The sequence below is a fragment of the Falco rusticolus genome, chromosome 1, assembly GCF_015220075.1.
Source record: "Falco rusticolus isolate bFalRus1 chromosome 1, bFalRus1.pri, whole genome shotgun sequence".
Lineage (NCBI taxonomy): Eukaryota > Metazoa > Chordata > Aves > Falconiformes > Falconidae > Falco > Falco rusticolus.
Genome location: NC_051187.1, coordinates 72,494,176 through 72,607,734, shown reverse-complemented (window position 1 = coordinate 72,607,734; position 113,559 = coordinate 72,494,176). Strand labels below are relative to the sequence as shown.

At 45.0% G+C, this 113,559-nt stretch overlaps 1 protein-coding gene and 1 long non-coding RNA gene across 10 annotated transcripts; one reads left to right on the top strand and one right to left on the bottom strand.

Moving 5' to 3' along the window:
* Positions 1–29,377: 29,377 nt before the first annotated feature.
* RBM47 (RNA binding motif protein 47) lies at positions 29,378–111,453 on the bottom strand. 9 transcript variants are annotated; one of them, XM_037384349.1, is made up of 6 exons: positions 111,347–111,453; positions 110,998–111,140; positions 38,052–39,211; positions 36,360–36,566; positions 32,608–32,810; positions 29,378–32,188 (listed from the first exon to the last, which is right to left on the bottom strand). In XM_037384349.1, exons 2-6 carry the CDS (start codon positions 111,009–111,011, stop codon positions 31,937–31,939), a joined length of 1,836 nt encoding a protein of 611 aa, XP_037240246.1. In that variant the 5' UTR covers positions 111,012–111,140; positions 111,347–111,453; the 3' UTR covers positions 29,378–31,936. The 9 variants fall into 9 exon arrangements, with proteins under 9 accessions (XP_037240246.1, XP_037240230.1, XP_037240239.1 ...); XM_037384333.1 differs by lacking the exons at positions 110,998–111,140; positions 111,347–111,453 and adding an exon at positions 110,082–110,555; XM_037384342.1 differs by lacking the exons at positions 110,998–111,140; positions 111,347–111,453 and adding an exon at positions 110,082–110,555 and having other exon boundaries at positions 36,360–36,563.
* LOC119146557 lies at positions 96,749–108,444 on the top strand. Its single transcript, XR_005103780.1, has 3 exons — positions 96,749–98,630; positions 99,617–99,764; positions 101,494–108,444. It is a non-coding gene; the product is annotated as an uncharacterized LOC119146557 (long non-coding RNA).
* Positions 111,454–113,559: the final 2,106 nt, after the last annotated feature.

The window sequence follows — 113,559 nt, the reverse complement described above, 5'->3', positions numbered from 1 at the left end:
TCTTGTGATGCCTTTGCTGTGCTCTCTTCCATGACCAGGATTATGGAACTGAAGATGCAGTGCGATGGGATGTTGGGGTATAGAGTTTCTAACTGTGCAGAAAGGTAGGAGATGCCCTTAGCTACCCCAGGAAATCTGTTTCTGTTTGTGGAAATTGCAGCCTGAAGATTCATGCTAAACCCAAAAGAATCATCCTGGACAGTACATGACACCTCGAAACAGAGAAGCAGGTTTCCCCATGTTTCAGGAACTCGGATGTTACATCATAAGCTATCTGCATGTTTTTGTCCTCTGGTTAACAAAGCTTTGTACTCTGACCCATGAGATGGTGGAGTTCAGGATCCTGTGTGGAGGAAGCAGGGCAGTAAGTAGGATTGCAACCCTGGACTTCACAAGAGCTAACTTTGGCCTCTTGAAGGACCTACTTGGAGGAATCCTATGGGTTAGGGCTCTAGAAGGCAGGGGGCTCCAAGAGAGCTGGCTAATATTCAAGCATCACTTCCTCCAAGCTCAAGATAGGTACATCCCTCTGAGTAAGAAATCAAGCAAAGGGGGCAGGAGGCCTCCATGGATGAGCAAGGAGCTTCTGGCAAAACTCAAAACAGAAGGAAGGTCACGTGATGTGAAAAAAAGGGACAGGCCACTTGGGAGGAATATAGGGATGTGGTCAGAACATGCAGTAGGGCAGCTAAAGTCTGTTTGGAATTAAATCTGGCAAGGGAGGTCAAGGGCTTCTTCAAGTACTTCAGCAGGCAAAGGATGACTAGGGAAAATGTGGGCCTACTGCTGAATGAGGTGGGTGCCCTGGTAATGAAGGACACGGAGAAGGCAGAGTTACTGAATGCCTTCTTTGCTTCAGTCTTCACTGCCAGGCCGGCCCTCCAGTTTGCCAGGCCCTGGAGGCAAGAGAAGTCTGGAGAAAGGAGAACTTTCCCCTGGTCGAGGAGAGATCACCTGAGCAAACTTGACACCCACAAATCCATGGGCCCTGATGGGATGCACACCTGAGTGTAGAGGGAGCTGATAGATGTTATTGCTAAGCCACTCTCCATCATCTTTGAAAGGTCATGGAGAACAGGAGAGGTGCCTGAGGGCTGGAGGAAAGCCAGTGTCACTCCAGTCTTCAAAAAGGGCAAGAAGGGAGGACCCAGGAAACTACAGGCCTCCATCCCTGGAAAGGTGATGGAACAGCTCAGCCTGGAGGTCATCTCCAAGCATGTGAAGGAAAAGAAGGTCATTAGGAACAGTCAGCATGCATTCACCAAGGGGAAACCACACCTGACCAAGCTAATAGCCTTCTATGATGGAATGACTGGCTGGGTGGACAAGGGGAGAGCAATGGATGTTGTCTACCTTAACCTCAGCAAGACTTTTGATACTGTCTTCCATAACGTCCTCATAGGCAAGCTCAGGCAGTGTAGTTAGGTGAATGGACAGGGAGGCGGATTGATAATGGGCTGAATGGCAGAGCTCAGAGGGCTGTGATCAGTGGCAAAGAGTCCAGCTGGAGGCCTGTAGCTGGTGGTGCTCCCCAGGGGTCAGCAGTGGCTCCAGTCCTGTTCAAATTGTGCATCAATGACTTGGATGAGGGGATAGAGTGTACCCTCAGTGAGTTTGCCAACCATACAAAACGGGGAGGAGTGGCTGATACCTCAGAAGGCTGCGCTGCCATTCAGTGAGACCTGGACAGGGTAGGGAGTTGGGCAGAGAGGAACATAATGAATGAAGTTCAACAGAGGCAAGTGTAGGGTCCTGCACCTGGGGGGGAATAACCCCATGCACCTGCTGGATGGCAGCTCTGCAGGGAAGCACCTGGGAGTTCTGGCAGACAGCCAGTTGCCCATGAGCCAGAAGTGTGCCCTGGTGGCCAGGAAGGCCAGTGGCATCCTGGGGGGCATTAGGAGGAACATGGCCAGCAGGTCGAGGGAGGTGATCCTGGCCCTCTGCTCTGCCCTGGGGAGGCCACAGCTGGAGTGCTGTGTCCAGGTCTGGGCTCCCCAGCTCAAGAGAGACAGGGAACTGCTGGAGAGGGCTCAGCAGAGGGCTACGAAGGTGATGAGGGGACTGGAGCATCTCCCTGATGAGGAAAGGCTGAGGGAGCTGGGCCTGTGTAGCTTGGAGGAGAGTGAGAGGGGATCTTATCAACGCATACAAATATCTTAAGGGTGAGTGCCAGGATGATGGGACCAGGCTCTTTTCACCAATGCCCAGTGACAGGACAAGGGGCAACGGGCACAAACTGAAAGACAAGAAGTTCCATCTGAATACGGGGAAGAACTTCTTTACCTTAAGTGTGACAGAGCACTGGGACAGGCTGCCCGGAGAGGGTGTGGAGTCTCCTCTGGAGACATTCAAAACCCACCTGAATGTGACTGTGTAACCTGCTGTAGGTGAACCTGCTTTAGCAGGGGGTTGGACTAGATGATCTCTAGAGGTCCCTTCCAACCCTGACCATTCTGTGACCCTGCCAGAAGTATGGCAAGTGCCTAAGACTTGTTTCTCAAGAAGTGCAGGAGTGCGGCAAGAGCTCCTGATTGTGCGTCTGTCACAATTTGAGAAGACCAAGACCTGTAATGTGATTGTTTAGCAGGTGGGAAAAGGGGAGTGTGGGTTGAGAGGCAATTCCTTTCTTTCTGTTTATGAAACTGGAAGAAGCCATCTTTTCATACAAACTTCTGCTACTCATTGAAGAGGAGAATACATTGACTCTTGTTTTCATTCTTGAAGTATTTTAATCAGAGACAGGATATAGGTCCAAAGGTGGCCTGTGGAGTTTGTGCGTAACCACCTCCTTTGTATTTGCAGGCAGAGTGAATAACCTAGAGCTCAATTAAAGGAGAGTAAGCTGTACATCCTTTTTGCCACTGTTTCTGAAGTCCACTAAAAAGAAAAAATCTTTTTTGTTAGAGACAAGTCCAGCTGTGTTGAAAGGACAAGATGTAGCAGAGGAGTTTGTATGTAGTTTGCGTCGTGCAAATTAGAGCTTTGTTGTCTGCAGACACCTTTTAAGAACTCCATTCTGCAAGGTGGCAGTGAACAATACTGGTTTTACATTGCTTGCAGTAAGGAATAATTGAGATTGCAAGTACCCAGCTCAGGTTTGTTCTTATCTGTCTCTCTTTCTAAATACTTTTATGCATTTGATTCCTAGCCTATAGGCCACAGACCACTGAAGGTCTGTAGGGCCACCACCAAACACGCTGTAACTGTTCTATCAAGCTGTCCTGGTTTAATCCATTCTTCCATGTGGCTACATGTGGGCATTTGTGAGATTGTTGTCCACTGGACAATTTCTGGAGCTCAAACAAAGGCAGTGAATTTATCAAAGCCTTTATTGTGCTAGTACTCCTTTGGGTCTTGGAAGCCGTATTGGCTCTCAGGAGCTGTCAGGAGCACAAGGTGTTCCCGCATCTGCCTCTGTCACTAAGGTGAATCTCTCAGGCAGTGCAACCTGCCTTCTGGTGACCTGGGGTGCAGGGACCGACCTCGCAGGAGGCCTAGCAGTGAACTAAGTCATGCCTGTTCTTCATCATGCAGGGTCCCGAGTGTCTTTGGCTGGCCGTGACAGTGCTACATCTCCAGGTGTCATTCTAGCCATTGTGTTTGAGAAGGCAATCCAGGGGTACCTTTGCAACAAGATGAAATACAAATATAACTATTGAGGGAGGGATGTCAGTTGGTGGAGGAGCATAGCAGGGTGGAGAATGTGGTCTGACCTTAGTTCCAGGGGCAGTTTTTGCATAGAACTGTTATGCCTTGGTCTGTTCTTGGCACTCCTGCTTCAGAGTAGAAGTCAATCTAGTGAACATCCAGAAAACAAAGATTAAAAAATGGCAGCTGCAGTTTTAAAGAGGGTTTTCCTTTTTTGTTCCTGAAAACTTTTATTTGAAAAGTTTCAGTGCTACCTTCAGTACTACTGAAAAGGTTCAGTACTACCTTCTAAGTAACCTACCTAGAATTAGGGATTTTTCTTGGGAGCAGGCATTGCTGTTTCCTTCCTCTGCCATTCTGAGCATTTATATTTACCAGGTTCTGTGCCTTGACATTCACACAGCTGCTAGCAATAAATTTTCACTTCTGTTTTAAAAGAACTTGAAACATATTTTTATGCAAATCACTCTTCGTTGAACAAGATTTTCATCTTTGGTGTTGGGAGTTGCTGGGGACTGCACTGCACAAAGTCTGTCTTGCATTACCCTTTGGTTTGAAGAATGCAGGGGTTTTGGTTAATCTAAATGCAGTGACAAAGCTGACAAAGGAAGAGTGGAGCAGAAAAATAACATGGTTTTTAAAATTGCCTACAATAACCTGAGTTAGGTTTAAGCAGAGTGTTTCAGTGAATAAAATTAGTAAATTGGGATTCACTGGGTATTTGCTTGCTATGTGTCACCACTAATGGATGACTTGATTAATAGTGGTCTTAAATACTATATAACACTGTATTCTGGTTTTGTTTGCTTGTGAATTCTCTATTAGCATGCCTAAGAACATGCTAGCAGGAAATCTTTGAGCCAATATAATGTGAACAAATAAAGAATGATACTGTGATTAATGCATGTATCTGTATGGTTCTGTTGTTAGTGTGCCATAGGTAAGTAATAGATCTGACTACTTTATTCATTTTGTATTTTTAGTTCTAGCTGAATGCTACCAAGCTGCTCACTACTGAAATATGGTGGCAGGAGTCCCCTTTGTTAGTGTTTCATTGTAGCAAGAATGGACTTAAACAATAAAGTTAAATAAAGTCACCTGGAGAAGCCTCCAGAAGTTGGAAAAGCTCTGCACAGGTAAAGCATTTCGCTAGAATGTGGAGTATGTGTTCAATGGTGGTGAAAGTGATGGTGTGGCCTCCATAGGGCCAAAGTTCGTTAGAGGGTGGCAGCAGACACATCTGTGTTGCAAAATAATGCTAAGTGGTGTCTGCAAAATGAGGATGAGGGAAGGGGCAGAGGGGGGAGGCAAGGAACTAACTCAAAATGAGGTGAAAAAGATGTAAAATTCCTAAGACAGTTGTTTAGCACCTGTGAATTCACAGAGCACATTCCTGCTGTGATATAGCTACTCCCATTTTGTGTCCCATTCACTGGCCAGCCTGTGTCCGGGGTGGACTGCCAGCAAGTCAAATGCAGCTCCTACTCTGGGGCCATACTGCAGCAGCGAGTCTGTTATGGGGTAGGGGTTACTGGCTCAGGCAGGGACAGGGGTGCCAGATTGCCCTAAGTCATGGTGATGTGTCCAAGCCTGCACCAGCTTGATGGAAAAGTGGGACCCTGAGGACCCGCTCACATCACCTGCTGGTAAACTAGTCCCATTTCACCCCTCTGCCCAGTTCCCAAAGGTAAGTGTCTGGTAGCCCTCTGTATGAGCACTGTATGGTTTGGAAGGTTGGCTTCCTCCTGGCTACTTCATAGCCCTCAGTTCCACCTGGAACTCATGCATATTCAAATAATTTTCTGTCTGGTTCACCCACTTTCTCACAGAAAGTTGATGGTTGGACTTCTTCCACAGGAGGCCTGACAGGTTTCAGAGCTGTTTCAGTGTATTGTTGGGTCCTGCAGGTTGTGCCCCTTTTCTTCAGCGTGTTAATGTTCCAGGAGACGGCTAATAAGATAACTGTGGTGAATGGAACTTGTGTTGCTTTTATCTAGTGTTTTTATCATAGCTTGAAACAGAATGGTGATCATGAGACAATCTCTTTCCTCACAGCTAAGGGATGGGATTTTTTCTTAAAGACTTAACACTAACATCACAAACCCAAGGGTAAACTGGCTCCTGAACCAGTAGTATAGTGCAAGTGAGCTCAGGGGTACGTTGTTCAGATACGGACAAAACTTAGTCACCTTCAGGTACACTGCCTTAGTTCTGCTTTTGAATGCCACGTTCACTACCCTGCAGGGGTTGTTCAAACTGTAACAAAGAGCATTTCTCAACACCTGGTTCAAAGCGAGCAGGGCAAGTGCTTATTTGGCACAGCAGCCCCGAGCTGCATGGATTCTTAGCAGTGCTTCGAGGCAGCAAGTTTTGTGTCACCAGGAGAATTACACACTGGGACCCGAGGTTCCTGGGGCATCAGCAGCAAACCAGCCTAGAGGTCCTGCCCCAGGGGAGGGGAGGAGAGGTGAAGGCTGGAGGTGAGAATAAGTCCAGGGCCCAGGTGTGTCTGCTGTAAAAGTCGGCACCTTGCATAAGCTCCATCTGTGGAGATACTCCTCACCTAAATCCTGAGACCTCTAGGGGTCATACAAGTGCTGTTCTAGTTGCTGGGGTGCTTGTAGGAAGTTTTTTTAATGAAAATCAAAAAAGCTGCTCTTAACCCTGTATGTTCTGTTTTCTCCAAGATACAAGTGATGTAGCCTTGGTGCCCTAACAGGGCATGATTGCTCTTTTATTAAGGTCTAAGTAAATGAAGACTTGTATCACACAGGCAAGTGCAAAGGTTTCTGTTCTGAAAGGCCATTTCATAGCTTCCTCAGAAGCCGTGGTTTAATTTTTATAGTTTGATCTGGGGACTAATAGTCTTATGACAGAACTGATTTGAGGTAGTCTCTTAGTCCTCAGGGTTCTGCAGATTGAAGGCTTCATGAGCAGTGGAGACTGGTCAGGAGAGTTTGGCATATTGCTGAGACCAAGAGAAAATGCCTGCTGAAGGCACTGGGTGCTATGGCAGGAGGAACTTGGACCCTCAGCCAGGTCAGCAGAGATGTGGCTATTTAGGTTTTCTGACCAAATTAAAGTAGCTTGGAAAAAGAGAGGCTTTGTGCAAATGGCTTTCTTCCATTGATCTTGCTCTTCTGAGTTGCTTCTGTGTTCTTCAGTCCTTTTACCCCTCTAGTCCTTGTATTCTCTTCTGAGAACGGAAAGAATCCTTTTATGTCCTAGATCATGACTATACTTGCTATAAGAAACAACTTTAACATCATGGTATGGTTCCCTGTGCCCTGCAGACAGGAGCTCCCTGAGTTCAGTAGCCACAGACGTTGACTGGATAGGGCAATATCCCTGACATGGAGAAAAGACGATTTGTTTGCTCTCGTTATTACTTTACAACTAATCTTATGCCTTGCTCACTGTAAACACACAATGTTAGTGTGAAAGAGGGTCCTCTGTCTGTATAAGACTCTAAATAGGAGGAAGAAATCACTGAGGCAGTTCCATAGACTGCATTCACTTAAAAAGATGGACAATGCAACTTGTAAGACTTCTGAAGAAGGCAGAAAAAAGTGTTCTGGCTAGTTCATTGTTGTAATCCAAGCCTGCACTTGTTCCTGGAGATGATGATTCTTCTCAAAATGCCAGTTGTATGGGTTCTAGCTGAGATGGGGGTAATTTTCCCCACGGCAGCCCTCGCAGTGCTGTGCTCTGTATTGGCAGCTAGAAGGGTGCTGGTAACACACGGTGGTTTGGCTACCGCTGAGCCGTGCTCCACAGCTCCAAGGCTGGCTCTCCAGCATCCCCCCTCACCAGTGGGCTGGGGGCGGGCAAGATCTTGTGGGGGGACATAGCCAGGACAGCTGACCTGAAGTGACCAAATGGATATTCCGTGTCATATGACATCTGCTCAGCAACAAAAGCTAAGAGAATGGAGGAGGAGAAGGGTATTCGTTTTCCTTTCCTTTCACATGTAGCATTTGCTTGATTAAACTGCTTTTATCTTGACCCACGAGTTTGGGTTTTTTTTCCCATTTCCATCTTATTTTCCTCCCCCAATCCTGATGAGGAGGGGAGTGATAAAGCAGCTTGGTGGGCACCCGGTATCCAGACAGCCAAGGTCAACCCACCACAGTCCTTTTTTGTGTCCGGTGTGGGGGCCTGAGGCAATGCCAGTTTTGTATTAAGCGTTGTATAGCTGTAATAGTTATTAAGTGGCAACCTCCAGTCTGGGTCATGGAGTTTGTTGGCTGCACTTCTTATCTCTTTATTTTGCTGAGTTTGGGAACATGCTAGTACAAACAATGACTATGTGCTTTGCCCTTGCCCTGGCATTGATGGACTTGCTGTGCTGGGGGAGCTATCTTGTGGAGAGCATGAGGGAATACATCTTCCTCTTCCTACATGGGATTGATGTGGATGGCTTTATTATGCAGGTTCCTGAGGTACTTGGTCACCCTTACATGAACTGTTTAATGGTACTAATTAACACTTCTAGCATATTATGACATTTGTGGAATCTGGTGTTGTCCTGGTGTAAGAGAAGACAACTTTTGCGTGATACTGAAACGTGCCCTGAAGCAGCAGGTCTGTGGGTGGCAGGGTGTGAAGGAGCATTTGGGCAGGTTCCTAGGGCGCTTATCGCTTCCCATAACCTGGGACTTTACACCTGAACAGGCAAGCAACCCTGGCAAACTGACATGCCACCTGATAGAAGGGTGCCTTGCCCACCCCAATGAAATCCAGCAGCTTCTGGCACTGTACTGGGGCCTGGCCTGTGCCTATCGAGCCCCAGTTCAGTACCCTTAGAGGACTGTGCGTTGAGGCAGGGACCCAGACAGCAACAAACTATAGTAATCACCCCAGTAGTGAAAAAGAAACAGTGGACAAAGAAAACAACAGGTCCATGTCATTGCTTAGAAAGGGAGGAGGAATTAGATGAAAGGTCTGATCATGAAGGTGGTCCTTTGATAAAAAAATTGGAGGAAGGAGTGAGAGAATTCAGACTGGAAGTGGAAACCACCAGGTCCCTGACCTTATCAGGACTTTGAGACATGCAGAAAGTTGACAGCTGCCAACCAGGTGAGCAGATTGCTACCTGGCTGCTCCGATGCTGGGATAGTGGGGCCACCAGTCAGCAGCTGGAAGGCAAGGAAGCCCAACAGCTGGGATCCCTTGCTAGTAATGGGGAAATGAAGAAAGTAACTGGAGAAGAGGCAGCAATCTGCAGTCTCTGGAGGTGGCTCCTCTCAAGTGAGAGCGCAAGATACCCATTCAAGAAAGATTTTGTGAACTCCCTAGGAGTGCAGATGAAGGCATCCAGTATCTGAGAGAACTAGCAGTGCTGGAAGCCATCTACAATGATCTAGACAATGATGAGGTCTCCAAAGATCCAGAGGATGTCCTGTGCACATGAGCCATGTGGAGGAAGGTGATTCAAAGTGCTGCACTGTCATATTCTAACAGATTGGCAGTGATGCGTTGCCCAGGTATGGATACATCAACAGTGGAGAGCATGTCTTCTTGATTCCAAAACTTGGAAGGAAATCTCTGTACCTCCTCATCCCTACGGGCCAGTGCCTTGGCTGTCAGGGTTGCCCCAAGAAATCGGTCCTCTCCTGCTCACATCAGAAGGAAAAGGAGCCCCAGGTGCATTCTGCGTGGTACACTGGTTCTTCCTGCGTGACTGGGGAGAGAACATGAGGAAGCAGGATGGTGAACCCACAATTAAGCTGGAAGCCTGTGTACGTGAACTGAGAAGGAAAACAGCTGTTAAGAAGGGGCCATCTGAGAGGGCTGTCAGTGCAGTTGCTGTAGGGACACAAGACAGCAATCGGCAATCTGCCAGACATAGAAGAACTGAGATCACCTCCCTTGATGCTGGTGAGAGCACTTTTGGTCTGGCACTGCAAGGGTCAGACAGTGAATACTCTGACCAGTAACAGGAATAGAAGATCTCTGCCTACAGCCAGGAGGAGGAAAGGGATGATGAGAAGGTGTACAGGACTCTATGGATTCGATGGCCTGGCACATTACACTCACAGAATTATAAGGGTTTGGTAAACACTGATGCCATCAGAGTACAGGGACACAGGACCTATCTGGATCTCTGCAGTGACAGGGGAATGCTAAGAATTGCCTGTATTGGAGGCTGATGTGAGCTTGACAGGGGACAAGTGGGAACAGCACTCTGTTGTGACCGGCCCAAAGGCCCCGTTGTATCTTTGGCATAGACTGTGCCAGGAGAGGGTGCTTCAAGGACCCAAAGGGGATGATGGGCTTTTAGTGTAGCCATTGTGAACAGAGAGATCAAACAGCTGTCTACCCTGCCTGGCCCCTCTGAAAATCCCTTCATTATGGGATTGCTGTGATTTGAACAGCAGGTGACAATTGCTACCAGGATGGTGCACTGGCAGCAATATTGCACAAACCAAGGCTCCCTGGCTCCCGTCCGTGAGCTGGTTCATCAACTGGAGAGCCAAGGAATCATCAGAAAGACTCATTCACCTGTTAATAGTCCCATATGTCTAGTGCAAAAGTCTGACAGAGGATGGAGGTTAACAGTAGACTATCATGGCCTGAAAGAAGTGATGACACCACTGTGTGCTGTACTAGACATGTTAGAGCTCCAATATGAACTGGAGTCAAAGCCAGCCAAAGTGGTACGCTGCAATTGACATTGCCAATGCATTTTGTTTAGTTGTTTTTTTCTTTCAGTTCCTTTGGCAGCAGAGTGCAGGAGACAGTTTGCTTTCACATGGAGGGTATTTGATACACCTGGAATCAGCTGCCCCAGGGATGGAAGCACAGCCCTACCATTTGTCATGGACTGATCCAAACTGCTCTGGAGAAGGGTGATACCCCTGAACATGTACAATACATTGATGATGACATCATGTGGGGCAACAAGGCAGAAGAAGTGTTTGGGAAAGGAAAAAGAGTAATTCAGATTCTTCTGAAAGTTGGTTTTGCCATTAAAAAAAAAAAAAAAAGGTGAAGGGACCAGCACAGGAGATTCTGGTTTTGGCAATACAATGGCAGGACAGACACTGTCACCTACCTATGGGTTTGATTGACAAGGTAGACACTGTGTCTCCACCAGCTAACAAGAAGGAAACACCAGCTTTCCTAGGCCTTGTGGGATTCTGGAGAATGCATATTCCAGGTTATAGACAGCTTGTGAGTCCTCTTTATCCAGTAACCTGAAAGAAGTAGTATTTTGATGGAGCCTGGAGCAGCAACAGGCCTTTGAGCATATCAAACAGGAAACAGCTCATGCAGTAGCTCTTGGGCCTGTCTGGACAGGACCAGCTGTGCAAAATGTACTCTACACTGCAGCTGGGGAGCATGGTCTCACCTGGAGCCTGACAGAAAACATCAGGAGAAACCTGAGGTCAACCATTAGGGTTTGGAGCCAGGGGTACCAAGGATCAGAAGCCCACTACACCCTGAATAAAGAGATACTAGCAGCATATGAGGGGGTACAAGCTACCTCAGAAGCTGTTGTTACAGAGGCATATCTCCTCTTGGCACCACGATTGCCTGTGCTACACTGGATGTTAAAAGGAAACATCTCCTCTACACCTTGCGCAATGAGTACTACATGGAGTAAGTGGGTAGTGTTGATCACGCAATGAGCTTGACTATGGAAACCCAACCACCTAGGAATCTTGGAAGAGATCATGGACTGGCCAGAAGGTAGAGATTTTGGAGCATTGCCTGAGGAAGTGGCTTGTGCCCAAGAGGCATGAGTTATCAGAGGATGAAACGCGTTATGCTTTGTTTACTGATGGATTCTGTCATTTAGTAGGAAACCACTGGAAGTAGAAAGCTGCGATGCAGAGTCCCACACAAGAAGTCGTTGAAACCACTGAAGGAGGAGGTGAGTCAAGTCAGTTTGCAGAAGTGAAAGCCATCCAGCTAGCCTTAGAGATTGCTGAGTAAGGAAAGTGGCTAGTACTCTATACTGACTCCTGGTTGGTGGCTAATGCCCTGTGGGGGTGGCTACAGCAGTGGAAGAAGACCGATTGGCAGTGCAGGGGTAAACCTACCTGAGCTGCTGCATTGTGGCAGGACATTACTACCAAGGTAGAAAACAGTTCTAAAGGTATGCCATGCAGATGCTTACATGCCCAAAAGCCACGCCACTGAAGAACATCGGAACAATAAACAGGTGGACAAGGCTGTCAAAATTGAAGTAGCACAGGTGGAGCTGGACTGGGAGTGTAAGGATGAGTTATTCACAGCTCAATGGGCCCACAAAACACTGGGACATCTAGAGAGAGATGCAACATACAGATGGGCTCATGATCCAGGGGTTGCACTTGACCACAGAGGCCAGCATACAGGTCATTCATGAATGTGAAACATGTGCTGCAATCAAGCGAGTCACATGAGTAAAATCTCCCTGGAACAGGGAGAGGGCAGTGGCTGGGTTTTCGGTATGGTGAGGCCTGGCAAGTGGACTATATTGGATCACTGCCATGAATACGCCAAGGCAAGTGCAACAGACTCACCGTGGTGGGACTACTGGTTGGCTAGAGACTCACCCTGTAAAAAATGCCACTGCCCAAAACACCATCTTAGGCCTTGAAAGGCAAATTTTGTGGCAACATGGTAAACGAGAAAGAATTGAATCAGACAATGGGACTAATTTCTGAAATAAGCTCATAAACTCCTGGGAAAAGACGTATGGCACTGGAGTGGGCGCATCACATCCTCTGTTACCCACAAGCCTCTGGAAAGACTGAGACATGTATGTAATAGGCTGCTAAAGACTACGTTGAGGGTGTTGGCCAATGGGGCATGGAAACATGGCTTATAAATTTAGCAGAAGCCATCTGCCTGGTTAACACCAGAGGATCTGCTAACTGTCCTGGTCCTGCTCAGACAAAACCTCTGCATACTGTGGGAGGATATAAGGTCTCTGTAGTGTGCATGGTGAAGTGGCTGGGGAAGGTGGTGTGGATTGCCCCTCCCATGGGACAAGGCAAACCCATTTGTGGGACTGTCTTCACTCAAGGACCTGTGTGTACTTGGTGGAAATGTGGAAGGGTGGGGAGACCCAGTGTATGCCTCAAGGAGATTTAGCCCTGGAGGAAAAATAATCTGTGATGTGAGTTGTCTGTTTTAGGAAGTAATGCAGCAGGAATGACTTGAACTGACAAAGAGTGAGTTTCACAAAGAACCACACAAGTGCAATGGTGACCCAAATCAAACCAGTATTGGTGCCCAACAGTCAAATATACTGCTTCTCCTGTCCTGAGCACCAATCTAGACAGATGGAGCCCAAGTCATAGCATGTCCTTATGAACCATCTGGAGGAGTGGAGGAAACCCATGGAATGGGAGAGTAATAGCTATTTGTTCAAGGCCAGGGGATAGTAGTTAATGAGAATGTATAAATCTATACGTTCGGTATAAAGATGGTCTAGGTATGTAGTTTAAGTTGTAAGTGTTGGCAAGAAGGGACTGCAGTAATGAGAACTAAATACAATGGGATGGTTAGAAGATATATGTATATGTATTAAATTATGTGGGATCTGAGCAGGATGCAAATGGTAGGGAATAAGGGGTGGAGATTTTATGGGTTCTAGCTGAGGTGTGTTTAATTTTCCCCACGACAGCCCTCGCAGTGTTGTGCTCTGTATTGGCAGCTAGAAGGTGCTGGTAACACACAGTGGTTTGGCTACCGCTGAGCCGTGCTCCACAGCACCAAGGCTGGCTCTCCAGCATCCCCCCTCACCAGTGGGCTGGGGGTGGGCAAGATCTTGTGGGGGGGCATAGCCAGGACAGCTGACCTGAAGTGACCAAAGGGATATTCTGTGTCATATGACATCTGCTCAGCAACAAAAGCGAAGAGAATGGAGGAGGAGGGGCATTTGTTATTACAATGTTTGTCTTCCAGAGCAACTGCTACATGTACTGAAGCTCTGCTTCCCAGGAAGTGGCTGGACATGGCCTGCTGATGGCAAGTAGAGAATAAATCTTTTGTTTTCCTTTGTTTCCGCTTTATTAAACTGCCTTTTTCTTCACCCACAAGTTGGGAGGTTTTTTCCATCTTATTCCCCACCCCCCTGCCCTTCCTGCTGAGGAGGGGAGAGCGATAGAGCAGCTTGGTGGGCACCAAACCACCACACCGACTTAAACTTCCACTGTTGCATCAGATTGCAGTCCTCTGGAGGATTCCTGGAGTGTGGAGACTGTGCAACTTATATATGAGGTAACATGTAATAAGGCTAAGCTGGAGGTAATTTGGTCCTGTTCAAGTGACCCACAGCACTTAAACAGCAGCCTGGTCCTTGCCTATGCTCTAACGTTCCCCCAGGATGGTTGTTTCCATTGCACCCGCTCCTGCTCTTGGAGGTGCTCCTCTTGAGCCCAGCTAGGCAAGTGACTCCTTCCTCTTCTCTCTCCATCCCAGAAGGACTCACACCTGAAGATTTCCTTGCATGTGGCAGAGCGGAGGAGGCAGAATGGCTGCAGACACTGCTAGAGACTGTCATCAGTCTAGGTGTATTTGCTTGACTGGTTATATATGGTCAGCTGGGGGAGCAGGATTTCAACTTTGTGCAGCAGCAAAAGATGATTTGTTCATTTCCATTGCACTGCAGCAGTTACTGTCACATTGCTGTTTCGCAGCATGTATTTCTTTAAAGAAACAACAAATGCAAAACCCAGCCAGAACAAGATGGTAATTATTAACCAGATCTGTATGAGTATTGGCTTAAATCCATGAACTACATCAAGCCTTGCCTGTAGTGAAGGGGGATGGGAAAATTACTGATTTCAGAAATTCCTGTCTATACAGGACATCTGAAAAGTTACAAGGGGATAACTCAGAAGGAAGAAGTCTTGCAAGCATGCAGTGGGACCTAAAATTGCAGGTTTTGGACATGGGTGCTGGGGCGTTATTGTGGACTGGAGAGAGCCAATGGGCAGATCTGCAGTGTTTTGGCATCCAGTCTTGATGTCGTGCAGATGTTAAATGTTAAAAATGAGGCACCAAAATATGTTTATAGCTCTGGGCCATGGTCCTGCTGCTGATGGTCTTGCTGGGACTGAGATCTACTGTTGTAGCTTGCCTAGCAGCAAGCACCCCATGGTTTTCTTGCAGTGTGAATAAATTGTTCTGGATGGGGGTGAATACAAGACAGAACACAGAATGATACTAGTTTTTTTCATTGTCTGATATGTTTAGAGGGGATGTTTAGTTAGGACAGTGTGTATTGTTAGTGATTTCTCTATTCCTTCTACTTAATGACTAGCTTATTTTTTATTTTGCTCCCAAATTAAGCATTTCTTCACAAGTTTAGAGATGGCACTTGTAGAAATAGAACATAGTGCTGGAATAGTTGCTTTGGCTAAGCTCTTGATCCTGCCTAGGCTGCTGGCACCTGTGGGTGCTTGGTGCCCTGGGAGCAGGACCACAGGACCACCTCTTTGGAGGTGTTCCAAAGATGTGTTGGGCTTACCTGCAGCTTTGCAATTATCAGGTATTGACCCTTAAGATGCACCCAGGCGTTACTGCTGAATAAACAAACACAGCGAAATTGTATTGCAGAGATAATTAATTTCAAAAGAAATCTTTAAATCTGTGGGGAAAAGGAATGGAGAATTACTTTAATCCAGGAAGAGCTCTATGTGTGTGCCCAACAAAACACAGCTTTGTGAGAATTTTATTGCTCTTTAGCTGGTACGTGAGCCTCCCCTCTTTTTCACTCCATGCTGCCTCATTGTAAGTAATATTTCACCGAAGAACAACTTTATCTATACCAAGTAATTCACCTAATGACATGCTATTGAGGGAAAAGGATTTCACTCTGCTACCGAACTAGAAGTTCCAACGTTCACTGCAAAACTGGGTGAAAAAGTATCTTATCAGGGATCTATGCAGTCACTTGTAGTTTGCCCTTGCTCCCTTAAATACTGTCCAACAGTTCTAGATCCTGCATGAAGTAAGTGGGTTTACTTTTATGACCTTGATATATAACAACTATGTGATGTTTTGCAAACTTCCTCTGGTGAGAAGATCAATGCTAGTTCCTTTTGCGGCTGTAGCACAGCCCTAGCTTCTGTCTTGGCTTTTCTCCTTCAAACTCAATGAGTTAAATGCCAGAGGTTTATTACATGCTTTCTATCTGGGTTAATTTTTTCAGCCTCTGAATCTACTAATTGCTGTTTGTAAATTTTCCTGGTGGTAAAGGTCACAAAGATAACTTGGCCCCTGTAGCTCAACCTCTTGGTACATCTCAGGTTATGAAAAGCAGTGTTGAAGTCTGATGATTAATTTAATTACTCTTCTGAGGTTTCATCATGAAGAAAGACTATTTTTCCTTTGTAGTTAACTTTCATCCAATATTTGCATGACATCTCAGTGTTGGGTTAGGAATCTCTATTTTAGTGGGGTGCAGTCAGATGGTAGGAACAGTTTTGTCAGACATAAATGTGATCCTGAACTGTCACACAGGTGCCTTCCACTACTTCATGAGACTGGAAACCATGCTGTTGCTTTTGTTTTCCCTCTAAACTTTCCACCTTTTCTAGGAACCTGAAATTGGGGCAAAGCCTGAGAGTAAGACAATGGTGCTTTGGTGCCTAAAGCTGCACCAGCCAGCACTTGGTGTTTGCTCTAGCCCCTGCAGAAAACTTGTTCATGGAAGTGCTGTTTGGGAGGGTCAGATCTGCTTTCCAAAGCCACACCTGTGTACAAATAGGGGATCAGGTGTTCCAAAATAACCTGTTCCTGTTTGAGAAAATCGGGAGCAAGCTGGCATCAGGGTGTCTTCGTAGAAACCGGGGGTCACCCTGCTCCTTCCATTTGGCACTCCTGGTTAGCCTTTGCTCCCTCACACTGAAATGCCCAGGGCCACCTCTACTGCTCTTCCTGGAAGTCCACTGGCAGGGTCCAGCAGGGCAGGTAGAGATGAGTTCATCCCAAATCCTGCAGAACAGCCCTTTATGTGAGTCATTGGGAGCGCATGTGTGTGGGAGCATGTGCAGAAGCAGATGCCCCTGTCCTTTCTACATGCTGTCCCCTTCAGCTCATCTCTGCTGAGGTTGTCCTACTGTGTGTTATCACAGGAACAGTATCACAAAGGTGGCATTGCAGCTTTTCTGGAGTTCTTGACAGGATAGCTGGTCGTGGTGGTGCGCTAGAGACTTACCAAAGTTTAAAAAGCTCTCCTAGCACCTGTAGCAGAGAAGACCACTACCTGCAGAGGCAGTCAGCCCAGGGATGTGCATGTCTCAGCTATCTCCTCTTTATGCTCCAGGGTCCCTATGGACTAGCATTTGCAGCCTTGCCTTTCCTGTCAAGAGTGTCTGCAAGGCAGCTGCAGCAAAGCCACCGTTCTACCTGTGAAATGTAGCTTATGAGGTTAAAACTAGGCAGTAAAGTACACTTATAGCTGTATGAATCACGAGCCAAGATGCAATCCGTTACATTAAATGGGAGAGTCCTAAAATGCTTGTGAGAGTTCATTGAAAAGAAGTAACAAAATGAAAATTTTCACCCTTAGAACACTTTGTAGGTACTTAACGTACTTGCACTAGTGAATCAACTAGATGCTGATGTGTATCCCAGTGCCATACCCCAGCTCAGGCAGTGGGGCCAGGGCCTCCGGCTGCGCTAGGTGTGCTCAGCCAGGGTGCTGTGGCTGCAGCGCGGGGCTGGAGCACCCCAGCCACCCTGTCTCTGCAGGTCCAGCCTGTGGGGGTTATGTAGAGAATATGGAGGAGGAATGTACGCTGTAACATCTGTGTCCTGCTGTACTGGGGAAAAGCTGATTTCAGCTGTCTCCAGCTCCTTTGCTGTTTTATGTTTTAGCGCAGAATATGAATGCAGTGATCAAATGTACTTTAAAGAGCTTTTTCAGGCAGCGTGTGGTAGAAGATAGGGCAGATTTAGAAAAAGAGGGTGTCCAAATAAGATCCAAACACAACATTCAAAATTATTCTTAAAAAAAAAATGCCTACCTTCCCTTTCCAGAACATCTAGTCCTCATGTCGTCTTTTTCTTCCTCACTCACTACAAGTCATTTTTCCAAAGCCCAGCTTCTCTGCTCCACCGTTTCCCAACTTGGAAATCATTTGTAGCATGTGCTCGATACTTGATCTTGGATAGATGGGATTCCCAGCTGAAACCAGCCTTTTTTTCACCTTGTGCACAGGACATACTGGACTCACGAGAAGTACTATGCCCAGTACGCTCCATTTCTGCCAGCTGTCAGGCTATAATCCTAACTAGTACAGTGTTCAGGCATGATCTGAGTAACCTGAACACCTATGGCAACCCCTGGCACTGAAGATGCCATCTACCTGCCAATACAAATCTCTTTCTGCAATATTGGGTATGTTGTGAGCTTTAATTGTTCCTGTGGGCAGATGTGGCTGCTATTTGTCTATATGCTGATCTTGAATTGCCTTGTGGAAAGTAGCTCTTTCATCCGTAATTCCTTCCTTAAAATCAATGACAACAAATACCAACATTTTCAAAAGTCATCAAGATGAGATTTTCAAGGGCACATCACTATAAACTGAGGTTAATGTCTCAAAAAAATGTTTTTGCTTAACGGGATGAATAACAAGAATGAGGGCTAAATCTTCAGACTTGTGGAGCAGTCACTGCTTGATGAGTCAGTGTGTCACGGTGGAAAAGCGATGGCTTGCCACACTGTCCCCAAAGATGAATGCTCCTTCCCACCTTCTCCACAATGGGACATCATTCTCCTCCTACATTTCAGACCCAGGAAAGTCATGTATAGGTTAAATGGAAGCATCTGTGTGACAGAAAGTAAGGACAACATACAAAGTACCTATGCAAAATAAAAAGGAAGGATGGCTGATTGACCTTCCTTCAGTTTGATTTGAGAGAGAGTACTTGGTACAGATGTCTCTTGACAGTTACTAAATAAACAGAAAATGTGTTCACCTGCAGAAATCTGAGGTGGAAGTGCCTGGAGGCTGGAGGAGCGCTTGGGCACAGTAGATAACCTTCTCTTGTTTTTTTTCTTCCCTGACTATTGACTTCTGGCATGCTGGAGACTAAATCTTGGGCTAAATGGATCCTGCATCAGACTCAGCACAAGTGCCCTTAAGTTCTGACTGTGCAGCTGCTAAAGAGATGGAAATACCTTCCTGGGGGATTCATGAATTCTCTGTTAGGCTGTAAATGGTGTGGAAGCAAATAGATACGATCACTCTGCTGCTTCTACACCATTCATCTTGGGCTACTTTGAAACGCCATCTTCTCTCCTAGCATTCCTTGTACTGTAGCAAGCAAGTTAGGTAAATTCAAGCTACTTTGCAGTTTGGGCTGTGCCAGCATTGAAATGAAAGGGTTTAAAGCAGACACAGTTGTCTCTCTTCTGGCAAACTGGCAAACTGCATTGGACCAGAACAGCCATCGCATGAGGCTCCTTACAGTAGGAATGTCCCATAAAAAAATCAAAATTTCACATAAGCAGTTGCTTTGGCAACAGACTGCCAGCAAGCTGTCAGCCAGCAAGCTGCCAGAGTTAGTCTTCCTACTAAGTGGAGGAATTTTGGCAGCTGGAACTTGAAAGACCCATCCTGCAGGAGCAGAAGTGAGGGGCCAGGGCTGCAGTATGGGGGCTGACGCTACAGGTGCCCGATGCTGTGCTACTTGCTCAACACATGTGTGTTCGTCCTGCTTGGGATGCAGGTCAAGCAGATGCTTCTGAACAGCTTTTTGGCAGAAATCTTATAATGGTTTGCCCAGCTTTATCATTTGCTAGTTCCTGTATCAGTTCACCCTCGACACTGATCCTTTTATGTCTGTTTAAACTTATCTATTTTTAGCTTTCATCAGTTTGAGCTTCACATTTCTGAAAAAAATGTGCCTTCTTATACCAGTCACTAGTTGTCCAAAAGTTGCTTTCTTATTAGAAAATTATAATCTGTTTTATTTACCCTTCAATTAGACATATTAGCTCTCATTTTTGATCAGTAGATCCCATAACAGTCATGAAAAGCTTTTGTTCCATGTGATCAAAGCAGAAAAGTAAAATGTAGAGTAAAAGTAAAACCTGTTTTCCTTAGCAGTCTTTTGCTTTTTGAGGACAGCCCTGTTCCTTGTCTGTTCTCTCATCTCCATCCTCCCAAGCCTCATCTACTATTAAATCTTGTCTTTTAGGTTGCCGTTATCTTCTTGATACAAGCAAAGCCTTAATTACACTGAATTGCTGTATTAAAAACATCAGGCAGTAGTGCCTTAGCCAGCCCTGCCATTTCTGGAATGAAATAGCTGCTGGCATAAAGCTGCCCTTTGTTTCCCTAGTTGACCTCTTGCAGGTTTTTCCACTCTACCTTCACTTTTTTTCTTCCCCCTTCTGGTTTCATTAAAAAAGGAGCTTTCATCTTCTGCTTTGGGAGGTGTATGTTCCCATGCACACTCATGTGCTGGCCCTTTTGCACTGCTTTCACATCAGACTGAAGAGAAGTGGAAAACTTGCAGAGAACAAGACCTGTCCAACCCTGTGACATTGTCCTGCCCATCGCACTGGGGCTGTAAGTGTCAGTCTCCAAGGAAGAACATTCTGGAAGTGCACATAGGTACAGTTTTGTCAGACAATGAGTATATTCCCACCCCTTCTACTCAGTATGGGATTTAAACTTTTTGGGGTCTTGTGGATTGACCCAATTAATAAATAGACAGCTAACAACTAATAAAAAAAAAAAAAAAAAAGGAAAAAAGCTGTTCTGAAGAAAAAGTAATCAATAGTAGGAAAATGCAGAGGGGCTCTAGGAAAGCTTGCCAAGCATAGTTTATAATAATGCTTTTAAGTTTTTAATGAACTATCAGAAGGCTATTGTGAAATATGTTTCTGGCAGGCATGTTTTCTTTTTTCCCCAGCAAGTGTGGTGTCAGGATGTTTTAGTAGTAGTGTCTTCTTAAAGACTTGTATTGAAATATCCAAAGTAATCTAGCTCTGAGTATCTCAGATTATTATACACCATCGATCATCTGATACAGGCCATTTCAGGGTGTTCCTAGGTTTTGTCAAAGTCAGATTTTAAAATGCTTCTTGGCAAGATTTTCTGTGGTCATGGTAAGGTAAGAAGAAAATACTTCAGCGGAGGTGCAGTCTGATTTACACCAGTCAAATCAGACACACAGAGGAGTGATGCCACAGGAAACTTGTTCACCTTTTAGTTTCATTAATTCATTTGTCCCTTCCTTATTCAAAGGCAATGTAGGCTCTGCAGATCACAATGCCCAGATCAGCTCTGTCCGCTACTTTTTCCTTCTTTGCAGGCGTGAAAATCCATTTCTCAAGTGAACTGAAGCCAGACCTCTTATAGGTGAGGGGGCAATTGTGGTGTCTGTGGGAGCACTGCCGTCGGCAGGATCCCCAGACAGCAGCAGGGGGAAGCTGGGGGGAGCAGCAGCAGGGACAGCATTGACATGTGAAAGAGCTACCAGCTAGTGCTTGATCTTCCTTTCACTGATGGCACTTGCTGCCAGCCCTGCAGCCCCTCCTAAGCCTTGAGAAGATGTGTGACACCATTACACAAGCAGCAGGAGAGCGGATGAGCAGAGGCTGGTGGAGCAGGCCCTAGGGGAAACACAGCTGGGCTGCTGGCAAGGGAGCATAGAGCCATGCTCTGCCCAGGAATTACCTTTGGAAAAAAACTACTCATGAGAGTGGGAGCAGGACAGATGCCGGTTAATAACAATGGCTTGTAGCAGGAAATATTGGGGCTGAGCGTCAGCAGCCTCATGGGAAGAGCCACAGTGCAGTTATAAGAAGGTGCCTTGCCCAATGTCATCTACAAGATGTTTTCTGTGCTGCAGGTGAGGCTTTCACTTTGCTCGGCCATGCTCACCTGCCCAGAGCTTCCCTGGGCTGCACGGGCTCTCCCTTCTGCCTCCTGCCTGTGCCAGTGTGCTGTGGTGCATGTGGGGACGTGGCAGACTGCATCAGGAAGCTGAGCCTGGTTAAACACAAGCCCTCGCTCCTCCCCTTCAGCCTGTCCTGGCCCTCGGGTGCCAGCACCAGGGCTGGCAGCAGTGGTTCTCCGAGGATGGTCGCGGGTGCTTGGGGTGCATGGCTTGCCTGCTCTTGCTCTGGTCTGGAAAACTGGATGGCATGCTGTCATAGGACCTGAGATGAAAAACCCTGCTAAGCCTGTGCAGATGCACTGCTGACATGTCCCAGGGAATAGCAGCAGTGCCTTTGCAAAGGTACTTTTCAACTTTAACTGTTATCTTGCTTAGCCCGGTGTTTCCATGGATTGAGCAGACTGTAGCAAAAAGCCTGTTTAAATAGTCAGACTTATGTTGCCCTAAGGAAGATACTGGTACACGTTAGCACGTGGGAGTGCAGCCAAACAGAAAAAAGCAAAAAGCCACAGTTCTCAGAAATCAGTGAGCATGCCACCCTCGGTGCTGGAGAAGACCATTTCCAGCTATTGCCACTCTGACAAGGGCTATCACACCCGTCAGTCGTTTGTGGGGTGGTTCTCTGTGCTAACAGGAAAATCTCAGTGTGTACCCTGGTGGGCAGGACAGACCACACCAGGGGTGACTCATGGGAAACGTCTGCAGAGTTTCTTGCACCTCTTCTCTTTCCGTTAACATTTTCCCGGCCTGTGTTGTCATCTCAGATGACAATGCTGATTAACCATTGCCTCAACAAGGATGCTCCCCTACTCATAACCTAGCTTAAAGTATCTCAGAGGCATGGGCTGGTCTTGCCACTGCGGGGGCTGCACGCTGGTCCCCAGGGATGCTCTGGCAGGAGGGAGGCACAGGATGCGATTCATGCTGCCTGTAAAATGGTAAGAGCATGTTCCTGGTCGGGGGTGGTGGCAGCCCTGTGCCGCTGGTTGGGTTGAACTGGCTTTCCCTGTCCTGGTACACTGGAGTGCATGGCTCACCGGGCACCCAGCTTTCATTTCAGAAATTGGTAGTATTCTGGAGGTGAAGCAAAAGTTGTAAAGCTTGCTGCTCTCCAGAGTGACATGGTGTTAAACAACTTCCTAATGACTTACAGGTGGGTAATTGCTGCCTATTTAGCTCAAAAAGCAGTTGGCTTTTGAAAAGTTGTTATTCATGCTCTGGTTATGAAAGCAAATGGTGGGCAATCCTCACCTACAATGAGTTCATGTGTCCCTAAATGCCACAGCCAGGGAGAAACAGAGAAGCTCACTGAGAGTTTTCAAGCTAGGGAAGGGTATTTGGTCACACACAGCTGCCCTGCCTGTCCCAGTTCTTCCCTATGTTAAATCACTCTTGGTTTATTTTTTTCTTTTGTGGGCAAATCATTTACTGTAATTTAATGATCACAACCACGTAAATTCACTTCCTTGTGGTAAAAAAAAAAAAAAAAAGGATTAAATGTCTCAGTTTATCTTTCCACATAGGTCACATGGCCAGAGTTGGTTGTAAAATGTTGAAAAACTAGTTTGAGGTGTACCCCGTGCCAAGTGCTGTACGTTTCCTTATTCTCCTCTCCTATTGCTCACAAAGATGCCACAGAAAGACAACAAAGTTTGTTTTCTCAGGGAGTAGATTATTTTTTTTTTTAATTAAAGCAGCATTTATTATTATTAAATCTAATCCTTTAAGATCTTGGTGCTGTCCTAGTCCCAACACCAAAAGGAACAGGCTGAGAAGCCAAAAATGTGGAAAGCCAAAATGTGGAACAAAGTCATTTAAAGCAATCAGGGAGTGTCTCAAAACCCCATACATGCTGCAGGGTGGTGGCCCAAGTCTCAGTCACCCTGGTGGGATTAAGAAATGCTAGGTGAGTTTAGAAGGAGACCCTTGTGCAGCATGTAGCCTCTTGTGCAAATAGCAATGCAGTTCCCTGCAGCTTTGGGGTATTTACACACACCTTTGAGCCGGGCTGGGGGCTCAGGCAAAGGTGAGGTGGCTGAACCTGGTGAAAACGTGCCTGCCAGGGTGGTGAGGAGGGAGGCTGGTAGGTTGGATCAGCATTTGGGTATTTGGCCTCTGAGCAAGGGGTGAGGGGCGTAAAGGAATCTGGGACTCAGCACAGTGCCAAACAGGATTTGACTTTTCTTACCAACTACAAATTATAGCAGATTTCCGTGACTTCTTTTTCTGCAAGCAGCAGGCTTGTGTCAGCTGTACTCGAAGTAGGTCCTGGGGTTTTGCTGCTTCAGAGCTCTGGCTGGAGCTAGCCCTGGCAGCTGGTGGGTCCTCATCCACTGCAGCTGGGCAGTGGCAGTGCCTGTGAGTGCTGAAGGCATGCTGACTCCTTGCTCAGCTGAAGTCTTTGTTACTGGTAAAGCTTCAGCTGAAGCACTTATTCGTGGGTAAAACTTAATCCTGTTGTGGAACCCAGCCCAAGGTCTGTGCTGTGCTGAAACCCTCTTCTGCTTTGTGTAGAGAAAAAGAGTGTAACCACAGGGAAAAGACATTGCTAATTAGAGTGTAACTGCGATTGACAACATCTTTGTCAGACAGAGTATGGATGCTGTCTGGTTTTAGGGGAAAGCAAGTGACAGGTTCTCAATGAACTTCCAGGAGTGCCTATGGGGAAGAAGGAAACTTTCCTAAACTGAAATGCACTTATACGGCACTTTTGGTGCCTGCCCTAATGATGTTCGTAATCTTACTGGTGTTGATGATAGTGGTCACCTTGCTGGTACAGGACTGCTCAGCATCAGAGCCATTTAAAAACCATCCCTCTTACTTTAATATCGAATACAAAACCATAATTTGGTTTTCAGTCACTTTGCATATGTGTATTTGACTATTCCCGTCTCTTGGAGAAAATCAGTTTTTTCTTTGCTTGATGTCATTGTCATTATATTCCCTGGTAAAAGAGAAATAAGCTGCCAGACCCAAACAGGCTGACAGAATTATATCTTCCATTTAGTTCTGTTTTGCAGGACCATGAGAAAATAATCCTGATTGGGACGGAGTGGGAGGTCTCAGCCAGGTCAGCTCTGCTTACTGTCCTCACAGTCTTTATGAGCAGTCAAAGGGCTGGGGGGTCAGTTCTGGTTGTTCCTATTTCCAGCCCACTCTCTTGCCCTGTGTGTACTCTGGGGAGGGCTGGCTTGAAGCTGAATGCAGTATCTGTCAGCAGAAGCAAGACCAGCCTCTCCCTTCAGAGGAGCTAGGAGGAGAGAGGGGTACATGGTCAGTGAAATCATGTCACTGCCCTTCTTGGAGCACAAAAGAGAAAAGCAGATAAGACAGATATCAGTATTTTTCTGCTTTTTGTGGGTGTTGCCTAATTTACCCAGCTGATGCCTTCAGTTTGACAAGCCAATAGTGGGGAAAAACCCTGAACACAGCTGGATACATCAGTGAGGGAGACCTGCCCTGCACACCTCCACAGGTGGAATTCCGGTGGGGAGGGATGTGCGTCCAACTGAAGGACACAAAACAATTTCTTCCCTGCCACAGGCAGACACCTATCCTCTCTGACCAGCCTTCCCACAAGCCAGGGCCTCAGGATGCCACCCCATCATTGTAGTTTCCCAGTCTGTCTGGATGATGTCTGCAGTGCTTTCTCCAGGGTCAATCTGTCAGACAAATCACCGCATTTCCACCTGTACATCATCAAACACCTCATGACTCAGGCTGCCAGCCCGAGTCAGACATACTGCTCCTTCCCAGCTTTCATTTTTTACATGTATGCCAAGCCTGATGTGCTTCACCTCATGCTTCTTGGGGCTCACTTGCAACATGAGAGCCTTTGGGTGTGCTCCAGGGTCTGCTACAGCACTGTGGGGTCAGGGGATAGACAACAGCGTTGCCAGGACATCACAGGAGGACATCTGTCTGCATGGAGCGTGGGGCATGCTACAGCCCTTTCAGGCTGTCACACTCCACTGTGTGGGTACAGGGGTGGACAGTCTTCCTTTTGGAAGACTTTACCGCAACACTTTGGGTGGTAGTAAGAAATTGCCCAGCGGGTGGTAGGGAGGGATTAGTGGAGAGGAAGCCTGGACTGCTTATGTAGTGCTAAAGGGCAAGGGTATTGGGTGTTTTTATTGCTTGGAAATGTCCTTGGTGACCTGATCATTGATAAGATGCTGGTGGTCCCCCACATTTTACCTACCAGACCCCTCCTGAGTGCTCTGCCAAGCTCTTGGCAGCTGCAGCATTGCTGCTTGGAGGGACTGCAGGACAAGAAGTGCCTCCATGAAGCTGCTTGGGTGCCAGCATTGCAGCTGCTGACTAGGATTGTGTCCCTCTGCATCCTGCACAAAGGCTGGTGAGCCAAGGGATCTGAGAGAAGCTAAGCCTTGAGGGAATCCTTAGCTTATCCACAAGGGCAGTAGCCAAAAAGCCAAAGACTAGAGAAACTAAGGATGCCCCGTGTTCAGCCAGTGCAGGCATAACAAGTTTAATAAGTAATCCCTTGTCATTGCATGCCCTATTGAGTCACTGCAAGACACCCTGGTCTGTATCCTACAGATTTGTTACAGGACCAAGAATTGCTCATTGTAGCTACTGCTTCAAAGCTTTGGAACAAAGGAACTGCTCTAAGTGTAGGCTGGTTTGCCTCTGACCGATTTAAATGCATCTCTCTCTGCTGGTTAGCTTGAGGTCATTCCTGTGACTTGTGTAGGCTGTTTGCGGGAGGGGGTGGCGGGGGTGGGGAGGTTCATGCTTCAGGAAGAGCTTCTGGCTTATCTGTGGCTTTGCACTTCATACCAGTGCATGGATTGCAGGCAGCGGTTGAGCTGAAGCCAAACTTCAGTGACATTGCAAAAAATGTGCAAGGACAGCTCAAAGTGCAGCCTGACTGGCAAAAATTACATGTGTGTGTTTGGAAAGTGGTAAAAAACCCCAACAAAACCCCCAACAATCCCCCCCCAACAATACCATATCTTGGTTCAAAGTAAAACTACAACTGTGGGCAACCAGACCACGAAGAGTGACACAGCTTCCTTCAGCACGGCGACCACCCTACAAACTAGCTGAAGCTGAAACCTACATGCAGAAATGCAGGAACAGTCAGCGTGGGCACAAACCCATAACCCAAGTTTGTGATCCTGCCTCTCCAAATGCCCTAGGGAAAGGCAGCTGTGGGGGAGCCCCAGCTGGGGCCCACGGTGGGGCAGAGCACCAACTGGTACAGCCTGTTTAGATGGAGATGTCTGTCACCATGTGTGGTGTGCTTGGGACAAACTTGAGCACATCTGAGCATTTTTCCCCATAGGGTCTTCTGGTCAAGACACAGCCCTTGAGTGCCCACCTCCCACATGCAGGATCTGCAGTTTCGCCTGAGTGAGGGCTGTGAGGCAGAGCTGCTGTCTTTTTTTATTAGGAAACTAGTGAACTCCAGTTCTGTTTTTCTGGCTGGAGGAAAAAATACCTGATCTAATTCATCAGCTTGTCAGGAAATACTTCATATGGAAGTACTTCTAAAGTACCAAATTCCTAAAAATTTCCATAGCCTCTTTGCTCTATGGCATCTTGAATGATCATAATTGCATGGCACAGCCTGCCTTTGCACCAGGAAGAAAGGACTTGCAACCACAGAACTGCCTTTTTATATTCCCTAACTTGCAGGTTCTCCCTGCAACACCCCTCCAACCATTTTGTCGCCAGGCAGGACTTGGTCCTGAAACTCAGGCAAGTGTGATTCAGCATTGAATTGACACACCAGAGCATAAAACCTGACTTTGCTGGCTTTTAGATGCCCAGTAGAGGTAGTTTCTCTTGTTACGAGGTAGATCTGGGGTTTATTTGTTTTACAGGTCAGCATGCTGGGCCAGTTTTGTGGCTGATAGGCATACAGGGAGCAGAGAGCTCAGCAGGTGCTCAGGACCCAGCCAGACAAGAGACATTAGGGAAGTAACACTAGCTACAGAGAAGGAGATGGGGTACTGTATATACCTTTTCAGACGTATCAAAAATCTATTTTGCATGTACTTTGCACTCTAGTGCTTATATAAATAAGGTGTTGCAATACCAGAGTGGTGCTAATCCACTTGAATTTCTTGTTAGTCTGTATATATAGTAGCTGTGTCACAGTTGTGTTAACAGGTGGCATTTCCTGAAGAAAGTCAAAGCTGGTGTTTAGTGACTTAGGTGGATACCAGCCAGGGAAGTGCATGTCTGCTCTTCGAGATCATCAAGACAGACGTTTAGAAAGGGAATGGGATCAGCTTGGCAGTGTGCTGAGTTGTCACGGTGCCCAAGGCCTCAGCAGAGCTCCTGACATTCCCAAGGCAGCAAGGTCATCTTGAAAGCACAGTTGCATTTCTCTGGTGGTGTTTATGTTAATGTCCTGAGAATGACCTGCATATTTCAACCTTACGATGGGTTAATCATTAATTAAGACCTCACAAAAGTGAAGTCAGAAACTAGCAGTCTAGGAAAATAATAAAATTATCTTGTAAAGTGACTGTTTAGAGAAAGCTGCGTAGACTCATTTTAATCTTGGGAGGCTGGGATAAAGGGAAACAGCCAGAAACATTTTGGTATGGCACAGTTCTTCACCTCACTTGGAAAATGTTGCTTCTTGTGAAGGCCATGCCTCGCATCTGAACACCTGTAAAGGGCCATGGTTTGCTGGTGGTTTCTTTCTCATCCAAGTGAATGCGGGTGGACCTCTACTAAGTGGAAAGGTCAGCAACAAATTGTGGGGAAGACTTTGGTCTTCTTGTGTGACTTGGTGATTTGTCTGATAGGTGAAGTCCTTACATGGCAGTATCTCCTTGAAAGCTGTTTTTAGCATCATGTTGATGACCTATTACCCTGAGCAAAGTAGATTGACTTGGTAGTGGTAATGATTCCAGGGATGCACAGACTTCTGAACCAAACCTGCGATGTTTATACAGGGAAAAGAAACAAAATCAGGTGACTGTATTCCTACCTGCAAATCCTACAAAAAATGTTTTAAAAAGTATTTTCTTTCCAGTTTCTTGCACAAAAAAAGACTAGGGAAACCTCTCATGATTAGTATCCTTCAGGAAGCCCAAGGCATGTTGGCATGAAGTTCCTTGTCCTAATTGCATTAAGAAACCATGCTAGCGGTAGGAAGTTGCAGACACTCTTGCTTTCGTATGAGGACATAGAAGCTCATGCAGTATTTATTCTGGTCTCCTTCTCTTTTGAATTATTCACTAGCACTAGTCACTGACTTGGTGGCCAACACCTCTCCCATCTCTCTGCTCTGCCTCAGTTTACCTCTGCTCCCTCACACTGCTCTTCTCACCACTTTCAGGATTTGCAGTGAATTTTTGCTGGGTGGACTTACACCAAGGAGACAGCCAGGGATTTGGGAAGACTGTAAATACTGCTCAGAGATGCAGCTTAGCTTTCTGTGCATTTGAAAGGTGAACCATACCAAGATGAAAACAACGTTTCAGCCCAGGGTGCTTCTGCCCTGTGGTGAGGACGTGCAGCAGAGCTACAGGGGTTCTGTGTGCCAGGTGAGCGGAAACCACAGAGGGATGCCAGCTTCAGCTCCATCCACAACCAGGCACTGACTCTAAATGGAATGTGAAAAGAGATTCAGGCTGATCAGAGGCTCCTGGAAGAATGGGGAGATGCCCAGTCTGCCTTCTAGGAAGGTCACAGTCCTCTGCAGTGGGACAGGGGAGCCAGCCGGACAGTGTGCCTCCCCCCCTGCAGGAGCCTGTGGGGATGCTGGCTGTGGTGCCCTGCTCCCCCCTGCCCCGAACACTGTCTCCCCGGCTTGGAGGGGAGCACAGGCTCAGCAGAGTGGCTAAACCTGGCAGCAGGATGTTGCAATGAAAAAACAGTCTCCATTTTTAAAGAATGCTTTATTCACTACATCCTAGAAATGTACCGTAAATGGAGCAAGAACTAAATAAACTCAGAGGCTTCTGACAGTAGAGAATAGAGATACAATAAAACACCTAAAATATCAGCTCTTTTGAGAATAAGGCACACTAGGTTTGGGTTTTGGGGTTTTTTTTCTGTTTTTTTTTTCTTTGAATAGTTTGTTCTTAACCTAAAGATGTTCACATTTCAAGTTATCAGACTTACCTCAGTAGTAGTGTATATGAAATGGTTTAGAAGCAAGTGTAAAAGGCAGGGGTGGGAGGCTCAGTATGACACGCCTGCCTGTGTCCCCATGTCCTGCCTGTGTCCCTGCGTCCTGCCTGCTCCTGGCCCAGCATAGGCAGCACTCATCATTGCCCTGGGGTGCCCTGGCATTCGCCCTCACTGGCTCCTTTCTCTCCCTGCCACCTCTACAAGTGGCATGACCCTCATCCTGCTGGTGGGGAGAGGATGAGTGGGAAGGGAGCCATCATCCTTCATGCCTACTGTGTGGGTCGGCCACCGCATGGGACTGGCAAGGGGTCGGCAGGGACCTAAACCACTAGACTTCCTTTTTCTGACGCTGGGGGTGTTTGTGCAGAGCCCATGGCCCCACGGTGGCACTTAGTGTTGAACTGTGCAAGGTCTTGGCCGGAGGAGATGGCACCATCCTTCCCTCTGGGGGCTTCTCCCTCGGGGCTGTGCCCCGATCCCCTCCTCACCGGGCAGAGGGGCAGGCTCAGGGGGATCGTGCACTTTTGGAAGCACAGGAACAGACAATAAAAGTCTCCCAGGAAGGGCACAGAGGGGCAGAGTCCGACCTGATGGCTAACCTCACAGTGCTTTCGCTAGCGGGTTGACGGGGTTAAGGAGAGCTCAGCTTGGCTGAGCCAGAGCACCTAAAAACAACCACTCGATTTTGAGGCAAGGAAAAAAAGTGTATTAAAAGGCCATTAGCTGAGCGGGATGTGATCTGGAAGTGGTTCAGTTGTCAAAATATGCTCAATACGAAACTCTTTTGGTTGGTACTTTTACCACAAAAAGTAAAAGAACATTGTTTACTTGTTCTCTGCTTTGCACCTCGTGTCACCAGAGCTGTGTTTGCAGGGCTGAGGCACTTCATACAATGGGTAAGATATTTCTTTACCGTTTTACTACTTTTTACATTCACCACGCTACTAAATAAAAGCCTTTAAACAGGCCACAAAACACTGCAATAATATATTTACTTCTTAATAAAACAAACTTTTTTATAACATTGCAATAAAAGGTTTTTGGTTTGTGGCAAACCACATACCATGTAAATTTGCAACATAAAATGACTTTAAAAATGTATATTAAAAGATATTTACAAGCTCTATGTCTTAAAATCATCAGGTCTAATCACTCCCACCCCTGATGTGCATGTACAACTCCAGTTGCAGAGAAGGGGAGTTAAGCATGGAAGGGAGGCTGGGAGGGAGGCTAGCCCTGTTTCACTATTCCAGTATCACTACCGCCTCTAGTACCTCGGAAATTTCTCACAGAACATGATGGAGCGATGGGTAAGTAATGCTGTGCATCCTCTTGGCAAGAGCACGCCTACTCTTGCTGACAGCAGCATACATTCTCAGTCACTACAACATATACTTCAAAGGATAAAGACTGTTGAAAAAGAGCCTAGCCTTTATACTGGATTAAGATCTCAGTCAAGACACCTCGCGTGAAATATTGGCTGCTCATTTCTGCATATGCTTCAACTACGAATAGCTTCAATAAATAGAAAATCCAGTTGTTAAGGAAAACTCAGAACCCTTTCTTTACTTAACACAAGCCTGCAAATCACACTGTGAAGAGGTTTGTGTGAGGAGGATGGGTTTTTTTCTCTGTCTCCCAAACAGGCAATATTAGTTACTTCTGATTTCAAATAAGAACAGGCAGATCGTATTAATGCCAGCACAAAAATGCAGAGGTCTTGTACATTTTTCAAATTGCACTTTCCAGTATATTTTTTAAATAAGATACTTGTTGTTTTCTTCTTTAAAAAAAAAAATCTAAGGTATGTATTCTTTAAATATTGAATATATTCTTCAAAATATATTGTTAAAACTTTCCCTAGCTGCTCAGGTGTGCTTTTTAATATATAGCTGATATATTATTAAAGGCACTACAAAATAGACATCTCTGGAGTGCAGAAGTTACTAAAAAATAACCTTCATACCACAAATACATTGGAAATATAACTGCTAAAAAAAAAAAAAGACCCTATGCAACCCCACTATGATGCGTATAAATGCACGTCAGCGGTGGGCTGGATGCATCGAGTTCCTTTAGAAATGTATGAATACAGGCATGTTAAATTTTAAAAATAGCCTAAAAAAGTTAGTGAAAACTTCAAGCGTAGAAAATATTTCAAACACGTTTTTCTATGACATTCTTCACTTTCTGCATCAGTTTACTGAGCCCAAACATTTACTCTTTTGCAGCCAGTTCTTTCTTCATAAATAGTAAAGTGTTCCTTCAGTGTGTGTTTCTCCGCTGCCCTCCTCTGCCAACAGTCTCAGTACGTCTGGTAGACATCATGGATAGGGACCTGAATGGTCGTGGCTGGGAACGCCGGGGGGATGTAGCCAGCATATCCCCCATAGGCGGCAGCGGCAGCGGCAGCAGCCGCGTTCTTCTGTAGCGTGGCTATCGTTGCTGTTGCTGCAGCGGGTGCTGCGAATGGCACGTAACTTGTCCCATAAATCCCAGCGGCGGGGATCCGCTGCACATTGGGAGCCATGGTGTACACCGGCGTGATGGGGCGGCCCTGGAAGGAAAGCATCAGGTTCAGACCTCAAAAAACCTGCTCAAATTCCTGTAATATCCCGTTTCCAGCCCCTGAATTGCAACCCCCCTACAAGGGGAGGTGATAATAGGAGGGTAGGCAGTGCATACCCTGTTAAATGAGAGTTACGCCATCATGGGAGGCTATTCCCTCCCTCCCAGATCCGGGTCCCCCATAGCAGGGAGAGCAGCTGTCTGAAGTTCAGATGTCTAAGACAGATCAGGGTGAACTTCAGGGCTGTTGGGCACTGTAATATCCTTGACAGCACCTCCTGAACAGGAGCAGTAGGGCAAGACACCAGGCTTTCCCCTCACCCTTATGCTATGCGGAACAGGACAAACGGGAAGCAGGATGTTGGGAAGCAGGATGTATGGGAAGCGGGATGTATGTGCTGAACTCACCTGGAAGGGGGGAGGTGTTGAGACAGCCGGTATTACAGCTGCAGCTGCAGCTGCTGCGGCAGCTGCTGCGCTAGCTGGGTCCTGCTGAACAGCTATAGGGTTGATGATGTGCTCAACAGTGTGGATTTTGCCGTCTTCCATCATCTTGGCTGGTGGAGCGGCCTGAAACATGGAGTACTGGGCACTGATGGCAGGGATGGCCACTAGGAGAGACCAGACACATCAGGTGTGTTGGGAGAGGGTTTCCAGGACCTCATCTCAAAAAGCCCTCCCTCCCTTCTAGCTGCATCAGCTCTCCAACAGCAAACCTGCATTGCTTTTATCATGACAGGTAGGCCCGTGTGCTGACGGGGGACCTGGGGCACCTCTGTCCCCCTCGTGGGTGGGAGTACTTTGGCTGATGCACAGTGATGAGCTTGATGCTGCCTGCTCTGCCCAGCGTTTTCCCCTGTGCTCCCAGCACAGATATCCCAGGGCCAGAGTCCTTCTGGGGACTGGGAGCTGCAACCCAGATTCACACAGCCCCTTCTGGCCCCCACTGTCCTCCTCCCTGACAAAGAGTGTGGCCTGAATAGGGCCAGGTGGGAGTTCATACTGTCCCAGTGGGGTCCCTGCTTCTGCTGTTGAGATCAAGGAACCTGTAGCTGCCATAGGCAGAGCTGCTCTGGAAAAGTGGTTCGTGCTGCAGAAGTTGCAGGCAGCAACTGGTCCAGTCTATATGCTGTCCTTTAGCCAACTCTGTGAAGTATCAGCTTGCTCACTATTATGCGTTTCCCAGGACTAACTTGGCTAAATATGGTTTATCCCATCTGTCTGCTACAGGATCAAACTATTCAATGACACCAAAAAAAGAAATTGCTCTTTCGAGAATTATCCCTCTTGCCAAAATTGCACAACACAAAATAATTAGAGCTCTGGTGTTTCAGACAGAAGGAAAATGCTCCAGCCAGAATGACAGTGTTCAGAGATGGTGAGTTTGTACATGGCCCAAAATGGAGATTCATGGCTCTGCTTAGGGAAGAAATGTACTTTGCTGAACATGCCAAATAATCACAATAATTGGACATGGGCAGTCAATGTGTGTTCACACCCCAGAAAGCCAACCGCATCCTGGGCTGCATCAAAAGAAGCGTGGCCAGCAGGTCGAGGGAGGTGATTCTGCCCCTCTGCTCTGCTCTGGTGAGACCCCACCAGGAGCACTGCATCCAGCTCTGGGGCACCCAGCACAGGAAAGACATGGACCTCTTGGAGCGGGTCCAGAGGAGGGCCACAAGGGTGATCAGAGGGCTGGAGCAGCTCTCCTATGAGGAGACGCTGAGAGAGTTGGAGCTGTTCAGCCTGGAGAAGAGAAGGCCCTGGAGAGACCTTACTGTGGCCTTTCAGTGCTTAAAGGGGACTTATGAGAAAGATGGGGACAGACTTTTTAGTAGGGCCTGTAGCGATAGGACAGGGGGCAACAGTTTTAAACTGAAAGAAGGTAGATTTGGATCGGACTTAAGGAAGGAATACTCTGTGATGAGGGTGATGAGACACTGGAACAGGTTGTCCAGAGCCAGTTGTGGATGCTCCATCATTAGAAGGGTTCAGGTTCAGGTGGGATGTAGTCTGAGCAACCTGACCTAGTGAAAGATGTCCCTGCCCATGACGGAGGGTTGGACTAGATGATCCTTAAAGGTGTCTTCCAGTGCAAACTGGTCTATGCTGCTATGATTTGCATCATTGCCTTCACCATTCAGCTTGTGAGACTTTCAGCAGTAAGGTTATTCACAAGGTAAACATCAATAAATGATGCGAGTAAGAGGTGATGTTGGCATCTGTGGGAGGTGCAGCCAATAAGTCAGAAATAAAGCTAAATATGTACATGGGTTTCTTTCACTGGGATGAAACTTTGCAATGTGGAAGTGTGCAATTCTGCCTGTAGAAAGGACAAGCACCGGCAAGAAGTACTCCCGTTTTGATCTTGGAGACTGCAACAAGGGATCTGATAGGATATCTTTCAGGCAGAGATGTTTCCACTGCCAGTGGACTACCACTGTTTCCTCAAGCAGAGACCCCTGCCCATGAGCTTTTCCAGTTCTCCTTCTACACCAAGTCCGCCTGGTCAGCTCAAACCAGTTTTATCATTGGTTTAGGTAACTGGGATAATTTCTCACCAAAGCAAAGGCAGAGAGCTCATGTGCTTCATTATGTAGTAACTTCTGGCAGCTGGGGTACTGGGGTGACCTCTCAGGAGTTTTATAACCATTTGCAAAGAAATGAACTTTAAGGTTGTTCTAAAGGATAGGAAACTGCAGTTAGTACATCTTTACTCCTCCATTCTGGTTAATGTGCTTTCAGAGTCATACCCTTTCAAGAACAAGTCAGTCTTGCACATGGTACATCTTACTAGATCGTCTGATCTGGTTGGGGAAAACAGGCTGAGTCCTTCTGTGCTCAGAGGCTGTGCTGGTTGAGAGGGGAAGACCTGATAAAGAAGTCTGAATCCCAACATGCTTCATATGTAGAAACATTTAGACTTGAGCTTCAGGGGTTTTTTTTGGCAGTCAAATGAATTACAGATGCTACTAACAGGCGTGCGTTGCAAAGCCCACTTTTCAAGCATCATTTAGTAATACCTGGATTTCCTGAAGTACCTTTACAAACATGCATAGTGGTAATGTTTTCTGATTGTGAGTGGGTGGTTTTCTCAGGAAATACGATCTTCCTTTGGAAACAGGTCTAATTGTAACAGCCTTCCTTTGTCTCTAGACCTCTTCTCACATTGTCTTATCCAGCTGATAGAGCGAGCTCTTCACAGCCTTCATTAGATGCAAGCTGTAGTTTCTACTGACAGTATGGAGCATGTTTTGGTAAAACACTTCAACTCTATATATTAAACACTGCTAAGGTCCTGCAGTTACAATTTACTTGGAGAGATGAATGGAAGGAAGACCTGAGGACTTCCACAAGAGGACTTGCCCCCATCACCTGCAAGGACCTTCCTTCTTAGGCTACTTTTCCAAATAAAAGTCTTTCCAAACAGAATCTTGAGGAATTGCAGGGCTTCATCCTGTTTGCGTGGGAAGAGCCAGCACTGGATACTCGCCTGAGGATGTGGTAGAAGGGGGAAAACCCTGACCTGTCCCTTGGGCCGGCTCCCTGCAGCCCAGCAGAGCTGAGAGCTCTCCTGTAGGTGTTTCATTGCTGCAAGGTGGACCCTGATGGCTCGCTGCATGCCTCCTTCCCCATACCTCTGATGGTGATGGAGGAGCTTGCCTTAGCCAGGGACTTCCCTGCAGTGGGAAGGTCCCAGGTCCTTTTCCCAGCCTTGTAGCACTGTAAGCAGCGGAGAGCTCTGGCCTGTCTGGAAATCTGGGGTGGGAGTCTCCCAGGGTGAAATTAGAATTGAAGAAATTAAGAGAGGAAGATTGCTCTTAGTCACCATGTCTGGTGTACATGACTAGATGGAAAGTCTGCTTCCTCCTGAGGAGGTGCAAAATGGGACAGGACGAATGGGCACAGCTTCAGCCCTTTTTTCTTTAGCCTGAAGAGCTCCCAGATGTTCACGTCCCCTGTCCTGCTGCATGCCTCTTGTTTGCACCCAGGGCCAGGAGGCATCTGGCACACAGGGGTGCTGAGCCCTGGCCCCAGGGCCGTCCCCACTGCCGTAACCGTGGGATGGCCCTGGAGGGGTCCCTGCATGCCTGACACGGGGCTCAGAGCAGGGGCTTGCGTGACACCTCTGCTTTCCTCCCCTCATTGCACATACTAACCTGCACCAGGCTTAATGGCCACTGTATTGACCGCAGGTAACTCCAAGTTGGGTACCAGCTCGTATCCTTTCTCTTGCTGCTTTCCTTTGCCTTCATGGTACCTGCTGTAGATGCCACGGCCAGCGGAGTATCCCCCCAGGTAGGAGCCCCTGGGGCCCGGGGCTCTGTTGCCAGCTGCACCTCGCCCTCTGCCTCGTATGCTGCCTGCTTATGATAACAACATAGAAGAGGATGGTGAATAATGGAGAGTGACAGCCTCGTGGGGAGCATGAACGGCCCCAGGCGGAGATCAGGAGGCATTTGCTTAGAAATGAGGCTGCCAAAGTTAGTTTGATCTGAGCCTTAGCGACTGCACTTGGGAAAACAGAAGAGTTTGGCCTTAGGTGCACCCAGTAAGCTTGCACAAGTTTTCCTCTTGATGTTTCTGATCATACATTAACTACTTATTTATACTGATATAACTCTCGTGACAGAGAGCATGGGTATAATGCACTCAGCAGAGAGAGAGGGGCTCCTCCAGCATGATTTCTGTGCAGTAGAATAGCTTCTGCTCTCAGCTGTCCTTCAGAGGAGACCCAGCGCCTCTCATTTGGCTGTGATGGGACCCTGCAGAGATAGCCTGAAGTACCTGGCCTTTAACCAACTTTGTCCCACCATAGCATATATTTTCACTAGTGTTGTTTGTTTTCTCTGCTATTTTATTAGTAATGTGAACATACCCCATCTCCAAAAATACTGCTTTTATTTATCTTTGCAATTCCATGCACGTTACGACAGCACTTTGGACACTGCAGTATTAATGCACTCTGTGATGGCCTAATTGAATATTTAGATGGTCAGTCTCTGTAGTTCAAATCTGGAAGCTGAAATTCTTGATCAACTGAGGTTAAACGTATTTCTTGGTTGACGTGGATGCTTTAAGATTATATTCATACTAAACTGCCTGTTACATGGAAATACACATTAAATTTCAGGAAACTATAATTCCTGTAAGTACAGGATAATTGCAATTATAACACCAGTTATAGCTGCTAGGGATTTTTATGAATAACTGATTTTTAGTTAATTTTTAATGACTGTAACCGACAACTAATTGAAGTATACATTATAAAAGAATTATTTTGCACTCACGTGATTCCTTCTGCTCTTAGTTCCCAAATGACTTTGTAAAGGACACAGCACTACTATCATTTTAATGTGGAAGGCAAATGACACCTGGAGAGCTCCCAGCTGACTCTTTCACTGACATCCCTCCCTTTGGATGACCAGGCGACCATACCCACACCTCCAGGAGAAGGCAAAGGGAGCACTATCACAATCTCTAATACTTAGGATCCAGCTCTTCCTTGGAAGGGGGCACCAGCAGCTGGAGTCCTTGGACTTGCTCAGATTTAGTACAGCACTCATGAAAACGAGATCCCTCTCCCTCATACCATGCTTGGTCTGTTAGCTCATTCTTAACCATATTTTTTATGCCTCCCTCATACTAGACTGTACATTAACATTATTTCTAGATAAATACACTGTATAGTCATAAAATGAGACCAAACAGAAATATAGGAAAAAGACCTATAAAAAAGTGTTTAAGAAAAAAGTGCATAGTACCATCTGTCCTTTGCCTCAAGCAGACCCTGGGTAGCACCAGCCTGAGATCAAACTTGCCCATCGCATCTCCTAATTGTGCTTACTAACCTTTCACAAAGTAATCTCTGTTGGGCCCAATCAAGGCATTGTATGGATATCCATAATATGCTAGTGTGTACGGATCACAAGAGTAAACATAATTAGGTTGCTGAGTTACTTCAGGCGTCGCTGCGGCCCCTCCTTTTGCTGCTTTCTGGTAGCGAGTGTATTGCTCCTTGTCTACTGGCTTGGCCAAGGTAACCTCCAGGCATGAGCCTTCCAGTTCGACACCGTTAAGGTTGTTCATGGCATGAATGGCATCATCCCTGGTTGCAAAGTGCACAAAGGCGTAATCACGTATTTTTTTCACCCGCTCTACACAGCCAGGGTTAAACTGCCCAAAGACCTTTTTAATAGTGTCCTCTGTGGTCTCAATCATTAAATTCCTCACATAGAGGATTTTAACAGTCTCCATGACATCTTCATCAACATCTATCTCTGGTTCTGCCCAGTCAACAGCAATCTGGTGGCCCCACAACTGGATCCTTCCCGGCATGAGTTTCCTCCTGGCCATTGCTGCTGCTCTATGGCTCTCATACTCCACAAAGGCAAAACCTCTGTTCTTCATCTTGTCTGCAGCGCTGGCATACACAATGACATCCAGCACGCCTTCCGTCACCTTGGCAATCTCTTCCAGGATCTCCTCTCTCTTCTTCATCTTGGGAATGCCTCCGATGAAGAGCCGGCAGTTATCCACACTACAGCACACACCCAGCAGCCTGCCGGGACGGATTTCATAGTTGTTCAGCTCCCTGACGGCACGCTTCGCCTCGTGCTTCTGTGTGTACATCACAAAGGCGTAGCCACGGTTTTTCCCATCAAAGTCCATCATCAGGCGCATTTCGTAGATGCGGCCCACAGACTCGAACACAGGGACAAGCTCATCTTCATAGACGTCACGGGGGATTTTGCCCACAAAGACTTCACAGCCACGAGGAGGGTGCAGGCCTTCCCAGCCAGGAGGAGGACCACCATACTTGCGTTGCCCGTTCTCCTGGATCATGCTATATCCAGTGCGTGCCATGAGGGCCAGCAGAGCTGCCTCATTGGGTGCACCAGCAACACCTTCAGGGACTTTTGTGGTAGCCACATTGGAGGAATCGTTGCTCATCCTTGCAGTAGAGTCCTCAGCAGTCATGGTGTCAAACTCATTCACAGCCTGATAAAACCTGGACAAAGGTAGAAGGACACTTGTTAGAAACTGTTAGCCACCACCAGAATCCCACCCCTCTCTTTTGTCTTGTAGTTCTGCAAGTTCATTTTTTGAACTGGGACTAAGGCTGCAGAAAGGCAGATGAATGAGCCACACCAGCATGAACATTGACATTTCAGGGGGAGTGCGTCCTGGATGTAGGCACAATCCCTCTTTGAAGGGGGTGACTGAGGATCACCTGCCCGTACAATCCCAGTACCAAGAGCTGCTGCCACAGGAGGCTGAAGTCTCATGAATGGATGCCACCAGGCACCTCAAAACCTCAAGACCCTAGGAAGACTTGTCCTCTCTTTGAAGGGGTCGGAAGGAGCTGACACAGGATTGGGAAAGGGAAGATACTGCCATGAAGCTGGTGGTTCCCACCTCCAGAGCCCACTTCTCCCTCTCAGTCATTCCTCAGTTAATCCAGCTACTCCTGAACAGCACAAGTGCCAGGTGCCATACTCCAGGGTGAAAGATGGCAAATACATGATATGCATCAGGCACGGTTTTCATCTGATAACAACCCCTTGCTCCTCTAGGCCTTCACAGTAACTGTCAAGTAAGAAATAATAAATACACTTTAGCATCAGGAGGGACCAATCCTTGTTCCCTTGCACAAAGAGCGACCTGGCAAGCTTCTGCATTGTCTGCTGCTTGTGGTACAATGTCTGACATGTTTGTCTCTTCCATTGTTACAGGACTTCACACAAGCTCAAGAGACTCACTGCCTTATGACAGGCAATTTGCTTCAGAGCAAGCAGCTAGCATAGGCCTGCAAACCCGCAAGAGGAAGGCAAATCTCAGAAACCTCATGCTGCATTTGAACACAGGCAGAGAGTGGGAAATGCAGACATACAAAAGGAGATGACCATGCTAATGACCACAGCTGCAAGACAGTGGGCTTCCTCTCTGACCACAATTAAATAAGACACTTTGGGACTCTGAGAGTAGTTAATTCATTGACTTTTAAAGCTGCAAAGGTCTGCCAGACCATTTAATATAAGTGATTGTATATGACACGGACCATTACATTATGATTTTGTTTGCGTATTGAGTCCTGTAACATTTATTTGAGTAAATCATATCTTCCAGAAGGACCTTGGTAGACCCCACCACTTCATGGCTTGTTAGCAAGTCACTCCTTCAGAGAAGTAAGCGTACTGTTTCTCATGAAAATTTGTCTGGCTTTTACTTCTAAATAGGATTATTAAACCTTTCTCTGATAGACTAAAGAGTCTTTCAAGACCTCTGCTTTTGCCTCATGGTAATATTTAAGTTGTGTAATCAAGCCACAACTCTGTCTTTTTTATAAAACTTGCAGGATGAACTCCTAAATTCCTAATTCCTTCACAATCAGTCATTTTTTTTACTTTTTGGGGTTTTTTTTGTTTTGTTTTTTTGTTTTTTGTTTTTTGTTTATTTGAGTTTCTGCATTTTTCACCCTTGCTATACACAGGGATGAAGATTATCTCTCCTTCTTCTTCCCATGTCTTTGTCCACACCTTCTCAGCAGAAAACCACATAGGTTTTTTGTCAATTCTGACTCCAAATCCTTCGCTGAATCATCACTTGCTGGGGTTATGTCCCATACAGCAGGCATGCCTTGTGTTTGTTACTTCTAAATGCCACAACCTTGTGTTCAGTGCTATCCCAACTGCCTTTTGAGCAGATCCCACCTACCGAGTGCTACACCATTGGCTCCTCCTCATTGCTTTTTACAATTCCATCATCCTTTGCATTATCCACTGATTTATTTGCGATATTAACAAACAACCAGCTTGTTGATGGAACTGTCAAAAAACACTAGCCCCTGTAGGAAACTCTGCAAACCAACGTAACAAATGCTTCCAATCTGGGTTTGACAGGCTTACTTTCAAAAAAAAAAAAAGGACAAAGCCTCAGTCAGATTTATTTATTCTATGTAGTCGTGTTATTTGGTGGGACACAGACTTCCCTCTGTCCCACAAGGACTCTGATACATACCCTTAGTTAGAATGGTTTGGCCATTTTCAGTGCATTGGTTACCATGCAGGCAGGTCTTTCACTAGTATAGCAGGCCCAAGTCCACAGAAATATGGGTGCAAAATTGAGGCACCTAAGTCTAATTTGTACGGTCCACAAAACCCATTTTAATCCTAGTAACATTAGCACCTCCAATTTTCTTCAGTAAAGCTCCTAAGCAGTCCAGAGCTGTGCTGGTCTGCATCCAGAGGTGCCCCTGCACCAGCCAGGGCAAACAGCACTGTGCCTGGTTTAGCTCCTAAACGAATTTGGGATTGGGAAACCAGACCTGTGAGCCTCCATCTGTGGTAGGGCCTGATCCTGCAGGTGTGTTTGGGCTGTGGGTGCTACATGCTGATGCTTCTGAGCCATTTTAATTTAAAAATAGGGAGAGCAGCAGGGGAGACAGAGAACCTGGAGGACAATAACAGCAATGTGATTCCCAAACAATACTTTAGAAAACAGAATTTCTTGTAAGCTGGGTCTTTCATGGAAGTGCATCAGTTTTGATAGCTTCTTGCTTTAAAATGTTGTTGATAAATATGTTTCTCTCACATTCAGATGTTCCCCTTTTTAATGTGTCACAGTCAGACATTCCTGGGAATTATTTGACATAATTAAAAAAATGAAGGCAGAGAAAAACATTTTCTTTTTTTCAGTTCACAATTTGTTCCTCCTAAAAATGTGTCCTCACCTTTCCCTGAATGAAAGCAAAACTTGTTAAACAAACACTTTACTGTGGAATAGTCATTACCTTTACATAGGCCACCCGTTGGCAAGTGAATTACTTATTGCCCCAGGTTTGAGTAAGTTTAGAAATGAGTCATTACCATCAATTTTGGGTCAGCTTACAAAATAAAAGTCTGCATTCTGTTATCTGCAGGGCTTAGTCACTGGGGCTATCATCTAGAAAGCTACACATGGGCACCAGGGCTGTGGAGAAAGGAGAAATGGTGCAAAGCCTCCCCTGCCCACCAGAAACCAGCTGGTAATTTGGTGGCTATCCAGGAACTGGCATGTTCTCCAACACTTTGCATTGCACCAGCAGAACGATTTTCTAGTATTGGAAGTTGAACTTGAAGCTACTGTTAAGTGCTGACGGCCATCTTTGCTGCAAACACTACCATAGACTATTTGTGATAGTGAATAATGAAAAATTATTTGTGAACCTAAACCACATTTATCTCTATGTAATTTATTGAGAATGAAGATTCATTATCAAATGTGTTCATTTTTTTTTCCATGCAGCTGCACAGAGCTGAATTTCATAAGTATATGCTACCTAAGACAATTACAGAGCCCATGTAGTCCTACTTGATGTAGCTAAATACACATTTAACAACATTCATTGCCACATGACACAAGCAACAATTTCACAAAGTTCAGATATCATCTACCTTGATGAGAAAAAAACGCAGGCATGTCTGGTCTGAGAGCTCTTTCCTCTTATTGTTACCGCCTTACAAAATGGGCTGCCAACACAACCTAACTTCCATGTCCAAAAGCAATCACTCTCAAGAAAATAGTTTCCAAAAATATGTATTTCCAAAGTGTTCAACCATACTTGTGCATTTCTTCAGTCCACAGTAAACTGCTCATGAAAACTTGCTACCACGTGTTGTGGGTGTACAGAAGGCATGAGCTAATACTGTGCGTTTAGTAGCCTTAATAAACCAGACTCATTTCAGTACATCCACCAAGTGTGACTAATGCCAGAAGAGGAAAAAATTTAAGCTACATTGAAATGTAGTGACTTGTGAAATATAAGCCTGCTTGATTGTTTAATGCCACATTAGATGGATGCTGACGTCTGACAGCCTACCAGGAGCCATGCTTGTGAGTCCTTCAGTTCGGCATCTCTGCTCCAAGGTCTCTCCCTCATGCAGGTGAGCTCTCACACGTAGATGTCTCACTGAAACCATTCAAATTTCACTTCCCCTTGCTTATGAAACTCCTTCCCTGCTGCCAGTCGGGCAGGTGTAAATAGCTCTTGCCCTACACACTAATTACCTTCTTTTTAACCTATCTTTTTTCACACCACCATTCAGAATATTAAATGGGAATCTTACAGGATTGGCAGTGATTGACCTAAAGCATACTGTGAGCAGGCTAATTAGCTAAGGCAGAACTTTTATTAACTAGAAATAACACACCTTGATTAACAACAACACAGGGCCAAACACCGATGTCCCTTGTGCCTGGGCAAAAGCAGCTCAGAACCCCAGTGAGAAAGCCATGGCCGCAGTCCATATGGCATGTTATACCCTGGGCTTGCCCAGCACTGGGCAGTGTCCTGTGACATTACACAGCCACCTGCTCCTCTGTTGATCCCAGTGTGGTAAAACAGGTTTTTACAAACACGGGGACACAGAAGGTGTCCTTGTGGCAGCAACCACGTGTCCACTGCACTCACGTGCTCCTATAAAATGGGGTTGTTTATGTTTGCGCTTAATTCATCCTTCCAGTTTTGTGTTACATAGATTTAGTGGCATCATGTGTCCTTCTGCGGGTGACACAGCAGTTACATAGCACGGAGACAAGTGCCAATGCCACAGAAGGAGCACGAGAGCCCAGGGAGACCTGCTGTCTCTGTGATAACTGGAGGGAGGGGGGGGCAGGGACAGCCGTGCCCCACCTGCAGACCCTGGACTGTACAAACTCCTGCTGAGCTGACACAGCGCGCCCTCACGGGCACCACTAACTTCAAGGATCTGCCGTGGTTTTGCACTTTAAGCCAGAGCTGCTGCAAAGGGAAGGCTGGTTGCTGAAATTTTAACTAAATACACCCTGTTGACAGAGGGAAATAGAGCTACTGGTTTAAAAGTGACCTTCCTAGTTTTTTAGTTGATATGGTAAGGGCAAGCGGTAATCCTGCTGCTCACGCCGAGCCGCAGCTCTGGAAGCATGGCTGCTGTTACAGCTTTTTATATTTAAAAGCTGTCTCTTTTCTCATGGCAACTTTAAATACATAAAATGTATATAACAACAGCTGACTAAGAACGACCATATAGCTTTATCACAAACATCAGACATACACAGAAATGCTCTTCCTGAAAACCCAGTTTGCCTGTTTGCAGATTTATCAGCCAAACAGAAAAACACAGGGGCCACGTCAATTCGAAATGAAGTAGCAGCTCGAGCATTGCTTCAAGTGTGACACGCAAGTTATCTCCCTTTTTAAAGATCATTATGCGTCAGTTTTCTTGGCAATACTGTCACTCCTTTCCTACTAATTATTTGCATAAATGAGCTGAGCAAAGCTGGTGTCTCTGGGGCTGTTAGTGAAGCTGAGCTGTGGTATGCCTGACTGCAGGACCCGGGGCCAGCCTAGCAGCCATGGCAGGGAGCTGCTGTGCCAGGTGCCCCTTCCCAAACTAACAGCGAAATAGAAAGTCCCACCTCTTTTACAAACATGTCTAATGTAGCCACCAGCCCCACATGTGCTTGCTGCCATCCCATGTGCTTGCTGGCGGAAGGCTTTGCCCTCTGTTTGCAATCAGCTTTGGAGACATCCCACTGGAAGCAGTGTCTTGGCTCCTGTCCATGCACAGTGCAGACAGAGGTGAGGCAGGGAGCAGGTACACTGACAAAAGGGTCTGATCTTTGGTAAAAATTCCATGCAAAGACTTTGCCTGGCTCCAAATTAATTTATATTTCAAGTTTCAAAGGCTATTCCTTGATGTGGTTTTCAACAGGAGTTGGACAACAGCTTGGTTCCCTACCTGCTGTCACTAATGGTGAAGGGTCTGGAGCACAGGTCTTATGAGGAGCAGCTGAGGGAACTGGGGGTGTTTAGTCTGAAGAGGAGACTCGGGGGGGACCTTATTGCTCTCTACACCTACCTGAAAGGAGGCTGTAGGCAGGTGGGGGTAGATCTCTTCTCTCACATAACTAGCGACAGGACAAGAGAAAACACCCTCAAGTTACACCAGAGGAGTTTTAGATTGGATATTAGGAAAAAAATATTCATTAAAAGGGTGGTCAAGCATTGGAACAGGCTGCCCAAGAAGGTGGCAGAATCACCATCTCTGGAGATATTTAAGAAATACATAGATGCAGTGCTTAGGGATATATTTTAGCAATGGACTGGGAAGTCCTGGGTTAACATTTGGACCTGATGATTTCAAAGGTCTTTTACAACCTAAATGATTTTATGATTCTATGAATCTATTGAAATGCAGATGTCTAAAGCTGAATCTTGTGGTGGGGCAGTGCAGGAGAGAGTGCAGCATTTCAGCATGGCTTTTTTGCTAGGGATCTTTTCTGGAAATCTTTCATACAGGAAAGGGAAGGTTATTAGGGATGGTTGATGTTTTTTTTGAGGCTTTTAACAAAAAAAGCAGTACTCGAGGCCAAGAGGCCATGACAATGTCTGCAGCGTGTCAGACACATTGCTTTACCTGCAGCTGAACTGGGTGAAGAAGTTGTCCTAGGTTAGGTTAAACACTTGGAAAAGGTGGGTTTTCTTAATCTGGCTCATTTTGGCAAAACTCTGTGTGGAAAGTGGTGACCCGTGTCAGCAGACTTGAAGGGGCAGAACATTGGCTGGCAAGAGACTTGATGAGTAGGTTGTGATGAGCAGCTTGGGAGAGTAATCTCATCGATCAGATCAGCACTAGTTATTGACAACGACATGTCTGTCTGCTGTACAAGTTATCCTGCTGGCAGCACCGCTAAAGCACTGCATATTCTCATCATCATGCACATGCTTGAATTGAGGCCATCAAACTTGTCCATCTCCAGCTAGGTTCACCTGGGAGAAACCCTTTGGCTCAGGTGCTGCATGGGACCCAAGGAGACGCACACACAGCAACATTTGCTGCACCACATCAATTCCCACATATGTTCAGGCATGAACTTTCTGCCCACTAGAAGTACTGTACTTAAATGTAGAGAGAAACAGTCTAAAGTACCTAAGGGGTAGGATAAGGCTGGCCTACAAAATTCCCAGGCTAGCTGCTGAAATTCAAACTTCTGCTGATGGTGACACTTGGCATCCCAATCCAGGGCTTATCATCAGGGGTCTGGCCACTGATTTGAGTGGAAGAGTTCATATTTCAAGCTTAAGCTATAATTTTATTTCGGTCAGTTAGTCATGTTCCCCTTGTATGAGGCAAGTTAATGTTCTGGGCCTGAAAAGTGGTTTTCAGGGTGGAGCTACTGCAGAGGGAGTCAGTGCACAATTCTTCGTTGCTTAAATTCTTCCTAAGTGGCCTAAGCACATTAGAAATGGCTGGTTCCATTTGAAACGCACCAAAACCTGTTGGCTTCATCTTTTGATTGTGTTCTCTTCAAAGAATGACCATAAAGAAATAGAAAATAAAGGGTAACATTTCCAGCAGTACTCAGCATCTAGCACTACTCCCCCTGACGTAAGTTGTAAGACTAATAGCTTCTATAAGGATGTATTTAAGACAGTGGCGAGCACTACTAAAAATCCTGCCTTAAAAGTCTTGTAGGGACTGGTTATGTTCTCCAGACACCAATCAAAAGCAACATATTTGGCTTGAATAAAAAAAAAGTTAAAAAAAATTACTCTAAGTATGTTCTTTTACTTCTTGCTCCTTTTCAGGAGGAAAACACCTGAAATTATTCTGTAAATTAACATCCTGGAATTTCCCAGGTTAAAACTTCAATGTTAATCAGATAATTGAACAGCAAATTTGTACAGTCAACAATTGGCTATAACTTCAGACTAGGATTTGAATTTATATATATATATATATATAACTTCTTATTTTCATCACTATCATTAAGAGCAATAACAACCACAGCCTAATTCTCCTAGCTATACTATACCAGTTCCCTTAGCAATGTGAATCTTACCTCACAGCAATTTTATGTACAATTTCAAAAATGGAGCTGAGATTACAATTCCCCTACAAAATAAAGTCACTTTGCATTGTGCAAACTTCCTGCCTATTTTGTTATCAACCCTCTCTGCATCCTTCTAAGGCTTATTTAGTTTGGGATGTGATCCTGCAAAGGCTGTCAAAGGTACTGCTTGCATTATCCATAAGCACCATCAGTGTCCAGCAGTGAATGTCCCTAGGATGGAGGTCCCTAAACGACCTCACCTCCTGGCCTAGAAGCTGCAAAAATAGTATTTGATGTGATATCAATGATGATATCTTAAACAATAAAAACATGAAAACTTTCCCGAGCCTGGCACTTTACTTCTTGCCATTGCTTTTTGATGATCACAAGTGAAAATTCTGTTCATGCACATATCGTTTTCCTATGGCGAGAATGAAGCAATGCTGATGAAGAAGTTATGGATGTTCCACCCAGAGCAACCCTACCAAGATGGTTGTTATTTTCCCTGCTGCAACATGAATTTTGTCAATGCAATGTGTGTTTCTTGAGTGCTTTTACGCTACTGAGTGCCAAACCAGCCATCTCAGCTTAAACCACTTCTAAAGGAAGTTTGTGTAAGCGAAACCCAGTCTCCTCCCTTATTTTATAATGCACTTTGCTGCAAGTCATTCAGAACTTTGTCCCAACAAGTTGTATAACCCGTGTGTGGTACCATTTGCACCAGCTCCATCTTTTACCTAGTCTAACTCAAAATAATTCTGTAACTCTCAACTCTTTCAATACAAACCAGTCGCTGGCTGAGGCTGAAGTTATTATCCTGCAAGCTATTAAAGCCACATGTTGAGGAAAGCCGAGAAGATGAGAGATGGGTTGTGTAATCATTCTTATCAGCTTTACAAATCAGGAAAAAACACAAGCCTTCCCTTTTCTCCAAATTCCCATATTTCAATCTAGTCAACAAAGTCTATGATTACCATGGCCTGACAGGAAAATGTGTGACATAAATAAAGTAAAATGTCACTTGGTATGTAACAAGTTTTTCCTATTCTGGATGAGCCAGACTTGATTGGAAACTTCTTGTGGCATTTGTTTACTATGAATGCAATTAAACAGTGTTCTCTGCAAAATTGCTAGTACAGATAACTGTGTCCTCCTCATTAACTGTCTGCTTTAAAAAGCATTATTTCTAGGAAAGAAAGAAGCACGAACTAGGACCTCACAAGGACCTGTCACAAGAAAGACAGGAAAAACAATCTTTTGCAACTGAAAAACAAAATCACAAATAGGCTCATCTGTTAATTATTACATGGGAAAGATAAGACATTCACCTATTTCACTTCTTGCTTTTTCAAAGAAAAATGTTATATATGAACAAGCTGATTTAATTGGGTCGTTGGAAATGTCTGTGAAAGTCTTTGCTGAACTCTGTGGAGTAGGGATATGCATGCACGCCTTTGTGATTTTTCTTTGTTATTATAATGCAGAACACTGTTTACATAAGTGTTATGGTAACATGTTCCACTGTACAGTGCAACCAAGAGTATCTAAAAAAGTTCATAAACTGGAGTTTGCTTTTCAGCCTTTCTGATCTCACTTTTTCAGCTAACTCTTCTGGGGATCCCAGAGCAAAACACAACACATCCTGCCTGTTCATACAAAGTCTACTGGATTAGTCAGTTTTATAACAATAAAAATAGCTTCAGACTTCTCAGTTTTTCAGTTCACCCTAATCTTAAGCACTATTTTTATTGCGACATTCTCAGTTTTGTGTTCACCACGTGAACACTGCAACAACGGGGGGCCCAACCTGCAGCCCTGCTTTCAGCAGAAGGCAGAGTTTTCAGGGAAAGCTGAAAGTGGCCCAACGTGTTCCCTACCCCTCAGGTCACAGAAATGAAAATCAGTGTAAACCAAACCACAGTTGGGATCTGAATGTTTGCTGCTGAAAGTACATTAAACTCAAAGCATTTGGCTTAGTCAGTGGATGGGCGGGTGGTTTGGTTTTTTTTTTTCCTTTGTGCACTGACATTTGACCCCTTTTATAATATGCACCTTGCACCACTGAAACCCAATTAGTTATTTATTAAACTCAGGTACCAATGGCTGACTTGTACATATCAAGCTTTTAACTGCCTGTGTGCGGAGGAGAGGGGGATGAAAGGCAGTCGTCTTTGCTGTGAAATTCTGTCATATCGGCAGAAAGGAGCTGCAAAGTGCAGCAATTTGTACCTGACCTCTAATCTAAGAAGTTTGTGCAAACCTTTGAACCTTGGATTGAAAATGAGAAACAAGGTTTACAAGTACAAGGAAGAGATTTCCAGTACTCGTTACCTGTGCCCAGGGTTAATATTATAAATTTAAAAAAAATGTTTAACCAAGGCAGAGACTCTCTCAGGAGGCACCATTCGTGTGCTGAGTTAATTCAAGACAATTTAAGTCTACTGAAATTACAGCTCGGTTGGAAATACCTAGGGTTTGGAAGTGAAATTTCTGTGTGCTTCAGAAAAGGAGTGGGATTTGAGACAGATGTCATGTGAAATTCACCTTTTGCTGACCTTAACTGGGATTTTTTTTTTTTTTTAATTAAAAGCTGACGAAAGAAGACAAGCAACATTTGATTCAATATAATTTCTTCAGCAAAGAATGGAGCTGAAATGCAGAACTGAATAGAAATTATTTGAAAGAGTAGCAAAATGGCTCCTCCGTTGTTAATTGGGCTTTCAAACATTTCTTTTTATCCAACACATTATCTAATCTTGATTATACAGTGCAGAGCTATATATGAAACTCATGGAAAAATAATCAAACCAACATTACAACAAGCTCTTGATAGACAGTCATCTAGCATTGTCTTAATGAGCAAAAAGGACATGTTTTGCAGTTCTGTTAGATTAACCATGTTAATTTTTTTTAAAAAGTTCTCTCAACCCTGTCAGATATTGGCAAGGTCTTTGGTGTAACATCATCAGCTAACACCAACATGCACCACCGTGGACTGTTTTGGGTGTGAAGACCTTCAGAGACCAGCTGTGATAATACAAAGGAAAAAGATGCCTTTCTGTACCCAGGCTGTTAGGCCATAGAGCATCACAAGGGATGGCAGTAACTTTTTGTAGCGACATCCCTCACATGCTCTGAGCACTGGCTGTCATCCATGGCAAGCTTGGGTGTGCAAAGTGTGAAGGAGCACTATACACACACGTTTTGAAACACAGCTTCAATCCTACCTAGCACAGGACAGGACACCATTATACACAACTGCTGCATCTGGTCCACATGTGAATGGACAATTTTGTCAATGCTTTTAATTGAACCCTACTTATAACAGCTATATTTCCTTTTTTTTATTATTTTGTTTTTTTAAACAGGTTTTAGATTCAACTGATTTTTTCCAGATTTAAGTTCAAACTTCACTATTGTCGTCAGCACTGACCCCAACAGAGCAGTAAATGAACAAATGTATAAATAAATAAATAAGGGTGAACAGATTAACATCATATATCCTATGTCATACACAAGCCTTAAACATTCACATTCTGCCTAAGTAGAATATGAATAGAATAATATCAGAACTTGATTTTCTTAAAATGCTATCAAATTTTCAGTACACAGAATGAGTTGTATAGATTCCTTTGTAACAATACTTGCATATATACCTGCTTGCTCAATCTTCCTATCCACCTTCAATCTACACCCCCAAATTCTGTACCTGAAGCTGATAACCCACTTTTAAAGCTTGATTTTTATGTTGATCTCTTGAAAAGGCAGAACAAAATACCAGGCAGCACAAAAAGACGACAGCAGAGAAAGACCGACTGAAAACACAATGTCAGGTGGTTGTAAACGTCTACCTTTCACTTCATTAATTTAAGACAGTAGAAGAAATATCTCTGAGACAGGATTTTATTTTATTTCCTCTGTCTAAAATATCGGGGTTAGTTTTCACTGTTCTGACATTCGCTTTGCTATTTGCTACACAAATTCTTTTAGATATTCACATGTCGAGCTCATAGTTCAAGCTTAGAAGTAGTTGCTTCCTTCTCAAAAATCACTTTAGGACCCTCTAAAGGCAGGCAAAACCCAGACCTGATACCTTGACAATGACATATGTTTGGTCTCAACTCCCTGATAAATGAAAACCAGATAAAAAGCCCTACAGAGCAAACAAGATTTCCCTTACCTCTCTGGTCCCACGATCGAAGTGCGAAGTGCGACAGGTTAAGGGGACTCGTGCCTTTGCCTGAGCAACCTTTCTTCCTAATGGCAAGAGCTGGGTAGCCTGGTTATACAGTTTATGCATCTCTTTATTGGCCAGCGAGCGTTAGCCATTTAAATTCCTTGGGAGTCATTTGTTAAGGGCTCTTAGGCTGAGGCTAAGTGGGTGGGACGAGAGGAGAGGGGATGTTAGTGCTGCCAGATGCAGAGAGCTCTCCAAAGCAGTTTGAAGATTAATAGAAAACCATCTGCAATGAAAGGGATCTTTGGCGGGAGGGTTGGGTCCAACCTTCAGGGAAGCACAGGAAAGAGAAACCATGACATTTTTGCAGGGAGGAGGAATTGGAAGAGAAAGATTTTGTTCAAAATTCAAAACTTGGAGAAAAGGGAGAGAAACATGTACAAACAACTCCTTCCTAGCACAAGGCGTTGTGCAAATAGCTTGAGTTACAACAGATAAGATAAGAAAAGGGCATATTTTGCTTGACGGTATGAGGGGTTTTTTTAGTTAAATATTTAATTTTTTTTATATGTGTCTGAAAAAATTATTTCAGGCTGCCCTGAATTAATTTGCCTTTGGTTGTAAGAAAAAAAAATGGTCTGCAGCTCCTGGAGTGAGAGGGAGGTTTGCTGATTTCGGCAGCAACAGGACGGTAGGAACAACTCAGTCTGTGCTGTGTACCCAGTGTGCACCGTCTCAGCAGCAAACACGGAAACTCAAACGTGTTTGCTCAAAAGAAAAAAAAAAAGAGCCTGGTGCAGAAGTAAAAGCATAGGGGTGGTAAAACATGATTCATGACAGCAGAAATAGTCTGTACATAACAACGGAGCATTAGGCCCCGGGAGCACTTAGGCAAAGCAAACAACACACCTTCTCAAGCAGCCAAGAGGAGGAACTGCACCGAAACACTCTCTGGATGATGGATTTGCCCGGTCGGCAAGCAGTATGCACAACCAGCTGGCGGGAAAACAGGGAGTCGGGCATACCTTGGGAGACAACTTATTTCTGGGAAAGGACACTGCTCAGAGCAGTTGAAAAGCAAACAGCACATTGCAGAAGCCAAACAACTACAACTTTCAGTCCTTTCCCAGATTTTTTTACTAGCATAGCCATTTCTTTCTTTTTTCTCTTTTTTTTTTTTTTTTTTTTTCCAAAAACTAAAGCTTGGTCCAGATCTCCGGCCAAGCAGCACACAGGCAGCAACCTCAGGGCATCCCTATGTGGAAGAAGTGCCTCAACTTCTCAATGACAAATGCACAGTGGTGGATGCTGCAGAGGAAGTACTGTCAGTTTGTATCAGATGGTCCTACACAGTAATTTGTTCTTGCCCTCTGAGTGGTTCAACCTGGGCATGTAAAACTTAGAGACATCCTTGTACTGCAGAGTCAGAGGCTGGTCAATAGAGAAGAGGGGTAGGGGACTCAACAGGTGTAGATATAAGAACTCTAAAATTAGAAGGCTCCACGTTAGAGAGAGAAATGTGGGGTGTGGAGGATGGCAAAGACTGGCAAAAGAAGCATCTTTGTGGCAGTTTCTAAGAGAGAACAGGAATGATAGCTGTTCTGCTTATGCCACGAACCCAAAGGGTGATTGCAATCACTCTGTTCTGGCTTCTTATACTTATTTATCCACAGTACTGTGACCATGGTGCATTAGGCCCTGTACAAAAATGCCTGCAGCCCAGATCCTGGTCCCAAAATGCCTGCAACCCAAGTCTACTGTACAAGTCTTCCATCTTCAGAATTCTCTGCAAATGTTAACTCCTTAGCTACAAGAGCTGCAGAGAAGCAGGTACTGCTCTGTAGACAGCGAGTCTGCAGCATGGAAATTCAGTAGTTTGCCCAAGACTATGGAAGGAATTAGTCTCAAACCTAGGGATAAAATCTAGGAGATTCTGCCAAAATCAGATCCATACCTCAATCCCACTGATCTATACACGGAAACAAGTACGAAATATTTAGCTGGTTTAAGCTTGCAAAACTCCCCTCCACCAGATTGATTTTTTTAAAGTCAGTGTTCTTCTCTTTGCATTTTTCTGTTGGAGAACAAACTAAACTTTTAACCGTAAGCATTGTAGAGCGAATCCTGTCAGCTACAATCATGCATGCATGTACTTGAATGCACAGGGAAGACTATTCTGGTGTAAGTGGAATGAAAAAGCACTGATGCTAGTGAGTTGATGGGCTCATTTTTAGAAGGCTTTTCAATATACCTTGTGAGTTCAGACCAAGTAGGGAGGCCCCCTCAAACCCTGGACTTTCATTTTAGCTCCATCTTGTTAGTTTCCAAGTTATGTTCCCATTATTGTTTAAAGCAATGAACATCAACAGATTAGGCTGATGCAGGGTATTCTGAGGTGTTAGCATCCCCAGTGGCAGAATTTGAAAATATATTATTTTGTCGTGCAGGTTGTGCTTTTATAGGGGACTTAACAAAGCTGGGCAGAATTCTGCAAGTGTCCCCCCTCAAGCTTTGCCTAGTGTTAGGCCCCTACTTCCCTTCAGCTTCAAGCACACTGTATTCATAATGATAACAGGACTTTATATGACTCTTCATGATGATTCTGGCATCATGAGAGGGATACACCTACAGCAGAGTGGGAAAGTGTTAAGGACAGAGTGGGAAAGTGTTAAGGGCAGAGCCATCTGATCAGCAGGGAGGATGGAATCTGTACACACACACACACATGCGCGCACACACGCACACAGATGCACGCACACTCCTCTCCTCATACAGCACCCACTGCTCTGGTATAAGTATATAAACACATCTTCTCTCCTAATGTACAGCTTGACTACAATGATGAAGTGTCACCCTCTGTTACGATAATACCATAAACATTTAGTTGTTTCCTCCTTCTGATGATTGATGGCTAAGCAGGGGCCATATTCTAGGAGATGCGAAAGAGAACAGTGAAGAGTCCATCCAGACAAGTCCATACCTATGTTTCCCATAGACCTTTAATTTCCTTTTATTCTTTCCTGTCGTGGGATTACATGTGAAAGTTTCTTCCTAAATAATTCTTCTCATGAATGCAGTGATAGAAAAGGCTGGATATTTGAAGAACAAAGTGAGACTCCCTGGAATATGCTAATGCCTGTGAGATGGGGACCTTCTTCCTGACACAGAAAAGGCTTCCAAGGAGACAGTGTGCTTCCCCTCATCTGTCTCTCTTCTGCGAGCAGACACACAATCTGGCCTCCGCTGACTGGGTGCACTGGGGTCCTTGATGTGATGACAAGCAATAATAAAGCATTGGATCTGCTTTCTGGAATTTTTAGAAAGACCAAACCCAAATACTTTGGGAGATTCAGGGGCTGATCATACATGCTAATCATTTTATTCGGGTGGTGTCATTTTCTGGTTGAGAGTGAGTATTTTTGATGATCATGGTAGGAAATAGGCTTTCAGGAGATATTTCAGTATGGCAGCTTAGCATCATGTGACAGTGGAGAGACGTGAGCAAGTGAAAGGAGAAGGGGGAGTAAGGAGTGAGCGGGGGGTTGGGTTTTATGGTTATATTTGGTCTGCAAAAACTATTGAGAGACTGCAGTGGAATGGGAAAGGAATGTGCCAAGTAAAATATTTCACTGAAAGGATGGATGAATTTAAGAGTGACCTGCAAAGTCTCGGTCTCAGAAAATCTTTCAGGTTTATCAGTATATTCACACATAAGCCTGTCCTCAGCCACAATACAGCCACAAAAATTAGGCTTTCATAACAGACAGCCTTTTTCTTTTCCTTTTCATTCTCTTTTTAACAAAACCACTTTGTGTTTGGTGGAACAGGTTCTCACAAGTTTGTAGAACCATTTTATTGCCTATTTGAATGTTTAAAGGGACAACACCACTTTATTTAAATGAATAACATGTTATTTTACACCTGTTCTTACACAATGAGAGTTAATACAGCACAATTCGTCATTTCCTGACTTTCATAAGTTATTGCAGACCAAAATCTGGGGAGATCCTTCAAAGAACATACAGTCTGTAGCAGGTACCGCAACACTTTGGGTTTTTATCAGGTGGATAGTATACAACAAACACACATATATGTCTCATAACAGCTTTACTAGATAGTCTCCAGGGATTTTGAGAGGTAGTCAGGCACCCAGGTAGACACGGAGACAACAGCTTTTTCTGTGCATAACCTACGTCAGTGCTTTCACCTTTATCTTGCTACATCACAGAGGATTCACAATAAACTCCCTTGCAAAGGTGGACTCCCCTTCTCTCTGCCAGCCCCAGCCACATCCCCCATCCCAGCATGGAAAGGACAAAGTCACAGCCCTGAAGGTGTGGCCCTACCAGGGGTAAATTTGTCCAGGGACACCCTGGGCTTTTCTCTTTTGTTTTTTAAGCTTGGGTTTTTCTGGTTCATGGGAGCGAGAGTTGCTCTGATAACCTTAACGGTCTCTAGACAAAGTTTTTGCTTTATTTTTAGCAAACACTTTAATTGTCATTCTGCAATGAAATTCAGCACAGAGGATCACCCTGGAGAGTAGGCTCAGTTTCCCCATGTGCAACTTTGTGCTTTCATTTAAACTTGAAAGCAGGTTTATGTTCCAAAATGTAAGAAGACAGATATTAAATAAACCCATGGAGTGCAAGAGATTTCAATTAGCACACAAAAGAAGAAGGAAACCAGCAAAACCCAAAGATTTTTTATACAGCCACAGGCATTACGTTTCTGTGGCATGTTTGCTTTCCATTAAAATAAATACAGAGTGGCATCTGGATAGACATATCTGGCAAGGGAGATTAATACGATGATCGTTTTCCAGTCCCTGGGTAAATAAAACACTCTGTGGGAAAAAAAGTTTAGCCCTCACTAGCCTGCTGTGGCTGCTCAAGACCAGTGTTTCACACCACACTTCTCACAAACATGTTAAACTGGCGCTGCCAGCGTGAGGTCCCACTCCATCCTTCCCACAGCCACCCTATGCAGCCCTCGCTTGTGCTGCCACAAGAATTTGTGTGGCTGCACTCTGCACACACGCTACCTGAGCACCTGTGCTGGCAGAGGGGAAGGAGAAGGTGGGACCAGTCCTTCTGCCAGTATTGCTGGCTTAAAGCATTTGTCAAATCACCAGTATTGAGCAAATCCATGGGAAAACAAGGGAAAGATTTCTTTTGAAGCCTGCTGAATCTAGTTTCACAGCATAGCGCCCGCTCTGGAGAAGCTGATGAGATTGCACAGTGGGGTAGATGAGAGCCTTTCTGTAACACCACCGAGCTCACTGAACTATCCAGAGAGATCAGAGGGTAGAACAGCAAACTGTTACTCTTTGTAAGTTTGAATGCAGCATGTGAATTTTAGTGCTGCACTTATCAAGAGGCTGAAGGTACGGGAGGAATCAAGGAGGGAGGCACAGCACAGCAGTGTGAGCTCTGTGAGTCACTGAAAGGCACCCGGTGGCCACCTCCTGTGGCTAGCAGGGATATCCAGCCAGCACAAACCAACCATGTACCAACCAATTTTGGTAATTTAAAAGTGCCCAGCAAACAACAGTCTCACTGGTTCCCTCTGGGGCCTTTTTGCAAAGCCGAGCATCACAGGGTTTTGTGACACAGGTTCACAAGAGGGAGGACCAAGACGTCCAAACAGGAGGCTTCCAGAATCGGGGTATGAAAATGAGAGTGGCTAGCACACACAACCCTCATTTCTTCTCTTCCAGCAGTTGCTCTGTCCTTCTACAGGCCACAGAAGAATATAGAAGTATTAAGAGAAACAGCTTTTCCTCCAGCCAGCAGGCATCATCTCTGGTTAGGGCATGAGCTTTTCTATTCTAGTTCTTAATGTTGCATTGAAAATACGACAATAAGCATCACTCGGAAATTGTTCGTAAAAAGGAGTTATCAGATAAGGGAACCGACACAGTTTCCTTCAGGAGGACATATTTATTTTTCTGCCTCCCTGTAACACAAAGGAAAAAATTAGACTAGAGGAGACTGCAGGGGAGTTTGCTGCATCCATTAACTCTGGTGTCTCTTACATTATGTTTTATTACACATTCACAACTTCCATGTCTCAGAACACTGATTTATTGTCAGGATTAGAAAAAGCAGCTTTTGATGGTGTCAGCAGAGTCTGAACTGCCATGCACAGAAAAGGCATCGGGACCAAGTAAGTCTGTGTTAAACAGACTAAGCTATATACCTGTCCTATGCTGCCAGGATACCTGGGATGGGACTTTACACGGTAAAAAGCTGCTGTGACTGAGCCACCCATTGGCAGCGTGTGCCGCTGTGAGTCAGGAGCGGGGTCACACCTCCTGGCCCATCACCCTGCCTTGCATGGTGCACTTTGTCCCCACGGCCCAGGGTGGATTTGCCTGTGCCGTCCGTGCTCTTGCCTTACCTAACCTCACCCCAGCGCCCCGGCTCCTCCTCCACCACTGTCTGCACACTGTCTGCTCCTCTCCGCTGCTGACCTTTGCTACAGGCAGGCAGGATTTGGGTTGCAAACCTGCCTTTGGCTGAGCTTTCTTCTCAGCGGCCAGCGTTGTACCAGAAACCGGCTGCAGGCATGCTGTTCCCAAACCGCAGCAGCTTGCTCTGGTTTGGGGCTGTTTTAAGCTATGCTGCCAGTCTAAGGCGTGCTTCTACAGTGGAGGAAACAAGATGGATTTACCTGTTATCCCACCAAACATGCTATCTACAGCACAGGCAAGCCCTGGAGCTGCATCTATAGCAAGCCACTCACACGGTGCAGAAACACAAGGTAACATAAGCGGCTCTTGGTACGAACTTTGCAACCCTGTGGTAAAACCAGACTGTAACCAAACACACTGAAATAGTAAAAGGGCACTTTCACCCCTGCAGCTGCACGTGGGCTGAGGCCCACCGCTGGTGCGGGGCTCTCGAGCATCATTCCCCTGGCTGCCAAAGCTACCCCAGGCCACCCTGTGGGGTGGAGCTGGCCTAATTAAACTTGGAGGTGCTCAAGGGCTCTGTTAATGGGCAGCTCTCAGTAATCACAGGAAGGTGATTTTTTACAGGACTACGCTTCTGCTGTAAAACGCTTCTCTCGCAAAGACAGACCTCAGAGTGCTGTTGACATAACTTACCTCTATAGATATTTGACAAGATAAAGCAGGCAAAATATCTGTGATTTCAAGGACGGTAATAGCTGAAATGGTTAGGAATTAGAAGAACGGACTGAATGGCTGTGGTTATTAAATCCATTAGTTAAATTGCTCTTTCCCTTCCTTGGTAAAGAAAATGTTTCTACAGTGACCTAGGATCTGTCGCGCTTGAGTCACTGACAACACCTAAGCAGGAGGTATATCTCATTCAGGATGCACCTAAGCCCCACACTTCCTATCTCTAGGGGAAGGTTTGTATATTCAGGAGGGCATTCCCCAACTAGCAATAACCAAACCCTTAGGTTCAGACTCAGAAGGTGCATAAAAAGGTCCTGAGACAGGAAGATCCTGTCACTTCGGCTAAAGGAGGGGCTGGAGACACTGAATGAGGTCTTCTGAGCAGCACCCACACTCTCAGCTCTGCCCAATCTATCTCTCATATTGCTTTTCTGCAGGGTTGATGCATGTAGACCCTGGGGTTGCCCAGGGTAGGGACTGTGGGCGAGTTCACTTGTTTTGCAGGGAAGGAGAAAACTTCAGCTAAAAGATTGTGCACTGTGCTGCCTTTGGGTCCAAGGAAGAGACCCCAGCATGTTTTATTTGTTAGCAGAAATGTAACCAATGGGAACTACTGTCCCTCAACTGTTGGGCACAAGTAATGCTCACCAGGCACCTGAGACATTTGCTGTTTGCATGGAGTCATCTGCAATTAAACAGGAAATTGCAGACTGTCAGCAGGTTAACCAGGTGACAAATAAGCATAATCCTGCACCTTATATACTCCCTTTTTTTGGAAAAACAGAACAAACAAAAGAAAAACCCAAACAAAAAACCCCAACACCACCACCTAGAAAAAAAAAAAAAAAAAAAAACAAAACAAAAAACAAACCAGTTAAAATCTCAGGAACTTTAAAAGGTCAGTGACTTTACCCTTCTCAAAAACACGCAAGGTAAACTCCTAAAGGAAGCATATTTAATTGGTGGGAATACACATAGGTTGCATTTTGAAGGTAAGCATGTTACCAAATGCCCAGAGAAAGAGCTGCTTCAGTCTCCGTGCAGCTGAAATGGTTGGAATCTGACCTTTCCAGGGTTGTGTGCTGTGTTCAGAGCACCACTGGAGGTAAGCAGAGACCTACATTTGAGGATATTGTCCTTCTGCTACATTGCTGGGGATTATTCCAAAAGAAAAAGGAACACATTTTTGTGCAGTCTGTCCCATTCTTACCCCGTTTGATTCACCAGTACACAATTTAGCACATAATGTCTGAATATGAATATGTAATATGCTGCTGTCTAGTACACGGATTAATGTGGCAACAACCAGGTTGCTACCTGTCCTTCACCTGTCCAAATACTCAGACTTCCACACCACCCTTAAGGACTGAATTTTCTATCTGTATAAGGCATTGTTTGCTCTGTTTATATTTAGGGATGTATGTGAAGAGATGGCTGAAATTGTATTGCTGTATAAATTCATCTGAATGAATCCAGTTCACTCTTGCTGCCAGATGTTTGACATGAACCATGTTACATCAGGGATTTAATTTGATTTCTCATATGTTTCATGGTATGAAACTGGTGCTATATACAAGACAGTACGTGCCAGAAAATACAAATAAAGCCATCAGGTGGTGAGGTTTCCCTTGCTTGGCCTTTGTAAAAGGAAGCAAAACCTTTTTCTGAAGATGTACCACAAAATCAATGAAGAGTAGTGAGGTTATACTGAGGCTTGGAGTGCTTTTCTTTGGAAACCATTCTTTTGGGAACAATTATTGTTAAAAATGAAACCTAAGAGGATTAAAATTGCCTTGCATGTGATTTCCTAAGCATAGTGATGATGCCAACAAAAGAAATTTCCTTACACAGTCACTGAGCTACGTCACTTCAGAGAGGAAAAAACGTAATATTTTGAGTTTCTGCATTTACTCCTGAAAAGACCATTTTATACATGTGAAAAAGTTACTTTTGGCCTGCTATTGGTCATAATTTAAGGAAACATTAAAAGAGCAATTGCAGAGTGTAGCATAATAGTTGCTGTGCATGCCATGTACACCTCCGCATTGCAGAAGGACGCTTGTGACCTGGAAGAACAGGACCCTCCACAATGACTGCCCATTTCTAACAGAAACACTCAGTTGTACTCAGAGCATAGCCAGCTTCACAAAATAAACAACCTTCCTGTCTAAAGCATGACAGCCTATTGTATTTAGTGATGAGGAAGAGAGATTTCCCTGAAACAAGGATTCTTCATAACCACCTCCTCAGTGAATGCTTACACCATGTTTTAGGGCATCTACTGCTGCCCAGGAGGCTGACACAGGTGACTCACTGACCAGGCTCCCTCTGACACAGCCTGCATGCCCCCTAAGTATCATAGGAAATATAACCATGACCATAATACCACCGCAGGGTACAGTTACTAACCTACAGGTTGCTCCTCAGCCAGCCAGCAGCAGGAAGCTTGTGCCCCACTAAGCCGTTGCGCGCCCAGTGCCACGTCACTGCCGCGTCCCCAGTGCCCAGCTGCCCGCTGCTTCAAGATCTCAGCCAGGGAGTTCTCAGGTCACGGAGAACCAACGAGACAAACCCTGTGCTTTCAGATGCTCTTTTACTGAAACTATCAAGGGAACCTAAATCATTACAACCCCTAACAACGACGGACCGACCCGGAGCTGATTAAAGGGCACTTTACAAAAGGTTCCTCCCTGAGTACACTGTGATCCTGTTTTGCCAAGAGCAACCAGCTTCCCTTCTGCCTCTGCTGGCCAAAGGTCAGCATGTCAAAGCGAACGAAGTCCACCAGTAGCTCGTGGTTAAACGGCTAAAACCACTCCAGCTTACTGCAGGTACTGCAGAAGTAAAGCTGCTGTGACACTCAAAGCTCACAGATATAAACTACTGCAAAATTTGGAAGGGGAAGGAGTGCAGTCTGGCATGGAATACAAACAGTATTCGCCACTGTAACTGAGCAAACAGGCAATAAATAGACTCGTTAGCTTTGCCTGGGAGTTAATTTTCCTGTTTGCACATCCTAGCACTTGCATACTCTTCCTGGTTTCACTGAATGTGTGGCGTTCCCACCCTGGTTTCCTAAAAACGGCCCCATGCCCCACCCCAGGCATATGAGCCCACACCGTGTCTGCCAGCCCCTCTTGTGGGCCATCCACCGCTTGTGGACTTGCTGGCCAGTTGCAGCCAAGCAGCACACGGATGGAGGTCTCAGAGCTCACACAGCTTTAGGAAAGCCAGGGCTAACTCGGAGAGATCAATTTTTTATGTGACTGAGGAACAGGCAGTTTGAGCAGAGAGTTTCCCCCACCTTGAGAAGCCAGCAGGGCTGTATGACCCACAGGTGATGGCACCAGCAGCCGCCCAACCTGCAGGAAAGGGACGCAGAGAGGAGCAAGGGAGGAATGCAAAGGGTGGGAGGATGGGAGAAGCTGAGGACAGGGGATGGAGCTGGAATTGCTCTGCATTCCTGTGGTGATACTGTAGAAAACCAGACAGTAAGTTCTGCGGTTCACAGATCCGCCACTTATAATGATGTTAAATCCTCCAGCCTTTGTCTGTCAAATTCACGCTGAGGTAAGTAGGAACTAAGCATGCTCCAGAACCATTGAAGACTGTATAAGTGCCTAGATATTGGCCTGGGGAGGTCTGACTTTAAATACCCATGTCTTAAAATGACAACATAAAAAACCAGTTCCATCTTTCAGACACCAACTTTAATCATTATATTGCCCAACTCACAGAAACCTTATCAAGAGTACACAGAAAGTACACAGTTACATTCTAGTCTGGAGTAAAAATCAAATTGCTGAGACTATGCTACACTTCCATTTCATTAAGCATGTAACAGTTTAATTATCCTAGACCCTAAAAACCTCCTTCTGTCTTCAGAAACACTAAATTTAGGCTTCCTTAAGTATACTACAGATACAAATGTAAAGTTACTGGAAAGTCAGAGAAGGAGTAATGAAAATATCTAAAAGCCTGGCCTACAACAGAGACTCAAAAAAAACGGATTTTTGCACTCGTGGAATGGGAGGTCATGTATGGAAAATCCTGGCTGCTGGTTTTGCTATTTTCAGTTCATTATTAGATGCATTGTTTTTAGAGAGCTGTCTTCCTTCCTTCCCTCCTTCTTTAGAAAGAGGACAATGCACAGAAGGAATGGTTTGAAAGAGAAATTGCTTTTCTCTTATCTTTTTCCATCTTTCAGTTGCTCTTTATAACAGTGTTTAATTTTAAGGCAACAGTAACACAGAAGACATTTTCAGGAAGAGCTGAGCTTCTAATAAAACAAGGGCAGGTAGAAATCTGAAGAGTGGACAATGCCCTTTAGTAAGAATGTATAAGGGAACAATCCCACTAGTTGTCTGCTTGGTGGCTTGGAAACCCCTGACAGCTCACGCACTGCACAGTACTGTGCATTTATTTCAGTGAAGGGAAAACCCAGTTTATTTATTATCCCATTACAAGGCTTTGTTTCTGATGTCCTTACTCTCAAAAGCAGCAAAGCACCAAACCAACGTATTGTTTAATATCAAACAATGCTCTTGCTTCTCATCAGAACAGGGAAGCCAACACTGCTCAACTGCATGGCCAGAATGAATGTAACTATAGATTTAGACTGGGCTTATCAAAGAAAATTAGGAACAACATGAAAGCAGGAAAAATTTATAATAGAAGCAAAGGGAACCCATCACTACCTGTCAGGAGTTTCTCTAAGTGCCTGTCAAGCTGGGAACACAATGTTTTACAAACCCCAATGTCAGTTCTTAGCTCAGAAAGAGGAACCAGCAGCTGGAGATGTGATCTGGGAAAAATGAGTATGTTGCAGTTAGGTGGCAGAGTGGCATGCAAGAACCCCACCTGATGTAGCCAAGGCACAGGTTGCTGCTGGGGGTCTCATCTTGAGTGGGTTCTCTGCCCTCCTGGCTGAGCAATTCTTTCTCTTGGTTTGGTCCCAAATTACATCCTGGGCATGAAAGTTTAATTGAAACTGTGAGTTCTTCTGCACACTTTTGGTTCTAATCATGTATGCTCTCCACCAAAACTGTGTTTTGTTTAAAAAAAACCCTCAACAAGCCATAACATAAGCACATAACCCCCTACTTGTCTCTTGTCTCTTGAGGAGGAGCTGCAGATACTCCCTTCTGAAGTAGGATCACAGTTATTCCCACAGGGGAAGGAGAAGGAGATTCCTGGTGGAGGAAGGGCTGGACCACTGATTCACCTCCATTGAGCGGGGGCGGGGGGGGGAGGCGGGGTACATGTGTCCTTTGCATTGCCCCAGTCGGTGAAACCCTCTGCCTGCTTTGACCCCTGGAGCAGCTCAGGGCAGTCCCACGCACTCCGCACATCTGTACCATGTGATAGCTCGGTTCTCCTGGTTATCCTCTGTCTTGATCCACTGACCATCCACACTGCATCAGTGCTTGCTTTTGGGTCCTCTTGTAGACAGAACTGGCCTGTTCTTCCTGAACAAAGTCTGTGTGTGGCTCCAGGGACAGACAAAACAGACAAGCCCGCGCCAGGTGTGGTTGCCTGGGCTGATGCAGCAGTCTTCCAAGAGGATCCCTGCACGCACAAGTGTCCCTGTGCGACTCCATGCTGTGGCCAAACACACCCCCTGAGTTTCATGACACCCTTCTGCTATGCTTCAGGAGCTGACAGCTAACAAAAAGCATCTGAGAAATTACATTTATGCCTTTAGGACTAGGAAGGTCATCACAAGCGCTGGAGAAGACCTGAGACACGTGCTGTGTGGATGAGCCAGCCTGCTCCAGAGGGGTTAGCAGAGCACCACAGCTTCTGATATGGATAATAAATGTATATTAATTTAAACTGATAAATTGTCTGCTACCTACTTTTTGTTTTTCCCTAAACAACTCAGCATAGTTCGTAAATGTACGTGAAAACTGCTAGTTTGCTGGTTACAAAAGTTATTCTAAATAAAAATAACATCCAGTAGGCTAAATAAATTTGGAAATCTGTGGTGCAAGTTGCAAATGTTTAGTGTCAAAATCTGAAAGACTTGGTGTGGTTCTACTGAAGCCTACCAGGAAAAACCTACCCTGGGCTCAGGTGAGGCAAAACTTGCCTTCCTTCTGGTTCCTTGGAAGTGGAGTAGTTATGTGAAATGTAGGCCTACAACAAAAAGGTTATTTCATTTGTAAATGTGAAGAAACTTGCAACTAGCATCAGAGCATTTTGAGGGAGGTATAAATGTTAATATACACATCCCCATGCCTGCCCCCTCTCATGGGCATTTGCAGTGCAAGTGGTGAAAAAAAACCCTACACAAATGAAATATGGAGCCTTCCCCTGGAAAGAGACAGGCAAACAATGGAGACGGAGACACCTCATGGCACAGCCCACCGCCCAGAGCCTCACATCACCAAACAACACAAACGAAATACCGTGCTATGGCATGCAGCTTGTACGAAAAGTGCCCTGCTGCTAGTGGGTGAATGGGAAAATCATATTTCACAAACAGATTTCAGCAAGGGGCTCATGCTTTGGAGAGAAGAGAGAGGCTGTGCAAAAGCAACGGGCTATTTTTAAAAGTCAAGCCAAATGCTTGAAGAAAAACTTCTAAAAAGTAGCCGCCAGCACAGCTGTGTTTATGGGTCTATTCAACCAGAGAGTAGCTGGCTCATAGACTTTGAGTGCAAGTAATGATTTAACATCGTGACCCAAGCATGAAGCTGGAACACACCGTGAAACGATTTTGGCAAGTGTATATTTAATGAGTCAGTGCCCTGTTATCTGATGGCGCGTTTTTACATGGTGGGAGCTATTTTAATTGCCACATTATAATCTGAGAAGCTGCAAAGGGTTGAATGCTTCCCTCTTCAGTACCAGCCCAGTCAACCGCAGTCATGTTTTTGCATTGTGTCCCCCTCAGCAAGGCAAAATTGCTGCATCTCCACTAGACCTATCTGTGATAGAGCTGGGTATGGAGCCACCGCGCACACACCCTCCGGACAGCTGGGACTATGAGATGGTCTGCAGTTCTCCTGCCCTTTGCTATGTATTTTCCTTGCTTTTAGGCTTGGGGAAGGAGTCCCATCTTCCTGGTATTTGTGTCTGTTCTTTTTCACATGAGCAGCCAGAGGAATAAATGAGAAATAGAGCATGCTTGTGAATCAGAAATAAATTCTGTTTGAAAGCTGACTTGAACAGATTAGCCAGACGGGTGCGTTTGTTCTAGTGATGGTTTTCTTAAAAAAAACCCACCTCCCAGCCTCTTTACTCAACCACACGTTTATTTTCTAAAAAAAAACCCCAAAATATTTGACCCTATCCATCTCTTACTGACAGAGCTGACAGGAGACTTACACACACTATAAATTAGCTATACAACTAAAACCTGCTACTCCCAAATATTTTTATAAATAAACAGGAAAATTTATTGCACATAAAAATGTAATATGCTTATCGAGGTCTCAAAAACCTGCCCTCACAGCTAAAAACATTTAACATTTATAAAGCTGCTTAATTAAAAAAGCAATGGGTTTGGTTTGTGTTTTTTTTTTTAATCAGATGAAAGTTATATCTGGAATGGTCAAATGCCAGTTGCCGAGAGCTATGTGGAATGGCTCCTCTGTCTGGAACTGCCATCAGTTCTAATATCAAAACTCCACCTGCAGTTATTGTAGTATTGAGCATTAACTGTATTCCAGAGTCAAGGTGATCACCAGGATTAAAGAGGAGAAGCAGAGGGAGGTTGCACTCATTGACTTGCTTGCAAATCTGTTTGTCAGGTCCTTGCAGGTGACCCCCCCTTACACAAACTTGCAGATCTCACATGCTAACAGTCTGAAGGACACGAAACAGATATTTTCAGTATTTCACTTCCCTTAAGAAAGATGTGCCTGCTGTCTTAACACAGAAACTAGTCTATAAGTTAGAATAGTGCTTTTTTAAATTACTTGGACTTCACTCACAAAAAAATAACGTTAACTATAAGTAATTTACATAATTACAACTCTGGAAAACCTGAGTTTAAACAAAAGAGCAAAATCCCTGGAACTGGATTGGACAAGCAGAAAAACAAAAGAGAAGCCACAGATCCTATCTCCCATAGCCTGGCATGTTAGCACAACTCTATTCCCAAAACACTGTCAAAATCTGACTTCCTAAAACACCGTCAAAATTTGGCTTCTCCAAAACAATCTTGTTTGTTTGTTTGTTTGTTTGTTTGTTTTTTCCTGGTGACATGCATCTCCAGGATACTCAAAAACAAAACCATCAGGCCTCAAAGTTCAGCACCATGATAAATTTAAGTGCCAGTTAATAACCTGCCAAGCAAGAGCAATCATGGACTCTGGACACAAAGTCTAGTGAGGTTACTGGGGAGAGCGCTACGTGCCCAGGGCTAATGGAGCTTTGCACCATGAAGTGTGCTATGGGGTGCTAACGCAGAGCACCTTCCCTTCATCAGGTGGGAGTTTAAAAAGGCGACTCACCTCTGAAAGGGAAGAACTCATGAAACTATGAGTTTGCCAGTTTTGCTAGTGTCCATCAGAAATTCTAAGGTTTGACTAATAATGGTTATTATGGAAGTTTTGAGACAATTCCTTCTTGACTTCTTTTTAACCTCATTCTTCAGTTTTCCATAAACCAAACCTCTAATTAGACTCATAATGCAGCAAAGTACCTAAGCAAGTGAAAACAGTTTAAATCTCTTCTACATCAACACAATTACAATGTGTTTAAAATGGCACGTGCTGGGTGGGGTGGACCCTACTTGCCTCTCCCAAAATGCAGCCAGAGGTCTCAGTAACCTCCCTATCACTGCAGTTAATGCACAGAAGAGTTTTCACGTGGCCTTGAAGACACTCCCAAGTAATTCAACAATTTCTTTACTGAAACTTCCTTGTTTAAATGCAAATGAAGAGCAGACCTGAACCTACAGTGTTGAATGAACATAAATTGAAATGCTTTAACTAGATTTCATTTCCATGCCTTCCCTCTTTTCTTCCGTGGGGGAGATGTGTCATCATGAAGTTTAAAAGAATGCTCTCTATGTATCCTGCTTCTGTTTACAAAAGGCTGCTCACCTTTCTACCTGTCATTTCAAAAACTAACTGAAAAGAAGCACGTTCTTCACGGAAAAAAAGTCCTTTACCTCTGTGCAGAAAGCAGTTGCCATGAAAAATGCCCAGCTGCAGACAAGTACATTAATCCAATTAGTGAGAGTCATAGTGTTCGTATGTAACATCAGCATTAACTCACCGGCCATTTACATCAAAATATTCTGCAGAAAAAAGATTACTACCTAGAGTAAAAAAACTTAGCATATAGAACAGCACCGTATTAAACAGCTGTGCATGGCTCTAGTTTTAATGTGTGCTATCTGCAATCATGGAAGTAGTACAGAATCACAGTGGTGGTTTTCACCGTGGCTGATCAGAAAGAAATTCTTCTCTTCAGCTCGTTGGAGCAACTGCACAGCACAAAATGGACCAGATGGGTCTTGGTTGACTTCAGTGCAGGGTAAAACCCCGCTAGGGCTTTGCAAAAAAGGACTGTACCCTATTGAGCCAGTCACAATATGTTTCTGCTGGAATTACTGACCATTCCCCTTATCCCCAGCTTGTGAAGAGGGGGGAGTGTATTGCCTGTAAGCCTCTGGAAATCCTTCGCCCTCGGGTGTGGTACATCTGGTATTTTGGTGTACAGAGGATATCACAGCATGCTGAAGCATAAGGTCCTTCAGAACTAGAAAGATGAAGAAAAGGGAGAAATCCAGAAGACAGGCTTGTTTAGCACCTTTTTATTGTTCTTCAGCACGGTCGTCCTCGATTTCCACTTGGATGACCCCTCTCTGCTATGGGGTGTGATAAGCCTCCAAGACAGGCAGCTCCTCGGGTGTCCAGACAGCTGGGCATCAGCCATTCTTGCTACTCTCCGACTCCCTTCCCCCACCACTCTCCCTGCTTATTTCTGTGATATTGTTCTTCTCCACAGGATCTTTTCACAGGGTTGTCTTGAGACTCCAGGTACCCAGAGCTCCTCCACTGCCTTCCACCCTTCCCCTCAGCAGAGGGCATCAGGGGTCCCCCATGTGCACCCCCATTTCATGCCCTCTCCACAGAGAGCTCTGGGGTCAATTGTGCTCGTTTGGGAAGATGTGCTCAGCTTCTTAAGCTTCTCCTTGGTACTGGAGTATTGAGCGTTAACTGTCTTCCAGAGTCAAGGTGGTCACACGGATTAAAGAGGAGAAGCAGAAGGAGGTTGCACTCATTTACTTGCTCAAGCTTCTACCTACAATACTGGTTTTTTTCAGCCACTGCGATTACGCCTGTACTTACAGCATTGCACAGTTTTAAACAATGTCCCCCTTGCTAGGAGATTCCCACCTGACTGCTGACATAGAGCTAAGCTTTGTGCTTCAATATTGATTGCCAAGAAGTTTTAAGTAAAGATGGAGTTGCAGTAACACCTCCAATACTCTCTGTTGTACCTGCTCCCTGCCACCCGTACAGATGGTACACACCACCAAGCCAAACAAGCTGTCCACCCAGTAATCCCAGGCACTCTTCCCACATCTTAGTTCAGATGTATTGCCTGAAGAGACCTGTAGAGGTCCATAGGCACATCCTATACATTTTTAGTACTACAGCCTGAGTTTTCCCCTGCAACTCCATTCAGAGCCAGCCTTGCCATTATGTCTATTTAATGGCCCAGGCAGGCATAGCCTTATCAGATACAGCATTTACTCATAAGCGTAGCCTGATGAAGCCCCTTCACTATGCAGTACATAAAGGCAATGTAGTTCCCAAGGATAACATTGGCAGGAATAAACATGATACCAGGTAGAGAAGGCTTTGCAGAAGCAAGATTTTAGCTATCAATCCCATCGATTAACACCAACGGACTGATTAGGCCCATTAAATTCAACATAAAGCTGCCTATCCATGAATTTTCTATTGCCAAGTCCTTAGTTTCGGCTTTATTTATTAAGCTGTCTGCCCACACAGAGCTAACTACAGGTGTGGTTTGAATGTCTCTGGGAGCCGTTCAAGTGGAAGAGCTTCATGATAGAGTGGCTACCCTGAGTATTGGTTGGAGAAGCATTAACAAAAGTGCCATAAACCAGGTTAGAAAAAGCTGTTTCTAAGAATTACAGAATTTTTACATAGCAATCTTCCCCTTAAAGCACCCCTAATTTTCAGGTGAAAGTATTCCGTTCAGTAAAGCTTAAGAGTATCCCAGCTGACAGTCTGTCTAAGGGCTGCTTTCAGCTGCAATTACAGAAACTGCCCAGAGGAAGGAAGATCCAATGAAGATGTGGTTTTTTTCTGGAGACCATTAGAAAAATACATCACTGCTATAGTGGCACAGCATTTGTCTGATAATATCTGTGCAGGAGTTAGGAAGGACTGGAATAATGATGTTTTCTGCAGCTTTTCAGAAAGAATGAAAAGTCAGCAGAGGCTTCACATCTATAACACATGATTTCCTTCACTCAGCACCCAAAAGGTTTTGGTTTGAACAATGGATTTTCATTTTTAAGCCACATACTCATTAGATACAATCTGATGACCTCTCCAACTTGATTCCCTCCAAATACAAAGGTTAAATGGCACATCAGCTTTTGCTCAGTGTCTTCTGTTTTTCACTCTCATAGTCTGGGAGATGCAGGGGAGAAGACCAGTAAATCCACATTAGTCAGGGTACTGTAGCATGAGAAGTAAGCCTTTGTTTAGTCAGCCATTACAAAAATTACTTCTGCTAAAATTATTGTCTATTATTTCTACTTTTTCCTTCCAGCGTGAAAGAAAATACTGTTGGATATTGACAGCTGTTGTTAAATATTGGAAGTAAAGGGAAACATTGTGACCCAGCATTGGGGAGGGGAGGGCTGCCATTCATTTGGATAGATATGTTTAATCATCAACTATATACTGCACTCTGACCTGTGCAACATCTGACTTCGGATGAGATAAAAGTTCTGGGAGTTATTACTGAAAGCAACAAATTGCATAAAGAAATATTCTCACCAAAAGAACACACTGCAAAGAAGAAAAAACACTAAATCAAGATCCAAGCATTCGTTTCTCATTGACATCACTGGGAACTGCATATACATGCATCCAGCACAAAATAATTTTGCTAATTAAAATAATTAAAGTTACTTCATTTTGCAGAAATTATGTTTCAGCTGCAATTCATGTGTTAATGTTCTGCATTATTTTAGCAAAATTGAAAAGCTGGGGTTTCAGTGCATTGCTAGCACTTATGCTTAGCTGGAAGTGTGCAAGTATAAGTTTGCTTGTCTCTAATCACTGTCCTTTGAGGTTTGCATTTTACCTGATCATTTCATTCACCGCAATAGAAAGAGGAAAACCAGCTTATTGCCACAAAAATTTGCTTGTAAAACAGCTCTGAGAAGCTTATTTATTTCCCTCAGAAAACACTCCTATAAAAGGCAAAAATCCCCCAGTAAAATTCACACTTCTGCCTTAAAGAAATAAACTACTTAAATGCTATTTTAAATTGCTCCCAAAGTAACACAAAGGAGGTATTCTGGTCATGTGGGTGTTGTGCAACCAGACAGCTATAGAAAAGATTTTCCAGTATTCAGAGAGAAAAGCAAGGAGCTGCATCTTCATAGAAGGCATGAGATTCCTGCCAGAGACCGCAGAGCTGCTTGCTTTTCTGTCTCAGGCGCAAAAGCACCTGCAATGGTCTTATCCAGGTGCCATGTGGCTGCTGTGTCATGGGAAAGAAAAATAATGACTATGAAGGTTTCCACTCAGGGTATCTTCTTAAACAAAGAGGTCCAGAGCAGCAAACCGCAAGTAACCTGCCTGATCCAGGTGATTTGTTGTTTGAAGTCTTTGTAACGGGGAATCAAGGAAAGCGCTTGCAACATCTGACCAGTGGTGTGATGGCTGCTACACAAACAAGTACAATAAACAAATGAAGGCTGCTGGAACAAGCGCTCAAGTGCAGGACATCACTGAGCACACAGCCTGGATGCTCCTCGTGGCACCCTCCCAGTGACAGCCCTGTCACCCACCTGTGGAGAGCAGGGGCTGAGGCTACCCTTGTCTCTGCAAGGGCACTGCTTGGTATGCAGGGTCCTGGTGCATGCAAACAAGCTGAGAAACCCTGACACTTTCCAGGGAGAAGACAGCAGAGTTTTGCCATGCCCCTGTTACTCTTCTCTAGTCTTGGTTGCATGGGGTGTTCTGTTTGGCAGGGTTTCTTTTTTTGCCATCCCAATATTTGGCACCTCTGTTGAAAGTATCACTCCCTTCCGAAGTATCTGAAGAGATTATTCCCATTTTAATATATCACTTTAATATGGTAATTTCTGGTTCAAATATAAATAGGCAATTCGGAAAAGCGTCACTGTGAGATCTTTGTGGGATCCATGATATTTTATTTTGCATAGGTCTAGCAATAACTCCTGCATCACAGGGACTGCCTTTAAGGGTGACAAGAGACTTCTTTTTAACTAGCAACTCTGTAACCAGCCCAGGCTAAGCATTATTCTTGGTCTTTTCCACCTCATATACCCAGAAGAAGATTCCACAGACCAGGCTGTCCTTGTGATCCCTGTGCAGCCTGCTCCTTTCAGTGTACATACACAGGTTTAACCAACTGAAACTTGGTAAACAGCTGTGCTGAAAATCAAACACATGGAATGAAACATGCTCACTTCATTTTAGTGTGTAATAATATATTATTATTATTTACTGAAACAATTTAAGTTGCTCATAATTTACAGATACTTATGACCCTCTTGCCCTGAAACCTATCTCATGATGTTTTTACCTGACTCCTTGATTCAGAGATGGAAAGGAGTTGTTGTTGCTCTGAAAGAAGTCCTCTGTAGTGCAAACAGGACTCAAAGACGGAACAGATTTTGTCAACAGTCCTATTTCTTCCAGTTAAGCCACATAATCTCCCTTATAGTCACCAGCTAGAACCCTATCTTTGTATGAACACAGACAAGATAACATTGTCATTGCTGTCTTTTATTTTACATATTTATTTTTTCAAAATTCAGTCTCTGTGAGTTCAGAGGTAAGATTTGACCTCTTTCTTTAGTTACTGCAAAAGAAACTTCTACATCAGTCCAGTTTACTGCCAAATATTGGAACCACTACAGGGAGGAGAGGGCAAGAATCACACATGAGCTATGACACACAATGAAAATCACAGGCTTTAAACATAGTCATGCTTTACATCTACAAATTCACCAACAGACTGAAATTACACTGCAGCCTTTACCAAAATTTTTCTTGAATTGTATTTCAATTCTTTAAAGCAGATGCTTGTGGAAATCCAGTGGCTTTGTTTACCAGTAATTTTCCCCTGCGCTTAGCTCTAGGAGTTTTAGTACTCTTAAGAACTGAAGCCACCCTTAGACTGCTTTTAATAAAGTAAATGTGTTACCATACTTCACTACCACCTCACACCGTTGAGCATTTACTAAGTGTAAATAACATGTCATGTGCAAGGCCAGGTAGCAAAGACATCAAGAAAATCTGTCACATCAGGGAGGACTGAAACAAGTAGCAAGCACAACTTGGGCCCGACCCCGATAAACTGAAAGCAACAAATAGAAAAAGATGTATGTCTTTCTTGCATTTTGTTTTGCACAGGAAACATACTGTAAACAAATTGTGAATACTAACTACATGTCAGTCACTTCACACTTAGCCATGTCCAGGATTACTTGACAGTTACCTGGGATGTAAAAGATAATTTCTGGGGAGTCAGCATATGTACTTATATAAAGGCACGTCCAGAACAGCAAAGCACACACAGAAGATGGTTCCTGCATGACCAAGTCAGCTTCCACCTTGTGGCAGAAACTTTCAGTCACTGAACAAACTTAATATAATTATTTGAATCTATTCAGCTTCATGTCTCTCAGTGGCATATGCATACTAGGAACTTAAAGGCTGGTATTTTTTCTGTGTCTGCTGTCTTGGAACATGGAAAAAAATCTTGAAAAAATTAGTCACATTGCCTATTTTTGCAAAGTTCATTCAAAAATCAGCAAGTATTTTTCAGTATGAGTCACTACCCACATCCCAGTTGCAATAATTAGGTTACACATTTTCATTAGAAACTCTGACTCCTGTTCCTACTCCTCAGAAGATGAGCAGAAGCCAGCTGTTGCAAGATTTATTAGAAACCCATGAAGTTTTCAAAGGCAACAGTGCATTGATTTTTGTTTGTTTGTTTGAAGACGCAATAAAATCCAAACAACTCACTAATCAAGCATGGGTTAATCAACCCAAGCTTTAGGTGACACCATGCAGTCAACTACAGCTGATGCAAGCAAACTGCAAAATAACAATGCTAACTCCTCTTCTGACTTCTAGGGAGCAAACTTTTGGCAAACCTTATAACTGAGTGCCGTTGCCCTTTTGCCTCTCAAAGCTAGGAAAATCAAAGTGGAAAATGGTACCTGGGGAGAAGCTGGTGTGCTCCCGTGGGTGCTGGCTGCCACTGGGCTCCCGCTGCCTGCCTGCCTGGGCAGCCCAGCACCTCCTTGGCCACGGCTGCCTGTGTTGGTCAATGTTTTACCAGGCTGTGAGCAGCCCGCTGTCCCACCCTCCCTGCAAACACCCCGTGGGGGAAGGCAGCACCGGGGCCTCGGAGCAGAGCCACTGCTGAAGATGTTGCCCCTCTTCTACTGCCCCATCCTCCACCAGGAAAACAAAGCACACAAAAAAAAGGAAACCTGTTAAGAGGGGGACATAGGGAAAGCATGCCACGAAGGGAAAGAAGAAAAGGTACATAAATGTTGTTATTAATAGATAATTTGTGGCAGGTAAGTCATGATAACCTTTCCCCGTATTGTTCTAAGGTTGTGTGCAAGCCTAGGCGTGCCTGGCTGAAAGCTGAGAGGGAACAACGCTTAATTTATGGGAGTACAGAAATTTCCAAATAAATCTTCAGCATAAGAGAGCAGTCATTCAAGTGACAGCTAAAACTTCAAAATGACAACAAAAGGACCTGAAACCACATAATAAAATAGTGCAAAGGGAGCCTGAACACGAAGGCAGGGGAAAGAAACAGCCGAGGCAATCTGCAACATTTTACCTTGAAGGTAGAGGCTCGGCTCCTCTGTCTCGGCTTCTCGGGAGTGCCTCGGAATTGAAGCTCTACCCGCGCTAACTGGAGTGTTCCCATTCCCAGCAAGTTAACAATTACAAGCAGAGTGCAGCCAAAATGGGCTGGCAACCAAGCATGGTGCTGAGAAGGTGCAGCTGCCACTCCCCGGGGGGAAGGGGACAGCTGCCGGATTGGGAAGCACCCAGAGGCTGGGACTCAGTGGCTGCACCCAGCCTGTGAGACCCTTCCCAGACCTGGTACACAGATGTGTGCTCATGGGGGAGCAACAGGAAAATCTAGGCTATGTTGTGTGCCCTGGTTTTGTGGTACTGACTTGTTTGTCACGGCCTTTTGGTCCTGGTTTGAGGAAGAGTGATTCATTTTGTCTAACCTAGGAAGCCTGACTTGAGCAGTATGTATTTTAATGCACGTGTTTAAGGAGAAAATCTGCATCACCAGCTGCTCTAGACAGTCAGATTAGCTACTAAAACCTGCCACATAGTGCAACAAGGAGCATGTCTGTATCACTCAGTGATGCTGGGCTGAGGGACACCAGTTGGTTGTAGGTTGAAGAGGCTTCCTCAGTCCGCTGGGCACACCGCATTGTACTCATGGGTAGCCAGCGGTACAGCTGTGTCCCGCTCACCAGCTGGCATGCACGTGTGACACTGTTTGTTGGTGCAGCAACGGGCTGTGGCTGGACTTGAGCAGATGCATCACCAAAAGCAGGAGTGCTTTCCCTGTGCCAGGACTCCTGAAGGACCTTCCTCAGAGCCCAGGGCCCAGGAGAAGCACGCAGGGGCTGATGCAAGGCCAGCCACTGCGGCAATGTGAGCCCTGTGGCTACAGACCACGGTGCATGCCCAGTGTGCCCAATGCATACGAGCCTGCTCAGCTCTCCAAGGTGCCACCATTTGCTGCGGATGCTTTCATGTGTGGTGTTCCCTCCTGCTAGTCTGCACTCACCTTCCGTTCCCTTTTGCCTGGAAAAGGAGAGGCAGAAGGGGAATTTCTCACAGAGTCACTATTTAAGGCCACCACAGCAGCAGCCTGTGACTCCCTGGTAGGACAGGCTGTTGGCCTGAGCAGAGAAGGCATATGGACTTCCCTACAGCTGCTAGACACAATCCTGCTGCTGTAGAACAACCTGCAAGACCTGACAACGTCTTTTGCGTAAGCCTTAGTAATTCCCAACCATCCACTGGTACTTCCTCTAGATAAAATGCTCTCACAGCTGCTCTACAGCATCTGCTGCCTAGCCTGTGAGGAAGAGCACTGTGATGAACACATAGGGAAAGGAGAGACCCATCTTCTTCTGCCAGACTCTCAGGCTTGCAGCAGGACATTTGCCACATGACATTAGTTCCTTGGTGCCTCACCAATCCCCCAGGTGTAAGTGGAACAATAACAACCTGCTGTTCCACAGAGCTGCTTGAAGTCTCAGCTGTGGCTGTCACCTCTAAGACCCCCAGGCAGAAAGACTGGTGTTATCTGAAAGAGCTTATCTGCACTTGAGACCCTGCTTAACCAGCTCCAGGGAGCAGGATCTGCTTGTAGCAGTCGTGTTCTACCTGATATGAAGAGCTGCTCCTAGAGAGGTGCAAGCAGGTGGGTGAGGGGGCGGTCCAGCCATGTTCCTCTCTCCTGCTTGGATGAGGACTCCACTTAAGACATCTCAGATCTTTCCAACAAAACCTGAGTGGAAGAGACCATGCTTCTGTGATAAGGTCTGCTTTTGGCTGCTTGGTGTTTCCTGGTTGCAGAAGCATTTCAGCAGAAGACTCTGGAGGAGTGCTGACCACTCATCTGAATCAGATCTAGATGCTTCATGTCATGACACTGCTGGTCTGGTCTTTGGCAAGGTTGGAAACTGAGGCTGCAGTGGTGAGATTTGGAAGTGGAAAAGCAGCACACTGGTGCTGGGGTTATGGAACCAGCTCAAATTTAGTTTGCCTGGCAGCATAGACGAGGTCACTGCCTGTTATGGGAAGGTTGTACAAATACTCACTTTTCCACAGTGCTAATACTTCTGCAAAGCATGTTAGCCCAATACAGGCCTAAAGAATCAAATTTTGTGCAGTATTGACCCACTGAGGCCAAAAGACCTCAGAGAAACTCAATTATCAGTCATAGCCGCCAGGTGTAGCTACCACAGAAAAATGATGGCTCTACTATGGTACATCTGGAGTTGTATCCTGTCACCCTAGACAAATAGAACAGTGGAAAATTTGATGGGTCCTCCCACTAAATCTGCCCTTGTAGATAAACTGATATAATGCAACAGAAACCAAACATTTTTTCACTGTTGCACAAGCAGTAAGAAGAAGAAAAAAAACCTTTCCCTACATACCTCTGTATAGCTACCATCTTGTGAAAACTCAGTCTTTCATTCACAGAAGCTTGCGCAACCTGTTCCCTAGTTTTCAGAGATTAACCTCTGAATGAAAATGACCCAGAACCAATGAGTTTTACCTTTCTTTGTAAGAAAGTGATAGAAGTAGCAACTTTTCTAGGGTGTTACATGCAAAACCAATTTGCAAACATGAACAAGTTGATCCAATTTGAAAACATGAACTGGATTAAGTACCGTTGTGAGGCATTTCCCTGAAGTGCTGACACCTTCAGCCTTTCAGCGGGCTGGGTAGGCTGAGACAAAGCAATTTCCCAAAGGTCACGCAGCAAGACAATGCTATGTCTGCAGTCAGCTCTGCAGGTATCATTGCCTCTGTTCCTGAAACGAGTGTGGTCAGCTTCTGGCCTACCCAAATTTTACACGCTTCTCCTTATTTTCTGGTCTCAGACATGAGGTTTTCACAGACGAGGGCTCAGAGAGAGGCAGATGCTTCTCAGGAGGCCAAGTCTCCCCCTGTGTCACTCAGTCCAAAGTTCCATGCACCACGCTTTCGCAGATAACCAGGGTGGGTTTCTGATTAACACACGGCTGACAGGAGGGACTCTGACCCAGGGAAACTTGGCGTTTCAGTCTCTTCTCGGTGCGCAACCTTGGTCACAGAGCACGGGTTTCAAGGGCAACGCAACACTTGGGTATTTACTCACTGCGAATGGAGGAGGTGCTGGGCTGTACAGCACACAGACCATGAAGTCAAACATTAATTTAATACAGACACCGTGTAACTTCAGACTGGCTTGGGAGCAAGTAAGTAAAAGATATGGATATTAAAAGTAAAAAAGCACCTAAAATTCACAGGCTTTTGGGCAAAGCACTTTCAGAGAAACGCTGATTTACTTACAAAGTGTTAACAGCTTTAATGACAAAACTAAAATGTGGAGATCAGGTAACAGAAGGGGAAACTTCTGTGAATCTTAAGTGGGGTTTAGTTCTGTTCCAGTTCTCTTTCAACAGATATATTTGTATTTCATCCTGCAGGGCAACATTCGTTTTGGAAAACAGTACAGGCAGATCCAGAGGGGCTACTGCAGAGGCTTTGAAATCTTCATGTTCTTTGCTGGGAACACACAGCACCTGACATGGTGCTGTCAGGAATATGTTCAGACCCATCCCTAAGCAGTGTGTCGAAACCACCTCCCCAGGAAACACTGGTACAGCACCAGTTGCTTCTGATGGGAGCTATGTCCCTTCCTCTGGAGCAGAAGGACTAGCAACTGCATGCTGCCAAAGAAACAGATAGGAGGGGAAAAATAATCGCTGTGAGCTGTAGAAGGTCTTTATTGCACAGGAAAATAGTGAAGTGTGGATTGAGGGGACTCTTCAGCAGTGGCCTGACGGTGGCACACATGAGGACACGTCTCCAGCTGTGGTTTGGCTGGGTGTCTGAGCTCTCAGAAATCATGGTTGGCCAGGCCAGCAAGGCAAGAGCTCCAGCCTTGCCATACCTACTCAGCCCTTCGGTCAATAATTTGGCATCTTGTGCTGAGCTTTCAGAGCAAAATGCCCTGTAGATCTTCACTTATCGCAGAATGAGTCCTCACCACTGGACAGACAGCGTACTCCTCCAGAGGGTAAGATGAGATAGCGAGGGTACTATTTACAAAATGCCTCTGCCAGCTGATCCCAGAGCTGTTTGGCTAGTGGTTTCACTGGGTAGAGTTTCAGTTATCATTATTCCCTTGGAGGGAACAGACTTTGCAAAATACACAAAATACATAAGCAAACTTGCTCATGAGTCACAGAGAAACTGAATGTTGATAAGAAAGTATTTGCAAGCAGTTTCTGTAGAGCTTTTTTGTTGAACACCTGACTAGCAAAGAATGGGCAACACCGATACAAAATCATATAATGCCAGGCTTGAAAACTTCCTTAAAAAAAGTATTTATTCCAAAAACAGAAGAGCAGGGCAATTTTATAAACCAGACCCTTTCCTAGGGAAGCTGACCTGGCAGCCGCTACCCCTCAGGCCATGCTCAAGCACTGCAAACACCAGCCCAGGGCACTGGGCTTCCCAGGCACCAAGCAACCTGCAGCAGCCAAGCAGGGTCCCCCAGGGGTCCCTTGCAGCAGGTGCTGTTTGTCACACAAATGTGCTGCCAGGTGCAAAGGACAGGTAAAAAACATACTGGAATGAAGTATTTATAGGTCTCTGTGACTGTTGCTTACAAAATGTAGAACTTTGAAAAATTAAACTCTAGTATCAGTATAGTGGTTTTACCAATTTCCTCCTTTAAAGGGTACTACTACGAAGAGGAACTTATTCCACCTACATTTCAGTCAAGACATTTTTAATTAATTGGTTACATACACTTATTATGCATATGAATTAATTATAAGCCACAGCTTGGTACGTTTATTTTTTTTCCCCGCTGTTCCTTTAAGGTAAGAATAACATTGTTTATTTTAGATTGGAGAGTACTTGAATCAACATCTACGGGGCCGTCTGCCTGTATCTATTTCTCTGTCTATTATCTACCTTTCTATGAAGACAACATTAGGCATTAAAATGCTTTGGGAGATCTGGCTGGGTATGTGGAGCTGTAAAATGTAGGAATTTCTAATTAAAGAGAACAGATGCATTGCTAAAAATGCCTTAATTCTACTTTCTTGGGCTTTAACATTGGAATTTAAATGAATTTATAGCCATTTTAGCAATGAGAAGCCTTCTTAGCACTGTCCTTAGCGCCTTATGTTAAATTGGGGCAAATATTTGCCATCAAATTCAGTGCCTAACATTTGATGACACAAAATAACTTCATCAGACTCTGCAAGCACAGCTAGTTTCTCTGAATGAACCCCAGGAGGTAAGTAATGTTTCTATTTTAAAAGAATGCTTAAGAAGATAATACATAGATTTTATAGCTAAATGGAAAAGCTGGGACTGAATCAGCTTTTCCAGCAGATACTGCCAAGCAGATGAATGAAATGTTTTTTGTTCTTGTTTGCTGTGCTCTGAATCTCAGAAGAGATATTGATACAGATCTCTGTGAGGCCAGATCCTGAGGAGTGCACTTAAATATTTGTAAGCTGTTATTTACAGCTTAAATACCTCCATGCAACCAAAAACATCCCTCAGCTTCAGTACTTTTACATGCCTTTTACAGCTCGTCCACCTGATCACCACATTCAAGGCACAAGAAACGGCATGTGTAGGTGAGTGGGATGAAGGGCTGACCCACACAGTGGACCTATTGCTTTGTGGTTTTCCTATCATGTACCCATAAGAGCAATCTGGTTGCCTCTCACTCCTCTCTTCTGGGGGAACCTCAAGGTGGAAGGAGGCTTCCTGAAACAGAAACAGCTTGAAGGGAAGATGGTACCTAGAAGCAGCAGTGTGGCTAAGACATAGCCGGAGCTAGATGGGCAACCACAAAAGTGCGAGGGAGATTGAAGATGCCTAGGATGAAGTCAGGAACTTGAAAATTGTCTGGAAGGAAGTTAATAGAGAATCACAGAGATTAACAGGTGTGGTTCAGGAGGAACAGGAGTAATGAACTACTTCCATGGCAGGTAATAGCTGGAGAGAAAGGAAGGTGGGGTAGAGCTGAAAGGCATCTTGTGTGTAGAAGAGATGAGAGGAAATCCCTAATTTCTCAAGGAAAAGAAAAAATAAGCTGAGACAACCCAGCTGGGGTGAGGTAAGGTGTTTTGGAGGACAGCTGATGAGACACTGTAATGCCTGTGAGAAGGGAGAAAATGAGGATTGAACTGGAAAGAGGAAGCAGTAAACACAGAATTTGCAAATGATGGCTCTAAAGAAATGAGTATGAGTCAGGTAAAATAATAGTGTACTGGAAGAACATAACCAAAAGGACAGCTAGTCCCTGGGTGAAGGAAGAATTGGTGGGTCATCTGCTTTAAACCCAGGAATTTGGCACCACTGTACTGGGTGCTGGAAGCCATACTGGCACAAAGTGGAAGAGATGGAGTCCGCCTAGAGAGAGAAGAGGGAAAGAGCCAAAGCTGACAATAGAACAGAGCCTGTCCACAGAAAAACAGGGAGTTTAGGGCCAAAATCACTTGTGTGGTGGAGCTGTTCCTGGGGCAGCTGGCAAGATGCAAACCATCCAAGAGGAACTGATGGGAAAACCAAAGTGGTCAGAGCTCAAAGGTTTAAAGGTCAGAAAAGAAACTGCCTATGGGGCAGCTGTGAGGCATCCTGTGACCAGGATAACTCATGAAGTGAGGCAGAGCAGCGAGGCTGAGAAGGCAGAAAGCTAACAGGTATGTGGGACATCGAACGGCAGCTGCTCTGCTGAAAAACAAGAGATGCCCAGGACAGCTGGAGAAGACCCTGAAGTGCAAAATCTGGGGAGGAAGACAATGGGGAGCAGCGTATCTGCAGATGGTTGACCAGGCGGATGACAGAGAGGCAGTGCTGGGCACAAGCTGAAGGGACCTGAGGACACAGCAGTCAGAGGCAGGTGCTGCCAAGGGGGACAGGCAGCTGCCGAGGTAGCAGGGAGGGCTGGGGGCGACAGGGCCAGCTACTACCAGGGACAAAGAAGGAGCAGGAACTGGAGGGGTTGCGGTTCAGAAAGAAAAATGAAACAATGGACCTTTTTCCTGTTTATGATACAAATACCCCCAAGCAGATTTTTGTACTTATTAAAAATCTTCACATAAAAGGAGCCTAGGAGAACCAGCAATACCCTCTCTACAGTAGCTACATCACATGTGCAAATAAAGTATGTTGCTAAACTTGTTCTTTTCCCTATGTAAGGACTAAACCCAGATATCTTTTACTCCTATGCACACACAACTAGTAACACTTCATGCTTGTAGAGTTCCCGTCTATTGTGTGAAAGCTGGAGAACTGAGTAATGCAATGTTCTGTACCAGAAAACTGAACATTTAGCCGGTGTATCCATTTCCCAGAGTATTTTATGGTATTTCTATTTTTTAGGTCTTCTGTTAATGCTCAAAGTGGATCTGTTTTTCCATGCAAAGGCATGATTTAAGAGAAAATCCGCAATGCTTACTCTGGCAAGCTCTTGATGCGTTTTCTGAGATCAGTGGCAAACTGATCTGCAATTTGCCTGTCCAGAGGCTTGCAGCATGGCTAGTGGGAAAATCCTGATGCAAACTTTGAAGTAATAAAATCCATCTGGCTCCTACACAGTTTTTAGAATTCAAAAACCTTTCACCATGTTCTGCAAAGTTCACATTGTAACCTTTCAGCTTAGGCAGACACTATTTTGAGAACTGACTGCCAGAACCCTGCTCTGCTCACTACTATGAAAGAAGGAGCTGCTGGATACATGTATTTCAGTGGAAAATAAAAGGCTGTCTATTAATAAGCACAGGCACAACTACTTGTGGTCAGCCAGGTCTCAGTCCGGCTTAGCTGTAGGCTACAATTCAGATTTGAGGCTTGGACTTGGTTTATGTTAAAACTGGAATTACACAGTCTGCTCTGACAAACCTTTGCACAAGATGGAGGAATTCTCAGGACCAGGTTGTTCTTGCAGGAATTCTGCTTAGAGCAAAACCTCTCTGAGGACAACAGTTGGCATTTGAGTTGAGCTGCATCTGTACTAGAGGAACAATCATGGAATGGTTTGGGTTGGAAGGGACATTTAAAGGTCATATAGTCCAAGCCCACTGCAATAAGAAGGGACATCTCCAAATAGGTCAGGTTGCTCAGAGCTCCATCCAAACTGAACCTGAACCCTTCTAATGATGGAGCATCCACAACTGGCTCTGGACAACCTGTTCCAGTGTCTCATCACCCTCATCACAGAGTATTCCTCCCTTATGTCCAATCTAAATCTACCTTCTTTCAGTTTAAAACTGTTGCCCCCTGTCCTATCGCTACAGGCCCTGCTAAAAAGTCTGTCCCCATCTTTCTCATAAGTCCCCTTTAAGCACTGAAAGGCCACAGTAAGGTCTCTCCAGGGCCTTCTCTTCTCCAGGCTGAACAGCTCCAACTCTCTCAGCGTCTCCTCATAGGAGAGCTGCTCCAGCCCTCTGATCACCCTTGTGGCCCTCCTCTGGACCCGCTCCAAGAGGTCCATGTCTTTCCTGTGCTGGGTGCCCCAGAGCTGGATGCAGTGCTCCTGGTGGGGTCTCACCAGAGCAGAGCAGAGGGGCAGAATCACCTCCCTCGACCTGCTGGCCACGCTTCTTTTGATGCAGCCCAGGATGCTTTCTGGGCTGTGAGCACACATTGCTGGCTCATCCAGCAATCATCATGGTCTAGATTTTCATCCACCAGCACCCCAAGTCCCTCTCCACAGGGCTGCCGTCAATCCCTTCACACCCCAGCCTGTATTGATACTAGGGGTTGTCCCAGCCAGGTGTAGAACGTTGCACTTGGCCTTGTTGAAACTCATGGGCTTCATATGGGCCCACTTCTCAAGCTTGTCAGAGTCCCCGTGAATGGAACCCTGTCCCTCAGCCATGTGTACCACACAACTCAGCTTGGAGTCATCTGCCGATTTGCTGAGGATGCACTCTGGCTTTGTGGATTCAAAATGGTCCCCTAACCAGTGAGGATTTAAACACCTGAAATTACTTCATTCGATTCAACACAGCTCCATTTATTCCATTAGATATTGAAGAGCACTGAAGTTCTGCCTGTGTTGTGCACTCCTAGTTGAGTCGTTTTTGTGGTGCTCCACATCAGTCATGGCCAGCTACATTTTTCAGTTACATTCTGAACCCAAACAAACCATTAGCACCCTGGCAATGTCACCAAGTGTGACAACGGTGTTGCAAACCTGAAAACAAGGTTTTTTTCATGATTGATTGTACTTTCCTTTCTCTTTTGCAACTTACCACCTGAATCTAAACCCAAACTTGACTGGTATTTTGAAATCACCCTGAAGTACTGTGCAGTGGTAGTATTTCATATTACAGTTAGGTACTTCTGGGCTTTTAAATGCTTTTAATGGTTTACACTTGCTTAGCCTTTTCCTTGAAGGAACCCCAGCTCACTTCTATTTTCACATAGTGTTTTCACTTCCTTCAATATACAGTCAACTCTGAAGGAGAACATTGAAATGATTTAAGTATAGAAATTTTTAAAAATACTTGGTTTCACTCAGGTTACTGTGACCATTTTGAGAGATAGAACACATTTATCTGATCTCAAGCATTAGCCAGCTACTTGTTAAAAATGTAGGGATGGCTACACTTGGGAAACTGAGCATCTTGGCCATTTCTAAGATTTTCTTCTTACTAAAGTACAGCACTGTCTCCAGCTGCAAGCACCATTCATCTTAGGAAAAATCAGAAAGCTCTCATCTATGTCATTATTAAAATAAAAAATGGATCTAGATCATGAATAGTGTTTCCATACCCTCACCCATTTCTTGGGTAGGCAGTAGGGACACATGACTGCTCAAAAGTGAAGCACTGTGAAGGATAAGAACAGGTCCAACACAACAAAGAACAATGTCTCTGCTGCAATTTGTCTGCAAATTGCCTGTTTGCCACTTACGTTTTCTTCACTAAAAATAATAAATTATCTCCTGCTAGTCTTGAGGTCTGTCTGAGCCAAGGAGAGAAGTGCTATTGCAGTGTCTTTTGTGGACCTACAGCACACAGCTGGTGAGAGCCTGCCCTGCCAGCCGGCACCACCTCTGGCCAGCCTTGCTCCTCTTGGCAAACTCATTTCTGGGTTGAGGCACTCTGCTGGGACTCTGCTGTCCTACCCCCACACCGGTGTTCACTTCCAGCGTGGGCAGGAGGATGCCAGGAGAGCAGCCGGAGGTGGGGAGCACCCCACCACCCCGGCCGGGCTGAGCTGTTACCCCAGCACATGTAGGGGAAAGGTGAGGTGTTTCTTCACGCCAGGCTTCTCCCAGGAACGAAGGCAGTGGCATGTTGGAACAACGTCACTCCTGGATACAAACAAGTGAGGGCAACTCAGCCAATCTAAACAAGCAAATAGAAGTGCAGGGGGAGGAAAAAATGCACCTTTTGGATTTGCTGCTATTCTTCACGTACACATAGGACACTTAGATGCTATTACAGTGGATGCAATGGTTCAGTTACCTATTGAATCCCAGTTACTGAGCCCGTTCCTAGTTCTTGGTTGATGCCGCTTTATTGACACATCAAATACAATTTCATTTGCTTGTGGTTAAGTAAATCACCAGTGTCAGTCAACATATTCTTGTAGTGCTATGGTGCTAGGCCTACAAAACACATGCACCAGGCAGAACAGCGGTGACTATAAGCCTGTGGGATCACACTGTGTATGCGCCTGAAACCCCCAGCTATGAACTGGTCTATGGACTGGGTGGCAGAGCCTGTAGTGGTCTTTTGCAAAAAATGGCACATAGATCAACACTTGCTGAGACTTCACTAGCAGGTAAGCCTACATTTTGGAAGTTAGCACCTTGCAGATTACATTCTTTGTTAAGGGACAGAAAAGGAAGTGGTAGCTTGCAGCTCCTTGACACACAGATCTTCCACCCATAACACTGTATGGCTGAGGGGGAGAAAATGAACAAAAGCTGGATTTAAACCCCCGGAGTTGTACCAAGGAATTACCACTGTCTAAATGAAGCTCCCTCCACCCCTGTGCTATTCACAATGTGGCTGGTTGTAAGGAGCGCTGCAAGCTTCTGGGCTTCTGCAGCCACCAGAGCTGCTGGTGGGTATTCTGAGGGAATTTATTTCTAGTGAGCAGTCTAACATGTCCTATGCCCTGGGTTAGCATCCCTTGAGTGCCGGATGGGATGTGCCAACACAGGGAACCCAGGTCTCTGTAGTCCTAGAGGCTCTGTTCCTTCCATACCATATGGAGGCGAGGGGGTTGTACTGCCCTAATTCTGCTAAAATCCCTCCCTTGCCATCTCCAGGCCATATGTGCAAGGAAGTAAAAAAAATAAATTATGTTCCAGAGAAGGTGAAAGGAATTATGCATGGCCTTGTTAAAAACTTACATCCCTGGGAAACAGATTTCTAGAAATTAAATTGTCTACTGATTTGATTCCAGTTGAATGAAGAAGGAAAATGGTGGGACTACAGCAGCTGCTCAAAAAGAGGTTTCAGCCCTTTCATACTATTGGTGACTTTGCCTTGTGACTAAGATGCTGAAGTCAAATGCCTGCATTTCTAACCTAAAGACAAATGATACAGTGCTCAGTCATGCAAATTAATGTATCAGTCAGAATTCACCGAGTTGTCTGGGATCTCAGATTACAATTTGAGACAACTTCTTTTAACCTAATGAGTCTGCACTCTTTGTTAAAGCAAATGAGCATAATTCTACTACAGTCAAGGTAACTGTACTATTCCTTATACTGTAATGTGTGTGTGTGTTCTTATAGCGTGCTTATCATGTGAGGGCTTCACAGCAGAGCTTTAGACAATGTGACTAACCTCAAGAACAAGTTGCCTCATCCCCTCTGAGACAAAACCTAAAAATGTTCTAGCAGTTAATACAACTTTAAAAACGCAGATACTCTTTCTAAAGCTTCTTGTAAAAACCTGTGTCCCAGATAGTACAGATATGTACAGAGCTCAAAAAAAAGTCCATATGAAAACATGCCCTAACTCCCTACAGCCACAGAAAGAAAACTCACAGCTTACGACAACATGTGTTTGTGCACAAATTTGACACAATTCTGATTATTTTGTGCATGTATGTGTGCAGAAAATCTTCAGTACTGCTTCTGTTGCTTTTTGAAAATTATTGTAAAAGTTTTTAAATTATTTATTATTTTTAAATATTTTAAAATGTTTATTTAAATAATTTAAAAATTATTTCCTAAGCAACAGGAATATCAGAGTGATTTTTCTCTTCTGTTTTCATAATATATATCGCTTGTACTGTGCCACATTGGCACTCAGATTATAAGCAGACAAAGCACAGTGGGCCAGAATCAGCTGGTCAGAGAGTCCCCTCCTCACAGCTTCAGATTGTCAGGCATGGAATTGAACTGATGTAATATGCTGTAACAAAGTGCTCATTATTGCCACGCTATAAAAGAGGGGGATAAACAATTATTATTTTTTTTTTGGGTGGTCTGAAGATAAGCAAGTTAAACTACTGAGTATAATGTTTCCTGATATATGTTCTCAAGCACAAGAGCAATACAAGTTTCACTGTATTGCTGTGATGGGTGTTTTACTTATTTAGAAAATAAAGGAAGAACTTGGTGTCACTTGTTAATCCAGAAACTTTGCAAAAAATATTTTAGTTTCATAAAAGAAACCACAGAGCTCAATTCTGAGTCTTCCTGTGCACAGAAAGAGGGACAAGAGGGGATAGAGGACACAGAGAAGAAGGTGCTCTCTGTTAAGTCAACCTTGTTGGGCTGGTTTAACAGGGTTAAAAATTCTTCCTAGCATCAATAACTGGAAGCGCTACAGCACATGTGGGCAGCATGGCTTCAAAGAGCTTAGCCTGCGTCTTAGTGGACCCCCAGCCAACCTACACCTCCATGCAATGTTCCTGCCACTGAGCCCTACTGTCTTGCTCTGCGTCCAGTACCTATAGCCACAGTATAGCTGAGGGAGGGAGGAACCTACTGCCCCACAGGTACTGTGGTACCACTGCTCCCTGCAGCGCTCTTTCCTCCAGCTCAGGCACAGATGGGAAGCCAGAGCACCTTGAACTCATCTACACATCAGAAAACCAGCACAAAATTTGTTCACCATCCAAACAAAAATATAAGAACAGTGTTATTACTTCAGATGTTTGGGACTCATGTAACCAGTAACCTGTCTGCAGCAGTGGCCACTGCTTGACCTCTACAGAACAGCAAGAGCAGGACGAACGCACGTGATCTTTCCTGCAAGTCTTCTTCCAGCCTCCAACCACTTTCAGCTCAGGGGACTCCTTGAGCCTGGTATAGTTTGCCCAGTGGTGTACCTCTCTTCCAAGTACTTGCTCAGTCTTCCCTTCAACACCTGCAGAAACTGCTGCAATTATCACACCCTTTGGCAAAGAGTTTCACAGATCTAGTATTTGCTGCATGAAAAAGCATCTCCTTTTGCTCTGACAAAGGCTCCTTCAACTTTGTCTAACAGTCATTACTTCTTGCATTGCAAGAGTCAGCGAGCAGCTCACCCCCACCCACCCTCTCCACACTACCCAGGATTTTATAGACCTGAATCAAAGAGACCCCCATGGTGTTCTCTGTTTGAGCCTGAGCCTACTCAGTCAGCTGCTGGGTATCACACGTGTGTTTTGGCTGCTTGTTTCCAAGGGATTAGGGAATTTACTAAAATGTTCTTGTTGCCCAGGCTCCCTTGCACATCCTCACCACAAAACTTCACCCCACACTCACTGGCTGGACATTGAACATACTGAGTGTAAGTCATGCAAAGCTCAGTGTGGGCCAGTGGTCCCAAATATGTAATCAGCAGCCTGTGAGCACTGAATTCCCACAATTGCTCTCATCTTGGTACTCAGTGAAGTAGCAAACATTTGGCTTTACTTGGTATACTGAACTTTGGCTGTTAAAGCTAAGATCCCCTTGCTATTTAGATGCACTTACTAGCTTTTAATTATACTACCAGACATCATGTCTCCCTTCCATCACATCATTCTGCCACATTCTCAATTGGCTTATGTCTTGCTTTCAGTTAGGTCTAAGTCAGTCAGAAAGTGGACTTTTTAATGATATGAACATCACCAACATTGTGAGCGCTCATATGCTTACTGTTGTCTGCAAAAGTCTGCATGTGATGCTACTGAGATAAATAACCTAGCTGACAGGACTCATTGAGCTTTTCAGTTGCCCTCTGAAAGCCAAAAATTCAGGATGAGCTCACAGCAGACTTTATCAAAAGCTGGCTTCCTAAGGAACAACTTCTAATACTTCATGGTTTTGCTATTTTAACTCCTCTCAGTAAGTGGTCTTAATGGAAGTTCTGCCTGATCATGCAAGTCTTGTTCAGGCAACATATTTTCAATTGATTTTACATCCATTCATCAGAATAATTTGTTTTAAAAACTAATTTTATGTCTAGCCAGAACATGACCAAGTATGTTTAAACCAGGCACCCTGCATTAGCACGTGCACCATATGGCTACCTGATTTTCCTCCCATACTGGGACAGGAGGGCATTTTTAATCATTTCCAGCAGGGGCAGCTCATCATAACCACATCTGTAAAAAGCAGCTTGGATAGCTGTGCTCCTCACAGGTCTTTGTGTGCTAAGGCATCACAAGAGCTTGTAGTCCCCTGCTCACTAAAAAGACCTTCCAGGAATCTGCTCCTCTGCTGAAGCAGGGCCACCCAGCTCTCAGTCAGCGCTGGCAGCCTAAAGAGGAGCGGCTAGAGATGGAACGAATATGTAGAGACTGTGGGGACAAATGTATCAAATACCTCAGTTAACGGGCAATCAATTAAAGCTGATGCCTAGGCAAGCTCCCGCTATGTTGCAAAGTCGTAGTAGTAGTAGGGCTGAAAGTAGTAGATGCTGAGCGCACCTCCCTGCAACTTTAAAGTTAAATAGAAAATGCTGATATTATTTCTCACTCACTTACTTACTTATTTATGTCTACTATGTTTTTAAATGATCCAAAGTAAGGTTATGATGAGAATACAAGCCAAAAATAACTCCATGGCAGCACACTCAATGGGGTGACTTGGTGAGCATCACCCCTACTGGCACAGCTGTTTCAAAAACTCCCACAGTGGCAGACACAGCAGAGGATGATATTACTGCTAGAAAAGTGCAAAGAAGCAATACCCCTGCTAGTCACCATGCATAGTTTTTCCCTTTGGCCTCAGCTGATCACAATATTGCTTGTTTCCCACAGAGACTTCTCGAGGGGCAGTGCAAAATGTTCCACATAGCCCCTGAGGATCCCTGCTGAGAGGCAGCCTGCACCCAAGAAGCACTTACGTACAGCCATGTGTGGGCTTTGCACAGCCATGGCCCTGGCTCTGCAGCAGGACTGGTTCCAAGTTAATAATTACATGTTTAGCACATTACACAGGCATTCACTCCGGCTTTTTCACGGCTGTCCATTCTTCCGCTTTGTGATAGCTGCTCCTTTTCTCATTTGATTTCACACGCCACAGGAACACAGGTCCCATAGGCATCAGCGTTCCCTCCCCAGCCTCGCCTGCCCCGCAGCAGTGACCCTGTGCTTCCTGGGTTAGGACACGTATGCCGCTCGAGCAGCCTTTCTTCTGGATTCAAATTACCAAGACCAAAAATTCAGCAGGTTCAATCCTCACTCAGTCTGCTGATGTATTTGTTTGTTCCACTGACCTGCCAGGTCTTCAGCAGTCCTACCAAACCTGAGAGAAGATCCTCGGCACTCTTCAGAGCTGCCCTGACTTGTGCAAGCACAAACCAAGGGGCTGCTTTGGAGGGAGAGCGGACATGGGGGCCTAGCAAAGGATCATGAAACACTGGAGCTGGCAAGTTACCATTAAAGAATGCTGCCCACTTATGTAGAAAAACTGGGTGCCAGCCACTCACCAACCCTGTTATTCAAGTTCTGCAGCCCTGCAGCAAAGGGCTCCTAGAATTAGCTCTCCCAATCTGGTGGTGAGACACTCCAATGTCTGAAACGTGTTTGCCTTAGGGTTGTTCAATACCTGCTCCATGTGATTGAGCTAATTAAAAGTTTTTAGCAAAACAAATCCCTGTTTGTGAAGGTATAAAAGCTAAGAGGATTAGATGTTAGTTAAACTAGAAATAACGGAGAAACAAAGTTGTTGCTGTTAATTCTTAAAAATGCTACTCTAGTGCATGTGGGTGAAAGGAGTGCATAACAAATCTAATCTATGAAACAAAAGTCCCAGATGACAGTTAAATTAGGTATACTCTGTAGAAAAAAGCATCTCCCTTGCATTCATTATTGCCACATAACAGGAGAAGACTTTGTTCTACACACAGAATGCGAAACCAGCTTTAAAATTGTTTCATCTCCAGTATTATTCTTGTAAAGGAAATGTAGGTATTTTCTACTTTTCAATAGGTTTACTACCATAGCCCATGTGCTATACAGGTGCATACAAATAGTGCCAAAATCTGGCTATGGACAACAGAACTCCAAACTTTCATCAGGATTGTCTGCTTCTAAACTGACAAAGTGGCCGAGTCTGATTCCTGTCTTACTGGCCAGCTGGGAAGTCAGTGGCTTTCAGTGACTTCCCACCCAGTCCTTCCAGGAGGGTCTCAGCAATAAGGAATCAGCTTCTTTTGCATTTCCATGGGAATCAGAAGTCAACTGTTTTCTTCCCCTGATAAGGAACTGCTCTCAATAGTATCCCCAGTAAGGACAGATTAGGGAAAATGGAATTTAGATCCACAGCACATTTGTGCTGGACAAATGTTTCCTCCCTATCAAAAAACCCACTAAAAATAGGCCATTAGAGACTTCAGACTCCTGCCCCCCTGAAAACACGCTCCTGTCATGCCTGCTCAGGGATTCTTTATTCCCAGTGAAACTGTTAGGTTTGGCAGCAGCCAGCAGCCCTCGCTGTCAGCATCTGCTGCTACCTGTCATTTCACCTTGTTTCACTGCTCCTTCCCGGGCAGACATCCCGCAGATCCCCAGGTTTTATCTTGATGGCTCCATTCTCTCCTACCAGCCTCATTCTAGAACACTTGCTAATGCTGGTAGCACTAATTATACTTTTATTTGAACATAAATACTTTGCTTGGGGACATAATAAGTATATACCTGATTCTGGAGTCTCTGGAAGGAGGCTGTGGTACTGATTAGTGCCAATAAGGAAGGGGGAGACGTAAGAACGAGCTCTATAGAAGCAAATACAGTTGAATCACATCAGCGAGTGTTCTTGGGTGCTGGAAACCAATTGCACCCTTTAAGCCTGGGTGCAGCCGTTTGGTTTTGGCAGGTGAGACAGCATCCTTCTCTGGAGGCAATCTGGTCTCCGTGCCAGGGAGCGATTCCGGGCATGCCTAATTTACTAGCAGAGATGTAGCTAATGGGGAACAGAGATAGAAAACTAAACCCCTTCCTAAACAACCAAAATAAAGAAACCTTTTACATCTGCAAATATTGAGGTAGATGATCAAATAATTAGCACTGCAACAAGTTTGTACTGCCTGCAGCTAGAAGAACTGCTCTCTGTGGAAGCAGGAATGTGGTTCAGCCTGCAAAACCATGATAAGGGATCTATACCTAATATTTTCGGATGGTCTGCATATGTCACAGGTAAGTTTCCACAGAGCTGAAAGAGCATTCAGGATTAAACTCCCTGGTAAAAAACTCTCTATTCAAAGCAGCTGAGGAAGACTTGGCCATCAAGTGCCAGTGCCACATCTTTACTCCTTCTGGGAAGGTGTAAGTATGAAAGTAGAGGTGTGTAAACAACCTTCTTTTTTCTATCAAAAGTTGAGTCCGGAAACAACAATAACAAAGATTCTTTTCCCTTGCTTTTCTAAACAAAATTAAAAAATCAATTTCAGTTTGATTTTTTTTCTGTAGCACTTCTTTACAATTTCCTACAATTTCCACTGAAGGTGCTCCAAACTGAAAAATATTTTCCTTGGAATATCTATTTTTACACAGATCAGGTTGTTTTGCAAACTTGACCCATACTTACAAATAGTTTTATTTTTCAAAATCTTCACTTTTTGGAAAGTGTGCTGTTCACACAATTTTTTTTCCCCAGCTGGAATCCTGATGAGCTTGCATATTGTAAGGGAAAAAAGCACAGGTATGGATTTATACCCTGATGTTTCATCACGTGTGGGCTGATGCAGGCTGTAGGTATGAAATACGAATTTAGTATATACAGACCTTGCTGATCTAGTAGAAGGATTAAATAACACATCTCCTAGCCCTTTTACAGAAGGATGATTCAAGCAGTCCGTAGGTTCCTAGGCTGCTGCACAAGATCACAGCCTGATCACACGTGTATGATGGCATAAATAGATGAATAATAGCAACTGCATTTTCAGTCCCACCCACATTTAATCTTATTTTTTTTAATCACATAACACCTACACACAATGCTTGGCTAAGACTGACAGAGTACAAGAAAACCAATATACTGTTTTCTCTCTGTGTGTATCTCAGGAGGAAATAACAGCTGGGGTTTCTTTTTCCTTCCCCCCCCCCCCCCTTTCCTTTAAGAAACTAAACCTGAGCAAACAGCGGGCAAGTGGTGAAAGCCATTAGTTGCCATGGGATTTCAAGAGGTAAGTCCTTGCGCAAGTGCACATGAGGTTGGACTAGAGCGGGAGAGAGCTGACCTACACTAAAATAATGCTGCCTGTCTTCCCAGCCAGGCTGCGGCTGGCTCCAGCACGCGCCGTGACCTTGCCTTTTTTTGAGAACGGGAAGAGTATTGCCCTTCACTTGAATGGAGGATCAAGCCCTACCCAGAAAGTTTCATACTCTATATGTCATACGTGCATGCCAGCATTACGCAACGGGGTGAAAAATGAAAACCTGTCAGGCACAGAACTGGTGCACTCAAGGACATACTGTTACTTGTTTTGCACCTTTGCCACCCTAACAGGGATTAACAATGTGCCATTGATAGCTGCCATGATAAAGACAACCAAAACGCCTCGTTTTTTAACTTTCAGAACATGATCTAAACTTCTGAGGCAAATGGCTTGCTTGGCTCCAAGGTTTTTGTTTGTTTGTTTGTTTTTAAATTAAACTGAGAAAGCATTTACTTTTCCCAGCCTTCTCTCCCTGCTTTTCCCCTCCGTTGTCCCCCAGCTAACACAGCAACAGATTGAATTCACTTCCCAATTCCTTTATTATTTATTTTTTCAACCAAGTTGGTAGGTATTGTAAGTCGCCAACCTTTGCTTTCTGGAAATTCTTTGGTGTATTACTGCATAGCAGAGTGGTGTGACAAGGATAAAGAGATTAGAAGTAATTTCATATAACTCCTTCTGTCAAAATCTGCAGAGGGCTTTTGCTGGTAACTCTGAGGGCTGCTGAAATTCTTCATTAAAAACTTTCAATATATGGGCAGGAAATCTCTAAGCGCTAAGACACAGAGTAGCCAAAACAGAAGGAGAGAAGGAATATTAAATCAAAGTCTGAACAGAGAGAGAATACAATGGGGAAAAAACCTGCTGAAGTACAACAATAATAATGCATGTTATCTCTAAGGGGGTTAACAACAATTCAGCTTTGAAAGCCAGAAAACCACATGCTGATTTTCACCAGTTTCAAGTAATTAGGCACAACCAGTGCAGACACAGGCTCTCTTTGTCACCATTAGACAGCCAAGGTGGCTGTGAGCTGCTGCTGGATGGGCGCTGCTGAAAGCTGCTGTGGTTCACACAAAATTCAGGCTGTGTCTTCCCTGTACGTTGTACCAGCACATTGTACATTGTACAGCCTATACAGGTAAAATCTGGCCAGCAGGTGAGGAGCTTTCCCTGGTGAGGTGGTTGGGTATTACCCCTAGTTTTGTTGGTGTGGAAAAGCAGGGGTGAAGCACAGGGAGAAGGAATTAAGTATGATCTGGCCAACACAGCTGGGCCAGCCAACGCTTGCACTGCAGCCCTGACCAAATGGAGACGAAAAGAGGGCAGCTTGCCTTCTCTGTGATGGTCCCATTAAATGAACAGAAGAATAGACAGACAAGAAATGATAATGATAGTCCTGCCCTTTTTGAGAAGTTACCATCATGTGTTAAAAAGCTATCATCACGCATTGCAGGACCTCCTCAAAGCCAGTGACCTTGCAGAAGAACAGAGAAAATGAGGATGAGCATGGGGGCAGGTGCATGAAAGGGAACATGTCGCTACCATGCCGGGTTAGGAGAAGAGTTTAAGTGCTGTGTCCCATATCAGAGGAGCGCAAACTCTTCTGCTTTTTTGGGGGTCCTTTGCTCTATGAATCATCCACCCACTAGTCTTCATAAGCATGCTCACAACCTGGGCTTGCTCAGTGAAGGCTGCAGCGTGATCTGCCACATTTCAGCCCACTCAGGACAGGAGGTTTCATCCTTATCTTCAGCCATTTGCTGTGCATGAGGGAGGCTGCTCTGTCTGCTTCGTTTCTCACTCTGGATTTCAAGCTATTTGACCAGGGGCTGCCTTGCCTTCCGGCATCTCCGATAGTGCAACGGACATCTTTCATTTGTCCACTTCTGCTTTAGAACAATATGTTAAAAGAACCAAACCTTTGCTAGTTCATGCTGGCTGGGACATTTAATGCATTCAGGCTCTGATCTTGCACCTTTCAAGTCATACAGGCTGGTGGGATGGCTCCTGGGGAGGAGAAGCAGCCCTCTGCACAGCTGTGCATCAGCCCCAGCCTGTCTGAAGGCAAAGTACAAAGCAGAGAAACAGCACTGTGTGGTGGGCACCTCCGAGTCCACAGTCCCACCACCTCAGCGTCCTACCAATCTTCTGTTCCTCACCTGAAATGGTGTTACCTTCAGGTAACCATTACTTGCAATTACCATCCACCAGGAAAAGGAGAGCCAACCCCGATAGCAGCACAGCGTGGATGGCTACATTTGACTCTGGCTTTTACAAATCACTTTTATTAAACAGATCTCTAGAAGAGGTGTAATTGGTGGTCAGAGTCATGCTGGACATGTTCCCTAAGTGAGGAAATGTCTAAGGCTCGGAAACCTAGAAAGGGTAATATCCCAGTCCTCAGCATTCTCCTCACTATTTGTCTTCCTTAATGTCTTCCTTCTTTATCCTCCAGTCTTATCATGCTAAGGACACCAGCCTCATTTATCTTCTACACAGGCTGTTTTTCGAGGTGCAACAGTGCCAGTGAAAGATGCTACCCTGCAAGATACTGGTCACTTGCCCTGCTAAGCCAGGCTCACCAGGTCTCCAGCCTGCCAGCAGGGATATGTGTGTGACCACTGCACCCAGAAGCATCCTGAAACTAGCCCCTAAGCCAGCGCAATTCCGAGCATGGGTGACTTCCACCCATGAGAAGCCAGTGTTTGCCCCTACAGCTTTTACCCCACAGACATGCAGGGATGTGGATAAAACACAGAAATGGGCCACGGTGCAGAAACAACATTCTGGGACTCTCTTCCCAGCCCAAAACCTAATCAGCCACTGATGATAAGGGTGAGGGGGCTGGCATCTCCCACCTCAGCCATTTGCCTTTGGGCACGCACCCCAACACAGGCTTTCTAGTGCAGAAGGAACTGTAGCATCGTAGTGCTTTCTCTGGGTACCCTCCAACCTGACAGGCAGCACCTCTGCCCTCACCTTCATGTTTCACTAGGTGAAAGTGCCAGCCTGGGTCTGGATGGGTGACTGCAATGAGCTGCTCCCCCTGAGAAGTGCCAGAGATCCTATGAAGCCCTGATATTTGGAAGGTGGGTGCTATACATTGGATCCTGCACTGCTTTGGACCCTCACAGGAGATGATGGCCTCCTCCACTTGCCGTGCAGTGCAGAAGGTAGCCCTGCTCCAGCAAAGAATCTGGGCTCAGGCACTGATGGTGGCTGCTGTCCCCACCACTCTCCCAGAGACATCGGAGGAGATGCATTGGCGCCTGATGCACTGTGAGAAAGGGGAACTCGTAGCTAAGGCAGATAAACAGGCTTTTGGTTACTACTTTCTGTTCTAGCTCTGCACATGGATCCTGTGTATTGCTGGCCAAGTCATTTAAACCAGGCTTTGTACAGATGGTTACTGACTGCATGTTCCTTATTTTCGAGTGGGAACATTTTCTGGTCTGCAATTTGCTTGCAGAAGCAAAGAGAACTTATTGCTGCAAGTGAACTCACTGGGAAATGCACTCTGAAAATGCGGGTCTTAATCAAAACTAAGTTTTCTGGAAAACAGAGTCATAAGGCAAGCAGTGCAACTGACTCACACTGCTAGCTGAAGTGGGGGTAAAAATAAAAGGTAATTCATTCTGCCCAAAGGCAAACAAACATTTCATTTCTGGATTCTCTACCCCATTTTTATTGTTAAATTTGATCAAATTTTTAAATGAAACGTCATTCTAAAGCAAAAAAAAATGTGGCTGCATTATTTTGAAAACATGGAAATAACGAAATAACACTTCAACGTATTCGCATATGTTTATTTCTGACCACTTAAAATACCCTCCTAGCTTGACATAGATCTGTAGCTAGAGCTTGTTTACCCTAAATACATTTTTCAATGAAGACAGTCTTTAACTAATAAAGTTCATATGTGCCTTGCCCTATACTGTATAGTCAAAACTGTATGGTAAACTTCTTAATTTATATTCTGTGTCTCTATTTTCTTAGTAAATAAATACCAAATGCTTGTTGTGCAGATTATCTTATTACTGTTTGTAAGTATATAAATGCTATAGAGATGGACACCATCAAAATACCAAAGAGTAACACATTCCTCTTCAGAGCAAGGCAATGCAAGACCATGAACCATTTACATCCTGAACAGCAGGAGAAAAAACCACAACCTTTTAAAATTGCTTACTGACCACCCTGCTTTTCACATATTTATATGGCAAGTATCCTACAAAAAGACTCAACAGGTCTGAGTACCTTCAAAAAACAGGATCATATGTACCAGAAGGCAAATTAGGATTGTGCAGGCTATAAACCTGGCACTCTCTGAATTGCACACTTCATATTTTTTTCTGAGTAGGATGTATCTCCACACTGTTTCCTAAGCTTGTGCATTTGGGTTTTTTTGATGCAAACTGAAACTCAACCCCAAATTCCATCATGTGGCATCCTACTGACACATGTCACTTGGAGGAGTAGCACATGAGATTTACTGCATGGACTTCTGCTTCACAAAGTAAATGAGTAAATCACGGAGGCAGGGCAGCAGCCCAGCCCAGCATTTGCTGGCAGCAGCAGTAGAAGAGGGAAGGGGCAGAAATAGGGGGCTACTTCCAGTTTCTCCTGGGAAAGGGGGTGCTGGGAAAGCACCTAGATTCACACCTAGAAGTGCCTGGGCTCTGTCCAGGCTCTTGGGTGACCTGTCCCATCTCACCCTCCTGTCCTTGTCTGATACCAGTGCCCCAGGCTCACATCACTACCTCCCTCTGGTTACCTCTCACTCCAAGTTCCCCTGCCTGCCTAGCTCTGTTTGCAGCCCCCCATGTCAGACCCTGCTCCCAAATGTGCTGTCTCCCTGCCCAGCCCCCAGTTCTCAGTCCCTTCCATTTGAGTTACCTCCTCAAATCCCTCTTTCCATCAGCCTTCTGACTCCCCATCAGCTTTTCCAAGAAAACAGTCATCTTCCCTCTACCTCCTTGTCACTCCTCTGTCTCTTCTTTTCCTTTGTTCCTAGATTCAACTTGCTCTTCACAGCCCCAAGCCCCAGTACCTGTTTCTTTGCTTCCTTTGCCTTTAGATGCCCTATACACTGCTCTTGAACTCGGGGGCAGAGAGCCTAGCAGCATCATACCAGATGTGCAACTAAAGTCTTGCTCAGACTGGAGCACAGCAGTGTGAACAGTGGCTTCTGGGACCTGGATGTTAAAAGCTGTTTCCACAAAACACATGGAAATTGTGATTTTCAAAGGCTTATATCCTGCTTAAACCTGAGTACCCCTGCGCAGGAGCCACTTTCCTGCTAAAGGTCAAGCCACTGCCCTAGGAAGAGGTTGCAAAAATTTGAAAAAAAGCTAATTGTTTAACTTTGATTTTCAGAAATGGTAGAATGTTTTAGGTTAAGCAACTCATGGGCCTCTCTCCAGGCAAATGCAGGACAAATCACATGCCTCAGGCAGTTTGCCATGCAATGTTTCAATCCAGGGACTTTGTGGTTAAAAAAGGAGGAGGGCTTGCTGACAGAGTGGCAAAGCCCCACCACCTTCCCCCAGACACACTGTCAAATATTAACCCAGCAGTTCAGAGGCTGCACTTAGAAGCAGTGTGTCACAGAATGGAAGAAGCTTCAGGTACCAAAAAACGATTAACTGAAGAGAAAGAATTAAGTGATGAAAGATACTGAGGAAGTGGCTAACAGGAAGGAAAAAACAGATGCCTAAAGGCCAGAGAAACAGCGACACAGAGCCTGGAAGGACAGCAACCAGCTAAAATCACAAATGGTCAAGGACAAGCCAGTGAACAGTGTCACTGGAAAAGAGAGGAGTGACACAGATAAGCTGCAAAACAAGTAGGGGTATTCAGCTCCAGTAGCTCTGAAGTAGCATGGCTTGGGGATAATGAAATCCTCAGTCAAGGGAAAGGGTGGTCAGCATGTGAAGGGGAAATGGATTCTCAACAGTACAGTAAGATTGCCAAATATTAGCTGGTTTTGTTTTATATTTGGTTTGGTTTTCTCTCTGTGTATTTAAGTAACACATTTTATTAATGTTTTATTTTTGGACTCTAAGCACGGGCATAACAAATCCTAAGTCTGCTGATTAAAAAAGGATGCCTATAACCTCCAATATTACTCATTCTTTAAAGATTGAACTTGCAGGACTGCTAATCTGTTTGCTGGGGGCTTGCTTTGTCCAGCCATCCTAGATGAAGATCCTCAGTCTAGTCATCAATTACAGATGTTAATCGTATGTTTCTTCAGTATGTGGAAGAAGCACCTAGAAGCCTTTTTATTATTGCTCAACACAATTAGCTTCTATGAAAAAAAGAATTCCCTTTGTGGTTCCCACCCTGCCCTGGTAGCCATGTGAGGGACATCACAAAAGTTCTGCTACCTGCTTTCTGTGGTGAGAAAAGTAACTGCTTGCTTTGGCACTCGTACGGAGCCAAAATGCGCTATGAAACCACCCATGCACAGCTCCACCAGAGAAGGTGCCAGGAAGGAATCCTCTTGGTGGTTCTCACCCTACCCTGGTAGCCACGTGAGTGACATCACCAAAGTTCTGCTTACTTCCTTCTGTGTTTAGAAATTTAGGTGCTAATTTTTTCACTTGTACAGACTCAAATGCTCCATGGAACCCTCCAGCCCCAGCTCCACCAGAGAAGGTGCCACGAAGGCATTCTCTTGCAGATACTCACCCTGCCCTGGTAGCCATGTGAAGGACATCACAAAAGTTGGGCAATCAGTTTTCTGAACCAATACAAGGGTAAATATGTTTTCTCATGGTTCTCAGCTTTTCGCAACAATTCAGAGGCCAAAGTTTTACAAAATTATGAGCAAATGAAAATAGTCCCCTAGAAAATGCCGGACATCCTTATTGACAACAGCTGCCCTGTCTTCTTCCTTTTACATCTGCTTGTACAATGGGAATATTTGGATGTAAAGTCTCATGCACTTGGAGCAGGTACAGTCCCAGATCTCTGCAGGTTATATTGCATGCACAGTTTTTTCTGAAGTGGGCTACAACAGTTATATCTGTTTATTGATACCAAAGCTACAGGCCCTTTAGCAGTGCATTTCGAACTCCTTTTCCAAAAGCAGTGATTTGAGGCAGAAACCTGGGACTCATCACAACCAGCACCCTGGGGACTCTCCTGGCCTTACAGGGTTTCACCGCAAGCACCACTCACCCGCTCTGGCAGTGGGTGCCCACAGGGGCAAAAGTGCAGCACAAAACACAACCTGCTGGGCAGTTCCCCACCCTCCCTTGGTGATTACAAAGACCTACATAGCACCAGCAGCACTTCCCAAAGGCCCCCGCACAGGGCTGTGGTGGTGCTGAGGACAGTGTAGAAAGGGGAGCGGGGACAGGGAGCCCAGAGGCTGCTAGATGTTTGGGTTAGGTGTCCAGTTGATCAGCATCTTCCCTCATCCCTCCTCAGGGCTCTCACAGCACAACTTCCCATGCACAGCTGCCCAACCCTGCCAAAACGAAGGTGTAAGCCAAATACACAGAAAACACCCTGCGACTTGCTATAGCTCCCCGAAGATCATCCACATCAGATCCTGCCGCAAGACCTTACAACCCAGTGAGATGTTCAGCTGCTCTGGCAGACAGTAACAACAAAACAGATATCCACAGCAACCAGAACAACCCACTTGACCATACTGTTGTTAATTCATCCGTGCCATTTTCTGTGGCAAGGCAGGGATGTGAACCCAGGCTTCCTAAGTTTTATACTGGTGCTCTACCTGCAAAACCAGTCATTCATACACTTTTTGCTTCTTGCCTGACTTGTTCTACACCCTATTGCACATATACATGCAATAGTATGTGTGAACTCAGAAAAAAAACTTTATTTAATAGTGATTGACATTTGCAAGAGCTTTAAGAATGCAATGATTTTGGCATCTGTTACTTTCCAGGTAAGGATTAGCAAACCGATGAGTTAACAACCAACTGATGTTCTTTGTTTAAAATGGGCTGCATTTCAAAATGGAGGCAGCTTTCAGATTTTTTGCAGAAAGATTGTGCTTTGATTTGGAAATAGGGAAGCACAGCAAGGATTGCAACATGAGACAGATAAGATTAGACAAAGAGGAAATGTGATAGAAATGGTTTGGATCTATAGGAGGAGCAATAAAATGCTGTTCATATCACATCATTCATGTTACAGCGCTTGTTTTAGAAGACACAGAGGCAGTGCCCCCTTGTCATAGGTGAGGCAGAAGTCAAGCTCTTCCTGCATTTTGGCAGCGTGGCTGGAATCCAGGTTTGAACAATGTAGAAATGGAGTGAAAATGAAAGCCTGGCTCCTTCACTTTGCATGTCATTCAGAGCTCCTGATGTTAGGGGGGAAGGGGGTCATCCTTTCTGCTTTTCCATGGTACCAGCATCTCTGCATCCAGCTATATAGCACTCTGAACCAGACTGAGTATGCCCTGGCGCTCCACAGACCCCTTGCTCAGCAACCCCTTGCTTTGCATCCTTGCAGACATGCATCCTGCTCCAGGATCCCCGGCCACGGACCTAAACTCACTGATGGACACAGGCAGAGCAAGTGGAGAGTACAGAGGCCCCAGAAACTGGTGCCTGTGTCAGAAGGCAAAGGCGGACCGTGTAGGATGGGGAAGCAGTGAGTCAGCATTAGGCGCTGCGTGCTGACTGCTGTATTGCACCGCATGGATGGAGTCTGGCTACTGAGGAGTTTCGATCCTGTGGTTTTGGCTGAGTTTTGCTTTGAACCCAGAACTCAGAAACAAACTTGCACAACAACAACTAGCAAGCTTATCTAATCCTCTTTGCACCAGCCTCAGCTCTGGAAAGAGTTTGTTCAACCCATTTGTGGGTATTTCTAAGGCAAGACTACACACGTGGGGACAGATAGCCTTGTATCTGCCCTGTGGTAGCATGATTACAGCTCCCAAAATGCAGCAGGATCCTTTCTGATTACTTTGGAGTACAAGAAAAAAGAACATACAGTTGCCTACACATTAAAAACTAAAAGATGTGTCCAAAGATACTATAAACTTACACCCCAGCTTAAAACTCCCTTGTACAGCCTGTGTACCCACAGCATTCACGGACAACCATGGTCTTTAACTGATTTTCACTATTACCAGTATGAAGCTTTATTGCAAATCTAACCTGCTAGTCTTATGGATACATGGTATTTTTCATAAAACTAAGTTTATTACAACCGCCCATAGGTAAGTAGATCGCACTGCAGCAGTTTTGCTTTCATTTTCTTTGGAGACCCTGTATTTTTCACGCAACTTACTTATTTAGAAAAAACAGTTGTGCTTATTGGAAAACACAGAGAGGGAGAGATGTTTCATGCTAGAAGCAGGTGCATCCCTATCACCTCTTGTACATACACAGTATATTCTTTAACACCCTGTCTCCTATGGCCCTCCTCAAGAGTCAATTTCTAGTGTTTTGCAAGAGGAGAAGAAAAAAAATATGTATTTCTTATTTATTGGCAGGGAAATTATAGCACAGTAAGGGAAAATCATCCCATTGAGATCATCCCCCTAAACCAGAGACAAAGATGGTAACTAATCACTGACAGCTGACTGACAGCGCTTTGGGAATTAAAAATCCAGCATTGAGACTGATTTGTGTACCTGCTGTGCATATACAGAGAGGCCTACATCTGTTTATAAGAAGCAAAGTATTTCCCAGACAGCTGCAAAGTTAAATTTACCAAAGCCTTGATCTCTGCACCTATAGAGGTACAGAGCACTTTTACTAACTTCACTGAAGCCAGTGATCCGTGACACCAGTGTAGAAGAAAGGCTACTATTTGCACAGAGCGCAATAACATAAATACAAATAACGTACTTTTTCTTTTTCTGTTTTTTTTGAGTTTTTTTTCAAAGCTCAGCAATCTACAGGTGGAAATGCCAGGATCTGGCTCAGATTTCAGCCTCCTCCACCAAGCTACAAGCTGAGGCTGGTCGAACAGGCTCAGCCCTCTGCTGTGTTGCTTTACCAGTGGGATGGACACCACAACGGTGCCAGCAGCCCGCTGGCAGCAGCCCCACAGCCCAGGGGCTTGCAGGATCACGGCTAACACACCTCTCAAATCCCTGTTCGCGGTGCCTCTCTCTTCCGGCTAGCATAGCACCATAAAGCTGTCTCTGGGAGATGGCAGGAATCAAAACCCCACAGTTAAAGGTCCAGATAATGCTGTAGATAAAGGGAGGAAAAAAAGCCCTGGAACTGCTCTGTGAGCAAAACACCCAAGGCCACCAGTGCCTCCAGTTTAGCCATACCTAACTGCACTTAGGCCTTCTGGCAGTTCATTCCACATCCCTCAGAGCTGTAGGCTTTACATGGTGCCCCATATATCAACCAGGCAGAGAGCTGATAAACTTGCCAGAAGCAGGTAGCCATGGAATAGCCAGGAATTTGCATAGGAATTTTGACAAGAATTTTCTTACTTAGACTCCTAAGGTCAGCAAAAAGTTAAACAAAAATTGTTTGTCAGTCCGTCTTGCTGCTTACCAGGAATGTAAGCTTGCAGACTAATACCTGCAGAAAGCCAGAATTTTCAGAAGAAATAAAAATTGAACATGGGAAGACATGGTCTCTGATCTTCTCAGCACCTCAGATAAGGACTTGAGAACACCCGTGGTAAAACACAGGTCAGAGAAAAGACTTTCCAATATTAGGAAGGGCTCCAGAGGCTGCAGGCTGGCACATGACAAGGCAGACAGGAGCCAGAGCAGCCACAGATGTGCTCCGGAGTCGCTGCCAATCTCGGGCTGCGTTCCCACTGATCACGCCACAGGAGGCAGAGCACCCTCCCAGCATACCAGACACCCCTTGCCACCCCTATGGCACTTGGGAAGATTTATTCTGCACACGTACAGTCTGACCTGTGACTCACACAGGTAAGATGAGACTTGGGACTTCAGTATGTAGAAGAAACACGTAGAAGCCTTTCTATTACTGCTCAACACAATTCGCTTCTATGAAAATCATGGGGGTTTTCTTCCTTGCAGGGCAGCTGTGGCCTGTTTGGACCGTGCCCAGGTCAAAGCTTGCTCCTGGACCCTGGTGTTGTGCAGCACCACTGGGTACATCTGCAGCTACCCTGGGCCTTGGTGCTCAGGGTGAGCAGACAACCTTGTCAGCAGCATTTCGTCACCCTGTTTACTTCATAAATACTGAGTAAGACACCACACATAGCAGCAGCAATAAGCATGTTCAGATCTCCTTGATCCAACCTGAGGCACCTCCACCTTCCCATCCCTTGAAGGTGAGCACTCAGCACTGTATCAGTCAGATACAGTGGGTCTTTTCTTGCTTGCTTCATGAGGCCGAAAAGGCAAGGACAGAGTCAGCCTTCAAGAGCCACACACTGTACTGCAATCCTGAAAGTCTGAATACACCCACCCATGAAACCTATCTCTGCTTGCAGCTTTACCTGCAACGATGCTCCTGTGAGCTTCAAGCATCTTACTAGTGCTATCTTTAATATGAATACTAATGACAATGAAATATCCCTGTGAGGTCTAGCACTCACATTAGGATGTGGGCACCAGTGCACGAACTCTCTGAAATTGAAGCACCCACAGCCAACAGAAATTTTACTGCCAGAAGCATGTACATGATGTGGACATGGCCTAAAAGCATGTCATTAATGTAAGTATTTTATTAATGTGAACTGAATGTGCTCTTTTGTTTTAAAAACTTCTTGAGGACATGTCCCTGCATGCACCTTCATGTTTTGACTCTATATTCCCTCCTTGTCTTTGGTGCCTTTTTCCCCAGCTCTGGCTCTTCCTCTCTCCCCATCCTTGAAAGCTCCTGCAGTCGCACCCTGCAAGCCACCTGCCTAGCCCTAATGACCTCAGTTTCCCACTCCAGCACACACTCCAGCTTTAAAGACCTCAGTCAGCCAGTGTCTTCATACTTCCATTCCTCCAGGTCCTAAAACCTTGTTGCTTCAGCAGGAAAGCTTTCAAACCCTAATGAAGCATCTTTGTCTCAGATTTTCCCTAACTGGAATCAGACTACTCAGTGAGTTTATCTTTTCCCCCCTTTCTTCCTCCTCCTCTTTACAAGCATCCCTCATTTATCATTTCCTCCCTTCCCTTCCCAGCCCTGCAGACACCTCCCCTCCACCCAAGTCTACTACCTTCCTCCTTCAGTTTTGATTCTCCATTTTTCTCTTCTCACTGCTGCTGATTTACGCTGGTGACTCATACCGCCCTCTCATTGTGCTGTGTCCATCCCACCTATTCCCTTCCTCTGCTGCCCTGATCCTTCCCTTTACTCCTAAAAAAGACCATCTCTTTTGCATGCACTGCTCATACTCCAGGCTCTCTACTGCTGATTTTTCCCTGCACTAACCTTCAAGTAGTCCCATTCAGCACCATCCATTAGCCTTCCCCATTATGTCTCACCATTCAGCCTTTCTGTGATTTCCACTCCATCAACCCTGATGACCTCTTTTCACCATCATCTTTCTACCAAGTTCAATTGCACATTCCTCCTATACTTCAATTTCTTTTAATTTGCTTTCCCATAATATTCAGCCCAGCTGATGTCCCTCATCCATGTACCTTCTGAAAGACTGCTGAAAGCCTAGCATTCGTTCCAGCCTAGCATGGAGAAAACAGAGTCCCTGATACCCCCACTCTCAGGGGATACCCAAAATCTCTTTTCTCTCTGCAGTGATAATTGCCACTCTGTTTGCAGGCAGGGCACAGTTTTTATTTGGGCAGCCTTTCATTCAAGCTATAGCTAAGATCTGATGATGCTTTCTTATTACATGTGAAAGGCATTGCCTATTCTATCCACCCTCATAGCTAAAACACTTCTCCAGAGTCTCACCCTTCCATTAGCTCAGCATTGTTTTCTCTGCTGTCGTAACTGCAGCCTTGATTCGTTGTTTCATCCTCCAAATACTATTGCAAGGGTCATTTTCTTAGTCGGATGAGTGTGCCACTCATTTTTATGCTGCTGTTGACCAGCTCCCCATTCTCTAACAAATAAAATAAAAGTGTCCTTACACAGTGCTTGCACAGGCAGGCAGAGCCAAATGGCAAATGGGTACTTTTTGCAGCTTTTGAACACCTGCTTTATGCTTTCCATCAAGTACCTTTCTGTTTTCCCTTATAATTCCTCCCTGGGTCTACCTCCGTGGTCACAACTGCAGAGGAGCTTTGCTCATCTCTCCTAAATTCCTTCTAAAATCTCTCCCTTGCTGCTGAAATAGTGCAACAATGGCCAGGCTGCCAGTGTGCTTGCTCTGTACCCAGCTGACCCCCCATCATTTCCTTGTGCTCCACCCCACGTTTAACTCACCTCTTGCCTTTCGCTGGGTATTTCATGCATAAACCCCACAGAGGCGTGACAGTCCTTCCACTCCGCCTGTGGAGCAGAGTACACACACAGCAGCAACACCCAGGTCAGGAATCCCAGGTCTATGACAGTGCAATAATTAACAACCTTTTTAATGTTACTGAGCACTCAACTTGCTGAGGCTGAACCTACACCCTGACTTGTGGTGGAGCTTATTAAGTTTCTCTGATAAAAGACTGAAATGCAGAGGCAGTATTTCAGTTGATTTCAAAGGCAGAAGTCACGCACATCCACTGGGTACTCAAAAGGCCAAAATACGAATGCAGCCCTGAACTACATCACTTGGGGTGGTGCTTCTCCAGAGTAAATCTCCCAACAGCCTTCATGCTGGCGAATAGGACGGAGAGCACTACAGTTGTCAGTGGCTGGTTAAGCCATGCCCACTTTGGAAACAGCTGAAAGTCACTGTTGTCTTAGGATTCTTGGTTGAGGATTTTTGTGCATTCGTAGTTTCCTTCCATCTCATGCCAAACAAGCCCGTCTGTGCTGATTTAGTCTCAGCTTTATGACCTAGCTAGGTAAAAGATAACATCCAGACTATAAGTACATTTTGTGAAACACACTCTTAGAAAATATCAAAAAACTCTCTCTTCTTTTCAAATGAAATCTTGGTTGTGATCATAGCAAATGAAAGAATGGAAAGGACAAAATTTCCCTCAAATATAAGGTAGTCAGCTCTGCAGTTACTAAGAAGTTGTTTTGCTCTGTTGAGTTCACTGTGTCACCAAAATCCTACCAGCCATAGCTATACAAAGATTGCATTGTCTCAGCAAGGCTACTGAGATGTTCCTGATCTTGGCAAGAGCTAGGTGTACGCAGAAGCATTTTATTGGGGAAAAAAAATTACAACAGCAGAAAGAAATATTATTTTAGGCCTCTTAGTGGAAAGATAAAGGTTGGAGTCCTTCCTTCTGCTAAAACAGCACACAAAAATATCCTGTTCACAGGATCCATTTTACAACCTTGAAGATTGCACCTAAAATTCCCCATATGAAACAAATTTCAAAGTAACTCGACTACAATAAAAGGAAGGATTTGTGGGTTTAGGTCATTGGTAATTTGGATCTCAACTTCCTGACGAAAGAAGCAGCTACATACACCCATACACAGGCATGGAGACAGTGCCTTCACAGTTAGCCCAGCAGATCTGCTTCCTCGCTACAAAGCAAGCCTGATCTTTACGTTCATCCACTGATTTCTTATTTTCAACAGGAACAGGATCTGGCAACATATCTTCAAAAAGAGCACATATTATCCCCTATTAAATTTCTCAATAAATCAGAGCAGTATTGATTTGGGAAACCATGCATGGATGATCACAGCCAGCAGTTTGAATGAAAGACAAGATTATTGTTTCACCTGTAAGTGTCATACAACATTTGCTGGAGGTTGTCACTCTAATGGTGCTGTGGGCTCCTACGGCAAATCAACAGGTGCTTGCATACCCACCCCAGATTAACCCCTGGATTTTCTTCTCTAACTGTAGGATATTAATACATTTTGAATATGTCATTGCCAACCCAATTAATGGGACTTCAGTATACACTTAAAACCATAAAAATCTATTTCACTGGTTGTCAGAGCCAATCATAAGTCTATGATGGCAGAAGTAAGAATTGCCATCTATGTTGCTCAGATTAAATATTTTTAATCAGCTACCAAAAAAGCATAATTTCCAGCTTTTTACACAAGCAGTCTTAATTTTCACAGGGGAAACCAGCTGACGGTGGAAAAAACGTATCCTAACAAGCAAAAGCAAACACTTCTGCCTTCTGCCAGATGCTCTCACAGCTTTTGCAGAAGAGGCTGTAGCATTTCACATAGTAGCAAAGGAGTGAGGTGGCTCTGGTGTGGGGAGAAAGCCAAGACCCCAAAACATGGGCAGCCCCAGCAGTAGACCCTGCTGCTGGGGAGAGCCCTGCTGAAGGCAGCCAGGCGCAGGCTGTGCAAGGTCAAAGTTTCAGACCAAACTGCCATTGAACTAAGTATTCCTTGAAGGCTCTGCCACCTCCACTGCTTATATTAAATACTTTTATTCCAAAGTTTTCAACGGGGTTTTTGGGGTTTTTTTTTTAATCTGGTGTATTGAAGGCAGCACATTCCTTTACTTTCTGAAACTTCAAACAAAAATTTTGCTTCACAGGCCGCCACAGGAACACACAGAAATGATTAGCAACTGTATTTACACACCAGACAACCTTTAAATGTTTCCCTAACAACACCCAGAGCCCAGAGCCTGAGTCCCAGAGCAGGTCAGCACCCGAAAGCAGGAGGGCAGCTGGGGTCTGCCTGGGCAGGGAGGTGAGGTGGGAGCACCTGCCCCCAGCTCCCGGCGGGATGCACGCCATTAAAACAAGCCAGGAGAAGAACCTTTCCCAGGGTGGGAATATGCAGGGGGAGGCGTGGGGAGAGAGCAAACGTGCGAGAAAAGCGTCTGCCTCCCCGTTTATCTCCCAGATAGCAGTTCGTTAGCCTTCAGCACTCGTGCTACGAGTCTGCCGGACACCAGTCAGCGGCGCATCCCCGGCATTATCTCTGCTTCCCCTCCGGAGCCAACGCCGCCTTCCCGTTTTCCAGCTGGATACCAGGCTCCGCTTGACGCCGCGGGCGCGCTCCCGCCCCCCGCCCGGCACCTGCGGCGCGGCCCCGCTGGCAGCCGGCCCGGCCCCGCTTGCGACACCGCCCCGCTCCCTCCCGCATCGGGTGAACCCGGCTCGGCGGGCAAAGAGTAATTGCAGGCTTGTCCAAATTATCATTTGCAAAGTTTAGGAGGCGCGGAAAGGCACCCGTGCTCAGTTTGTGCTAGCCTCGGGCGGCTCATTTCAGCCCGGTGTTACACTCCTGCCCTTCGCCAGCTCGGCCCGGTTGAGCTGATAAAATTTAGGAGGGATTTTGAGATCTGTTAGGTCCCAGCCCATCTTTAACTAGTATAATACTTTGGCTTTAGCTCAAAGTCTTATTTTAAATTCCTAAGAAGAAATGAACTGTGCAGCTTTCCCTCTTAAAAAAAAAAAAAAAAAAAAAAAAAAGGTCAGCTATGTGTTTTAAAATTAATACGCGGTCCCTGGTATTTCTCATCCAATCACACATACCTGAGTGAAGGAGATGCTTGACCTCCCGATCGATACGTCTTTTAAAGGCCGTCAGAAACTTTTCCCAGATAAGATCCCAGCCTTATGCTAATGTCTATAACAGACTGGCAGACAGCAGCCATTGTCAGAGCCCTCTTGTCACCTCCCTGTCACCGGTGCCACCCCTCCGCGTTCTGCGCGAACTACACTATTTAAAACGTTGAAAAAGAAGAAACAGCCACACAAACGAAATGCTCTTCCAGTGTACTCCAAAGACATTAGGCACGTCACGCTGTAGTTCTTCTTTGACATGGAGAAACACAGGTCTTTTACCTTAAAACTCTACGCTCTACAGATTGCTTCTCGCTCTGTCCTTATTTAATACCTGCTTCTACCTCTCATCTGTCACCTTTCCTCAGAACCACCAGAAATCTGTCACTTGGAAAGAGTCACCAAAACTTCTCTGAGAATCTCTGCAGTCCTCTCCATTCGCCTTTTCCCCCCAGCAATATTTTTAAATGTATTTGCTGAGTGAACATCTGTCCCTTTACATGGCCACCCCGAGCCCAGCAGTGTAAACCCTCAGGCACGAACAGAGGAAGAGCAGAGCAGACCGAAGAGCAGCGGGACCTACCTGGAGCCCACCTCAGCGCCCAGCACCATTCACAGCACCAGCAGCGTTTCGGGGCAGGAACCTAATGCATTTTCCTTTCTACCACGCTGCTCAATGAGAGTTGAGCAACTCCTCACACCGCTGCTTGGAGCAACAGCTCTCCCAACCTTAACCCCCTCTCTTGGCTCTTTGCTTTTTTTTTTTGCTTTTTTTTTTTTTTTAAACAGAGTTTTTGAGCACTAAAACTTGCAATTAGTACCAGCTAAGCCAAAGCCCCTGCTCGCCCCTGCCCTAAGCCGCACATTCCAGGGCGCTGAGCAGGGCGCTGAGCTCCTCGCCGGCACCGCTCAGCTCTTCCACTCCCAGCCCCGACTTCTGCCTACAGACCCGATAAGGCTGCAGGCGCTCAGGAGCACGCACTGAAACTCGGACAGGGGAAAAATCGGTCTCTCATCCCCAGCCTGGGTGGTTTTTTTTAACACACACCCCCTCCTCCTCCTCCTCCCTTTCTCTCCGCACGCACAGTAGCAAGGTTGTCTCTTGACTACTCCCTGCCTTAAACTCACCAAACCAGATTTTTACTCCCAATACCTTCCCGTAAATCTGAACTGAAATTTTACCCTGCTCGCTAAGCTTGCCTGGCTGAGGGCCAGTACAGCATTCCTGTTGTTTTAAGAGGGCAGATTAAGAGAGAGAGAGAGAGAAAGAGGAAGAAAAGAGAGAGGGAAACCTGGAGAGATACAAGGGCTGCAAGGAAGTAAACTTTTAGGGCAGCTTTACTTAAAACGCTGTGGGAAGGGGTGATTCCCTTTTATCTTTAAAGAGCTAAACCGGTGATTCTTTTTGGCTGTGTCAGTCATGAGAAAACACCCTCCTTGGCCACGGCATCCTTCAGGTGGATGGAGATTTGAAAAGAAAATCAGCCTTTGGTACTCACCTGACGGACAGCATCGGCGGCGTCAGCGCAGCGGGGAGAGGAGCCCGCACTTCTGCCTGACCCGCTCACCCCGCCGCAGCGGTACCGCGGGTTAAAGAAGTGCCACATTTTACCCTTTTCTGACCTAAAGTTACATGTGGTTTCTAGAAAAGGAACAAAAGAGAAACCAGTTTATATTAAAAATAAAAAAACACAACCAAAACCAAAAAGCAAAACCAAACACAACCACACAACAACAAAACAGCCAAGCCTTCTTTTAACCTCCGGGTGATCCCTCTGACCGTTGTCTGGAAGGCTTAAAGAAACAATGAAGCAACATTGTAAACTTTCTCACTCCCTTTTACATTACCTGTCTGTGCCTGGCTATGGGCTTTGATGTATTGAAACAAAGCACAAGACCTGTTTATAGTAAATGAAACCAACCAACAGAGAGATCTAATTCAGACTTGTGACTAAACAAACTGGAACAGGAAGCACACACCAGCAGATATTTTTTTTAAAGTAGTAATTCCTGCTTGCATTGTCATGCAACAGAGAGGAAAAAAAAACCAAAAACACACCAACCAGAAACAACAAAAAAAGGGGGAAAAAAAAGCTTTCAGCTTCTCCCTTCAGTCACTTTTGTTCAAATGCAGGTGTTTTTTTGTTCGGTTTTTGTTTTTTTTTTTTTTTCTGTAAAGCTTAATGCAGGCAATGTTTCACTGCATATATGCAAATACTCAACAGAACACTTACCACCAGTAGTGATCTAAAGATCTTATTCATCATTTTGTTTCCCTGTGCAGGACGTTTCTGCAACTGCTTAGTTCACCCCTTCAATTAACATCTGTAATTGATGACTACACTGAGGATCTTCATCTAGGATGGCTGGACCATCAACAAACCACCAACAAACAGTAGATTAGCAGTCCTGCAAGTTCAATCTTTAAAGAATGAGTAATATTGGAGGTTAAAGCTAGTGACAGCAATTCATTCTTCATAATTCTTCCTAATTTGTAAAATATTTTTCTTTTTAAATTCTTTATTAATTCTTAGGAATTCTTAATTAAGAATTCTTCTTAATTCTTATTTTTTAAAAGAAATGTTCAGAGTTGAGTACATACTATGCTGCTTTGTTACTGTTAAATTAGCTATGCCTTTTGAAAGCAGTTTGTCTTTCTAAACATGTATTTGTCTAATTGTACTCATTTTCCAGTAGAGAGAAATCCCGCAGGTTTTACCTAAGCAAATCTACCTTGACTCCCTAAAAGAGTTTTGCTTCAGGCAGAAACCAATGAATCAAACTGCTATTGGGATAACATGCAAAGCCACACAGACAAATGTTGCAAAGTTCAAGTTAGCAGTGTGTTTTCTTCAAACTATCGTAATTCAAAAGTTGATAAAAGGATATGAGTCCAGTTTTAGCAAATGCATCAAACATAAAAAATCTTTCAGAACTTAGCAGTATCAATGAGCAAATAATCATGGGGAAAATTGTCATCCAATACTTGAATTAAAATGAGAATTCAGCACTAGCTGTGAACATTTTATGCAGTTAAAGTCTTTAAGGAAAAATAGTCCAGGAAAGCAAATAATGAGGGTCTTAGTGGTACAAAAACCTCTGAAGTATTCTAGCATCATCTTCCTTAAAATCATGGCCCATTTGTTCAAAGTGAGGTTTTTCCATAGTGTCTTCATCCAGTAAGTTTGCCAATAAAGTCCCCAGGAAATCCATCTCACATAGAGAGAGCTTATGCTCCATTTGCTCTGTTTAGAGGAGCAAAGTCGGCATTACTGGCAGAAGTACTTCCTCGCCAGCATGTACCAATTACTTCTTCTAAATGTGAGTCCCTGTAATACAACGAATAGTATAGAAAATGGAAAGGCATATGAATGTACTGGCCTGCATGCCCAGGACACAGCTATATTACCAAAAGCTGTGGTTGCACCAGTGTGGTAAAGCCAATTATTTTAAGATACGCTGCTGGAAGTGTAGCTCTGCCTGTTTTACTGACTCTTCACGTGTACGTGTGGGTCTCCCCTCTGACCCTGAAAAACAAAAAATTCCTCATACTGTAACAGCTGCATCAGTTATCCTACCACAAGACATCCTTGTCAGTGCAGGTCAGACAGGATTCTACATCCTCTCTGAAAGCCAGTTCATGTCTTTCTGGTGGAGGATTCAAATAGGTTTGCTTGGAAGATACCAGAGATAGGAAAGAGTTTGACATTTTTCTTTGGACGGTTCAGCTGCAGGCAAAGAGCATTACAGCACATGGGGAGTCTAGCTAGTGCTAATGCCAGGCAATAGCTCATCCAGCAACTAAAATATCCGTTACTGCTCACTGTCTGTGTGTGACAAGACACTTTCCATGGGGCCAGGTGAGACTGCAAGGACATCTGTCTGCACATCCCTACAAGTATAGGGATGAACGTGACACATCTGCTCACAGCTTTTCAATGGGTTTCCAAACTTTAGCGAGGACAGTGATTTCTACCCTGCACAGCTGCCAGTAAAATGTTAGTGCAAACCCTTCACTATTTATTGCTTGTGGCACTAAACAGAGCATTTCATTCTGTACC

Excerpts from the sequence above, each read along its gene's own strand:
- RBM47 (XM_037384333.1), bottom strand. The coding sequence starts at position 110,110 with ATGGTGCTGGGCGCTGAGGTGGGCTCCAG. Across the intron at positions 39,212-110,081 it reads GGCGCTGAGGTGGGCTCCAG|GTTTTATCAGGCTGTGAATG; the intron begins GTAGGTCCCGCT and ends ACCTTTGTCCAG. Across the intron at positions 32,189-32,607 it reads CAACACCTCCCCCCTTCCAG|GGCCGCCCCATCACGCCGGT; the intron begins GTGAGTTCAGCA and ends CTTTCCTTCCAG.